At 31.5% G+C, this 144,179-nt stretch overlaps 7 protein-coding genes and 2 long non-coding RNA genes across 10 annotated transcripts; 6 read left to right on the top strand and 3 right to left on the bottom strand.

Moving 5' to 3' along the window:
- Positions 1-4,850: 4,850 nt before the first annotated feature.
- LOC132759669 (lipid droplet-regulating VLDL assembly factor AUP1 homolog) lies at positions 4,851-18,864 on the bottom strand. The gene is made up of 9 exons (XM_060751477.1): positions 18,709-18,864; positions 14,385-14,519; positions 11,222-11,375; positions 10,182-10,293; positions 7,519-7,628; positions 6,870-6,985; positions 6,296-6,465; positions 5,849-6,001; positions 4,851-5,053 (listed from the first exon to the last, which is right to left on the bottom strand). The coding sequence occupies exons 1-9, from the start codon at positions 18,741-18,743 to the stop codon at positions 4,866-4,868; spliced, it is 1,173 nt and encodes a 390-aa protein (XP_060607460.1). The 5' UTR covers positions 18,744-18,864; the 3' UTR covers positions 4,851-4,865.
- A 21,467-nt stretch (positions 18,865-40,331) lies between these two features.
- LOC132759674 (hexokinase-1-like) lies at positions 40,332-97,808 on the top strand. Its single transcript, XM_060751484.1, has 21 exons — positions 40,332-40,987; positions 49,739-49,901; positions 50,353-50,492; positions 51,869-52,084; positions 52,392-52,491; positions 56,516-56,708; positions 56,962-57,117; positions 61,161-61,300; positions 64,484-64,620; positions 65,222-65,350; positions 80,914-81,078; positions 82,116-82,278; positions 84,851-84,993; positions 85,643-85,864; positions 88,314-88,413; positions 89,237-89,316; positions 89,650-89,759; positions 90,252-90,407; positions 91,713-91,852; positions 94,037-94,173; positions 94,941-97,808. Exons 1-21 carry the CDS (start codon positions 40,829-40,831, stop codon positions 95,025-95,027), a joined length of 3,036 nt encoding a protein of 1,011 aa, XP_060607467.1. The 5' UTR covers positions 40,332-40,828; the 3' UTR covers positions 95,028-97,808.
- Positions 58,554-60,509, top strand: LOC132759667 (uncharacterized). Its single transcript, XR_009629755.1, has 3 exons — positions 58,554-58,781; positions 59,105-59,172; positions 59,790-60,509. It is a non-coding gene; the product is annotated as an uncharacterized LOC132759667 (long non-coding RNA).
- On the top strand, positions 68,432-71,241 carry LOC132759668 (uncharacterized). Its single transcript, XR_009629756.1, has 2 exons — positions 68,432-70,758; positions 70,805-71,241. It is a non-coding gene; the product is annotated as an uncharacterized LOC132759668 (long non-coding RNA).
- Positions 97,809-100,014: 2,206 nt separating the features above from the next.
- On the bottom strand, positions 100,015-102,398 carry LOC132759673 (uncharacterized). The gene is made up of 4 exons (XM_060751483.1): positions 102,369-102,398; positions 101,299-101,303; positions 100,423-100,599; positions 100,015-100,390 (listed from the first exon to the last, which is right to left on the bottom strand). The coding sequence occupies exons 1-4, from the start codon at positions 102,396-102,398 to the stop codon at positions 100,015-100,017; spliced, it is 588 nt and encodes a 195-aa protein (XP_060607466.1).
- Positions 102,399-105,140: 2,742 nt separating this feature from the next.
- Positions 105,141-107,552, top strand: LOC132759672 (uncharacterized). Of its 2 annotated transcripts, XM_060751481.1 has the most exons (3): positions 105,141-105,256; positions 105,602-105,822; positions 106,374-107,552. In XM_060751481.1, the coding sequence occupies exons 1-3, from the start codon at positions 105,254-105,256 to the stop codon at positions 106,744-106,746; spliced, it is 597 nt and encodes a 198-aa protein (XP_060607464.1). In that variant the 5' UTR covers positions 105,141-105,253; the 3' UTR covers positions 106,747-107,552. The 2 variants fall into 2 exon arrangements, with proteins under 2 accessions (XP_060607464.1, XP_060607465.1); XM_060751482.1 differs by lacking the exon at positions 105,141-105,256 and having other exon boundaries at positions 105,511-105,822.
- An 8,558-nt stretch (positions 107,553-116,110) lies between these two features.
- On the top strand, positions 116,111-124,079 carry LOC132759671 (uncharacterized). The gene is made up of 7 exons (XM_060751480.1): positions 116,111-116,186; positions 117,290-117,671; positions 121,002-121,091; positions 121,480-121,560; positions 122,039-122,128; positions 122,389-122,457; positions 123,818-124,079. Exons 2-7 carry the CDS (start codon positions 117,651-117,653, stop codon positions 123,944-123,946), a joined length of 480 nt encoding a protein of 159 aa, XP_060607463.1. The 5' UTR covers positions 116,111-116,186; positions 117,290-117,650; the 3' UTR covers positions 123,947-124,079.
- A 7,179-nt stretch (positions 124,080-131,258) lies between these two features.
- Positions 131,259-132,932, bottom strand: LOC132759670 (uncharacterized). Its single transcript, XM_060751478.1, has 3 exons — positions 132,709-132,932; positions 131,768-132,649; positions 131,259-131,509 (listed from the first exon to the last, which is right to left on the bottom strand). Exons 1-3 carry the CDS (start codon positions 132,930-132,932, stop codon positions 131,260-131,262), a joined length of 1,356 nt encoding a protein of 451 aa, XP_060607461.1. The 3' UTR covers position 131,259.
- Positions 132,933-133,021: 89 nt separating this feature from the next.
- Positions 133,022-138,795, top strand: LOC132759665 (probable E3 ubiquitin-protein ligase DTX3). Its single transcript, XM_060751476.1, has 6 exons — positions 133,022-133,139; positions 133,297-133,356; positions 135,521-135,668; positions 136,136-136,251; positions 137,394-137,608; positions 138,251-138,795. The coding sequence occupies exons 3-6, from the start codon at positions 135,542-135,544 to the stop codon at positions 138,339-138,341; spliced, it is 549 nt and encodes a 182-aa protein (XP_060607459.1). The 5' UTR covers positions 133,022-133,139; positions 133,297-133,356; positions 135,521-135,541; the 3' UTR covers positions 138,342-138,795.
- Positions 138,796-144,179: the final 5,384 nt, after the last annotated feature.

Raw genomic sequence — 144,179 nt, 5'->3', positions numbered from 1 at the left:
GTGTATTACGGTATATTAAAGGTATTTTTTCACATTGATCAAAATATGTGGTAGGAATTTTAATAAGTTTGTTCAGTGTATTATAACATCATTTAGGACTTGTATTACATCATTTAAAACAATGTATGACATTTATACAATGTATATCCCTATTTGTATCACATGACATAACTAAACAATGTAATATGATGGCAAAATATTTTCTTTACATTAACTAAATATATCAATATTCACCCATAACATTAATGACTTTATTTGTCTGTTTGTTTGCAAATCAGTTGGAAAAAAATAAAAAATTTACTATGAACACAAGAGGGCCATGATGGCCCTGAGGTCCGCTCACCTGTATATAGCCCCCCCCCCCCCCCCCCACACACACACCATAAGAAGATGTTTTCATGCTAAACATCTAAGCTCTAGGCTCATTGGGCTTTTTAAAAGAAGATTTTTTTAAAGTTTTTAACTATACACATATAGTTAAAAAAAACAATGACACCCTGGGGCAGGGGGCCAGTTTTGACCCCAGGGCTTTTATTTTGAACAAACTTTGTAGACACTAACTAGAAGATGTTTCATGCTTAATATCTAAACTCTAGCTGTTTGGGTTTTTTCAAAGAAGATTTTAAAGTTTTTGCTATACACATATAAGGAAATCAATGACCCCGGGGCGGGGCCAATTTTGACCCAGGGCTTTTATTTGAAACAAACTTTGTAGACACTCACTAGAAGATGTTTCATGCTTAAATATCTAAACTCTAGCTTATTTGGGTTTTTTTCAAAGAAGATTTTTTTAAGTTTTTGCTATACACATATAAGGAAAATCAATGACCCCCGGAGCGGGGCCAATTTTGACCCCAGGGCTTTTATTTGAACAAACTTGGTAGACACCTATTAGAACATGTTTGATGCTAAATATCTTAGCTCTAGCTCTTTGAGTTCTTTAAAAGAAGAATTTTTTAAGTTTTTACTATATGCATATAGGGAAAATCAATGACCCCCTGGGGCGGGGACAATTTTGACCCCAAGGCTTTTATTTGAAAAACTTGGTAGACACCTATAAGAAGATGTTTCATGCTAAATATCTAAGCTCTAGCTCATTGGGCTTTTTAAAGAAGATTTTTTTAAGTTTTTACTATACACATATAGTTAAAAAACAATGACACCCCTGGGGCGGGGCCAGTTTTGGACCCCAGGGCTTTTATTTGAACAAACTTTGTAGACACTTACTAGAAAGATGTTTCATGCTTAATATCTAAACTCTAGCTATTTTTGGTTTTTTCAAAAGAAGATTTTTAAGTTTTTGCTATACACATATAAGGAAAATCAATGACCCCCGGGGCGGGGCCGGCAATTTTGACCCCAGGGCTTTTATTTTGAACAAACTTGGTAGACACCTATTAGAACATGTTTGATGCTAAATATCTTTAGCTCTAGCTCTTTTGAGTTTCTTTAAAAGAAGATTTTTTAAGTTTTTACTATATGCATATAGGGAAAATCAATGACCCCCCTGGGGCGGGGCCAATTTTGACCCCAGGGCTTTTATTTTTGAACCAAACCCTTGGTAGACACTCACTAGAAGATGTTTCATGCCAAATATCTAAGCTCTAGCTCTTAGGGTTTTTTAAAAGAAGATATTTTAAAAGTTTTTTCTTTCGGTTGCCATGGCAACCCAGAGTTTCTGCATTGGAATTAAATTCTTTTTGGAAACCCAATTTTTAAAGGTGAAACCACCAAACGGAAACATTCCTGTGAAGTTTTGGATGGAAATTGGCCTTAGTGGGTTTATGAGGAGATGTCATTTATAGTAAAAGTTTACGGACGCCGGGACGAAAAAAAGCCCGATTCCACAAAAAAGCTCACCCTGTCACTTTGTGACAGGTGAGCTAAAAATTAAAAAACTGTTGACCTGTGTTGGCCCAAAGGGAAAACATTTTTGCAATTATCAAATACCCATTTCTCTTACACAATTTTGTTCAAAAAATTCAGTCCAATACACAAGCTAACCCTATGTCCCAATGTCTTCAAAAGTTTTTCCTACTGAAGCCACTTCAACCCTTGATGTACCAAAGTTCTACCACTGTATATGTAGGCATTTTAAAACTGCAAACTTCCAGACCGAGAAATGTTAATCTTCAGTTTAAAAATGTATAAAATGTTCACCATGCCTTTAATGTTTTCACATGCCAAATATAAAATGAGCCGCGTCACGACAAAACCTAACATAGTGTCTTAGCGACCAGCATGGATCCATGCTCAGTCGCAAACCCCTTTATTGTTGGTTTGTCATTGATGCCGCTCAAATGGATATTTTTGTCATAATATTCCTGTGCTTTTTCATAACAAAATTGTGGGCTATTTTTTTCTACATATTTGATCAAATTTATAAAATTTTTTTTTTTTTTGCATTTTGTTGGCTTAAATTACTTACTTATTTATTTGACAATATTCTAACAATTTGGGCCCTTTAGTTACCCTGTTGAGAATTAACCATTGCCACTAGAAACAGCAAACTGGCCTCCAGTTGTGTAGCCCTGTTCATGTCTACATGGTGGCTGACCCCCTTCAAATCTTTTTTCTTTTTTACCCCTAAAAAAATTGATTTTAAAAATAGAAAATTTCCCCCTAAGAAATTCAGATTGATACGTTTAAACCTAAAATTTTCATAAATTTTAGTAGAAAAATCTGCGGGCTGTAATTTAAACAGAAAAAAAAAAAGTTCCAATTAAAAATTTTTTTTGTTTAATTATAAATTTAGTATACAATTCTTTAAAAAAATTTTCTATAAAATAACGAATTATATTAGGCCATTTTTTTATAAAATACCCTCTTATTTAAAAATTTTGAGAAAACTTATAAATTAAAATTTAAATGTGAAATGCCCAAAGTTATAAGATAAAGCACTACCGTGTAATTATTGATATTAGCTCAGGGAATGAATCGGTACAAAATCTCATCAAGAAGAATAGGGGTTGGGTTTAAATCAAGCCAATACTGCTGAAATGAAATGGGGATTTTCCAGCTTTTTCTGGCAAAGGAAGACTTCACTTTTTCAGGAATGATCGGGCACCCTAGTGGAACAGGCCTTCGGTAAATTTAGACTGATAGTTTACTTGAGCATAACAATTACATGTATCTCTGGCAAAAAAACAATTCATTCAACTGATCTTGCCTTAAAAGTAATCTATGTCTCCTAAGAGATCCAAGTAAATTAAAGTCAGTGACCTTAGCCACTCAGCCACACAGGTCCTTCATGGAGGAATATCCCAATATTCATATGTAACAAAGGCAAACAAAAAATACAAACTTCAGCACACCTTCCACTTCAGAATAATAACCTACATTTTTACAATTCATATCTTGATTATGCTGAAATTATCCAGTTTAAACATATTCAAAAGTTCTATAAAAACAAAAATGATCAAATGCTATAAAATTTGTCTCTAAAATACACTCAAATATTTTTGGATAATTATTCAAAATTGTCATAACTCTTGTAAAATCATAATAAAAAAAATCACGACTGAAATGAGTTCTTAAATCAGTTTTTAAAATTTGAGGGGGAAGATCTAATAAAGGAACAAGGAGACAAAATTTTCACAAAGAAGAATACAACACTAAATAAATTTTCATCTGCAGTTGTGTACACTGTAATAGTTCTTCCTAAGCATTTCTTTTACACGCTAATAATTTTCTGTTCTTATGAATATGTATATGACTTAGTGAAAAACATAAATATTTAATACCACTATATACATATAACTATTGCTAGAGCATGCCATGTTTCTGTTTATATCGAAGTCGGGCCGTTTCAAGCATCAACTTCTTCCTGTCTTCCAGAGATAAATGTCGGTCAGATGGATTCCGAGAAAATGAACTAGCTTTAATAATGTTGTATTCTGAAAACATACATAAACAGTTATAAATTTACTTACACAATTTTGTCGTTCTGCTTTTTTTGAAACATACATAAACAGTTTTAATTTACTTACACAATTTGTCGTCTGCTTTTTTTGCCACATATGTATGTCAAGCTACAACAATGTCAACTGAGGCAAAAGAAATGTAAAAACAAACATAAATGTCCATATCTTTTAGTTTAGTTTATACAAATTTATATTTGTTAGATTGTGTTGGGAGCTATAAGCTTATTGGAACACTCTCAAATCAGTTCCTGGAACCATCCAGCACTAAGCAATGAGTGTTAAGTTTCTTGCTCACCAAAACAACAACTTGACCCTGACAGGGTTTGAACCCATGTGGCCAGCAATCCTTAGAGTACTAGTCTGAAGTGTTAACCACTCGGCCGTGCCATACCTTTAACTCACTTATTAAAATACCCTTGCAGACATGGTCTAGATTTTGTTTTATTATTAACTTAATTAAAGATAAAGATGATTCTCTCAGAAACTATTTCTGAATTAATCAATCTTTCAGCAATTTATGTAGCAAAGAAAATTATTTGGACTAAACATGTTACATGTACTAGTTATTTTAGCTTAATGTCATAACTAATTGACGGTTTGACACCAGTACAGAGTTTGACAAGGTCACAAGTTCATAAAGTCTGACCAAACTCCATACTGTCAGTTGCTCATTTCTCTTATTCAATATAGAAACGCCCTACATTAACAATTCACAGTTCCGAAGTCAAAGTGGGTCATGTCCATTATACAAATTTGTGTATTTGTAAAATAAGATTGTCATCCTTGCAATCTAGAACGGTCAAGAACTGTAAATTGTCACTCAATACTCAGTGTAATTTTTAACCTGATACGTCCCCCCGACGTCGGGGGGAGTACAATAGCTCTCTCTATTCTTTGACTAGTCAAGCTAAAGATTAGACTACCAAGTATATACATCCTGGGTCAGACTGCATGGATGTACAGGTGGCAAATGTTGGCAGCAAGATATAATAATAACAAATCACCCACCTTATCAGGTAATAAAGATGTTGACTGTGTCTGGCTAGTTGCTGTCTCCTCTGTTTCAGCACTGTATACAACACGCCCCTCTAATATGTTAGATATTGTAACATCTACATCTTTTGTAAGCTCTATAAATCATCATCAAAACATGAATTTATCTTGTATTATAAGTGACTACATGCACACTTCACCTGTCTCGACTACCATAAATACAACTTCTGGACAATTATGTAAGGTTTCTTTAACTAAATGTTTTTGAGTAATGTGTTCATTTGCATTTGAATGCTCGAGTGTGTGAGTTGGAATCTGACAGGTGCTTCTAATGAATTTGCATATGTCATGGTTTAAACGTTGTAATTTTCCTTATCTCTCATGGACAAAATCAATGTTTACATACATTTTTATTTCATTGCTCTTTTCACAAGAAAAAATGTTTTCTGACCCGACTTCCTTCTCTTGCAATTTCTATATAAGACATGACAAATAAATACTAACTTATATTTCTCATAAACTGCTTAAAATAAGACAACAATTGATACAAAATCAGTGTAATTTCAATTATTATCAGTGTAAAACTATTATAACTAAAATGATATATCCGGGATTGATTTAACCATTTTGCATTACCTTCCTTTTAGTGTCATGTTTGATCACATAGATTTATAACACATTGTGACATTTCATCTTTACTGGTGGAATACAATGTAAGATGCCTAGTCATGCATTATTTCAGGCACAAGTGGGCACTCAAGGTAAACAAGTAATTTTTTTTCAAATGTTAAATCCTTAGCTGAATTTCTACCCACAGCCTAGAGTTTCAAAGGTTTCACAGTCAGGGACTTTTACCACAAGCCATTGTGAATCCCATTTAACACTATGCACACTTTATTATTCAAATACATAATAATAGTAACAGTCATTACCCAAGTCTTTTTTCACAGCTGTAACAGGAACTTGTGGCAATACATCCTTCACTTGTTGAACCATTTTGCGTAACTCAGCATCAACACTATCAAAACAACTTCCTGAATTGTTTCCACCTGTGATGTTTTGGCTTGTTTGAGCAGGTTGTTTAGCTTTAATGATAAGAAACCAATTTTACCAAAATACCACTATGTATATACATTTCTATCAGTCAATACAGATGGAAAGAAAGAAACTATCTGTTGAGTTTTAAGTCATATGGGAACTTTCAGCTTTACTGGTCGAGGAATACCAAAGATAACTCTCCCAGCATTATTATGGCTCTAAATGGTTACTCCACTTGAATGAATGATCATAACTAATTCACATGAAAGCTGGGTTATAATCTACAGTTTTCAGCCATTATAGAGGCTCAAATTTAGCGACAAAGAAGCTTCACCCCTTACCTCTTTGCTGAGCTTGTGGTACCGATTTTAATTTTTTGCGATATTCATATATATCAGCGGCAGTATATTCTGTCAACTCAAGGTTTAAAGCACCCGCTATAACTGACCGGACTCTCTCAATGAAATCTTCCACAGTCTCTTCCTCTGCCTTCTTCATTACAGGATGTGTTCTGATAATGATGAAATATCTTTTACATAACATGGGTAAATTGTCATATAAAAACATGGTCAATTAAATGAAGACATACATACAACCTGTTCATTTTTGCATTATTCGACAAAATGTTTCACTCGAGTCAAGAATAAAGTGACGAAAAATAAATTGGCCTAACAATCAGACTTAATATTTATTTTCAATATAATTTTGAATACATTTCTTCATTATCATATTTCCCGTTTTAAGTGCCCAAGTTGATCTATGTAAGATTTTCAAATTTTATGTGTTAAGTTTGTTTGGACCTCAGTGGATCTTCTTTAATCTAAGACTTTAGTCCCTGAAAGAATTTAAACCTACATTTGGGAGGGACACATATATGTCACAAATTAAGGATCATCAATCTTCATGATAACTTACTTTAGTTTAAATACAGTTACAGGTGTGAAGAAACACCAGAGTACGTCAGTCCATGTAGGACCATCTATAGTTGTCAATGCACATGGAAACGACAGTCTTGACATATGAACAGATACCTGTAATTATATCATTCATTTTAAATAAACAAAAACATTAAGATTATTAACACAATACAATAATGATAAAGCAACTGATTCTACAAATGCTACCAGTGCAAATCTGCCCTGTCTGATCATGGTCTCCACTGTTTGCAAATATTAAAATTTTCTGAAAAAACCCAAAAAAACAAGAGCTATTCGCAAGACAGCACACTAGAATATCCTCAGTGCTGAAAGTGATGAATGGTTTTGTCCAGAGATAGCTGAAATTATTAAGTTTCAACTTAAAGCAAGAATTAACTTGAATAGGACTTATTTTTAGAATTTGGCCCTTTATAAGATGCTAGAGACAGAGACATTTTGTTGTACAAGTGGTATCTTGGTATATTTTACACATTTTGGGTATGCTGAATCAGATAAGTAAAGGTTGAAAAAGTTAAAGGTCAAGGAAGTGTATGTCCATATGAATGATATAAATGCTTATATATAACAAATTATAATCTAACAGACTAGGTTATATAATAATATGAAATGAAAAGTATATGAAATACCGGCTGAACAGGTAATTCCAATTCAAAAGCTTGTGTGTTAAACTTGAGAAGTCCGAGATTATTGTTAGTAGGAACACCTTCTGGCTGCATTAAAATAGGAAATTCTTGCTCTGTAATATAAACAATAGTTGCTTTTATCAGTATATCATAGTATATAAAAAACATCAGTCAAAAAATAATGGCTGTATAAGCAAATATGTAGAAATCTATCTTCGGAATCCTTGACCTTAACCCACTCACCCCTACCTCAATCAAGAAGAAGACAATCATGTAAGTTATCTTCCTACCAAATATGAAATTAATTTGCAAATAAATAAAGGCTGTATGGGCAATAGTGTAAAAATCTATTTTAGCACTGGTGACATTGACCCAACTGACCCCTAATTCCATCCAAAGAAAGAATACCATTTAAGTTATCTTCTTACTAAATATGAAATACTTCTATCAATAAATAAAGGCTATATGTGCAAAAGTGTAAAAAATCGATTTTTAGCACTGGTGACCTTGACCCACTGACCCCTACCGCAATCAGAAGAAAGAATATTATGCAAGTTAAATTCTACCAAATATGAAAAATATCTGTCAATAAATAAACGCTGTATGAGCAAAAGTGTAAAAATCTATTTTTAGCACTGGTGACCTTGACCCAACTGACCCCTAACTCCATCAGAAGAAATTTTTTTTTTACATTCCTACCAAATATAGAAGACATCTGTCAATAGAATAAGGTTAATTAATATACATGTAAAAGTATAAAAATATATTTTTGACATTGGTGACCTTGACCCAAATGACCCCTAACTAAACTCAAAGGAAGAGGACCTCCCTTAGCTGTATGTATTAATTAAACATGAATGACATCAACTTAAAAATAAAGGCTATATGAGCAAAAATGTTTAAATTTGTTTTTTAACACCAGTGACCTTGACCATGACCCTAGGGAACCCTTTCTCCATACAAAATTTGAGGACCATTTAAGGTATTCACCTACCAAATATGAAAAACATCATTAAATAAATGAAGTAATTAGGTGAAATTTAAGATAAATCCAACTTGGCGGAATAGGTTAACCATTTCAAGGTGATAAAAAGGGACATAACTGGGAACAAGAGCTGTCACAGGAGACAGCGAAGCTCGACTAATAAAATACTGGACACAGTAAGGAGGACAAAACTATGAAAGAAAAATCAATTATGTATAATTATGTATTAAGTTATAGTAAAAAAATAACTTTTGTTAACATTAATTCCAAGATCAAGGGGAATAATTCTAGAAATAGTCATGCTAGAGTTATGGACCTTGCCACACAACATTTGTGTAATGATAAGAAATGTATATTTGAAGTTTGAAGTAGATACCTTAAAAAATAAAGAAGTTATTATATTTCTTAAAGAAAATCTAAGTTCAAAGAGAGATAAATCTGTAAATATTGCTTCAAGAGTTATGAACATTGTCACATAAAATGTAATTGATGATAAGGAATAAGTATTTGAAGTTTGAGGTAGATACCTTTTAAAATAAAAAAGTTAAAATAAAAATAACATTTTTCTAGTAAATAAAATCTAAATTTATGGGGAGATAATTCTTGCAATATTGGTGGCTAGAGTTATGAACCTTGTCACATAAGATGTGGATGATGATAACGTAAATATATTTGAAGTATGAAGTTGATCCCTTTAGAAATAAATAAGTTACAGTAAAAAATAATATTTTGTATGGAAAATTCTAAGTTCAAAGGGAGATAAATCTGAAAATATTTGTGCTAGAGTTATGAACCTTGTCATATAAGATGGGGATGATGATAACGTAAATATATTTGAAGTATGAGGTTGATCCCTTAAGAAATAAAGAAGAAACAGTAAGAAATAGTATTTTTTGAGGAAAATTCTAAGTTCAAGGGGAGATAAATCTAAAAATATTGGTGCTGGAGTTATGAACCTTGTCACATAAGATGGGAATGATGATAAGGTACATATATTTGAAGTATGAGGTTGATCCCTTAAGAAATAAAGAAGTATCAGTAAAAAAGAGTATTTTTTTAAGGAAAATTCTAAGTTCAAGGGGAGATAAATCTGAAAATATTGGTGCTAGAGTTATGAACCTTGTCACACAAGATGTGGTTGATGATAAGGAACATATATTTGAAGTTTGAAGTTGATACCTTAAGAAATGACAAAGTTATAGTGAAAAATATTTTACTGCACCAAAACTTTAATCTAAAATCTGGACGCGGACGCCGGGGCGAGTAGGACAGCTCTCCATATACTTCGTATAGTCGAGCTAAAAATGGATGGCACAGTTATATAACTTGGCAATATCATGTATTTTGTATTGATAAGTAAGTGTGGTAATTATGAAGCTATTAGTATAGATAGAACTTTAAGATATATATTCAACTTGTCGTTTAAGGTTAACCAATTTTTCATTTTCCAAGTCCTGAAAAGGGCAATAACTCGGTAAAAATGGAAGCCATTGTTATGTAACTTGCTCAGATCATGAACATTGTGTTGATACATGCCTTTGACCCTTGAAATGACAGTTGGATGGACGGACGGTTTAATTACTGTATGCACGGGGGCATAAAAATTACATAAATTTAATATATGATTACCTTAAAATATATTTTAAATCAAAATTATAATAAAAATTTCAAAGTAGCTCACCTTGTACAAACTTCTTCACATTCTCTAGAAATTGTTGTTTTCCTTGTGGAGATGTAAGGTCTTTGTAACCTAGCAACCACTGGAACACTTTTGGTACATTACTGTGATAAGGCTTGAAGTATTTGTAAAACATTGGAAAAAATATATTTTTCTAGTACTCAGCATAAAATGACTTTTATATTCTCTCTGGACATAAGAATCTCTATTTTCAATTAATTCTCCAAAATAATTTTTTATCCTCATTCTTTCATTATAAGCATATAATGCCATTTTAGTGACTTTAGTTTGTTAGACTATTCTTAGTAATTTAAATACAATAAACCTTTATTTGAACCTTATTTGAACCTGTATAAAGACCACTGGTGACATGACTGAGTGGTTAACATGTCAGACTAGTAATCTAAGAACTTTTGACGACATGGGTTCAAACCCTGTAAGAGGCAAGACGTTGTTTCCCTATGCTAGAATATTTTACACTCATTGCTTAGAACTGGTTGGTTACAGGAATGGCTTTAAGAGTGTTTAAATAAGTTTATAGCTTCTGACACAAACTAAAATAAATTTGTATAAACTAAGTCACTTTCTATTGTTTACCCGAGTCTCCTTTCACAAGATAAATGGACAGATTCTGGTCTATCGGACTATCAGGTCATAAAATCATGATAAACACCTTAGCTTCTGTGTGACACATGTTCGGCAATTCATAGACCTCTAAGATTATTTCAAATTCAGAAATAATCCAGTTTCTTCAGTATAACTCATCATTTTCCTACTTAATATACATGTATATCTTTTCTCACAAATTCTTAGACAATGCCCCAATCAAAACAGACTCTGATGTGCCAAAGAAAGTTATTGTTTTAAAATGTGTAGCTATATTCATCAATAGATATGGACACTATTTATCATATTTGATCTGGGCAACAAAATGAAAATTTCAAATTTTGAACGTAACACTGCTAAAATTTCCAGTTCCAAGGACATAGCCATAGGTCATATTTTCCAAAGTCCTGTAAATTTTCTCCTGTAAACAAACCTACCACAAAATGACTGATGACCACATCAATGACTATGTGATCGAGGACTGATGTATAATTTGCTACAAGAACTTTTGGACTCTCCTGCTGCGGGCTCGGATCTTCTTCTACCCAAATATGAATACCCAACACGCCTAACATGCCACGCACAAACTGCCTGAAATACATTCAAATCAATGAAAACTGTACTTGATTCCACAATGTACCTTGTCTGACTGATAAACGTTGCTGAGATTCAATATTGAAATTGATGTTGATTTCTGTCATGTGAGGGCCCTATTCAGAAACATTTCCAAAAGATTTGTGGTTCTAAGAATATAACAAGAGCTGTCGGTAGGACAGCAACGCTCGACTATTCTGAGTGCTTGATAGTAAAAAAAATGCTTGATACAGTTACCTCCTCCTGTTTACAGGTTGGGGTCATGATGGTGAACACGTGTGCAAAGATTCAAAGCCATATGTCTATGGACTTTGAAAATATTTGAGGTATTACAGAAACTTTAACATAAAATCTAAGTCAAAAAAGGGGCATGATTCTGTCAAAATGCTTGATAGAGTTACCTCCTCATGTCTACAGGTTGGGGTCATGATGGTGAACAAGTGTGCAAAGTTTCAAAGCCATATATCAATGGACTTTGAAAATATTTGAACTATTACAAAAACTTTAACGTAAATTCTAAGTCAAAAAGGGGCATAATTCTGTCAAAATGCTTGATAGAGTTACCTCCTCCTGTCTACAGGTTGGGGTCATGATGGTGAACAAGTGTGCAAAGTTTCAAAGCCATATGTCAATGGACTTTGAAAATATTTGAACTATTACAAAAACTTTAATGTAAATTCTAAGTCGAAAAAGGGGTATTATTCTGTCAAAATGCTTGATAGAGTTACCTCCTCCTGTCTACAGGTTGGGGTCATGATGGTGAACAAGTGTGCAAAGTTTCAAAGCCATATGTCAATGGACTTTGAAAATATTTGAACTATTACAAAAACTTTAACATAAGTGGTTACGCCGACGCCGACGCTCGGGTGACTGCAATAGCTCTACTTATGCTTATCGAATAGTCAAGCTAAAAATATGACCTACTGTTTTTTTTTTTATTCTACAACAGATCTGTATTCTGTGTTATAAATGGTTTTATAAATTCTGACATAACATAGTCAATATTTTTAGCTCGACTATTCGATAAGAATAAGTAGAGCTATTGCAGTCACCAGAGCGTCGGCGTCTCTGCGTCGGCGTAACCACTTATGTTAAAGTTTTTGTAATAGTTCAAATATTTTCAAAGTCCATTGACATATGGCTTTGAAACTTTGCACACTTGTTCACCATCATGACCCCAACCTGTAGACAGGAGGAGGTAACTCTATCAAGCATTTTGACAGAATAATGCCCCTTTTTCGACTTAGAATTTATGTTAAAGTTTTTGTAATAGTTCAAATATTTTCAAAGTCAATTGACATATGGCTTTGAAACTTTGCACACTTGTTCACCATCATGACCCCAACCTGTAGACAGGAGGAGGTAACTCTATCAAGCATTTTGACAGAATTATGCCCCTTTTTCGACTTAGAATTTATGTTAAAGTTTTTGTAATAGTTCAAATTTTTTCAAAGTCCATTGACATATCGCTTTGAAACTTTGCACACTTGTTCATCATCATTACCCCAACCTATAAACAGGAGGAGGTAACTGTATCAAGCATTTTTTTTTACAATCAAGCACTAAGAATAGTCGAGCGTTGCTGTCCTACCGACAGCTCTTGTTAAGTCTGTGGTACTTCCAACATTTCTGACACAAAGCTTTAACTAACCTAATGAATTATTTGTTTAGCTAGTTTAAGTGGCGAAGTTATCCTACAACTTGTAAGTACTGAATCCATACTTAAGTAACAATGTATTACCACAAGCATGACTCATTAATATAAACATTCCTAGTAATTGTAAACAATAAAGCTAGTTATAAACATATAAACATAATGTATAAACATTTTTACAGTATACAAAATTCAAATATTACCCAAGCCGCTTGGTGAAGATAATATTGCAAAAGAATGCACAACCATATAATTTGTCAAAATGTAATCAAATGAATTAATAAATAGTACAATAAAATTCCATAATTTTAGGTGAAATGAAAATTACTTCATAAACTGAAGTGTATATAGGTTGTATAAATGTAATGATCATCCAATGAAAAGTGGCTTTACAAAGATATATAACATAATTAACAACTTATTTTGATTACTGCGCAATGTTATTAAACATAACAAACTTCATCTTTAAGTTTACTTTAACACGGATAATTTTATTCAAGGCTCTCATTTGGTAAAATTTAGGGCCAAATATGGGCCCCATTCCCCCAGTAAAATAGTGTGTTTTTTTCCTCTCTGAAACCGAAAAAATTCCCCCTCAAAAATAATATTCAACGGCCATAGATCAGTTATCACTTTTTTTAAGTTGTATTTTTATACAAAGTATCAAAGATGTATTCAGTTTTATTAGAAATAACCAAAATATTTCATGACAGCAGCTTATTGTTGATAAATTTGTTAACTCAAACTTGTTTTCGCTTGTTTGTAATGAATTAATTTTCCTTGTTAAAATTTCCCCTTGAATGAAAAATATTTGAAAATCATGCACAATTTCCCCTCCCTGCATGGACCCTGGCCGCAATCTCAAATGCTAATGAGAGTCCTGACATTAAATGAAGGTCAATGCATCTATAGCTTAGTATGTGTAGTAACAATCATATGCAAATTTCAAAGAATGATACATCTCACCTCATGAAAGCATTCTTATTCTAAAACTGAATGTTTGTCACGAATATAAATAAATTCTTCGGCTTTGAATTTTAGAATAGTTCAACTGTTCATTAGTAGTATTAACTTTTCACTTGCTGAAATTCTTAAATGAACGCTGTCTTCCATTTTTGGGACAGTCAGTTATTTTATTTCTGGGAAATCAATTTCAGATTATGAAGTTGATCAACCATAGCTAAGAGCCTCGTCATGGATGTGGGAGCTGACCTGGCTCTGTACTGGAGGCCAAGGCTAATTACTTTTGGATTCCAGCAGGTTCAAATGAACAAAGACTCTCAGAGGTACATGCATATTAGGGTAGTAGTAAACCATGAATGAGAATAAAAGCAAAAATTAGTTTAACTCACCGTCTAGCTGCACCCCTCGGAAATAAACACACAATAATGTATGTATGTATGGCAATTAAAATTCTGCATACAATGAGGAACACCCCGATTGGGAAATACAGAATCATCAGAGCAAACTTGAATCCATCTGGAAACCTTAAAACATAAGGCATGAAAAACATAAATGGCAATGACTAAAATCTGTTCAATGAGTGTGTCACCATTACTTCTAGAACATATACATGTATTGGAATAACTTATTAATATATATAATAAATATTGTTTTAAAGCTTACACCAATTTTTCAAACTTGATAGAATTTTTTTTATATTATATGGCAACCAATGAAAGATCTATAGATCCTGTATACATGTATAAACTATTTAAAATTTGTTATTTTTGTGTGCTTTGAGATTAAAGCATCACACCTCCAGATTAAAGTGACATTATGCCCATCAAAGGGAATATAGTAAACAAACAGTAGAAAGACAAAACAAGTATTATAAATGCCACTATAATGTACATATATGATATACGTAAGTTTTATGAAACTTTATAAAGTTTCCAAAATGTTATATTAACATTATCATGTATCATCTTAAATATTTCAATCTTTTACAAGTTAAATGTTGATGCTGCACATCAAAGACGCCGCCAAATGATGTGAACAGTCACAGGTAATGTACAAAATCAGAATTGAAAATCGTTCTCTATAACAGTTGAATATCCGAAACACTAATCAAATTTCTCCCCATGTTCTTGGTATGTGTCTGAAATTCGGAAATGTTTGTCTGTTGCGACACTAGAATGAAACGTCTGGTCGAAGCAAAATAAATTGGATAACAATAGAAATTGAAGTGATTGGTAAACTTAAAATAAATTCAAGACAATATGTGCCGAGAATATGTCCATTCAAATATTGGTGCGAATTGCAAAATGTTCAAATGATTTTGAGGACGAACTGTCTGTTATTTTACAAATAGCGAAAATATGTCTGTAATATCAAATAATAGTCATGAATAAATTGATTATTATAAATTTATAAAAGACTAAACTACTTGAATTAACAAAAGATTGCATATTTGCCTAGAATCTAGGTATGGGACAAAATCTAGGCAAAAGAGAAGAATCGTCGGGCACAGAATCCTTCAAAATAACCTATTGCAAATATTTGTGAATAGTTTTAAAATAAACATACTTTTTTTTCACTTAGTTAATCTGTTTTATAAATTTAATATTTATTATTTTCATGAATTACATGTTGCACACGTTTTGCCTGCTTTGCAAACAATATTTCCGCCAAAATAATCTCTGTTGCGTATTTAAGTGATACCTCTTGTTCCCTTCCCGAATTTGGTTCCCATCATCAGCCTATAGATGGGTCTGTGTTGAGCTAAGGGTTGAGGGAGAACCGCCTCTCTAATAGTGGGCAAGGTTTAGGCTTTGTTACTTGTTATTTAATAATTCGTCAAGTTCTATTGATCATAGTTGTCCTGGTTCCCTCCCCCTCCCAAAAAAAAATAAATTGTTCTACATGTTTGAAAACATAAAATGAGTAGCTGCCGATGGGTTGAATGCCAGACGTTTCACTCCCAAGACATTTCACTATTGAGACCTTTCACTCCCAAGACTGTTCACACCTAGACATTTCACTCCCACGTTGTCAATAGTATGGACATTTTTCTCCCATTTTTTTTAAGATGTTTATTGGGAAAGTCAACAAATTAATTTTCATTATCAAAGGGAAATCCAATTTAATGTCTCATTTAAATTTTTGCCTTTTTGTTCACTTAGAAAACTTTACATTATCAAGGCTCTTTTAATTAATATCAAGCACTAAGAATAGTCAAGCGTTGCTGTCCTACCGGCAGCTCTTGATAAATTTATGGTCTATATAAGTATATCAATAAGTATCAGAATAATTTTGGTATAAAAAGGGAGTGAAATGTCTTGAAGACAGTTTACTCCCATTTGGTAGTCAAACGTCTAGGTGTGAACAGTCTCAATAGTGAAACGTTTGTTTACCTTCATACCCAATGGGTTTAAATTATAATGTACTATAATGTCTGTCAAAGAGTTGGCTTTGAGATTTTGTCTTATTCATATTTTTTATGTTGAAAGCCGGGTTCCCGCTGTCGCTCGCCAATGGCGCCAAATGTGACAATATATTAATTCTGGCGCACAAAATCTTTAATTGGCGAATTTAACTGGCGCCAACGTAAGATAAAAGCATCCAACAACTAGTACACTTAATTGTCATAAGCAGCCGTGTCAATTACATAAGCGGCCCAAATGTGAAAGGTCACGCGCTATTAGTTTGTTTATCAAACTGTATAATCAGGTACCGTATAATCAATTATGTCATCAATTGTGTGACACTTCGGGAACATGTGAAGTTGAAAGTGTCAATGTGTTAAATGGAACAATTTACATCTTTCATTCTCTGACATGTGTGGTCAACAGGTGTTAGTAGCGAACAGAGAAGTGAAAGATCGTCCGTGATGTTGACAAACATTGAACTTTCGGAAAGTTGACTCGTCACCTGATTAAAAATAATTACAGTTTGAATATTAAATCGGATGACAATTAAAAGAATAATTTCACCAATGATTGATCTAAAGTCACTGTACTGCAATGTTAATATTTTCATATCTGAATGTAAAGTGCTGAAGTGTCTATTCACATGCAAACCCTATTAAAATAAACATAAAAATACTTAGTATCTATTTCATTTTTTGTTCTCCTTGATTTTTAGATGAAGTCAATTTATAGTAATGTTGTTTTTTTTAATTATTTTGTATTTGTAGATCACCAGATTGTCGGGTAGAGGCTGGGAAAGATCTTGGCCCAGTCCACCCTGTGAGAAGAACTGCTATACTGGCAAAACGGTGGAAAACAGGACCTCCCATGACTAACTTAACATGATGTTTTTGATTACATTTATGCCGTCATGTGTATTTATTTAAATGGAATTTGAAAACCACATAATAGTATTGTCTATATTAGATAATAAACATGTGCAGCTGTAATAAAATGAATTATTATAAATATGTGTTTGTAATCATAATGATATATAACTGCTAGCATATCTTAGCAAAGATAGGCATGTCTCCCTTGCAGAATTATTGGCTCCAACTTTGGAGCCATTGGCTCCAACTTTTTCTGATTGGCGAATTTGGTGGCGCAAACTAATTTTGACCCAGAGGGAACCCTGGAAAGTATTTAGTAGCGAGCTCGACAAGCAAAGCGAGCTTTACGGTAATGCGAGTACCTGCTAGATAGTGATGGTTTTGAAAACTTTCGTCCAAAGTACTGAATTGACACATCACAACTTTTCGAATTACAAGATAACGATAAAAGCCGATGTTCTCTGATTGAAAACGGAAGCGTAGACTGGTGTCCTGCGCACTTATATGAGAACCATAATAGAAAGGGGGAACTAGAATAAACGGAAGCAGTGTATAAAATACCGAATGACAATTTTAAAAACGGAAAATGTAAAATAAAAATGAACGATTATTTTAAAGTATTTTATGGTAAAAGAAAATCGATAAAAGAAAATCGAGCTGGCTTTTTCATATTATCATTTGTTCCAGAAATATTTTGAAAGAGTATTCAAATGATATATTTCTATTTTTTTCTATCAATACTTGATATACTTATTGAAAAATGTGTCCATTGTAGACCTAAATCCACTTAGACCTAAAACTGTAACTGTGTAAATCATTCTACCAGATTCCAATGGAAGTTGTAGGTTAATGTAGTTGTATTTCTATGTTTATACGGGGAAGTCAAAGGCCGGGACCGCGAAGCGGGCCCGGGCTTTGGCTTGCCCGGCTGTAGACTACACGTGTATATTTAAAAGAAAAACAAATAAAAAACAATTAAAAAATATATAGAATTCTATACCTATCAATGAAATTTTCAGTGTCAGTTTTAGTTGGGCGCCGCCATTTACAATGTAATTCAATGATAAAAGGTGAGGTATTCCAATAACAGGCAATCGCAACTTTTCGGATTAATAATAATCATCGAGTGTTCCGAGTGAAAACGGAAGTGGTGCATGAAATACCGAATGACACATTTAAAACGGAAAAATATATGATTTTTTAACTGACTTCCCCGTTCATAGGCTTTGCCTAATTTCATATTATTTAGTATTTATCATCATACTCATATTTGAAAAGGGTTTCAAAATCAATTGCCCGAATTGTCTAAAGTTGAAGAAAAAACTTCACATTTATGATTTTTTAACTTTTTACAGTTTTATGTCTGCCTGTCTGTTGTAGAGCATAAAACGATAGTTCAACAGATTTTTCACAGGTATGTTACAATGTTACGTTACCTTGTTACTGTCACTAGTTCGTTTATTTCAACCATCTTGCAAAATACAAAGAGAACTGTAAGAAACAATCAAAAATATGCCCAAATTACTTGAAAACTACTGTACATGGGCGCAGACATTTTTCTGATGCATTGTTGTAGTCTTCGTTAGGTGAGTTCGATTGGTGATAGAACACTGCGATATAATTTTGTAGTTTTAAACCTTAGGTTTTTTGGGGAGAAACAAACATATATGCTGCAGTATTTTATGCTTCTGTTTAACGAGTCAGTTATATGGCTCTCTTTCAATCTTTGAATTTGAAAATCGTTAAATTCTAAAAAGTCTAGCAAAAGCAGAGAAATATATTTTCACATAGATCTAGGTGTGAACTGTTTTGCATTACAAAGGTAAAGATAATTTGAATATTTAAAGATACTGATCAATAAAAACATCTTTCAGATATACGCGTTATCTGGTCGGAGACCATCAACCGGACACTTTTGGAACATTTGTCCGTACATATTTCATAATTTTAAACCTAGAGACCAAAAAATTTGACACAGTTCAGCTAGGTTTGTTTGTTTGTTTTTCGGTTTATTTTAGCTCGGCGCCGGAAATTCCATATGTCCGAGATCTCAGCGTCCATGCCGGTCCACTCTAGTAGTCTCATCGGGGACGTCTTTTTCATGCCGATCTTCCTAAGTCCTGTTCTTCGTTCGGTGGAGGAAAGACAATACCGGAAAAGCATCAAGTTCCGTGACGGCTGCAAACAGGCGGTTGACATAAAACGGCTCTTGTTAGCGCCACCCTCCAGAGTTAGTCACGACAGGTCAACCAATCACCTCTGGTACTTGAGATGACTTGACCTTGACCTGCCGTGTGCCTTCTCCGCGACGTGCACGCCTCTGGAGGGATTTGGAGAAGTCAGCTAGGTTCTACTTCTAACCACGGATTTATATTACAAGGATCGGACACTTTCGTTTAGCTTAAAGTCCCGTCGCGCGCATGCGCGGAATCGGATAACGGTGGACAGAATGAGATGGCGGAACGCGCGGAGTGTGAAATATGACACATTTATACAAGAGTATGTGGTGTTATTGCAGCTCTGTGAAAAATTATACACATATGAATGTATTGATACAATATTGTTTTGTGCAGCTAAAGTATTAATATATGAAAATATGCCGACAGAACGCTGCAACGCTTAGTTAAAAAGTACCTAATTTAAAAAATATTCGCCTATTGTTTAGGCATACTCTCTACACTTTGACGCCCTTTTACGTCAAGCATAGATTATTACCGCGATTCAGATTAAGATAATTATTTTTTACATGGTTTAATAGTGGCATTGCAAAAATAATGTTTCCTGATTGCTAAAATACTTTTAAAGAAATTCATGTTTGAAATGTGTCTTTATTTCTGTGAATTATTTCCAAATGATTTGTACATGTTTTATTTGATCTACCTGTATATTAGTATAAATATAGTAAATATTCTACTAATTAGTGTATTAAATATATTTTCAGATCATTCTAGACATTCGTTCATATATAAATGAATTCATTAGATTGGCAAGGAAGAAACTTTTATTGGCATACAGAACAGCTGTTTTATATATTTTTATTTTTTTGAAACATATTTTTTTCATAGTTATCCTTCACAATTCACGTCAAATGATTTATTTGTCATATGTTTATTTTCATTATTTTCCAAAGAAAGGACTATACAAATTAAGTTGTTTATTTTCAATTTCATTTATAAATGTTAATAAAGAAATTAGATTTACATTGTATTTATATGTATCCTATTCAGAATCATTTTTTTACCACACATGCCATGGACTGTAGTTAAAGACCGCGCACATACAACATATACATTCAATTTGTATTTGTTTTTAAAGATTGGGTGTTGAAATTATCACATGTGACCTGATAACGAAAGTTTGAAAACAAAGTTTTTCAATTATCACTTGTTACCTGGTAATTAACCCCCTTCAAAAGTAATTAAACTTCAAACAGTTACTTTTATTTCGCATAATACTGACTCAAACTGTAAAGATTTTTATTGTTTTTTTTTTAGCGTTACATTAAAAATATCAGAAATATCTTTCTACAGGCATTCAAATAAAAAGAATAATTAAAATATACGAGTGAAATAATTAAAATATACGAGTGACATTAAAAGGCCGGAATCGAGACAGCCACACGAGAGTACTTTACTGTTACGATGATTGTCTACTTCACTGCACCGACATTTGAAAACAGATTTACAAAAAATAATAATGATATAAATGATGAAGAAAATTTAAATATCCTATGAAAATGGCAATACATGTATTGACAATATCAGCAATATCTTGTTTTTAAAAAAATGAATAAATTTACTTTACGTGTTGAGCGAATTGTAAAGCCCGCAATACATTACCCGTAAAACAATTGTGCGTCAATTAATTTGACTACATACACAAATAAATCTTAAATATTGCATCTTTGATCAACTGTGAATAACTTCCATCGGCTTCTTTTTTATTTTGAAATTGAATTTATTATGTTACCGTAATAATAAATTTCAAATATCTGCTTTTTATATAAAAAAAAATGTAAATTTACCGCGGACTTCGTCAAGTTAATTTCTTAATCGTCGTTGCAGACAGATAGTCTATATCTTCAAAAAATAAATTAGATATTTGAATTAAACAAGCATTTTTCTTGAAAATAAACTTTAAATTTCAAAAATCGGATAATAAATGGAAAAGCTATATGGTATTTTGTAAAGTAGGTATCCGTTGCGAACGGGCATTTTCGCTTAGCGCCGATAAATTATCGATCGATGTACCTTTATCGGGTGCACGACAAGATATTTAAGCATTTATATAGGGTTAACTGGGAGTGTCCGATCCCTGTAATATAAATCCGTGTTCTAACTAATAAACTAGTTTGTTTATTTCTGATTGTATTGACACTTATATCTAAGGCTCGACAAGGAGGGTATCAAAATTACCTAAATTGTCTACACTACAGTACCATGTGTCTGGACAGATATGTACATGATGTGATTTAATTCAGATAAAAGCCTGGGTGTTTTGATTTTTGATTTGTAACATGATATACAATATGTCAGCAACAAATGCTGAAGTTTTAGATATTCTATTATTCACTCTGCAAATGATTATAGCTGGTATATGAGGTCAGGCATTGCTTTCTTGACCCCCGAATTTCAATGTTAACATTCTTGAAATAGACATTAAAATATTACCATTTACAGAGGTTGAAATAAATTCATTTACTTAATTTTAAAAGAAACATGCACTTATTGTTGATAAAAATTAAAGTGACTGACAACCACTGAACAAAGAAAATACTAAATTAAGCATTTTCTTGGCCGTCCGGTTTTGGTGGTTGTCCAGTTTTGGTGGTCCCCAACCAGTACATCTCTGGCAAAAGTAAAAAAAAGAAGTTTAGTGAAAAAGCATAGATATGGATACAATAATACGTTTATAGTAAGTCCAGAGTTGTAATTTGCATAAATTGCCATGTGTGTAAGAAAAGATCTGAAAATTCTATGTTTTGGACACCTCAATGGGCAGTTATTTGTATCTTAGTGTTCAGTAGAGGTGTACGCTGGTGGAAGAAACATTAGCTAAAAGCTAGGTCTACATACCTAATAAGCCACATCGTCATCATACAATAATAGTATGAAGTGTACATGTTTTTATCCAGATATATAGCTTTTTTTATGATTTCAAAAATATATTTTTTAATCAAAATTTACGGCTTCAGGCTATATATACTGTATATTTTAAATTGTAAAACAGAACAGCATTAAAATTAGGCCTACTCATTTTTGTAGAAAAATCATAATTGTCTGATACAATGTGTGCATACGTCTATAATTCCAAATGTTCTTTGCGCTATTTAAATGTTTGCAAACATAATTTTGCATTACAAAGGTAAAGATCATTTGAATATTTAAAGATACTGATCAATAAAAAAATTTAGTTGTTTTTAAAGTGAAAACGTAATATTGCAGCATCATAAAACCATTATTGCAATTTAAATGATGACATAATACAGCTGGTAACATTTTTGTACCTAAGTTTATTGTTTTTCTTTTGGTTTCAAAGGTTTTAATTACATAAATAGTGGTGTCGTACCTTGAACCACTCAAGCAGTGATCTCCAATCTCCACACAGTGATCTCCCCTTAATGCTTCGGCTTTAGTGTACTTATAAAGCGAAGTAACCGCTGCGAGGAGTTTGTGATCTCCCCTGTAGTGCTCAGAGTTTGCAATCGAACTCGTCCAAGTACGGACTGGCTATCGATTCCAAATCCAGTCTATAGCAGACAGCTGAAAATTGACCTTGATTGGAATAATGAAAATAAGCTGAAATATATTTAATTTAACATGTTTCACGTTGCTCCTGAGATTAGAATATCACCGCCAAGGAAAAAGAGAAACCCCTTCCCAAAACCGGTCGATATAGAGTCAGTAAGTTTACTATTTTTCTACTTTCTTTATCATTATTTTTTCAGAGGTGGTCATACAGGTGCAATGCCAAGGCCATTTTGAAAGTTAAAAGTGAAAGTTAAATATATTTGATAGATCTACATACTTTTTTCATAATCATTATGCAAAACCTGGTTCTTTATTACACATATTTACCACTAAATAAGCACTATGATGAACACAATGATGATATCTGATGTAAAGATGAATCATCCACTCTTACATTACATTGATGCATTGATTCTTTACATCATCTTATTCATTGGGTTATTTAAAAAATGTAAGATATCTTTCTAAATTATCCATTAGTGATGGGAACCTATAATAATGGGCAAATGTAAACAAATAAAGTAGATTTAAGAATCTTTACATTTGAATTAATTTATATAACTAATTTCACCAATTAACAAAGATGAAAATTTAACTATTTATATAGGGTTTAGCAATTTATTAACTTGTTAAACATTATTTCAATGGTTTCTTTCATTTGCTATTTTTAATCATGAGTCACAAAACATTATTTTTTTGTATGACTCATCCATAAATTATCTCTAATGAATTTTTATTATCACAAGATTCATTGAATGGCCAAATTTGTATCTCAGCTTTGATAATTAATATCAAGTTAAAGGATGTTAAATTTATCAATTGATAGACTTAATTGTAAATAATTGCCGCAGCAAAATGTAAAACAAATTCTTGTTGTAATGATGGAAAGTAAAAATCTCATTATTTCCTTTTTCAATGAAGATATATACCAGTACATGTACAATATGTAGAAAGATGAAGTAATTGAAAACTATTATAAACACTCTATTTTTATATGAAATATTTTTTACCAATTCACTGTTCATCAAAAAAAAACGAGAAAAAAAAACAAAGTTGCTTTATTAAAGTGATAATATTGACAATATGCTACATATCATTAAAAATTCACTTATCTCATCTTAATAATATGCTTACTGAAAACAAATTAGAATTAAATTAACAAGCATAATTTATTGTGTTTTTTTTTAACATCCTTACCTCACCATGGCATGCTTAAGTTATACTTGTCCAGCTTGAACCATCTTTTCCTCTATTATTATATTTAAGGGATTTTGATACGAAACTCAGTCTATCACCTGACTGCATGTATATTTACCTTGCCTAAATGCTCTTTAATTATTGATGCTGGCATGCCTGCTGATAACTTTAAAAATGTTAATTAATAATGTACACTGACATTGTCATTAATCCTAATGTTTGAATGTTTAGCATGCATCAGACTTATAACCATGATCAAGATCTAGTGACAGGTATTTTTTTGTCAACTCAAATTTTATTACAAGCGTTTCAGGCTCTTATCTGTGGATTTTTTTTAGTTCAGTACAGTCACACATCCGACATCCTGAAGTTACATGATAATCATTACTCCAAAACCAAGACCATGATTATGTCAGGTTTCTGAAATTCTTACAAACTATTCTTTTTATTACAGAAATGAAGTATAAGGTAATAAATATTGTATTTCTCTTTTAACAAGTTGCAAAGTTTTATTTTTGTATAACTTTTTCTGTTCTCTTATATTCGATGAAATGAAAGGTGTATCAAGAGGGAACAATATGTTAATGGCTGTTGTTAAATTATATCAAAGTTTACTTATAAATCATAAAATGGGTGTTACATGTAAACATGGTTAAAACAATTACTTTCATCACCTTAATTTAGTTTTGTTTGGATTTTCTGTAGTTTAAAACTAGTTTTTTATTAAACTACAATCCTGGGATTGATATTCTTTATTTTATATACAATTATATTAATATATGTAAAGTATATATATTCATTAATAATATATTTTCATTTGAATGAATTGGGTAATTAAATGTAGGATATATCACATTTCTTTTTCAAATTAATTAACTAGTCTACTAACCTGCTACAACCGGAAGTGATTAGCCATTGTCACCATTATAGAGCCAGCTTAGACTCTACATGTATATACTCATATACTCTAACTGTTGGTACAGTAACTAGCTCAAGCTTTGTATTTTGTTAGTGAGATCTTTTAAAATTCAAATGGACCGTGCCAGATAACAAAGCAGGGCAAATTCATTAAACAAATTCAGTAGGTTAAGAGTGAATTATTTTGAATGGCAGTTGGCCTTAATTGAGTGCTTCTGGGTTTTGTACCAGTTCTGGCATGATGTCCATGTATTGCATAAATGACAGACTGTTAGGTGTAATGAAGGCATTTTAAATAGCACCAACTGTATGAAGCCAGTCCGTCCAGCATGTCTTTACTGTCAGGCCCGACTCTACACTGTTGATTGCATGACTCTTCAGCATTGGAGGAAATAATTTTAAAGATATTTTATTATTTATATATCATACCTTTTCAAATATCATCCTGACATGTTGTTTGTACTTTACATAAACTGCTACCATGATTACTTTGGGTTTTAAGTCAGTTTAGTTATCATGCAGGCCACTTGGGCTAGAAATAATGTTTTTTTTAAATTTTCTTTATGGTAAGTTATGTGTGTTTGTTAGCTTTCTCAAAGTGGGAAACATACAATGGTAATGTCAATATTTTTGATGTAGAAAAAGATAATATCTTCCTTCTGATTAAACCAGCAGGTATTTTGAGGAAGAAATCTTGATTGTACTTCAACAGGACCCCAGGAGCACTCTGTATGTTAATTGCCAGTTATATATAATTATATACCAGACATACTGTAACAAACATGCAAGGAATCTATTAAACAAACTGATTTCTGTGATTTCTATCAGATATTAAAACAATTATTTCCTTAAATTGATAAATTTATATATATATATATGCATTATATATACCATAGATATTGGCTGAAAGAAAGTAGTTGAAAGAAAGTATAGTTACAATGTTACAAATAAAAGAAAATTCTGTGTTTAATTCTTTTTCTTCTAATTTACACCTAATTCTTTTTCTTCTAATTTACACCTATACTCGGGCTCACTTTTTTGAAGTGCGTTTATTTCACTTGTTGTATACTAACAATAATACCATTTAATGATTGACAAAGAGATGTTAATATGGGTCTGGGATGTAGATTAGCTAAGAGTAACTGCATGAAGACAGATATAGGGAAAAATCAATGATCTTGGTAATTGGTTTTCAGTAAAGATTTAACAATTGTCTGAATTTTCAATTGTTCTACACAGTTTTTCAATTGATTCATACTAATGAAAACACAATACTTTGTTAGAATTGCTTTCAACAAGATCAACAATTTATTTACATAGCCAGCTTGGTAAGTTAATGAAAAGAAGCTTAATTTTTGTTATGGGCCTGGTCAGCTTTGAATTTAGTTTATGCAGAATATATTTTAGTGTGATTGTGTAGAAAGCTATAAGGTTATTAACACACCTGAAACAGACCTCTACTAAACAATGAGTAAAGTTTCTGGCACCTGGTTTGGTGTGGAAGTCCTTATAATTTTGAACAGTCCATTATTCATTTGAAAAAGTTTAAGGTAGAAATGAGTTTGAGCTGCCAAATTAAGACTGTATATGCTATAATTTTTCCTGAAAGCTCTCGTTTCTTGTTCTGTGGCATAGACTGCCCTAATGCAAACCCCCAATATAAAATTTTGGCATAGACTGCCAAAATCACATATAAAATATTAATTTATTCACCAATAGGCAAAGACCTTATCACCAATAGGGGGGAAAAGAAAAAATAACATCAAAAAGTGGCAAAATGTTGTCATTTATCACCAATAGTGGCAAAGATGTCATTATCACCAATACAATTCTTGAATAGATACATGTACAGTTATCACAAATATAAACATGGTATACATGTAGATGTTATTATCATTAATATTAATGTGGCATAATATATGCCATTTATAATCACTATTTTGTGTAAGTGTGGTAAAAATTCTAGTATCACCAATATAAATGTAGAAAAGATGCCATTAACACCAATATAAATGCTGAAAGATAAAAAAGTGGAAAAGTTATGTAGCTGGTACATTGCTGTTAAATAGATTGAAATACTATTATGTAAGTATGATATGCCAAGATGTTTGTATATATTTCTAGTATTTTGAGTTATATCTGGATCATGATTTTATATTATACTTATTTAAATCAATTTCCCGCTGAACCGCAGTCATAATGGATTGAAGAAGGAACAGTACAATGAATGTTGTTTTTGTAATCATACAGTAAAATATACAGTATTAGATAAATGATATGCACAATTCAATTGTAACCCACTACACCTGGAGAATTAAGTGTTGACTTAACCCAGTCTTGCCAGAACAATCAGAAGATACTGTACCCTTTAAATAAAAGGTACATGTATAAACTATGCTCTTCACCCTCCCTGACACTTTGATGGAGATGGGGGGCTGACTGTTAATATATAGATTGGTGTTCCACAAAAGTTTCTTGTAACTCTGTAGTAGCAATGAACAGTGGTGTATAACAGTTAATATATGCTCTACATTTGAAATGCAATACAACTGATTTTTACATCAATAATGATATCCATACAGACTTGATTGTTTTATGAAGCTGAAATGTGCATATCAAGGTTTCAGTTCTCAAGATTTAGACTTAGCCTGTTTATATTAAATTCAATGTGTCTCTATTTAATGTTTGTGAATAGTGAATACTTGATATACGTCATTAAAGCCACACATTTAGTATGGAATAAAATCGATCAGGGTCAAAGGATACTAAATTTACATAATCTCCATTGATGAATCAAATCCTTTTGATTGTCCTTTTCAATGTCGGGCATAATAGCAATCAGCTTTTTCTATGTTGTATTTAAATATTCTGGCAAGGTTTTGGAGCATGCAGTAAGGAAAGAAATTTTTTTTTTTTTTTTTTTTTTTAAAGTTAGAAAAGAAAATAGTTAGGGCCTCTAAACTGACATTTTTAATTGCCAGCACTATACTTTTTTCTTGCTTTTCTGCTTTTTATAAAAGGGATTGATTGTTTTCTCTTTAAAGCTGGAATACAACTAGTATACTGTAGTTATGTGAACTTTTCTATATTATATATCAAAAACTTCTCACTTTATATTGGATGTAATCTGTATTTTCACTGAAAATAAACAAATATCAATGATCTTGGATTGAGAAACTTGTTACAATACTCAACTTATCTTAACAAAATTAGTAAATTTCCTGGAATATTATCATTAACCATGTATGGTTTCCTCTAGAAAGACAACATGTTTTCTAATGCTAAAATGTTCCAGGAAGAGCATCACTTGAGAGGCTGTCTGTAAAAGACACAAAAGTGCTATTAAGGACACTTAAGCTTCTTATTTCTTCTTTTTGATACATGTACTAATCCATAGCTTGGGAGCATCTCCCTCATCTGAAAGGAACTATTCTAAACACTGTAGTAAGCTGAACACTGATTTAATAATGGTTTCTCATGTACTAATGGACACAAATTGTTTATTTTGTCAACATATCAACTGAAAAAAAATTGATGTTTAAGAAGAATATTTTAGTTATAGGACATTTAAGAAAAATATTTTAATTTACTGATGGTGAGTAAGAAAAGTGATATTTGATATATTGTTGTGGTTGTGTTGGTAAATTGTTTTGTAGGTTCTGTTTGTTGAACAGTTTATTCTATGTTAAGGCGAAGACATCTGTGGCTGACAGCCTTAGACAGGTTAAAGTTCTTGACTTACAATCACTCAGTACCATACCCTGATTGAGTAGGTTATTAGGAAATATTGAGGAGGAAATGTAATGTTGTATTGGTATACAACACTAATTACTGCTATCTAAAGATAATTCTGGTTCTTGGTCAATAACTGGTGAAGACTGCCTTATAATCTTTGCTCTGTATATTGCTTGTGGGGTCTACATGTAGGTTGCATTGACCATTATTACAGCTGTTGAACTGCAAGTGGTATATATATTGGCTTTTAACTGGCTCTAAAATTTATAGATTATTTCTTGTTCTAGACAACTGTTACTAATGCAAATTTAATATCATTTTAAAAGTAATTTTTAAGTTGTAGAGTAGAAAGATACAAAAAAACTGCCTCAAGAAAAAGTGATATTGACAACTTCATGTCTTCTATAATATATGATATACTTCAGAAACTACGATAAAGACTGCTTTTGAATTATTCTTAAGACAGTTAAGTTTGTAGATATATCAGTATCTATATATCATTAATCAGTGACATATCTGATTATTTATTAAAAATTAAGTTTTTGCCTTATATCTAAAATGGTATTCCCAATCAACCACAAGCATTTTATTGACATGTATCAACATTAATGTTAGACTTTGCACGTCTTTACAAGTCACTTTAAGTAAAGGTTTAACCTCGTACCTTTTGAAGGGCACGTTTGATTAACAAACAACTCTAGTTTGTTAAAAAACAGCCATTTTTTTACTAATACTGAGAATTATTTATACATTAATTGTATTGTTGTACATGTTTAACTGCATGAAACATTGTATTTGTTGTTAGTTAGTGCCATGTTGGTACAAATTGATTCAACTTCTGTTTGATGCGGTAGTGCTAATTGATTTTCTGTGACTTACATCAGTCGTGTTGTTTATGAATATGTGCCGAATAATATCATGACATTAGAAACATAATTTTTATTGTCAGATATATTTTATTGTGCTTACTTCTTATATATACTGTATGTATATCTATCTGTTTGTCTTTGAGGTATATCAGTCCAACAATGTTCTCTGGTCTTCAGTAGCTGTATTTCACCAAGATACGGGAGTATGTTTTATATGTATACAACTGTAATGTTGTTTTTGGCAAAAAAAATTTGCCTGTTTTCAGTCAATCATGATTTTGATAATGAATTTTCTCATAAACAGTCCACAGGGTCATTGCTACGTCACTGTAAACGGATGTTTATAAATAGATAGAATAATTTTATATCATTGTTTAACTTTTCGGTAAATCTAACCTACTCTAAATTTAAATTGGAGAGCATCTTTTACACCATGTGTTCTAGTAACGGCATTAGCCTTGCTGGAAAAACTTTTAGACATGAAAAGCAAGCTTCAATTGCTCAGTTTTTAACTTTCCCCACTATCTATCAAGGGACTGTATTATGTACATACTGCAGTTACCTCCCTTCATGTGATATATTGACATGTGTTATTTTCTTTATGATTATGCTTCAAGGAACACAAGTTGCCTAACATAAGGTTTAAGGCAGCTTAAATTAAGCACAATCAGGAATTTTGTGTGACTGAAAAAAAGTCTTTTTATTTGTATTAACTAAAATGCAGTGTCTATTCTAGGAGGGGGTGGGGGGGATTCACTCATATTTTTGAGATTTCACCCCTATTTTTTTAGAGACAGGGGGAAAATTTTACATAGAGATTAAAGAAGGAAAAAAATCAACAAATGTAATAAATTCTCACTTTTCAATAAAATTCCCCTGTTTTTTCAAATCCTTAGAATAGACACTGTAAATGAAGATTATTTTTGGACACAGTAACAAAAGATCTACTGGGCTTGTTGTAGTGTTTAGAATTTGCTTAACAAGTTAGATGGTAAAGGTGATTTACAAAATGATGTAAAAGGAATTATCATTTATTCCTGAAGCATTCAATGATTGTTTTTTTTATCAAAAGATGTCATTTTAATCAGCTGGTACTACATGTACATGTAATATCTATATCTTTCTATGTTATTTTAAATATCAGCATGCATTCAGGGGAACTGTTTTTTATACAAAGTGATAAGGAAATGATTTCTACTTGGTATACCAAATTTAAAGTAATTCGAATTATTTTGAAGGAAATAATAGGCAGGCAAGTCATATTAACTAAATTCAGTCAGGGGAAAGAATTGCGCTATGCTTGTCAGACAAAAATATTTGAAAATTAACTCCCTTTATGTGCAACCTTCTACATGAATGGGTTTTTAACTTGTACATTAATTTTTAAGAAAATGAAAATAATACAACAGTGAGCAGACATTAATTTCTTTTTATTGCTTTAATGATACAATATAATGCCCATCCAATTGTGAATGGTGAGTGTTCAGGTAGATTTAAAATAACTTTACATTTTGTTATATGTGTTTTCAGTTTTATTAAAAAACGTCAGTAATAGCCTTTTGACCCACAATATTATCTGTAAATATTCTTCGGAAAATATCAATAATGTTCAATTTATTATAAAAAGAGTGGGGCAGTCTTTTAATTAAGGCATTTTCTATATTTTATTCTAAATATTTGTTATTATCAATTTTTGTTCAAACGCCATTAAAATAGTCAATCTTTTGAAATTATTATATTTAAAATATACAACTTAATTTATCTCAGCTTGACAGTGAAAAAATTAGCATAATAACACTTTAAATATACCATAGTAACTTGAAATATGAAAAATATCTTAACTTAGGTATTGTAATTTTATTGTGACAAGTACTGGCAATCATATACACATTGTGTTGTACGTTATTGTTGTTTTGTTTTTTTTAAGAAAACTATTTCAATTCATATAATTTGGAAAATAGCCAAGTAGAACACCACAAGTCAAGTTTGATCTATATCAAGTTTGAAAATTTGACATTTATATTAAAGTTCCAATTGTTTTGAAGATTTATAGATTGGAATTTCAGGCTTTAGCGATTTATGTATATTGTTCCACACAGGAGTGATTAATTTGCTTGCCAAAATTGTTTTCCTAATGCCAAAAGCTCCCGAGTGCCAAAAAGCTAAACTTTAAAGAATCACTGTGAGTCCTTTAATCAGATAATCTGCTGGTCATTATTGTTTTCAATATTTTGTTAAAATTAATAATAGTACCTTGAAAATGAGCAGTATCGTACATTATAATTAGTTATCAAGATTTTTGACAGTTATATGGCCCTTTATAAATGGTTATTTGTATAATTATATAACCTGAACGGCTAGTCAAAAATCTTTATAACGAATTTATAACACAGCAAACTTCCTTTTTTGTAGGAAAACAATATGATTTTTTTCATAAATTGACAGCAGCTGTGTGTAAACTATATGAACATCACAATTATGCAGTTATATAAACATGCAGTACTATAAAGTTACAGTATATAAGGACTTGCTGCCCATGAATCTGTCTAGATGCCTCTGTGATCACTCCCACCCTTTCTGTTCTCTCCCTCCCTCCAAAAACAATAAATCGAACCAGTTTTTTTTATCAGTACATCGATTATCCTTATTTATAACAGACCATTTTGAAAGCACCAGAGTATGGTCAAAATACCCAACCAAGCAGACATATGGTTCAATATTTCTGAGTTTATAGAGAAAATTTTAAGTTTGAATTTTTTTTGAGATTAAAAAAAAAGAAGCTTACCTATAAACTACATATTTTTTTATGGAAGAAGAAGTTTTTAAGAGGTATAAAGTGACACTTCTAATTTACAATGTTATTGAATACTAGTAAATTTTTAGCCCTTTTAAGAAAAAAACAAAAACACAGACTAGAAATACTTGTTGTCATGGAAGTGTCAGTATTACATTACATACAATATCCTATTTTCTTAGAAATCATAAAGATTTTCCTGTTGTGATTGTAATTTCTTAGAATTATGGTTTCTTATAACTTTCTCAGAAGATATAGGTCCTGTTAGTGGCAGGCAGGATGTTAACATGTGTTGCCCTGTTTTCATTGGTTTCAGTCATATCTTACAAAGTATAAAACAACAAACTAAAAAGATCCCATTTGCACTATTTCTTTTTGTATTTGGCACAACTAAACCCACTGACTTATTTACATAACATACTTTGAAAGTATCAAAAGGATTGTTGTTGTTTTGTTTGTATAAAACTTGCTTCACACAAAAAAAATGTGCAAAACTTGTTTTTGTTGTAAAGGAACAGAATGGATCAGGATATTTCAAAAGGTAGCATGCATTTTTAGCATGTTAGAATTAAAATAACTAAACTTCATTGAAACCAGTTATATACTAATAAAGTTTTTTCAGACCTTTCAGGATTTTATTTTGTTTAAATTTTGTAGAGATAACCTAGCATCTGGAACATACGATAGTACATCCCAGCTAGCATGCAGTTTGTCATTATGGAGGAGAATCATGTCACCCTGATCATAAAAGCTTTGTTGCTCTGCATCCTGGTGCTAATCTGTTGTTAATCAGAGCTCAAACAGATAAACACATCTGTACATCCTGTTACAGCATATGAGTCCTGTTATATGCCAATCCAGTTAGACATCTAGTTGTGTACCAGACCTCCTAGAATTTTCATACAATTTAGCTAAGTGTGAGACTTCCAGTCAGAATCTTTTCTGTTATTTAACTGATTTATTATGTCCCTTGATATTCCTGACATTAGCCAGTCCGTCCAAAAAATGGCTTCAGGAGAGATATATAAAGAAAGAATAGTATTGACTCAGTAGACATTTAACTGCACAACACTAATATATATAATCAGTTAAATAAAAACAAATACTTTCGCTTTCAACATTTTGTCTTCTTTAGAAAATTTAATGTTCATAAAATAACAAATGAAGCAATGTCTGTTAAACCATGAACGGAAGGTGATTTGAACACAGAAATAAAAACTTCTTTAATTAAAAGCATTGTTTTAAAGGAAACATTGTTATATGAATACAGTAATATACAATACTATATACATAGAGTACGGATCTACACATGTAATACAAAAATTCTCATAATAAAAAATAAATTTGTTTAAAAATACTTTTTTGAGACAACACTAAAGAATATGTTCAATTGGCACTGTCTGGCAATTTAGAGAGAGAGAGAAAATCTGTTCATTCTTCTGATGCAATTGAATATAGAAAGTATAAGATTTTATAGCTTAATGAATATACTGGTATACATAATTCATTTTATATGACTGTATTGAAGTGAACAAATTTTATGTTTTGTAGAAATAGTTACAAGCAAAATATTACTGCTAGGTTAAAGAATTATATGCGGGAACCACTTTGAATGACATCTTTATTGAAGCACTGTTAACATTTGTAATACCATGTACGTTTTCTTGCCCTTGGTAAAGTCAAGAATATTATTTTCACAGTTACACAAAATGTCAAGCAAAAAACATGTTTCTAAACAAACAACATTTATTTGCATTTCTCTCATTCTGCCATTTAAAAAGACAGTTATATTTGGCACCAGTTTTATAGGTTTATTTTTTTTCTTACCAGTCATTGTTGGTTTATAAAAACCGTCAATCATGGAGAAAACTCCGCCTCCACTGTACACACATGTATCGGTTCATATAATATCAGTGGTAAAGTGTGTATTTATCATTGCTGGCATACAAAATCCAATATCGATACTAAAACTACTCTTGGACTAAAACACTTTATGAAAACAAGACTTGACAGTTATATATAACAGAATACTTTTAGGAATTAAATAAGTCACCTGTTGAATAAGTGGTTTTAATTGAACTCTTCATTGAGTTTTAACTCTTTTGGAAGGCAAAAAAAAATTAATTGAAGAAATTAAAAGGACAGATACATTGTTAAGAAGAAGGAAGATATTACAGTATTTAAACACAAGGAAAGAGTAAAATCTAAGTTGAAAAAATGGCAAGCTGCAGTGTATTAGATGAGGAAATGTTGGAATCGCCCGAGCTTCAGGCTGTAAAGAACAGTCTTAAGGACCAGAACATGAAGGTGGGCATGCATCAGATTCTGAAAGCCTTGATGAGCCAGATGCCTGCCAACATAGAGGACCAACTTGTAAGTAAAATACTCACTCATACATCACTTGCTTGTGAAGCGAAAAGAAAAAATGTCACTTACTTTACCAGCACTGAATGAGAAAGGCTTAGTATCATCTAACAAATTTTTGTATAGACTTATTTATGAAATAATTTAAAAAAAATGTAGACTAGTCCTCTGACTCCAAGAATCTTTAAAAGTAAACAAGATATTGCAGTTAAGAGTCTGAAACCATTTGGTGATTGTATTTCAATGTTCATGTATTAATCATATACGTAGGAACATGTATAAATCATATAAGTAGGAAGTTATAGTTATGGTAATATAAAATGTTCCCATGCCTGTCTGTTAGTTATATCTTCCAATTTGTTGTTATTAGCATGCCAATATATATATATATATATATATATATATACACTATATATATTATAATTATATATATATATATACTATTATATACATATATTATACATTACAAAGCATTGTCAAAAAAGGCCTATGCATTGTGTAAAATATTTAACATTCACTGTAAAACCTTTGAAATTATTATTATATTTGTTATTGAAAGTTCTTAAATAGGGAAATGACAGTTTTGATGCCAACATTGAAGATAATCAGGAACTTCTTTTTATAAAGATTCCAGGGCCCCTAGTTAGAAAGTTTTTTCCTTTTTTGATTATTGAAAAAGGAAAGGAGCATCAACAACAACCAGATAATGAATTTTTGGCAGTTATTATTTTTTTTAAATAAAAAGAATTTTATGCCATTGGGAAAGTCTGGTTGTTGAAACCATTCAAAGCAAGGGGAGAAAAAACAAACAAAAAGCACTGAGCATTCAACTCCTATTTTCATGTATTTGACAAAAAATAATCCGAACTGGAATGCATTGAAAAGCTATGTTGCATAAAACGCTGCAATGCTGTACTGTGTAACCATGACAACTGCTTGAAAGTTAACTATAACAATAGAAAACAATATCTAGGTGATGAACAGATTTAATCCATAAATCAATAGCTGCATCACTGTAGAAATTCTTAATCAACAATTTCAAATTTGAATTAGCTGAAACTCTGCTAGTTTGCGTGTACTTATAGTTACCTATAATATAAGATTTTTTGCTGACCCTTTTCTGAAATCTTAAAAAAATTACAAAGATGTTTCATGGTAAAGGCTGTGCATTAGTTTAAAAAGGTCTTGAATATGCTACTTATAAAATGTTTGGCTGAAAAAAGAAAAAGAAAAATCTTCACCAATCATGCAATTTACTTGTTTATCCTGACCAAATAGAAAATGGTTCTCAATTACTTCATATTTGTTTTGGTCTCTGTTTTGTTGAATTGTTCTAAGTCTTATTCTATACAAATTCAGTTTTTGTTCATTTAACATTTTGAAATATATTCAGTGCGGAGACATTTGTTTACGGTTTCATTGATTACAAGGGGGTGTGACAGCAGGCTGTGTTCTGATTGGTTAATGGAAAAGAGGTGCGTCACTTGTGGTCTATACAGCTATTCATCAGATTACCCTAGGGTTATATTATAGAATGAGGTGTTTTATTGCATCATCTTAACTTATTTCAATTTAATTTATTGTAACAATTTGATTTTTTTCCCAGTACTGTCTTAATATTTTAAATAATTGATAAAGAAAATCTGTCATATAAAAACCCACTCATTTTTTAAACCATAAGAAAAAATAGATAACCGTTGATGTAAATCTAGGATGTTGAAGACTAATTGAAGTTGTAGTTGATGACTTGCGACACGCAAAACAAAGTTATTTTTAGAAACTTGAAGGTTGCCGGCATCAAAAGAGTGAAGGTCGTGTCTAATTCCTGTCCTTGTAGTTTTTAATAATATGGAAGAATTGATGCTATTTTTTCAGTTATAATTTGTATAAAATAAAATTAAATGATATGAGATTAGGTTTCAGTATTGTTTTATTTCAGGTCACTGGGATTGTTTGTTGATTTATTTATCATTTCTTTATGCTATATTAATTTTCAATATTCAGTTATAAATTAGTCACAGCTTCTCTGAGCAATCTATCTATCATTGGAGGAGAAGTTGTTAATTTGTCTCCTCTGATTGCCTGATTCGTCCTTATAGGAGAGAAAATGTATGCTTTTTTAATATCTGTTTATTATGTTTGTCAGTCTGGTGAGAGAAGTTGTCTTAATTTCAATGTTGTCTAAGCCTTTACTTGCTTTAAAGTTATCATACTGTTATGCTTGTTAATTTGAAGATGAGAAGTTGTAAGGGTTAGTCAATATACTTTCTGCTGTTACACTTGGTAATATCAATAGGAGAAGTTGTCAGTAAATACTTTCTGTAATAATGCTTAGTATTCTGAAGAGGAGAACTTTTAGTTAATACTTTCTGATACTATGATTGGTAACCTCAAGAAGAGAAGTTGTTAACTAATACTTTCTGATACTATGATTGGTAACCTCAAGAAGTGAAGTTGTTAGTTAATACTTTCAGATACTATGATTGGTAACCTCAAGAAGTGAAGTTGTTAGTTAATACTTCCTGATGTTATGATTGGTAACCTCAAGAAGTGAAGTTGTTAGTTAATACTTTCAGATACTATGATTGGTAACCTCAAGAGGAGAAGTTGTTAGTTAATACTTTCTGATACTATGATTGGTAACCTCAAGAAGTGAAGTTGTTAGTTAATACTTTCTGATACTATGATTGGTAACCTCAAGATGTGAAGTTGTTAGTTAATACTTTCTGATACTATGATTGGTAATCTCAAGAGGAGAAGTTGTTAGTTAATACTTTCTGATACTATGATTGGTAACCTCATGAGGAGAAGTTGGCAGTTAATACTTTCTGATACTATGATTGGTAACCTCAAGAGGAGAAGTTGTTAGTTAATACTTTCTGTAATAATGATTAGTATTCTGAAGAGGAGAGGTTGTTTGTTAACAGTAATACTTTCTGATACTATGATTGGTAACCTCAAGAAGTGAAGTTGTTAGGTAATACTTTCTGATACTATGATTGGAAACCTCAAGAAGTGAAGTTGTTAGTTAATACTTTCAGATACTATGATTGGCAACCTAAAGAGGAGAAGTTGTTAGTTAATACTTTCTGATACTATGATTGGTAACCTCAAGAAGTGAAGTTGTTAGTTAATACTTTCTGTTATAATGCTTAGTATTCTGAAGAGGAGAAGTTGTTTGTAAATACTTTCTGTTATTATGCTTGGTAATCTGAAGAGATGATGTTTGTAAATAAATTGTCTTGTAATGTTTGATTATCTAAAGATGAGAAGTTGTTGGCCAATTATATTTTAGAATATTTGTCAGGTTGTTAGCAGATACATTATCTCTATAGTTTATGTTTATTATTTTCCATTGATTTTCACTGATGCATACAAAGAAAAAAAGTAATTTATATACAAATCTACATGTCGAGCTTTATTGAACTTGTATGTTTTGACGTCAATGTCTATTCATTCTATTCATTCATCGACTAGAGACTGAATTTCAAATTGTGGTATACAACCATAAAGATCCTCAGATAACATGGTTTTTTTGTGAAAGATGGGTGTTATGAAAGTTTTTTGATGCATTAATTCGCGAGAAATTAAATTGTATAGCAGTCTTATAAGAAAATGAAAGATACAGATGTACGAGTGAAAACAGTCTTAAAATTGTCAAAAGCAAATTTGAAACTAAAATTTTAAATTTACCTTTTAGCCCTGTATATTTTGTTATGGTCACTTCAGTCTTAAATGTTGATTGAAGAACAGAAAGTTAGCTACTTTTTACCATTTAAATTTCATTTTTCACAATGGAATTCCTTATATAGATAGATGTACAAGTGTTATACTAGGATATATACATACACACACACCAATAAATATATATGGTCATTCAATGCACAAATCAGTGAAAATTCAGTAATTTAACCTTCAAGGTCAAGGTCCTTAAAGAGCCAAAATCAATTTGAGTTTGATAAACATGAAGGTCTTGTTCTTAAGATTGTTCTGTTATAATATAAAGTCAATCCATTCAATAATAGCAAAGTTACAGCCAGTTACAGCTAAAAAAATGAAAATTTCAATAATTTGACCTTCAAAGTCAAGGTCATTCATGAGTGAAGGTCAAAGTCTGTCTGGTTATTTTTAAGGGCTATCCTTGAAGATTATTATGTTCAAGTTTGAAGTAAATCCATTCAAAAATAACAAAGTTACAGCCAATAATAGCCAAAAAAATGAAAATTTCAATAATTTGACCTTCAAAGTCAAGGTCAATTATGAGTGAAGGTCAAGGTTAGTGTGGTCTAAAGGTCTTGTCCCAAGGGTTGTTTTGGCCAAGTATGAAGACAATACACCAAGAACTAAAAAAGTTATGATCCAGGTACGAGTTTGCGGACGGCAACGCCACCAGGACTATAACAATACCTCTACTTTTTTTTTTTCAAAAAAAAAAAGGTCGAGCTAAAAAGGAATGAAAATAAAGTTACTCTCTCCACAGTATATTTTCTGCTGTGTCCATGAAATAAAGATGCAAAGTAACTTCTTTTTTTACACACTCACTTTACTCTTTAGGGTTATCAAGTACAAAAAGTCCCAACCAAAGTTTGAGCTTCACAAAAAAAAATTCTCTACATATAGCCATTATTCTTGTCTGACATTAGTTTGCCATCTCCCACCTCCACCATTCTGTAACAAGACATTTCATGGCACTCCTACAATTCTGCTATTTCATCATCACTGCTCAAGTGAGTCTCAAAACTATTGGAATTTTCTGTATATTTTACTGGTACTCAGACTGGAACTGTTTTTATCAATAAATGATGTGCCCTTAACCTTGACAAACTTAGAACCAGTCTGTTGATTAATTTCTAAATAGCAGAAGCCATATTGGTCACATTATATGGTTTTTTGCCGGATTTTTGTTGTGCTTTTTCAGTGGAAGAAATTGTTATAGTTTCTTATTATTAGTTAATCTATTTTTTGCAGGATAAAAATAGAACATTCTCTGTTAACTTTTGTTTAAGAGGCCGGCTAGCTATTTTGAAATTTAAACACATGATACAGCTGTCATAAAAGCACATGTGAATTTACCTGCAAACCTTACGAGTAATTATCATTCTTGTATAGAGATTGTGTGTGTTTTTGTACACAGGTGTGTACCTTTACTGTACAACAAACATTTTGGATATGGTTGAGTGTTTTGTTTCTATATGAGCCAAGGTGAACTGCTCATAAATTATGTTAAACAATTCGGTTTGACAGTTCTAGAATATATTCTCCTAGTTACACAATAACCGAGTGAACGTGGGAGTTAACTTTTCTATAGAAATTATCATACCAGCATGTTGTTAATGGAACTATAGATAAAACAATCAGCAGAGGACTTGTTTACTCAATATTGGTGTGTAACTACATGAATTTTGTGTATTTCATTCAATAACTAGAAGTATTTATGCTTTATTAGTTTGTTGACCTCAAATTTAAGATACTAATCTCGATACTTAACTGTAGTATTTCGTTGTTAGTCAGAGATTGTGATACTTTACATGAAAATTATTGTTTTTCAACTAACTGAATCAACAACACAGTTGACCGATCCTACATAGTTGTGCAACTTGACTTTGGGATTATTTATGTTTGTGTAAAGGGAAATTTTGCGGTAACATTACATTAACGTCAGTGACTGTTAAGTTAGGTTTAACCTACATTTACAGGGGTGAAACAGTTTTATTAGGTATATACACTGTTATTTGGATAACGGCTTTTAGATTTACAAAAATAAAGGTTAAAATAAGTAACGGGATTTTTGACTGAAGATAAACCTTAAGTGCAAAACTTTTGGATTATATAGTAAACACGTGTTTGGTGAATAGATTACGAAAAGAACATAACTACAATATATTGTGAAGAGTATCTGTATATATACATATATATATCGCTATACAATATGTCAGCTGGGACAAAAGTGGCTCATCCACCATTTAACCGATCAAAAAGTGAAAAAATAGCCGGGGATGTTATTGATGCGGCAAGACGGAATAGACCAAAATTAAAACGTTCCCTTAGTGCAAATGTTAGACTTAGTATAGAAGAAAAACGCAAACAGGTTGGTATTTGAGTGAGTGTTTAGTATGATGAAATACAAATTAACCTTCAATTTATCTTATTTCAAAGTCTTTTTGTCATTTAGCAGTCAGAAGATGTACAGGACAAAAAATGTAATGTTAATAGGTAGGTAAAGGTTCACATAAGTCCTTCAAGGCTCCTCCAAGTTTAATTGGTTGTTGTGGATTGCAACCATTGTGGTTTCCAGCAGTTTCTTATAAGTGAACTTAAATGTTAAGCATTTACAAGAAAAACGTTAAAGTACATGAGTGATGAATGTACTGTTAAGTTTCTCTGACAGACCATTTAACAAAGTACCATATTAACAACAATGTACATTAGAATATGATGTGTTGGTATAATTAAGCTAAACTGTTTAAGAATTATGATATTGCGACATGTCAAAAAGAAACAAGCAATTTTCATATCCTTAAATGCATTATCAGGGAGAGACTATAATTTTGATGAGTCAGAACAATAATTTCCTCATGTATTTATTATATGAGAAGGTAAAAATACCAACTACTCAATTATCTCAATACAGAACAATTTATATGCCTACACTTTTATAGGTTCTTGACATTATAATGATACTCATTTTGTGCATTAAAGCACTGCAATATCATTTTGGATAAATTTTGAAAATTTGACATTTTCTAGTTGAATCTGGTATTGTACATTAAAACTGGAACACTGGAACAGAATTACAGACCTTATATAAATATATCAAAGAAACAGTTGTTTGAAAGTCAGGGCATTTGACCTGATAAGGTTTCCTTGACATTTTAACTCAGCTGACCTTACATATGTTAATTTATTTAATTAAGCTGTACAGACCTATTAATTACTTGTGCGGTAATTGAATTAAATACTGATGCAAAATAGCTCATCACAAAACAAGTCTACATAATACAGTGCCTGTGAAATGATACATTGTCTGACATTAGGAAAGACATTGAAGATTATGATGGAATCTGTGCTGTGGCAAGGGAATTAGAAGCTGTGGCAAGAAAATGATGACTGTGGCAAAGGAATGGTAGCTATTGCAAGTGGCAAGAAAATGATGACTGTAATTGCAAGGAAAATTGGTAGCTATTGCAAGGGAATGATGACTATGGTGACAAAATAATCGCAGTAAAACTGAAAGTCATCAGCATAAATAAAACTCATTAGAGGGGCCTTATACATTCAACAATAACTTTCAATAGCATAAATATTATGTTTACAAATTAATAAAATTTATATAAAAAAAACAGTATACATGTAACCTTCATATAACCTTCAACAAAATTTACCTTAGTTTTGTGGTTGTAATATATCAAAGTGATCAAATGAATTCATTCAATTGAAGTATGTTCAGTTAATTCAGTTGAATCATCTCAGCAGAATGTCTTATTGGTGTAAATGGTTAGTAAGTGAATATGCAGTTGCTACAATATTGCTTTAAGCACCAATTAGCAATTAATAGCATAGCAGGATGTGTGTTTACTGTGTGTTATATATTTATATATGTGCAAGAAGAGGGCTTTGTTGTCAGAATGTAATGAGCATCTTTAGAAGTCCTGGTTTATTATATTGTACAGACTATTATTATCAAGAGCATTTTATATGATATAATGAAAAGCAGATGTTGCAATGTATAGTGTCTCTACCTTATATCATGCAATGAGCTTTTCCCTGCTTTGAATTCAGACCTGTGCAATGTTGATTAAATGGATTTCAGGGAGAAAATATTAAAAACAATCTCTAGTAAACTAGGTAACCATGATGATCTTGTCAGTTTGCAGGGATTCTCAAGTTGGTCTGGCTCTGTGCTCAGCTTGCATAGGCATGTCTTATTGCTGCAAGCCTGCTGGCAGCAACCCATAAGACCAGCAAAGACCAAGATTGCACTGTTGTCTTTTCAATCAATGACCATTTTTATGCTCCCCGAAAAATTTCGGGGGAGCATATAGTCGGCGCCTTGTCCGTCTGTCCGTCCGTCTGTCCGTCCGTTGTCTTGTCCGGAGCATAACTTGAAAACCCTTGGAGATAATTTGTTGAAACTTCATACAATGGTAGAGGGCATTGAGGGGGAGTGCAGTGTCAAAGAACCATAACTCTATTTTGCCCAGTTTTTGAATTATCTCCCCTTATAGAAAAATCTTGTCCGGGGCATAACTCTAAAACTATAAGAGATATCAACATGAAACTTTGTAGGTGAATAGATCTCAATGGGTAGATGTGCAGTTCATAAGAACAATAACTCTTTTTGCCCTAATTTTGGAGTTATTGCCCTCTGTTAATTTTAACACAATGAACTTTGTCCAGAACATTACTCTAAAACTATATGAGATATCAAGATGAAACATTGTAGGTAGATAGATATCATTGAGTAGAGGTGCAGTGCAAAAGAACCATAACTCTGTTAAGTGTCATTTTTGAATTATCTCCCCTTTTAGAAAAATCTTGTCCAGGAAATAGCTGTAAAACTATAAGAGATATCAACATGAAACTTTGTAGGTAGATATGTCTCAGTGGGTAGATGTGCAGTGCACAAGAATCATAACTCTGCCTTGCCTTATTCTGGAGTTATTGCCCTTTGTTTATTTTTACTTTTTGAAGTTGTCCGGGACATAACTCGGAAATCATAAGAGATATCATCAAGAAACTTTGTAGGTTGATCAGATTGATTAGAAGTGCAGTGCAAAGAACAGTAATTCTGCCTTGCCTAATTTTGGAATTATTGCACTTTGAACTTTTTCCAGGGACATAACTCTGAAACTACAAGAGGTGTACTTTCCTGTGTCCAAAACCTATTCGGGGAGCATCACCCGGCTCAAACCAGGCTCTTGTTTTTTAAGTCTCCAACTTTTGTTTGCAGATGATTTGAAGGACAGCAAGTTCAAACCCTGGTTAGAGTATAGGAAATCCCTCATGTTGATGATCTAATAAGTACTGTTTTAAAAGTGAAAAGAAAAATAAATATCAACATAAAATGTGTTCACATTGTTTTGTACATTAAAGTTATTGTTCTCTTACCTTAGTTTGACATTTTAAAGTATACGAATGTCATTCAGAAAAAAATGCAAACAATTAACTTTTTTTTTTGGTATGCATGCCAGTATGTGAAAGTTTGTGTTTACAGAAAGTAATGCACAGATGAATTCCCTCTGAATTACAGGAATGCAATATAAAAGTAGGTGAAAAAATTTGGCATCTGAACACAGGAGATGGTACCTGTCTATTAATCCTCGGAATTATTACAGAAATATTACGTCATTTCGAGACATCAGTGTGCATCTTACGTCATGCGTCTATTTCTGCTAATTATCTGTAGTCTAAGATTAGTTTAGTTGCAAAGACAAAGGATATTCCAGAATGTTTATTGTCAAAGATTTTCTTTCTTAAAGTGATTATATCTGTGCGGGTATCACATGTGCAGATCCATATTCTACGTTTTCATTGAACTGATTATATAACATTTATTTTTGAAACCTTTGAATTAACAATAGATTAGAGGCTTTAACTTTAATGTAATACATTTAGTGACATTACACTAAATAAATAGAAAAATAATCATAAAAAATGGTGCCAGAAGAATGGTGCTCTTCTACAGAGCATATTTTGTAGAGAATAGCTGGGAAATACATCATTTCAAAGGTCAAGTAAGGTGAAACAGTTCTGTAACTTTGTGTGCTATAATGTGTGTTAATTGCAAAATCAGATTTGTATTATTATTTTTTTTCATTTTATGATTGGTTGAATGGCTTTAAAATTTGTTTTCTTTTTTTTTCATTTTTGAAAAGGCTTATGAAAAAGTTTACACAAAATTAATAATATATGTTTAATGAATGTTTTTTCTGAGAATGCTAGATTGAAGTTTAGCCAAGTTTTTATTGCTGCCTGCGGCTCTGACAATTTTGATTCTTAAAATCCCTTATACTTCTGTTAAGAGTGTTAGCCAAGTCTATTACTCAAATCCAGGGGTGTTAATTAACAGTAATTTGTTATATCCTGGTGGTAAACTAGATTGTGTCATTAGAAACTTTTAGAAACATTAGGTTGAAACATGTTTTTTTATGCTATTATATTGGAATTCAGCATTAAGGGACAAGGCCGTTGATTTTATATTTGAAGGTTCTCTGAAGGTCGTATAGAAGGATAAATATACTGCGTATTTGTATTTAAGATGCCAAGATAAGACAGCTAGGTTTAATCAATACTGGTGCTATTGGAAATATTGTAATAGAACTAGTGCAAAAATATTGATCCTGGCAAGAGACCATTATTATTGCAAAGTGTTGAATTATTGATACATATCATAATAAATTGACTAGTTTGTAACAATCATTACATCCCTTGAGACTAATTGCATAATGTTAAGTCTTTTAATCAATATGAATGGAACTTGTGAATATCACAAAATAATTTAAAGTATATTCTTTTACAACTTCCTTCAGGTCTTAAGTTCATGCCATTCATTTACTGTATTTAGATTTCTTTTGGCTCTAAGTTAATTAATATACAAATTTATTTTAGTTCAATTGTGTTGGAAGCTATAAGCTTATTATCCCCCGTCAATAGATCGGGGGATATTGTTTTGGCATTGTCATTCCGTCTGTCCGTCCATCCGTCCGTCCTAATTTCATTTCTGGACTAGTTCTCTGCAACTACTGGCTGGAAATCAACGAAACTTTATGGGAATCATCAATATCAAGAGGAGATGCGCATATCGTCAGCTTGTTCCGTTCAGACCCTTTAACTTAGAGAAATGGCCCTTGATTAGTTATGCAGTATGCATATAGAGTAAAAATGGTTTCCATGCTACTTCTCTGCAACTACTGGCTGGATTTCAACGAAACTTTATGGGAACCTTCAATACCAAGAGCAGATGCGCATATCGTTGCCTTGTTCCGGTCAGACACTTTAACTCAGAGTTATGGCCCTTGATTAGTTATGCAGTATGCATATAGAGCAAAAATCATTTTCGCGCTACTTCTCTGCAACAACTGGCTGGAATTCAACAAAACTTTATGGGAACCTTCAATATCAAGAGGAGATGAGCATATCATCACCTTGTTCGGGTCAGACACTTTAACTCAGAGTTATGGCTCTTGATTAGTTATGCAGTATGCATATAGAGCAAAAATCGTTTCCGCACTACTTCTCTGCAACTACTGGCTGGAATTCAACAAAACTTTATGGGAACCTTCAATACCAAGAGAAGATGCGCATATCATTGCCTTGTTTGGGTCAGACATTCTAACTCAGAGTTATGGCCCTTGATAAGTTATGCAGTATACAACCAGAGCAATAATTGTTTCGGTGCTACTTCCTTGTAACTACTGGCTGGATGTGCATATAGTTGCCTTGTTCCGTTCAGACACTATAACTTGTATTTTTATGGCCCTTGATTAGTTATGCAGTATGCATACATCTCATTGGCATTTCCAGATATTACTATTTAACACAGAGTTATGGCTCTGTTATTGCCCTGAATATTTATCAAGTTCAAAGAATGTTACTGTTTATGCCATGATAAATATATAAATAAAGCCTTATGTCTTCAGTTGTTGTGTAGTAATAACCAGTACTTGGCGGGGGATATAAATTCAAAGAATTTGCTTGTTGAAACCGTTCCTGGAACCAAACAGAACTAAGCAATGAATGTAAAGTTTTTTTGCTCAAGGAAACTAAGAAAACTGTTGCCCCTGACAGGGTTTGAACCCATGCAGTTACCATCCAGGAAGCTGTCCCTTTTGTAACTAAAGTAGTCTTTATCTAGGAAGGACTGACAATTTACTTGTGTTTGTATTGTACTTACCGGTAAAGTAAATTTTATCTACAATCTAATTTCTTAATAAAAAATTTCAGCATCCTGGATATCATTACAAAATTGAATGTAAATTGTAAACTTAATCCAAATATGGACATAAAGCTAAGTGTATTAACTTCTTAATGTGGTTAGGCTCAATATCTCATTGGGAAGGAAATAGGATGTGAAAGTATTTCGTCATCATTTTGTTTACATGTATACATAAACATGACTCAAAGTCATTCAGTTTATTTACATTTCTTTATCTGAATCGTGCCATTAAACCCGTCGTGATATAGAACTTGTTCTCTATTTCGTGTGGTTATCTTATTTTGATATAAATTAAAATCGTGGTTATATTAGTACATTTTATAATAGGCAGAAAAATTTCAATTTGAATATTTATGAAGCTTTTCTTGGTCAAGAGTGAAATTGTATGAAGATTAGGAGGTTATTGCCCCTGTATTTTTTGTTAGTCTCATTTATATGTGAATGAGATATAACTTTTATGCCCTTATTTTCTTTCTTATAAGAAAAAAAAATCTTAGTAATCTATATGTTTTGCTTAACGCAAAAAAAATGATTACACCTTTTTTTCAGGATATGTAAATAAACCATTTCAAGCAGTCAAGCAAAACAAACTTTAAGGCCTGAGCATTTCAGCTGATGTAAATGTTGATAATAAAGTAATTTGATTATTGGAGTAAATTAAAAATGTAATTTAAATTGAAAATGTTTGGATTTTGAGTAGAGGAGGTTATACTTGTCAGTTTTGATATAATATAAATGTAAGAATAATTGAAGTGAAAACAAATTATAATGTTTCTACCTAACAGGTGGTAAAAAACACTCAAGATTTTACATTTTACATAATTTTATGTACATGTAGTACAAATTTTGTAGTTCTTTGGATTCCATGACCGGTTGTTATATTCAAACACGAAGGTCCAGTATAGGCTGTGCCTCTGATCTTCCTCAACTATTCTAAAGACACCTGACAAACTATGACCGGTCTTAAAATCCAACAGTAAGAAGAACATTTTTTTTGTATTTAAGGTTTTAAGTTACAGTTGAAATATAGGGACCTGTCATAAACATAATCAGAATGTAAAGGTTTGTGATTCACTACAGTTCCCTTTGAAATTTATTTTCTGTTTCGTTTCCTTGTGTATTGTTACAGGAATTTCAAGGTTAAAAGAAGCAGGAAGAGTTGGTTGTTTATAATGATATATGTCACTTATATACAAATTAGCATGTATTGATTTTAGAGAATAAGAAAGAATGATTAAATATTACATGAGAGTGCATTATTAATTGATAAAGCATGTTTTTTATTCTATGAAAATAGTTGTTTTGGAAAGAAATGTAGAAAATGAAATAGGGGAAAAGTTGACAGATGCTCCAACTTTTGTTATATAGTAGTTGAAAGTTTGTTTATCTCACGTAAACATTTTTCATTTAGGAATGCTCGGATTTGGTGATATGAACCATTGTTAAAAGAATTGCAAAAAAACAACATGTTTGCAATAATAAATCAACTAAAGTTTAAGATGAAAGTATAATTATAATGACTAATTGCTTTGGGTGATAATTTTCAATCAAACATGAAACCATAATGTTAAAAGTAATAACGCTTTAAAGCAATTTGAATCCCGACATCTAATTAAAGATAAAATTTTGTTGTATGAAATATTAACATTTAAATAAGTATCTTTATTTTACGCATCAAACGTCAAAGAAATATTTACATATTAAATTGCATCATCGGACGTTAAATTTTGTCATATGATTTTAAAATTTTATTATTTCAGTAAGCTTTGAGATGCTGTTGAATAAATATGTAAATCGACTAATACTTGAAAAGTCAAGTGGTTCAGAGCATTGAATTTCCTTTTCTACGAAAATGAAATAAATTTCTATTACATGATTTGTAGTTTATTTTTAGATTTTTTTTTCTTTTTAGGAATTCCGTGTTTAATATTGATCTTAAGTGAGCGCAAGTATGAAACACAAGTTTGATCTTTCGTAAATATTGGATTTAATAGTAAATATGTAGTGACATATTGAACATTAACATGGACTTTAGTATAGAAAAAGAAAAAAAAGGAGTGGTATATATATATATATATATTATATATAAAACTGCAATGACAATTTGAATGTTTTATATATTTGAAAAATAATGACTGATCGAGCATTTATTGTTAACAATGTGTGAGCTCAGAACAGAGGAAAAAATGGCTCAAGGGTTCATAAATATCTCACATTATCAAATATATATGAACTTTAATTATAAATTATGTGAAGTCTAGTGAATTAATTAAAGACAAGAAAATGATAATTGAACATAATTGGGATTGTGGTACAATGGGACGTAAAAAGGTATATTTATGCTTGAATCAAGTACACTGTGTTCCAAAGTTATTTTAAGATATATTTTGCATATAACATGTTATATGTCATTACACTAAAGTATGTATAAGTTATCTAGTAAACTTGATATATATGTTTGGTACTGTCAAAAAATAATAGTTTGTATTGTTAATATAGAGAAAAGAAATATTTTATAATGTTTTTTGTTTGCATGTTAGATTAAGTAGTTGAAATAGTTGTTATGTGCTGTGAATATTATGAAACAAGTTCTTGCAACTTGTATAAGAATATGCTTCCTGGAAGTCATTTAAAACAGTGGGAGGAAACATTGTATGACCCAAGTTAAGAGCTCCCACCCACAGTTTCTGGGTTGAGATGTAAACACCTTTATCACCACAGATGCTATAGTTATTGATAGTGAATGGTATGAAAGTATTAATGTGAAACAGAAACAATGACTTATGAACAAAATAATACATACATTTACCTTATCTTAATGGAATTTGGTATGGCATGTTACTGTTATCATATTATCTTTATAAATATTTTCTTACAGAAAAAAATGGTTTTATATAATTTCAGATAGAGAATATTGTTCGGCCATTTATACTAACTGACGATGACTACCAAAAGATCATGGGTGTCATGGAGGATAACTTTAACAAGGGGCTGGGAAAACAAACAAATAAAAGTGCCAGGGTGAAGATGTTTCAGACTTATGTCAAAGCAGTACCAGACGGCACTGGTAAGATTCCTTTTTAGAATATTGATGTGCTTGATGAAGAAATACTGACTGATTTTTTCTAGAGCTGGATATTCATGGTGCTAATTTGAAGAAACAATTATTTATTTCTTCTATATTTCCTTACCTTAAATTACACTTGCTTAATGTAAAACCTAAATTTTATTTGAAATGTCATTATGTTATAAGTCGTTTGTAAAGACAATGGATGAGGTCATTTTAAAAATAGTGTACTTAAAGATTATTTTGCTGTTTTCGATGTTTCCAGGCGCTATAAATGTGACTTACAATTATATAAACATTGTTTTTTCTATGCATATTAATGGAAAATGACCAAGTTTGCCAGTGAAATTTTGACTTTTATTGTTTCTAGAAATTTTGTATGTAAAATTGCCATATGTGTTTAATGTATAAAACAAGGATAATAAGCAATATTATTCTGTTAACTTTACAGAAAAGGGAGACTTTCTTGCCCTGGATTTGGGAGGAACCAATTTCCGTGTACTTCTGATCTCGCTGGATGAGAAAGAAGTTAAGATGGAGAGTAAAATCTACCTTATACCTCAACATATAATGGTTGGATCTGGAACTCAAGTATGTTATTACATAAAATTGATATGATTCAAGGGTGTTAAATTGAAAAAAAAGGCTTTTTGACTTACCTTACCCAATTATCAAAAGTGATAAGCCTCTACCATCAGTGTAGAGATAGTCTATCCAGGATCTTTGTTGCTACTACCTTAAGATTTTCGATATCCCCAAAATTGATAAGAAAACTAGACAAGTCAATTTAAGAAATTTAGCAGGTGAAGAGTTACAAACATGGGCTTAAAAAATGGTCAACTTTCTCGCTATATTGGTTCAAACTTCAATGACGGGTACAGATAACATTAACTGTATTGTTCAGCATCTTTCACAATAATTTTGTGTCTGCTTTCCGTTTTCATAATGGTATATACAATTTTTTTGTAAGTTCAATAGTTTTATTTTACACATGTCCTGGTATTTGATAACCTTTCATTATAGTCAAAATTGCTGAAAACAAGAAATATGAGCGCACATTTCAACCCACGCCACCTCACCTGCTTCCCTTAAATAGAAACTGTGATATATGATGTACCAATATATGTCCGGGATCTGTGACCAGCATTTTAAAGGAGTTATATGTTATATATTAGTACTTACTGTCAGGTTATATATGGTCAAGTTAAATTATTATCTTATGTAGGCCATAATATATCAGTGAAATATGTAGGACGTTACCAGATAGATTTATCATGGTGTATAAATGTAGCGGGAAATTACTATATATAGAACAATACAGTGACAGTTATGATCAATCAACATAATAAAGTTGCCGCAGTTGATTGTCCTTGAGAAACGGTCATCTGCTACTTAACACACTGACCTATATTAACTGACCAGCATCATACTTGATTTTAAATATAGAGATTTACATTAAAGATGCTTTGTATGGCATAAAAACTTTACATATTTTATTTGACAATAAAGAAAGAGAAGTTGTCCTGTTAGAGACGTTTTCCTGTGATGACATGTATTTATTTTACATCTGAAGGCTTGAGTTACTTCACTTTAAGGCTAAACATGCAAACTGTTTGTCAAGCTGTCACATTTTTCCTTACAGACTGGATATTTTCATCCACAAAAATGACTTAAAGAATAGTAATCTTAAGATAATGATAAATAGGCGGTCTAATTCATAGAAGTATAGCAACATACTTTCATAAGGTGTTCAACTTTAAAAGTAGTTTAAATTGCTGAGAAATTTATCCATATATGTCCCTATGTGATATTTATAATGAAAAATCATATATAAGTTCAGCAAATATATTGAATCTATGTATTGTTAACTTCCATGCAAATATTAGAAGTGCAAGAAGGATTACTATATTGTGACATTCCTACTGTATAACACCACACAAAACCATCTTTATTTCTTTATTTTTCAGCTATTTGATCATATAGCTGAGTGTATATTTAAGTTTATGAAAGATCATCAGCTGATGGACAAGCAATTGCCACTGGGGTTCACATTCTCGTTTCCATGCCGACAGGAAGGGCTTGACAAGGCCATCCTCACTAACTGGACGAAAGGTTTCAAATGTGAAGGTGTGGAGGGTAATGATATAGTCAGACTACTTCATGAAGCCATAGAGAGGAGGGGGGTAAGGCTTTTTCTTAAAGACACGTGAATTAAACACTGATTTAAGTAAGAAAACAAGTAACATTTCAAGTACTCAAGTACCTACAAGGAATAAGTTGTTCTTTAATTTCTTCATTTATACTGAAGTTTCTGTTTCATAGATGCTATTTCAAATCTCATTCTTACAAAGTTACTTTTTATTTAAAGTAGAAAATTATATTATTTCAAACTTACTTTGTAACGATTTAGTATACAAAATTAATTTAGTTACTTTTTACTATACAAATTGATTGAGATTTTGTATGTTGGTATTGAATGTTTGTTTACAGGATATGAAGGTGAATTGTTTAGCTGTGATCAACGACACTGTAGGAGCCCTCATGTCATGTGCCCACAGTGACAATCTATGTGCAATAGGTCTTATTTTAGGTAAGCTTTATTATATAACACATAATACTGCACATTTATAACTTCGCTTTTCATTGGATAATCGTGACGTTTATATTGTTTAATATAAACGTCTGTTAATTTTTGAAGAAATCTCGTTTTTTTTATAAAAATGATGCTTGCAGTATCATAAATTTGTTATAAATATTTATGACAGGTTATATGGCCATATATAAACAGATGCTTGTAATATAACCCCCTCTATATTTCCAAACAACCATTTATATATGGCCATTTAACCTGTCAAAAATCTTTATAACTTATAACATACCCAATTGTAGGCAATTGTAACTGAGATTGTAAAAATAGTCTTACAGCCATATCATCATGGGGACTCTTAAAAAATATTTTTAAAGTCTTTTTCCAACGGGTTATCTCTTGCTTTTATATGACCCAATTTGAGGCATCAATGGTTTTATGGTTTACTGTTTATGTTGTTTTTTCGGAAAATGAAATAATAATTATCATTTGATCTACATTACGTAACATTTTAATGAAAATGCTTTCATGGATTCATTTTGTTTGACATCACGCAAAAAAACCCACATAATTACACTCATTCAATTTGCCTGAAGGGGTACAAACATAATTGAATGAGGTATGTATTGATGTATTGCATAAAACCTGACGCAAGTTTTTTTACATGTCGCATAAAGAGTTTTAAATAAAATACTTGACTAGCTGGCAAGTTGTCAATAACAAATGTCACTTTATTTTGTACAATTGCCAAATTCAATAGTCTACGTAGACATTGCCAATAGTCAGACGAAGTAGGACTAATGTTTGATCGTATATTAATTTATTAACGGTCTTTGTATTTCAATTATTTGAGTATTTTTCAACGGTCTAAGGTTATTGTGTCGAAGATATAAATATTTATACCTTTAAATAATATTGTGTCATTTGTTTCATAAGATAAGAAAATTTGTTTAGATTGGATGCCAGAAATGGTAGATTATAGAAACTTATTGCGTGTGAAGTAATGCCCAGAATTTAAAGGTTAATTATGTGTGTAACAAGACTGAGGAATGACTGGGATTAGTTGAAGTATAATAGGCCAGCAGACTTTGTTTACAAAATGAACAGGGTACTTGTAGTGGGAAAGGATATTTGAAGGTTATTATTGGTATATGATTGACTGCACTCATTTTACAACAATAACAATCTTAGGCATGGAACATTTTGTCCAAAAAAGTGGGGAAAATGGAATCACTTGATAATATCTATAAAGTCAGTGTAGAAAAGCACTTGGTTTATGATTTTAAGATTGTTAAATTTTAATGGGTTTATGATTTTAAGTTTCTGTTAAAGTTTAATGCTTAATTTCCTATAAGTGTCCCTTAAACTTCTTAAAATTAAAGAAAATTCACAATGATTGTGTGTTCAAGAATGTATTACTCATTTGAAAGATTACCATTTGACTACAAGCCATTTAATTTGCATGTTATTTTTTTTTTAAAAACATATTGTCTATTTTTAGAAATTAAAAAAAAATAAATAAACAAATATGACACAGTAACAACTTCTGCCAATAGATTAAATCAGATACTAATTATTGATAAAAAAACATGCACAAATAATTGAACTTGAGAATCTACCTAAAGGTCTTAAAGGGGGTAAATTTGAAACACGTGTTTGATATTATGCCAAACGTCTTTCATAATTTAAAAAAAAAATTTATTGATAATTGGAATGGCCTGATTAAACCAGTCCTGTGACAGATTATAGGCATTTTTCCATGACACATATTAAAAGTATAATGAAACCAGGCTTAAACTATTGCGTTCAAGATCTTTTGTGATAAATCCGTTAAAAAAGGTCAAAATATTTACAAGATTTTTTTTTCTGAAAAAATCAAGATTTTATTTTTTTAAAGAAAAAGTCTTTAGTTTATGTATGTAAATAAAACCCAAAACAAAAGACAAACAATGCATGGTGTCAAGAAATATAAAATGGCTGAAACAATAACAGTCCAATGATGAATGTCGAAAGTAAGCTTGAAGTAAGGCCTTGTAATATACAGACTATAAATGAGTTCTTATCAATGTTCCTTTTTTTAAATCTTTACAGGTAAAAAAAGTTGCCCATACCACAACCACCTATTCCTTTTGTATGATTTATTATATCTGTGTGACTTAACACATCAGAATTATTAACTAAATAAATTATTGTGTCTTCTGAGTTACCAAGATTTCTTAAATGGATATAAAAAATAATATGAAGAAAAAACCCATTTTGAATCAAAATGGAAAATGCATCAATTGTGTGTGTGTTTTATTCATCTAGATAAAGAAAACTTCATTTGTTACATTTTAAGACCCCATACAAAGATAAAACTAAGTGCAGATAAACAAATTTGGAAAGCACAACAAATACATATATTGTTCAAGACTCAAAAGCAAACATTATATAATTTAAATTGTTTAAAAGGTGTGTTGATTTTATTCAAGATAGACAGATTTTGCATATATTGCCAACTAAATGCAAGGCAGGTAGTGATTTATTACAAGATAGGGAGAATGGTGGCAGGTACCGTTTTGAAAGAAATTTTGTGATTTAATTTATAAATGTATCATAGAAAAAAATAATAAAAGCCATATAATGGAAAGAAGTGAAGGCAACATAATTTTATGAGAAATATCAAGAGCAACATAAAGTACTAAATATTCAGTTTGAAAAAGAAAAACTAAAGAAAACTTCTAATTTATAGATATGTTTAGAATGGGAAATTTTGCCAACACTTTTTGAAGACGGGAATAGGGTCAATTTCAGTCTTGTTAATGGCCAAAAATAATGTAAAAAGTATGAGAAATATATGCCATGTATCCTGTCCATAAAATGTAATTAATGCATTTATACTATATTAGCATATTAAATGAGAATTTCATTAGAATTTAATTGGTATGAAACAGGTACTTTCCCAACATTTGAAATCTTCTCTTTATTTCTCTTCCTCCTAGTCTACTTTTCCTACATGTATAATTATAGACTTGATAATAATGTACAACATACTTCAATGAAAATTGTTATACGTTAAATATGTTACAAAAACTATCTGTACTGTAAACAAGCTTGATCAGGAAGTTTTGAAGACATTTTAATTTTATATCTTTAAGATTTGCATTAAGAAACATTTATTTAATAGAAATTCCAGCAAGTAATTTTCTATAGATTGGAATTCATGATATCTGATTATTTGATTTGTATTTTTATTTACATTCAAAACTATGTATTTCACAATAAGGATATAAAAAACTCTTTCTGACAAAAATTTGATGAAATATCGTGCTGACAAAATTGTATGATTATACCAAAATAAAGCCAAGCTGTCACACATTGACACACTGCTTTATGATTATGTTGCATAACATCTTTATGTCTGATGTAAGATTTGCATACATTTGAAAAATTAAATATTAGCATGTCTACGAACAGATTGTATGCCCTAATTCACAAATAATTAATTACTTATATTCATGTAGATTATAGAGACATATCTCTTTATAAGTCCCGTGTGGTAATATATTCAAGATGTTCTATGTCATGCATTTATAATGTAGTTATGTCAAGAAATTTTATGTCATGTAAAATATACCAGTGACACCAATATCCTTTATGTTTTATGACATCTTATTCTTCATGACAACTTATTCTTGATTATGATTTGAATATAATATTATGTCTTCGATAGAGATTATAACTAGCCCTGTATTTTTTTGTACGAAAATTAGTTTTAATTGGTTTTGAAAAAAATCACGAAGATGGTTGACCCGACCATGCTTTATTTGTAATTCAAGTTGTCAGACACACCTTCTAAAATCTGGTATTAAATCAATTCAGAAATGTAAATGAAAAAATAAAATGTTAATTACTTGGAGTTGACAGGGAAGGGTTTGACCACCTTGTGGATGAGTTGTTCATACCCTCTTTTAATGGAGGAATACAGAATATTTCAGAGAATTTGATAAATACATTATTTATAATGTAGTAACTGGTATAATTTCAGGAACTGGTACAAATGCGTGCTATATTGAGCGTTTAGAGAATGTGGAATTATGGGACGGTGACTGGGACGAGCCCCAGCAAGTTATCATCAACACAGAATGGGGAGCATTAGGTGATGATGGATCCATGGACTTTATGAAAACCGAATATGACAGAAAAGTCGACAAACATTCGATCAACCCTGGCAGACAAACGTAAATATAAACTTAATGATTTTAATTTACATTTCCGTACATGTCAAAAAAGTCATAAAATACATCTTGTTAAAATGTTGTTAAATTTTATTCAAATTGACAGCGAGGAGATATAATGCATGTTTTTTTAAACAATAAAAATTAATGATGGGAAACAAATTTTGTACAACTGTTTGCTTGTACGTGTGAGCATATGCTTTCAACAGACAGGCACATGTAATATATCATGTAATTTCTATTTCAATATTTACAGATATGAGAAGATGATATCTGGCATGTATATGGGAGAGATTGTACGACTGGTACTTGTTAAGTTATGCAAACACGGGCTTTTGTTCGGAGGTCGAGGCTCAGAGGAGCTTCAAACAATGGGAAGATTTTACACAAAATATGTTTCTGAAATTGAAAGGTGCGTCAAGGTTACTATAATTATGATATGTAGTGTAGTGTTGCAGTAAATATAGATTTAGATTTATGTAGTAAAAGTCTCAAAGTAATCATGTGCATATGAGTGTGAAAAAAACCTAAATATAGAGCTTGTAACATGGCTCACCACAAACTGATGAAATTACCCTTACCAAAATGACTTTAAGTGACTTATATGTTTCTTATATGCAACTTATTCTTGACCTATAAGAGAACTATAAGTTACATATAAGTCACTTATAAATCACCTAAAAACCTGTCTAAGTCAGTTATAGGTATATGCTACATATAAGTCACTTTTGGCCATTTTTTTCCCCAACATATAAGTCACATACAAGTCACCTATAAGTGCCTTATACTGGTGAAGTTTGAAGTAACCAGTTTCTATGTTAGATATAAGTGAAAACTTAGAACTTTTGCGAGACTTTTTATTACTGAGCAAAGCTGCAAAGCTGAAAAAATTACTAAGTACAAAAACATGAGAAAAATTGATAAAATTTATTGAAGTTGATTTGTAATTCTTTGCTTTAACACAATGGGTATCAAAATACTCAGAATTTAAAATACTATAATCTTAGACCTTAATCACAAACAATTAAGATTTTTTTTTAAATGTTGCTTATTAATTTTTGTACACAGCTGGGGGTTTTTAAATAAGATAATAGGAAAAATGATTATCAATTAAGTATATTACCTGTAAAAAATTTTGGTTAATATTCTCTGCGGAATTGGGACAGAAATGGCATTCAATCAGTGATTTCTAGGCTACCATGGACAGAAATGAAATTCCATGTCATTTCTTCTCACAAGGAAAATATTTCACATAAAAGTCACCCAAGGCATAATTCTACTCTTGTTTTTTTTCTAACTTGAAACAGACATTGAAATCTATATGTTTTTACCAACTGTACTTCTTACAGACCTAATTTCGGGGAAGTAAGATATTCTAACAAGAAAAAGAGGTGTATTTTTTTTTAATATACAAGTGTTATTTTTTAAGACATTTAGGCCTAGTGTATTTTAGATATTTAAACAATAAAAAAAACAGGTGCTTGAAATAAACAGTTTATATTGCCCTTTTAATCTATATAAAAAATCAAGGAACCAATATGCCTGAAGATTGCTTATATTTCTACATCCACTGATACACCACATTGATCAGAGGTCTGATAAAACTGGCCACCTGCCTTTGCCACCATATGTGCATGACTAATTTTTTGACTGGTCATTCCTACAAATCAGACTGTTCCATGTTGATTATTTTGGGGAAAGATAACATTTCCTATCCTGAATTTGTAAAAAAGGACATGCATTTTCTTTTTCAAAAAATGTATAATGGTTTTTAAACTTTACATATCTATTAGTTATTTGATTTTTTTTTCACATTCAATGATTGTAAGATAGAACTGATGAGTGCTTTGATTTTTGGATTTACCCTGTTTTACATAACATTGGACCTGCCCAGCAGGTACACAGTTGTAAGTCTGAAACATTTAGGTTAGCAAGCTGGTGGAAATCACAGAGAATCTACTTGATGTTTTAGGAATTTTAGAGATATTGTTTTGTTTAAGATGTTTATGTATAGTTATGGTAAATAAGAATGACAAGAAGAATCACCTTGGACAAGAAGATATACAACAAAATCAGGTAAATACCTTTGAGTTACATTTATGCAGAATTGATACAGGTTATATATTAAACAATCAAAGTAAGATGGCAGCAAACTAAAATTTGTAACTTGAGAGATCAAGGCTGTTTTTATTTCTAAGCTTAATTCATACATTAGATTTACTAATACTTGTAATTGATTTAAATCTAGATTTAATAGTTAAATGAATTGAATTTTTAGAACTAAATGGTACAATCAGTAGTTTTATGCAGCTGAATAAGACATGGTCATCATAATCATTTATCATTTTATCGTTGTTTTCAATGGAGAAATCTGATATTACAATTTACATACATTGCAGGCTAGTGGGACCAGTTCTTACTTTGAGATGCCAGGTGAATAATGATATGCAGTATTGAGCCTGAAAAGGTATATTTTTTTAATCTCTATACTTACTGCTATAAATCTTTCACAGAAAAGAGCATAATAAATGTTGTTGCAAATAGTGCAGTCAGGGCCAAAACACCATTTTTGGGGAAGGGGCCTCAGCCTTTTTCTTGGGGAAAATATGCGTGATTTTGGCATACGTCTCAAATTTAACACAAACTTTTAACAAGTTCTTTAAAACTGAAAAGCACTGGGAAATACAAATAAGGCAGTCAAAATCCTTTATTCAACACCATCATTTAATTTTGTTCTAAATTCTATGGGAAATTTCAAAAGACTGGGGAATTTTGAGGACCAAACTGGGGAAAAAAAGAGGCTAGTTTGGTTGGGGAAGTAGCCTATATTCGGCCTCTACAAAGAAGGGTTTTTTGGCCCTGGCAGTTAATCAATTCTTATAGAGACTTTTAGCAATTCTTAAACAACACTGTTGACTTGTGCACTAAAATGAGATACTGTGTAACTTAGTATATTTGTATATGCATAAGCATAAATAGCTAATATAGTTTGATGATATAAAAAATATGAAATATAACTGCATATACAATGGTCAGAATTTATTCCACATCTTCTTTAATTAATTATGAATTTTATCTTTAAAGGTGAACACAGCCACATGAAGTTCTCCGAGGAAATAGAAGCAGAGCACTGAAACAGACATCAATAAAAGAAAAAGCAGTTTGAATAATCAGAAACATTTGATCAAATTTATGATTTGAACAGTTCCTCACCGACAGACTTCCAGCAAAATAATTGTATAAATAAAATGTTTGATTCCAAGAAAACCAGTAAAAAACAAAAACTTGCAGCTAGAAATGAATATTGTTTTTGTTATAGTGAATGTAAGATGATTGAACTGAAGGATATGTATGTTGAATTTTGTATTTTGCTCATTTATATGACTATGAATATAAATTAATAAACATTTTTAAAATTAAATTACTAAACTTTTATTTTATTTCAAGCTTTTTTGACATCAAGCAACATATATGCGACTTACATGTGACTTATATGTTACTTATAAGTGACTTATATTAGGTCACTTATATGTAACATATAAGTCACTTATATGTAACATATAAGTCACTTATATGTTACTTATAAGTTGAGCATATCTTTTACTTACATGTCACATATTTGTGACTTATATATAACTTATACTTCACTTATATGTCAAAATGCCAGACATATACTGCACTTACATCTAATTTGCATTTAAAATACATATACTTGACTTATAGGTGAATTGACTAAGTGAAGTATAATCTACATATAAAATAGCCTATAAGTGACTTATAAGTGAATTCCGTAAGGGTATACAGTTGGTTATAAATAAATGGCTAAGACGTAGAAAACAAGAAATTTAAGAAAGTCTGGGTCAATCGATTCCTATCTAAAAGCAGAATTGTTGGGAGCGGTGACTGCCTGACTTATGCAATAAATAGAATAAATTTCATACTGATTCTTTTTATATGAATTCAGACTGATGAAATATTCTTTTTGCTGTAGTATAGAGATTTAAATGTGAATTATTGAGTGATGAGGAGAAATATGAGTAATTTTTTATCTGCTCCTGTCTGATCTATATTGGAAATAATGTAAGATATACATTACTTCATTAACATCAGTTGAGCTGTCTGATGAAATCTTACAGCAGCTGTCTGTCTAATGTATATGTTACAGGTTTCAACTAGGAATATTGATCTCCAGCTATATATATATAATTCTTACCTATTAAATATTCCCTTTGTAAACTGTAAACAATATTGTACTAACTTAATGGTCTTAAGTTTTGATGTTTCAAGTATAGATGGAAACAAGATCATCCTAAAGCTTTTGTTTTAAATATAGCATGTAAACAGTATGATTACATGAAAAATAAAATCTCAAGTACAGAAATGTATACTAAAGAAGTAAAGTGGTAAATTCAAATTGAAGATTTGTTACTATTTGTGTTATATTTATTTCTGTAGTGACGTAGATGATCATTTCAAGAACACAAAACAGGTGTTTGATGAATTAGCTATCCCACACCATACGGAGGAAGATTGTCGTATTGTACAGCATGTATGCTGTCTGATTTCCACCAGAGCTGCGTACCTGGCTTCAGCAGGTATTACACTCATTGTATTTACTACATCTTAGTAACAATTGATCTCTGACTTGATGTCTTAATTGTTATTTGAGCCGCGTCATGACAAAACCAACATAATGGTTTTGCGACCAGCATGGATCCAGACTAGCCTGCGCATCCGCGCAGTCTGATCAGAATCCATGCTGTTCGCTATCAGTTTCTCTACTTGTAATAGAGTTGGTGAGCGAACAGCATGGATCCTGATCAGACTGCGCGGATGTGCAGGCTGGTCTGGATCCATGCTGGTCGCAAACGCACTATGTTGGTTTTGTCGTGAAGCGGCTCATTTGTTGCCCTCATCAGATTGAAAAAATTATTTGGGAGTACTAGTCTGTCACTTGAAGAGAAAATGGCAATTACTGGTTAGTTATCCAGGAAAGTTGGTTATGGCACTAGATGGTTGAGATTTGACCAAAAACATGTTAAAATCAGAGTATACCAGAATACCAGAAAAAAACTTCTGTTATTATTATTATTATTCTGTTATGTGAAAAAGCTATCAACTAGATTATTGAAGTCTGGTGGTTCTACTCAGGTGCCCATCTGTGACTGACATTATCCTCAGATGGGTAGGCACTTGATGTCTTCTTAGACCAGTATAGCTGTTAAATGACATGACCTTATTAATTTTGATGTGATTTTTAACCTAACAATAACATTATTTCCTTTCTTGAGACATGTTTATAAAAGTTTTTACAAAAATATCATCATTAACAGTTCAAGGGAGGTAAATCTAATTTCACGTAACTTATGACTTTAGATAAAATTATGTTGAGGGTAACTGTGAAGTCTTTGTGAATATTGATCTATGTTATATGTTTCATCACAACTAGTTCTTGTCATTGGTCAGATAGTTTTGGTTTTTTTATTTTGAATAAAACTTTTCCTTCTTGACTTGTGAATATTTCTTAAAAATACATGTATATAATTATCTTATTTTGTATATGTAAATGCAAATTTTATATAGATATTTCAAATATATACATATATATTCTTATATGTATACAAAAAAGGCATTAACTTGATATATAGATATTTCCTCTCCATTTTCTTGTTGTGCCCTTGTCAACTGTTAAGAGCAAAAATTGATTAATTCTATTTCTAAGATCTAGATAAATATAAAAAACTTCAGGAGGACTTGGATCAATATTAGGGCTTGTTTTTTTGTGTCGCCTCTACGGAGTAGTGGCGACATATAGGGATCACTTCTCCGTCGTCTGTCTGTCCGTCTGTCTGTCTGTCTGTCTGTCCGTCCGTCCGTCCGTCACAAAACTTGTCCGGACTACTCCTCATAAACTACTGGTGCAATTTCATCCAAACTTTACAGGAATGATCAGTACCAAGTCTAGTTGTGCATATTGTCAGGATTTTCCCTTTCAATGATTTTTGTCAGAGTTATGGCCCTTTAATAATTTTTAATTTTAAAGTTTGTCCGGACTACTTCTCTTATACCACTAATGCAATTTCAATGAAACTTTACAGGATTGATCTGTAGCTCAAGTCCTTGCGCATATTGCACGGGTTTTCCCGTTGAATGATTTTTGGCTGAGTTATGGCCCTTTGATAAAAAGGTTTCTTTTTCTGTGTGTTGCCAGATACACAAAAGCTTGTCCGGACTACTCCTCATAAACTACTGGTGCAATTTCATCCAAACTTTACAGGAATGATCAGTACCAAGTCTAGTTGTGCATATTGTCAGCATTTTCCGGTTCAATGATTTTTAGCTCGACTTTTCTATGAAAAGGGGAGCTATCCTACTCGCCCCGGCGTCGGCGTCGGCGTTGGCGTCACACCTTGGTTAAGTTTTTCGTACCACCCCACTTTATTTCAGAAGTATTACAAGTATGGCTTTGAAACTTACCATACTTGTTCACCATCATAACCTCCATCTACAGACAAGAGTACATAACTCTGTCAAGGTTTTTGACAGAATTATGGCCCTTTTTTGACTTAGAAAGTGTATTGAGCTTGGTTAAGTTTTTTGTACCACCTCACTTTATTTCAAAACCATTGGAGGTATTGCTTTGAAACTGACCATACTTGTTTACCATCACGACCTTCATCAACAGACAAGAGGACATAACTCTGTCAAGGTTTTTGACAGAATTATGCCCCTTTTTGACTTAGAAAATACATTGAATATGGGTAAAATCCACTTATTGCCTTAACCCTTTGAGATATTGCTTTGAAAACTTTTAATGCTATTTCACATCATTACCCCCATCTGTACGCAAGAGAAGGTAACTCTGTCAAGGATTTGTTTTAAAAATTAAGGCCTTTTATCGACTTAGAATCTTGGTTAAGTTTTTAGTACCAGTCCACTTTTTGACTGAACTGTTTGAGATATTAATTTGAAAGTTGGAATACTTGTTTACAATCATGATTCCCAAACATGTCCAGGAGAAGGTAATTCTGTCAAAGATTTTATTTGAATTATGGCCCTTAACTGTCAATGTTTTGTATTATAGGCAAGCACTAAAAAACTTTGCTGCAGTGTTCAAGGGTATCACACAATTCAGTAAAATAATTCTTCACTAAATATCTTAATGCTCATGGCCATTGTTCACTTTAAAAATACAGAGATTCTTGTATTGCCTTTTACTGCAAAAACTTTTTTTATTGGCAAGCAATAAAAAAGTCGAGCGCGCTGTCTTACGGACAGCTCTTGTTGTTTGAGTTATGGCCCTTTAATAATTTTTATTTTTAAAGTTTGTCCAGACTACTACTCTTATACCACTTATGCAATTTCAATGAAACTTTACAGGATTGATCTGTAGCTCAAGTCCTTGCGCATATTGCACGGGTTTTCCGGTTGAATGATTTTTGGCCTAGTTATGGCCCTTTGATAAAAAGGTGTTTTTTTCTGTGTGTTGCCAGATACGCAAAAGCTTGTCCGGACTACTCCTCATAAACTACTGGTGCAATTTTATCCAAATTTTACAGGAATGATCAGTACAAAGTGGTTAGTCTAGTTGTGCACTGTCCGTCTGTCACAAAATTTGTCCCAACATGAAATTGGCCATCATGAGGCGACACATGTGATTACTGATCGCTCTTGTATTGTCTAATGCACAAATGTAGGAAATCCAATAATTACTTTATTGTCTAATGCACGAACATAAGGAAATCCAATATTTACATAGGTATATTTACATTTTACAGGTATTGCTTGCCTATTGAACAAGATGAACAGACCAGATGTTGCCGTTGCCGTGGACGGCTCGTTGTATAGATTCCACCCACACTTCCATGATCTGATGATGGAAAAGATTCAACAGCTTGTTCATCCCGGTATAAAGGTATGTACCGGAAAATACTTCACCTGTACCGGAAAATACTTCACTGTAATTACATGTATAATACATGGGCTTTACAAAAAATATGGTTTACTTTAACCTATATATAATTCCACCACACTTATTGTAACCCATTCATTTAGTGTGAATATTTCTGGAAAATGTTAAACCTTCTTAGATCAAAAATTTGCGATCAAAATAAGGAAGTCAATAAAGTCAATGTTAATTAATATAATAAATAAAGTTTCCTAGAGATTGCATGTGGTTGGAATTAAAGAAGAAATTGAAAGGAAGAATAGAAAAAAAAAAGAAAAGAAAACATGTTGATTTTTCTAAAAGTTTTGTCTGATTTGATGAGAATTTGTTTTGGTGATGATCATATTTTGCAGTGTCATGTTTTTTATTGGATAATGTTGAATCAAAACACAACCATCATGGTTGTTAGTTATAATAACATACAAAATTAATAACTAAGCTTCATAATGTAAATTAACTAAGGTTTCATTTAGAAAAGACAATATTTTGAAATAAAACATTTCATTAAGAAGGCAAACAGTTTTATAGTATAGCCTGTTATCATAGATCATATTTGTTGCATTTTCAGTTTCGATTAATGTTGTCTCATGATGGAAGTGGGAAAGGAGCAGCCCTAGTTGCCGCGGTTGCTGACCGAGTTAAAAAACAGAAGGAGCAAAGAGCCCTCGTGAAGAACATGAACGATCTATCTGCTTCTTAAGCTTAGTAAAACAACAAACGGACTGTCTATACATGGAGAAGTGATATAAATAGAACAACCAAGACAATAACCAGCATATATATCACTTGTTTAACTAGCATACACCAGGACTTTTTGCTGTATCCATCATTTGGATTGGGGGCTTCTTTATGTAATATTGATACAAGACATTTTTAACTCGCTATTTATTGAGGGATGAATGTACGAATAGGGGTTGTTTTATTGTTGAAATCCCCTAAGTTTTCTTTTTTTTCTTTTTCGGTGATTGAATCTCACTAGTTGTTAAAATGTGTCAAAAATCATTACTATCATCCTGAAATTTAGTAGTGCATACACTGCCCTGCAAAAATATTGTAACACCAAAAGTAGATCGACTTTAAATTGTACACTATGTGTTGTTGAAAGTAAAAGATTTAATAAATTGTTTAAAAAGTTTACTTACAGTAAGAAGTCCTTAAAAGACTGAAAAATGATTGGTAGACCCAAGTATAGTCTGATAGAAAAGTGAAATGTGGAGAGGCTTATAAGTAAATAGTTGTGAGCAGTATCTGTATTAAGACAAGTGCCAAGAAACTGATTTCATTCCAATTAAAACTGCATTTATGTAAAGGAAGATGAAATAAAAAAAATTCTTTTGCATGTTGGTGCAATAATGTGTGTACTGAATGATTTTTATTGGGTAGATATCTTACATTGTTATTTATGAAGGGCAGTGTATTTTTAGTTGTTTACTAAGGGAGATAAAAATGGTTAAATGTTTAATTTTCGTTACGGCATTTATCTAGTTTTACCTCACTATGTGTAAGAATTACCGGTATATTAGACAATACATCTTTAGATCAGACAGGAGTAGAATAAAAGAGCTTTGATCGTTAAAAACAGTTTTTGTTTTATTTGTTAGATAGATTATCTTTCAACTTTGATTTCTGCATAATAACACTCTGAGCTTTACATATCTTTAAGACTTGAAGAAAACCTGACATGATTTGTTTCTGTTACTACAAGTCTTAATTTTGTTTGTTAGATAATTTCGGGACGTAACTGTACCCGTGTATTTATTGATTGAAATGGTGCTCAGTTTTATGAAAGAGGATCTGAATTGTAGCATTGTTACAGATTGTTACATGTATGTAGTTACAAATGTTTTATTTATAGATGTATGGCGTCTGATGATGAGTGACCTAGAAAAATTTCATAACATTGAAATATCGAAAAGATAATGATAAAACAACGATCTAATATTCTATGCCGAAATCAAGTGATTATATATATATAATATACATTCCTGTTCGATTTTGTTTAATCGGAGATTTTTCATTATATTCCGAAAAAAATAATTAAAGCAGGTATAACGTTGTTAACAACTTTTACAGATTTGTTTCAAGCTACAGCACACAGATTCATCCAGCCTGTTAGATGTCTGCTAAGTGTTAGTTATTTATTGTAGAAATGTTAAATAACGTCTTTCAGTGTCGCTTAATCATGATCATCACTTCTTATATAGATGTCGCCAGTTTTTTTGGTTTATATCAAATCTGGTGTCTTTGAAAACAATTGACACAATAATATGATCTTATTTTTTCTTCTTTTTTTTCCAAGATATAAATTTTTTTTATAAGTCAAGGGAGGTAATTCTAAGACACATATGTTACCTTAAAGTGGAAATAATTTTACAAGATATTATGATTGACTGTTTTAAATTATGTCATCTGGCTGTGAAATATTTCCAAGAAAAAGTTCTTAATTGTCTGGAAAATTGATATTTTATTCAGATTTTTATCATGATGCGATTTCTTAACTTCATGCTTGTTAAAATGATTGCAATATTTGAAATGTTTTTTTTTTCTTTTGTGAAATTATTAATAGACTTATTTGTTTTTAGCCACTGTCTGTACTTATGTGACTAGATTTTTAATAAAATGTTGATTTTTAATCGTTTTTAGATTGTGATTTATTGATGTCTAAATTATGGGTTCTTACTAAAAAAATCTTCCATTTTTGTCAATAGGAAAGTTAAAAGTTGATATATATGATTATAAAATGGTTTTATATGTTGATTATATAATTCTTAATTGGCCTTTCCCCTATTATGTATAGATATACCCATTCACTGTTTATATGGAATATTGGATATATGGGAAATATAAAACAATTGAAATATATAATCACTAAACTGGCCTATAAAAGATCTTCAAAAGTTTCCAAGTTTTTTTTTCTCTGATACTCAAGTTCACTCTTATTTTAATAATAGAATTATTACCTTTAAAGTTTGGTCATACATTTTATCAATATAACATGTCTCATGTTATAGGTTATATAACCTGGCATTTATTAGGGAGGATATATGGTATGTGAGTGTGTTTTTAAAGGGTATAAAGCTATACTAGTCTTTATGTAATCTGTTGATACCAAAGTACCTAAACTGAAAAGAAAATACTTGTATTAAATACGCAGTAGGTGTTTAATAAAAACAACAACATAGGCTTACTATTATGAAGGTCTTGATATCCCACCTAAATTGATAATTGACAGTCTAGAAACTGAAGCTGGACAAGTCTACATTGTATTTAAGAAATTCAGCAAGTAGAGGGTTACAGTATAGCTTTACACCATTTAATGTTGACTGCATATAGTTATAACAAGTCTAGGCAGCTCATCATATATTTTTAAAATAACCGGCAGATACCTGTATCAGTTTAACTTTTACTCACCCTTTTAATTTATATCAACAGATATGATAAAATTAGTGTTTCAGTCAGTAAATGAAAACAGTTCTGAAATTATTAAAAAATTAATATTAATTATCCAAAAAAAAAAAAAAAAATACATTACTTAAAATGATCTAAAAATACTTCTGTGACAGACAGGAAAAGAAATGTTAGATGTTGCAAAATGTAATACCCAAAAATACTTTATACATAATGTATATCGCCTCCTTGGCCAAGTGGTTAAAGTTCCTGACTTGGAGTCACTTGCCCTCTCACTGTTGTGGCTTCAAATCCTGACACTAGACAGAGACTTAGCTTTTTTTTCATTTGAAGAGATTATGAGAGCTTTGAAGAACCCCCCCAAGAAAAAAAAAATAAATGAATACCTAAATGAAATAGATGACGAACATTTATAATGTAAAGTAGATTTAAGAAGAGTTTCTCCTAAAATAGCTTTTTTCATGAGTAAGTTGATACTGATACAGTGTCCAGTGGTAGTAACTAGTATTGTTATCATCATGTATGATAAATTGTTGTTGGTTAAACAACAAACCTTACAGTAAAACAGTGTAATGTTATCTGATACCAGTTTAGGTGTCCATCATAATACGTGTGGATTTAACAGCAGAGCATTTAAAAAAAAGTTGTATTTTTTTGTTAAATTGATGGATGCCAAGTTTTTTCCCTATTTGGAATAGTTACATTGTTGGTATCCTCATGTATACTTAAATGCTACCTAATAATTTGTGGCTTTAAAAAATATATGCATTTTTCAATTTAAGTATAATAAATAAAAATCTAATAAAATATCTCCTTGTTTATACAATATACTAAGTTTTTAATGCTTCAGGCTACAATGCTTGTGTCCAGCAATTTAAAGAGCAGCTTTTGTGTATAAAAGACAAGCAAGTGTGTGTAGATAGCGGACAGACAAAATAAAATGTTACAGTCAAATACCATCACTTGGCTTATACCATCTTATAAAAAAAGAATAATCACCTAATCATATGTTAAGATTTGAAATATAATCGGAAATGTGAAATATTGTTTCCCAATGGTTTTAGACATGCTATCAAATTGATAAAGACATGGTCTGACTTTTGTTGAGATTTTTTTTCTTCAGTTTTGCCTATTGGAATTCTGTCATTTTTACACTAACACATTCAGTGTTGTTGTGACCTGACCTACACACCTTTGCTTGTGTTTTAAGAATGCCATGCTGATGATGTTAACGACAAGTCTTTCAGAAAACTGTTGTAGCTGTTGACACTTCTCAAGGTTTTGTTGTTAGGACATAATTTATGTTGATAGATTTTTTTGACTGTCTCTGTTTATCACCTGAAGACTTCATGCGATTTTCTTTACCTGAATTGTAATTGCCAGTAATGTTTTAAAGTACCAGGAGAATAAAGATATAAAAAAAAAATGTATTTGGCAAAAAATGTGTATTTACAGAAACTTACACTTCACAACACTGAACATATTTTAAAATAACAATGGAATTTCAAAAATGTCAGTTTAATTTGGTGTTATAACTGCAGCTATATTTTCATGTTTAAAAAAGGAGCACTTTTCAAAAATGGTACAATTTTATAATTCATAGAAATAAACAAAAACAATGAAAATAGACAAAAATATAAATAAAAAATTTGCACTTTAAATACTTTGGCTGCTTTTCCTGACATTTCACAAATTTTACTTCCCCTTGAATAGTTTTAGTTCTGTTATGAAGTCATAATCTGTTTTATTTACCTGATAATGTAGTCTATGGTGTTAAATGGAGATAGTCATGTTGTTTTTGTTGATGATGTATCATTAGTTGGAAACGTTTACAAACGCATCATGTATTATCTATTTAAGTAGTTATTTTTTTTCTTTTCGTAAAATGCACTGTGCTACTTCAATAAATGTTTGAAAATATAAAAAAAATTGTTCTGTATCAGTACGAGTGTCAGTGGCCGAAAGGTTAAGGATGCTTATTATACCCCCGAAACAAAGTTTGGGGGGGGGGGGGGGGTTATATAGGAGTCACCCGTTGGTTGGTTGGTCGTTCCATCGGTCTGTTGCATTTTCTTTATCCAGAGCATAACTTGAAGACTATTGGTTGGAATTCAATACAACTTCACAAAATGGTCAAGCACATTGAGAGAGAGTGCAGTGCACAAGAACCATAACTCCATCTTAGCTCATTACAGAGTTATTGCCCTATGTTACTATTCCTTGTCCGGAGCATAACTTAAAAGCTACTGGTTGGAATTCAAAACAACTTCATACAATGGTCAAGCACAATAAGGGAAAGTGCAGTGCACAAGAAACATAACTCTATCTTAATTTATTACAGAGTCATTGCCCTTTGTTACTTTTCCATTGCTTTTTTTTGTCTGGAGCATAACTTGAAGACTAATGGTTGGAAAACAAAACAACTTCATACAATCATCAAGCACATTGAGAGGAAGTGCAGTGTACAAGAACCATAACTCCATCTTAACTAATTACAGAGTTATTGCCCTTTGTTACTTTTCCTTGTCTGGAGCATAACTTGAAATTACTAGTTGGAATTCAATACAACTTCATGCAATGGTCAAGCACGATAAGAGGAAGTGCAGTGCACAAGAACGATAACTGCATTTTGACAAATTACAGAGTTATTGCACTTTGATACTTTTCCTTGTCTGGAGCATAACTTGAAAAGTACTGGTTGGAATTCAAAACAACTTCATACAATTGTCAAGCACGATAAGAGGAAGTGCAGTGCACAATAACCATAACTCTTTCTAAAGTAATTACAGAGTAATTGCCCTTTGTTACTTTTCCATTGCTTTTTTTCTTGTCCAGAGCATAACTTCAAAACTACTGGTTGGAATTCAATACAATTTAATTCAACGGTCATGCACATTGAGAGAAAGCTCAGTGCACAAGGACCATAACTCCATCTTGACTAATTACATAGTGCCCTTTGATACTTTTCCTTGTCCCGAGCATAACTTTAGTTGTACTGGATGGAATTCAAAACAACTTCATACAATGGTCAAGCACAATCAGAGGAAGTGCAGTGCACAAGAACCATAACTCTATCCAGAGTAATTATAGAGTGATTGCCCTTTGTTTCTTTTCCTTGTTGCAGAGCATAACATGAAATCTAGTGGTTGGAATTCAATACAATTTTATACAATGGTCAAGTGTATTTAGAAGAAGCGCAGTGCACATAAACCATAATTCTTACTTGCCTCATTTAAGAGTTTTTGCCCTTTGTTACTTTTTATTGTCCAGTGCATAATATGGAAACTAGTCGTAGGAATTCAATACAACTTCATACAATGGACAAGCGCAATGAGAGGAAGTGCAGTGTACAATAACCATAACTCCATCTTCAGTATTCGTAGAGTTATTGCCCTTTGTTCCTTTCCCTTGTCCGATGCATAACTTAAAAACTAATGTTTAGAATTCAATGCAACTTCATACAATGGTCAAGCGTAATGAGAGGAAGTACAGTTCTTAAGAAACGAAACTCTTTTTGGACTTATTACAGAGTAGTTCAATAAAACTTCATCAATGGTCAACCACAGTGAAAGGAAATGCAACATACAAGAACCACAACTATCTTTAATTGCCCACAACCATAACTCTATTTAATTCTTTTACAAGGTATTCTGTTACTAGTAACTTCCTCATTTCCGAAGAAGTCTTGCGGGGGTATTAATCACATTTAGTGATAGTTCTAGTTCCAAATATCTTGCCCCTTACCTCTGAAAATTTAAATCCTGCTAGCTTTAGAAAAGTTAGTGGTTCTACTCTGGTGTAAACTAATATATCTGTAATGAACGAAGGGCACCTTAACTTCGTTCTATAACTGTGACAATGTGTGTGTGACTGAAAGGGGCGATCTCTGTCCTTGAAATCTGTAGGCTCTTGAAGTTTTTCTTATTGAGTACCTGTTTAAGTTTGTTCCGAGTCTAGATTCCTTACTTATCTTAGAATACTTCTTTTTGTTCAATATTGATAAAAAAATGCATGTTGTTGATTAAGTTTGAGCGTTGCCTACATTCATAGTAAGGAATAATATGATAATATATAATAATATAGTTTGCCCTAAGCCTACATAAGAAAAGTTTGTTAAAACATTAAAAAAAACATTTGAAGGCTTTTAACCCAGACCGGTCATTGAATCGGCCAATAAGAAGAAGAATAGTTGATAGTTTATCTTTAGAAGGTCTTTATACATTATACATTTGTTTCGGCCTACATCCTTAGTAAGATTACTTGTTTTCAATTCGGCCCAGGGCTTCATGAACCAATTTTAAAAATTTCAAGTTTATTTTAATGCTAAAAAATAATACAAACAGCGAAATATTAGATGCGCTTTTGATTCACTAAAAAGACAAGTAATATTTAAAGAGTGGTAATTTGAGGAGGAGTTCTTGATTTAAAGTTTATTTCTACAAACTTTTTAAAGAATAAACTTTAATATTACTTGTGTCGGTGGATCATTGATAAACGATACTGTACGGGTTTTGTATATCCTAGTAAGTAGGAAGTTTCCGAAAAAAGTAATAATAACTATAATTTACAGACGATTTTGGGACATTTTATTACAGAAAATGTTTTAATAAAAGCCGCAAAGATCCGGCTTATCATGTTTTAAATATTTTTAATTATTGTGACATCTACTCTAAACGATGTTTAAAATGTATGCTCAACTAAATAAATATAAAACAACATTGTTAGGCCCACCACAAACAAGTACATTATTGTTGCAGCTTTTATGTTTGACGAAACGGACATTTATCTCAGTGTTGTAATCTTTTTTTCTGGTCCTTCTGGATCATCAATTGTTAAGTTTTGTCGTGTTTAATGTAAACGTATGTCAGGATGGGGAAAATAAATACAATTCTTATACAGTTTTCTAAGTTTATAACAAGTATTTCGGCAACAACAGTGTCTAGTGAGTTACTAATATTGGATTTAAATACATACAAACTTACAAGTTTGGATAACAATGTCGTTTGTAAGATGTTTACTGAATTTGAACTTTGGCGGTTTTACAACTTATTTACATTACTTGGAGGTCAAGACCGAAGTGACAACATTGGTTGGATTCCGACTTTTATAAGGTTCGATGTTTGAAATCCACCAATGAAACAACAGAAATCCGGAAATCCTCCAATGGACAGACGGCCGGATTTCTGAATCTGAAATCTTGGATTTCAATGGCGGCCATATTGAAATCTCATATAAAATCTACATACGAAAATCATTAATATACAGAAACATGTAGTGAATACTTAAGGATTTCTGACCTTAATCAATCATAAACTTTACATAAATTAGGTTCTTGAATTGAATTTGACTGAAATTGACATTAACAATAAGAAATCTTCAATATAAAATATGAAGTGACAGATTTCAAAGATGTCTGTCATTGGACGTCTGCTACACAGAAAATGTAAAGAGAAAATCAGTTTTCTGCTATACAATAAGGTAAGTTTAACATTTCTATCAGCTTAAATTGCAAAGTCAATAAGTGTTAATACAGGGTTCCTTCAGATCAATCAGGTAAGTGAATCTTTATCTTGTAGAAGTCAACAATATATGACTAAGCTATAGGATTTCACAATGTCACTTGGATTTCATTATAAGTTCTGTTGTAAGTACATTTCAGAATTATGCTAGAATGTCAGATCCTTACACACCCCCTCCCTAAGTCTTTAAGACTGATATTCCCTGAACTTTTTATACTGTCCGAAATAGGTACTAGACCACAAAATATTTATGATTTATTTCACAGTTAGTTAAAAGTTCTGCTGTTCTGTAATTATTATTACTTTATGTATATATATTATATGAAAAGTTTATTTAATCAGATAATGTAAATGTCCTCAGTCTTATTGTAGTTTTTATGTCATGCTTAATTATTTTATTCAATTCCTAGGTGTTGATTCTTCAGATGCGGAAATGTCAAGATTTTATTCAGATGCGAATTTTAACACCAGCAATTTGTTTCAATACATCTTCCAATTCTTTAGAGTGTGATGCTGCATGTATGTATGTGTCTTTCCAAGTTTTGACTATTTCTTTAAGCTTCAAAGATGTTTCCAATAGTAACCTAGATGGATGATACTCACGTGGTAGTGGTTTGTTTGGAAGCATTAAATATGTATACTTGTAACATACAGCATAGTTACATTCATACATAATTGCTTTAGATTGAATACTTTATATCTCCTAGTCCATTTTAAAGCATTGGACAAATTTCTGATAATCTCCTTATTCTGGATACTGTTTTTCTAACCCAATGTCTACCAGTCATTAAGTTTCCCATAGAATACAGCAGCTTCACATTATAGAATCACACACGTTAAGACCAGACTCTCATGGCCATTAACACACGTGACATCATCCTAATGAAGTCACAAAGGTCATCTTATCGTAATCCCTGGGTGATCAGGCCAGTATTACCGTGTCCCGCTTTCCATTCCTCCAAAATTAATTTTATCATCCGTGAAAGGTGTTGTTATCTATGGTCATTCTTAATACACTTTTAGCATAGTAGGTATTCTTTCTTTTGTTCTGCCCATCTGAGATATGCATGTATTAGGTTCACTGGCTACCATGCTTACTTTTCCAATTCTAGAAATATATATAGGTCACCTATTGAAGTGCAAGTTCCAACGTCACTTTTTTTTGTTTGATTACTGTAGTTTGTTCCATTCACTTGAGTGCATGACGAGTCATTTAAAGCAACACCAATTACTATTTGAAGAGAATTGTCTTTGTAATTAGATTAAAAATAATAAAACTGGCAACATAAAGTCTTTGTTTGGTACCTCTAAAATAACCCGAATTGATGTTTGTACTTTTTCGGATACAATAACTTAAAAAGCAGAACAATTATCTGAATGTGTACCTGTCCATTGTTGGATATTACCATCTAAAATATTAAGTCTCTGATTTTCTATATCAGTTGTTTTCACATTTTTTCATTAAAAGTCTTGGTCAATGATGCCTTGGGAATGTGAGTTTTGCTACTTGTAACCCAAAACACTTTCATATGTTTGTATAATGCTGACAGCATGATCTATAGTACTACAGTTTTTTTCGATGCACTTATACTGAAGCTCAGGACACAGGTTATTGTACAATTGATCTAAAGCCATTCGCTCCTGTGCATTGTAACTCAGATCAGAATATGCTTTGCGTGCAAGTTCGGAGAGAGCATCTGCAAAAGACGCAATAGATTCTGTTGAACCTCGTTTTCTTGCTTTCAGAGAAGATACCCACACTGGTTGATCATACTTGTTAGTAAATCTATTTCGCAAGGCCTCAACCAGGCTGCGATAGCTTGATTTAATGTCAGTAGGAAGTCTTGAAATAAAAACTTGGGCTCTTCCCGTCAGACAGGACCTTAAGGCTAAATTCATGCTATGTAAGTCCCAGCATCCTAATTCAGCATTTATTTCAAAATGATCTATGAATTCTTCAAAATTTTCATCTCCACTAAATAATTTAAGTTTAATGTTTGGCTCTCTTGGCAACATTTTCCTGGAAAGTCCATTACGCGTGTCATGGTGTTTCGTCCACCTTGATGGTCTACCCCTTGGAGGGGGACTTCGGTCCTGACCTGCAAGCGGCTCCTCATCATTTGTGTCATACTCATCCAATGGAGAATCAGCTCTTTCAGTTTTAATATGAAGATGTGGAGCTTCATCACTTTGCCTTTCATCATTCAAAGCTCTGTTGTTATTATTATGACAAAATTCTATTTCAGAATCTGAAGAGTCTGCCATAATGTGTGTTAATCCAAAGTAAATACTGTTTAAATCTCTATTTGCTGTTAGTAATAGATATAAGAGTACAGTTTATTCAAGGAATATAATAATGTTGCTGTCAGTTCATTTGTATGTTTCTCAGTAAAAAAATTTTCTTCACAAGTTGAAATGTTTTTTTTTCTTATGGATGGATGGATGAGATGCACTTGTCTGGTCCGTTTTATAGGATGGTAAATAATTTAGACCATCCCATTACTTCTGACACCATTGTAAACGTATGTCAGGATGGGGAAAATAAATACAATTCTTATACAGTTTTCTAAGTTTATAACAAGTATTTCGGCAACAACAGTGTCTAGTGAGTTACTAATATTGGATTTAAATACATACAAACTTACAAGTTTGGATAACAATGTCGTTTGTAAGATGTTTACTGAATTTGAACTTTGGCGGTTTTACAACTTATTTACATTACTTGGAGGTCAAGACCGAAGTGACAACATTGGTTGGATTCCGACTTTTATAAGGTTCGATGTTTGAAATCCACCAATGAAACAACAGAAATCCGGAAATCCTCCAATGGACAGACGGCCGGATTTCTGAATCTGAAATCTTGGATTTCAATGGCGGCCATATTGAAATCTCATATAAAATCTACATACGAAAATCATTAATATACAGAAACATGTAGTGAATACTTAAGGATTTCTGACCTTAATCAAACATAAACTTTACATAATTTAGGTTCTTGAATTGAATTTGACTGAAATTGACATTAACAATAAGAAATCTTCAATATAAAATATGAAGTGACAGATTTCAAAGATGTCTGTCATTGGACGTCTGCTACACAGAAAATGTAAAGAGAAAATCAGTTTTCTGCTATACAATAAGGTAAGTTTAACATTTCTATCAGCTTAAATTGCAAAGTCAATAAGTGTTAATACAGGGTTCCTTCAGATCAATCAGGTAAGTGAATCTTTAACTTGTAGAAGTCAACAATATATGACTAAGCTATAGGATTTCACAATGTCACTTGGATTTCATTATAAGTTCTGTTGTAAGTACATTTCAGAATTATGCTAGAATGTCAGATCCTTACATTAAGATGGATTCCTGCTTAGGTCGGTGCTAGGGAGTATCTGGGACTACGTCTTGCGTGTTCACAGAGAGCATAAAAGACGTTGCACATTCCTGTAACCCTCGTGAATAAACTCGATTAAAAGAAGTCTGCAGTTTTTCTTAACATTGCTCTTGCATTATCTTTCCCTTTTTAGTTTTTCCTGTTTCCGAATTTCCATTGTCAGAAGTATTAACAAAAATGTTAGTAGTTATGCAGATTTAAGACTAATCTTAAAAGAAAGTCTTAATGACAGACATGACTCTTAATAAAATAAACAAAACAAAATAACATTAAGTGTATATTTAGAGATTCCATCTGCGTTGATGTTGTTCATTGATATGAAAACAGTCGTTATAATCAGAAAAATCTAAGGTATATTGTAGAATAATACCTCCATAATCCAAACTGATTAAACAACTTAACAGTATTTTTATTGTAAAAAGATTTTAAAAAATATGTTAAATACTTATATAGAGTAAATCACAATCTTTCTTTTGATGTAATCAATACATTAAAATATTTTTATCATCGGATGCTATATTGCCTGCCCAGTAGAGGATTTGAAACTAAATATTGTAAATTCAAGTTTTCATACTTTTTTTTAACATAGTTTATTTAGAAAACGAGTCATCCAAAATCGGTTATGTACATTTTTAAATAATTACCGGTAACAACAATACTTAATTCTTGCATAAATTACTTGTTCAGACAATTATTTTCAGTTTCTATGGTAACGAGATCTGCACGAAATAGATTGTTCTGCCGTAAAATTCGCTTATTATTGGTGTATTCCAGTTGTTATATGACTTACTGCACAACACTATGTAAACATTTAAATCAACAGGATGGCGTCTGCTGCGAAAATTTAAAATATAAAGTCTTGCTTTGCCGTTACAAAACCGTATGCATTGTAGTCTTTGCTTAATGGGGGTCCATCCGCTCTTCCAGGCACTGAGTGTACGGTCCCCGACATCATCCGCTCTTCTAGGCACTAAGTGTACGGTCCCCGACATCATCCGCTCTTCCAGGCACTGAGTGTACGGTCCCCGACATCATCCGCTCTTCCAGGAACTGAGTGTACGGTCCCCGACATCATCCGCTCTTCCAGGCACTGAGTGTACGGTACCCGACATCATGGCACTGAGTGTACGGTACCCGACATCATCCGCTCTTCCAGGCACTGAGTGTACGCTCCCTGACATGTAACCATGCAGCAGTCATGTTCTTAGAAATATTAAATTAGCTCAAACGTACTATATCTTATATATGAAAAAGAGATAATAACTCTTACCAGTAATCAGAAAAACTAACTGGACCAACTGTTTAAACAATATACTGATATATGAAATACATACAAATGCACAAGCTCAAAGAAGGCCTATATATATACCAATTTGTATGTGGTCCCTGTAGTTAGATCATTATTGGCTACAAGAAACGTATCAAGATAACAATCCCTGAAGCCTCTATTAGCAAAATGATAAAATCATTTTAAAGTTGTTTCCATAAACTTATTATTAATTCTGTAAAGAGATCTCTATTATCTAACACAAGTACATATTGAAAGGATATAGACTAAAACATCCTGTTATATATGATTGGTGTTTATTCACTTTGCAGTGATTTCATGCATGCATTCAAACAATAATTTTGTAAACTTCAAGTATGCATTCGAACAACATAAACCACAGACAGCAGATATAACTTTCATACACTTTTAACAGCATAGTGAAATTTACCAACTTGGCTTTGGGTTTTAATAAAGCAACTTTCCATCTTAGCCATATGAAGAAACATTTTCAATAGATGTTTTGCATGTGCACCCTTTTGGCATAAAGCTAAAGAAAAGGAATATTAGATAATAACCAATAAAGCAATATTGTAGTATTCTAAAACATCTCTATAAAAGCCTTTGTTTGGATTGGATTTCTGTGTTGGAAGTGGATAGATTGATTGATATTAAGAAACGAAACATGTATCCGCCATGAAAACGACCTCTCCAAACATCTTGTCGTGCTTGCGTTACAGAGATGATTCATTTCATATTGAAATACAATGTCTTAAAATGTTTTAGTCATGTGTGCCAATTACATTTGATAAAAACAACCTTCTTAGATCATTTCAACTTTTACCATCCTTAATTGATAGAGCCAATGCAAGTACTTGAAATAAATATAAGTTCTTTTAATGTTATTATACTAACAAAATAGCGTCTTAAACACCATGTTTTAATACATAATTGCTTGATGGATAATATTGGATTGTTCATTGCTTTACAGGATCATTGTTTACTGAAATGAAAGAAAAATAAATCTTGAAACAAGGATAGCTTTTAAAGAGAGGTAATAGCATTATAGCAAATAATGGATGAATTAGGACACAATTATATGCAATGGAGACGATCAGAGCATGATTTCGTCTGCAACAATCTGTAATTGGCATTATTCATTATCTAAGATTTAAAAAGAAGTATCTAACAGCTGAGTTAAAATCTGAAATGATAAAACAATATTGTGATATTGTTTCACTCATGATTCATGCTATGATGTATGAATCATGAGCATACATAAAAGAGAAAACTGTAATTCTTGAGAAATTGATACATTTTACTATACATTTCTGCCTTGTGAAAAGAACTATGTATGAAAAATATCTACTTTATCAGAACATTTTGATATAATTAACTTTCATGTTTTAGCTTGTGGAGAATACATGGACTATATTTAGTATATTGCCTATTAAATAATACAATCTTCTATACTTGCATAAGCATTCAAAGTCACTTTTATGATGTATATGATGCATTTTAATGCAGAGTTAAACATAATTCAAAAAGTATGTTTGTGTTAATGCATACAAGTTTTCTTAATGATATGCAAATGTTTTATTTTTATCTAAAATAAACCGCAGTTTAATCTAGATTATCAGATATCACAAAATATATTTAATACATAGAGAAGAAGTAGTGTTATGATAAAATAAAATGATGTTCATTTAGCCGTAATCAAATATCTCATAGTCACATTATGTCACAGAAATAATTTTCATTCTTTAGAAAGGGCAATGGGGTTTAAAAAACGTTTAAAAATACATGTAGTTTTAGAGCAATTTAGACGCTTATCACACGAAGAAAGAAGCTATGAATGTGAAATTATTTGTCATTAAAAAGTAGTATAATGTATACAAAGAAGTACTTTGACTTCCATACAAAATCTCTATATTAAAAACAAAAGAAGCAAAAGATTGTGTAGATAGTTGGCCAAATAGTAAATTTTTGGGAAACCTAACTGCACAACAAAATTTTTTGAAGAAAAAGAAAATAAAAGCATTTCAGGGGCTGTCCTTTTAATTATAAGACAGGAAACGTTCAAAACATTGAAAATATACTGTCCTTAAGTATACAAATAACGTTTTAATCTATTTTAATGTTTATGAAAGTGATATTAATCTATCAAACATCATTATATAAAACAATAAATATGTTTAATTACTCGGGTACTTCTGCCTTTAACATGACAAAACACATCAAAGCCTTACACAATATAATTTCACGTCTTCCAACAAAGAATCACCGATCGATGCTTCAATAATTTAGATTGTTCGACATACTTCTCTTAGTATAATTCATAGTAAACAGCACAGAAGCTTTGGTTCTAATTAACAAACATTAGTTTTTATTCTGTAATAAAACTGACTAGCGAATTCTTATTTGATTAAAGGCACAGATATAACAATGAGCTCCCCAAATAATGTCGTTTAAATATTCCTATAGATCTACTGATATCGACGGCAATATATCTTTTTTTCACTCTTGGCTGAGATAAGGTTTTACGCTCGCCGCAAATACTAGCTTTAAAGCTATATTCAATAGTGTGTGTAAAGCCATACTGCGCGTGTGTTATATAGGAAGGATATTTATTTTCCTTGTGTATCATAAAAATAAATCGTGTACACATGTGATATTTGAAAATGTCGTCTTCGGAAACAGATTTAGCAGCGATGCTAAAATCCACCCCTAGGGGATCTATGTCCCGGGGGTCGATGATGAATAAACAAATCAAAGGTCTTACTATTGACGAGGTTAAGGAATCACTTTTTGGACTTTTACCAGATTATACAGATTTTGTGGTAGGTGACCTTTAAACTTTTTAATAGTTTGGATTATTCGACATTAAAAGTATTGTCTAAGTTTGATACTGTTATAATTTTGAACACATGTTATATGTTTACAAATTAACGTATGCAATTGACCTTGTCACACAATGTAAACAATGTTGTATCGGTCGAACGAGTACATACATGTACATTGTTTAATTGTATATACAATATAGTATTTAACTTGTTGCTGTTTAACATCTTATTCAATATATAGTTTAAAGACCAATGTATATTTTTCTAAAACGAATGGAATGTTTCAGTAAAAAGCATTAAAGAAAATTAGGTTTAAGACGACATTAAGTGTGTTACTCAACATTATTTAGTCCAACTGTACCCAATCCTACTGATAAAATGTTACATTCAGCTATTTTATGTATTATAGCGTAAAATACCATAGGCTGCTGTATTGCGATGCAATGCTTTTATGAAACAAGACAGTGTAGATCAAAATGTATCTCTTAATAAATTAATTACAATGTTAGTGAGTGCTGACTATTTCAATCGATATTAATTTGTTTAACCAGTCATGAATTGATCTGATAATACAAGATTCTCCGTGTAAAATTGTTTCTGAAAAAGAAATCATACAGTCATTTTCTTTAATGCTTACTTGTCTTTAATTATTATGAAAAGAACACAAATTAAGCTTTGATGAGGAAGTACTTAATAGAGTTTTGTAAATTATATAAATGATTTGAGTTTCATATGGTATGGTAAATAAAATGTAGTAAATCATTACGTTAATGTGTTTTAAATGAGTGTCGGGCAGAAATATGATAACAGACTGTCAAATTTGCATATTAGTTTCACTACATCGCTCTCTATTCTCAAATTATGGCTCTTTACAAGACCAAAATATATATCCCAAAAGTGGGTCAATGATACGTATTGCTTAAATACAGATGTGTTTTTTTATGTAGTAAATATATTACAATGTATTCGCTAGGTATTTCTACATTCATGTCAGTTCATTTATCACATTACCTATGTGCACGTTTTTCTTTCAGAATGATAACATCATTAAGCCGTTTTGCCTGTCAGACGAAACTTATAATAAAGTACAAAAGTTATTAAACGAGAACCTTGACCTTGGATTAGATAAGGCCACCCATGACCAATCCAACGTCAAAATGTGGCCATGCTTCGTCCGGGATGTCCCCAATGGCACGGGTTAGTTGAATGTAAAAATGCATTTTAAATGTTTGAATATTTGTTAGTTTATTGTCTGATAACTCCAGTACGGTGGAGTAACCAGTTCCGGAACAGGACCAATTCCCGTTTCATCAATGCGGTTTTGATTGAAATGTTTCTGACCTTTGAATTTTTTGTTGATAATATAATGCAAAATTTGTCTAAGCATCTGTTGGCAGCTCATTTTCTTATGAATTGCCGTTTTTCTAGAAAAACGACCTTGAATGAGTCGAAACAGGTCCTGTGCCGAAACTTGACTACTGATAGCAGCAGACGAATCATCGTGAAAAATAACCGGGCCACGCTATCAGAAAGGTACGTACAGAGTTACGATTTTTTAAGTCATTACCGGTAATAGGAAATCCCTACTAATTATTTGTGCTCTGTCATATGAAAAAAATGTAGAAAACTTTATTAAAATCGATTGCTTGACACAAGATCTGCTACTGTGTTAGGTATTGCATATGAGAACATTATATTATGTTCATATGAGAACACTATATTATGTGCCTCCATCAGTAAAATGGAAAGTTGCCACATGACCTTCACAAAAACAAAAGGGAATAATGTTCAACACCTGTGCATTAGCTTATACATATCTGACACAGTGTTAAATGTCAATAAGTATACATGTGCCTTCATTGTATGATTATCAAGAAAACTGAAAACATAACAACAACGCCAACACATTAGAGTCTCCAAACCTAATGTGACAGTTTTGAAAATGTGTTCATCCCTCGGTTTTCGCATAAATCGAAGAACCGATGCTAAACAAAGGAGTTTTCGAGTTCGTTAAATGAATTTAATTCAGGTTTAAAAAAATGTGAAATTTGTTAATATTATGTCACAAAGACCTAGAAGAGTTTGTTTGAGTAAATCAAGTTTTTACCAAAACTTAAAAGTGATCACATTTTCCGTGATTTCGAGTCGAAATATATGTATTTCTATTTTTGCAAATTAAACCTTGGTATTATGGGCAATCATATATTAATTGTATCAAATCGGATGGGAAATCCTTGCCAAATGCTAAGAAGAAGAGTTCGTATTTTTTTTTATCTTGCTTAGATATATAACCTACCGTATACATAGAACATGTTGTAGTGAGGTTCATTTATGATATAATACTGGCTATATTTCCACAGAGTATCGTGCATTTTTATGGCCATCAGTTAAATCGTTTATTGCGATCTGAGATCAAATTTTCAGTAATAAGTTGCATTGTGTTCTATTGGCACATAAAGTAATTTCGTTAACGAAATTAAGTGCAATACAAAGAAGCCATGTTTTAATTAATTTGGGTACAGACGACTAAAGGCAAACGGACTTAACATTAACTTCACTGAGAAACAATCATGAAGTCTGTCGTTGAAGACTTTTCATATTGACCACTTCATTTCCAAGACTAATTAACAATTGACTGACGTGACATTCCCGCATATTTGTTCTGTAATTTCTTGAAAATTGACTTGGTTAACTGAAACATACTCTACAAGTCGTGACAGTTTTACAGACAGTCTTGCTGGGTCGCTATAGAGCTCTATGTATTACGTATAAATAAGGAACGACATTTTCTGTCATGTAAATTGGCAAAATTTACCTCAATTCTTATCACTTTGCTTATAGAAAAAAGATTTTTAATAAGTAATCATATAGGAGGTAGACTATAAAGTACATTTTCCTTTTTGAAATGAGCCACTGAACGTACTTTATAGTACTTTGCTTAATTGTTTAAGGTATGGCTTCTTTTCTAAAACGATAAAACACTAATTATATTTCAAGTCAATTGCGATAATATTTTACATTGATTGCTAGCATCGGAAACGTTTTCGACAAAGGGCCTGCAAAGAAGTCGCGAAAGTGACATTTTATTAAATATTTTGTCTGTAAAATATATCTTTGACACTCCCGTGGATCAAACACGGATATGTTTATGAGGATGGTGTTGACAATTGTACGATAGAAAGACATTGTCGCGTACAGTCGTGTATGAATGGTATAAAAGATTCACGTGTTCAAAGAGGGTCACACGTCTACTGCAGATAATCAGTAGTCTGAAAGACCGAGCGTCTCTTGTGACGAGATTAAGGAAATACTTGATGGCGACCGTCGTTTGTCTGTGCGAGAAATAGCGGAAAAGTGTGATATCAGTAAAACAACAATTCACATAATAATAACAGAAACTATTTCAATGACCAAAGTTTGCACTAGATGCGTACCGAAACTGTTAACGGATGTGCAGATGAACACTAGTATTGCAGCAGATAGACGAAACTTTCAGAAGGAGTGAACGTCAACGTCGTTATCTTCAAATGCGTTGTCATGCGGGTCGATGATGAATATTTATATTGTTTTGTAATTTTGTACATAATGCATAGAATTGGATAAACTTGCACATGATAGTAGAAATATGGAAGGAACTTGAGCGGCTTCTTTTCTTCTTGAAATCTATCAACATTTTTTTTTTCAAATTAACAATCGTCTGGGAACTGCACGGGCACACTTCGTATAGTATAGATCTACATTTCCAGTTTTTTTATTTTGAAAATTTCAGAAGTAGGAAAATTCCTAGCACTAGATTTTGGAAGTCATCACCTGAAAATTGAAGTCGTCGAATTCGACAATGGGAAATGTGACGTAGATAAACAGAACGGGTTTGTCCCAGACAAAATCATGAAGCATGGCAATGCAGAATCGGTAATATTTCAAACCTTTTTCTTAATTTTTTTCCGAGTTCTTATTTTTTTTACTTCTATATGTTTACATTTGCCATAACGTACATAAAACATTAAAACAAACAACATTGAGATTTCATACAATACTAGTTTGAATTAGAAAAACAAGGTTTTATTTTTCAAAGAATTCAAACAAAAACTACTACAAGACATTTGTTCTGTATTGCAATTCATTACTTTTATTTATAATGTTATTTATTTAAGATTTAGTTATGTTAACTTGATGAAATAAGTTTATTTCACATAATTCTTTAACAATAAAACTTGCAATGCCATTACTGTCAAAACCCTATTACAATAATTATACTGATATCTTGTTGAAATAGAATTTAGTTTTACACTAATATAAGGAAATTTATGTTTAAATACATTTATAAAGTTGAGTTGTCCTAATCAAGACCAGGTGCTCTATACTTTTATATCATTTGTAAAATGAAATTTGACCTTACTCAAAATCGACGAAACAACATTTATTTTTTAAATGTAGTGTTTTTGGTTGTATTTCATCAAGACGAACCTCGTTATTTAATAATCTTTTGACGTTGATGAAATAAAATTTGGACTAAAACATATCCAAGTTATCAATCTGTTAAAATTACGGTATGTTACAGTTGTTTGATTATCTGGCTACGTTCATGCATCGATTCATGAAGAAAAGGGACCTCCTCAACAGCCCAGAACCTATTCCGATGGGGTTTACATTTGCGTTTCCATGTCAGCGGTTGTCATTGACAAAAGCTGTGTTGTTGAGATGGACAAAGAACATGCACTGTGACGGTGTCGTCGGCGAAGAAGTTGTAGGCCTGTTGGAAGCTGCAATTAAAAGGAAAGGGGTAATTCGAATTTTGTATTCTTACTATGATCTAAGTAATATTTGAACATTTAGATCATTGCTTAAAATATAGATATTTTTTATACAACTATAACAAGTCAAATATTTGTGCAACGCAACGCTGATATACTTCTCATTAAACAAGGAGACCTCCCAAAAGTAAAGAAAAAACAAAAAGCACACAGCAAAAGTTGTACACCCAGTTTGGTCGAATATTTTGCTAATCAAACATAAAGCGTACACGAGAGTGGTTAAAGCTTTCATCTCATGCATCACTTTTAGGTTAAAAACTAAGTCACACTTCTATTATAATAGATGCTACGTCTAAAATGATATTGAAGGATACACCGTGTTATTGTATGAATCTATATCAAATAATATTGAATTTAATTCTCAACGTTAAAAACAAATGTATATCATATAGAAGCCAAACATTCATGGCAGTCAATGGATTATTTATGATGAGTGATTTATCATTGCATTGATTTGTTTTCAATTTGTTTCCTTTTTACCGCAAAACTATAAAACATAAACGATATTTGATGGTCTACCTGCTTCCTTTTTTGTTATAATTTTGTGACAAATTGTATATGTTTTGTTGAAAAACGCCTTGCACTTAATAAATAATTCACGCTGTAGAACTATTGCAGTAGATTTTGGAACTTTTTTCTATGTAAATCAGAAGGATTATGTCTGGATTTCTCTTAGATTTGTTTCCCGATATTTTTGTCCTTAATAACGTCATTAATGTACATTGGCTGTATCACTTGTCTTTATAGGGATTTTGATTGTTATTTTCTAGTACAAATAATGCAGTTTTATATTCTTAAAGCTCAGAATATCGTGTCCATTTTATATGTGGATAATAGAAATTCAAAGTAAAAAACTTAACGAAATCCGTTCAGAAATATTTCGACCTACCGTTTTGAATGTCTGAACAATATGTTGTTTAAACGATTTATAAGTATGTTGAATGAATAAAGTTTAAACTTAACTAGGCTGTTTCACAATGGTTTTTTTTCTCAGTTTTCACGTTATACTTTTTGCTTTAGGTTTTTAAATTGAAAGATGAAGAAGAATAAATAGATTTTCAATGTTTCAATATTTTTTGCAGAATGGTCATATAAGAACACGAGAAAGTAATTTTAAACATGGAAATATTAATAAAATCAGTAAATGTAAAAAATGAAATGGATAAGAAAAGTGTTAATGTTGAATCATTTATAACGCATGACACAAAAATAAACATTGAAATCAAACATGGGAATTTCAAGTTTATACAATATTATATTTATAGTAAGGCCGTTTGCTTAGCTGCTAGAAGACTGTATAAATATTATGTGTAGAATCTTTAACAATCTTTATAAATAAATAGATGAGTGCTGACCTTGAAAACAAGGAAGTGAACGGTACTGTATATATCACAAGATACTTGTCGGTTTATATAGACTGGTATTCAAACATTTCATATACAGTACACGGCAAGAGATCCTGAGGAGCAGTTAAAATAACACAACTACAGAAACATTTCAGATTAAGATTCAAAAGAAACCTTCATTAAGATTTTAAGTGTTGATGTCATGTTGGTTTTATATCATGTACAGTCGTTGTTGTTTTTGTTGTTCTGTCTCCTTCATTAGAAAATATAATTATGCTTGCTTGTTACCAAACACTAAAATGTCAGAATTATACGTACCACTGGAGAATATAGTAATTACGAGTTCCTGACTTTTACTGCATTGACAAACTTTGCTTAGAATTTAAAAATATAATGACGTCTGAAGGAAAACATATTTTGGTAATAGATATGGATCCTTTATTGTATCTGAGATGGCGTGTTTTCAATATTGAGACATTTAATCGATGCCAGTACATTTTTAAAGAATTGTAACAAAAATTACTCTCAAGAAAAACAACGCAAAACTACCGTTTTATTAATAGATTTTTTTATCAATTAAGTGACATTAATCACTGACACAATTAAGTATTCAGTTTATAAAGCAAACAGTAGATTCAGTGAATTCAAAATACACTATTTGAACAAAAATCCTTATCTATATTAAATCATCGATTAAGTTCAGTCAATAATTAGGTCTAAGACAATGTACTTACGATATTACAATTCACACCTGCAGATAATTGAAAACAACATTCTGTTGAACTCAAAATCTTATAAATGCAAGTTACATGCTTTTTTCCTTTTCACTAAAGACCCTTAGCATGTGCTAGTTATGGATAGCGGTAGAAATTTTGACTGTTATTAATGGAATAAAGAGAGGTAGGGGCTAGGAACATGAAATATATTGCGCTGCTTCCCCTCATGAACAGATTTGTTTTTCATATGATTTGTAGAAACTGTTTTCATTTCCTTCGACGGATTTCTCTTTCGAGATTTGTTCGAATATGTTTTACAATATTGTTTTTGCCGAAAGCTTTATCCTTCCTTGCAGGAAATGAATGTTGTAATAGACGCGGTAGTAAATGATACTGTTGGTACTTTGATGGCAGGGGCGATGGAAGATCCGAAGTGTGCAATAGGAGTAATTCTCTGTAAGTTTCCTAAAACACTGGTAATAGTAAGTTTGAGCAGTAGGGGTAAATCGAGACAAATGATCTAAAATTTAAGCTGACCATATGTCTACCGTTTGGTTCTTTAATTCTGGTATCAAAAGCATAATCTGATAAAGTGTGAAATGTCAAGTTAACCCATATATGTGCCATTTTAAGTACCTATATGTCTTTGAAGTCAGGTGATATAAAGTTTTGTTTACACATTAGCAATGTGCTTGAAAGTTCACTAAGACTCTGTACCGTTGCAAGAAAATGGAAATCGTCTTAATAGAAAGTGTACTAATTCGGAAAGACATTTTCAATTTAAGATATTGAAATTAATGATAACAAATTATGAAATATCCCAGATATTGAGATTAATGATAATATATATCCCTTCAAAAACTAATATGACAATCTTGAAGAATAAACGTTTATGTTAAAATATATCTAATGACAGATTTATATTACATATAAATCTGTGATCTAATCATTAAAGGTAAATGTACACATTGATCATACAGTTTATTTCACTTTAAGTCACACACCATGCTGACTTGAAGTTAGTCTCACGGTGTTAAACCCAGCTTGTCTTATAGCGATTTCTAGATACTTTTTTTTTCATCAAATATAGAGATTTGTCAGTTTGATGAATCCGGCTGATTAGCAGTGAGGGATGGATTTTAAATTCAGATAATACATTAATCACTAAAACACTTCAAAAGAAATAAGCATTATATAATAGATGTTGAATCTGCCACTGAATTTGTATATTCACATCTTTGATGGTTTTCGGTAACAAAAAGTAATTTCTTTTTTTTAGCAAAAGGTGTAAACGGATGCTATATGGAAAAATTAGAAAATGTTGGCACTTGGGTATGGGACAAAGATGATCCTAAGCAGGTAAATAAAAAGAATCACTTCCATTATTATTTTTTTTCAATAATATAATGGGCTGAAGATTTATTTGTGTAGTTCAAACTGTAAGTTTGATATTGCTTTTTCAATATGACGGGCATGTGTGTTTGTAGCCTCCGGTCCACTAGGTAGAGTATTAAATGAAATAATGTTCTTTTGCCTTTTTAAATGGTTCATCATAAGTGTTATTACATTAAAAGTAATTTTGATGTTGTTTTTTTCTTGGTTTATAATTCAAAAGATGTGATAACTCAGCAATTTCACGACTTAATTTATATTAGAATAGTGGTGAAATAAGTTATAAATGAATATTTTCAGGTTATCATAGATACAGAATTAGGAGAATTGGGTTCCGATAATTGTTTAGATTTTATAATCACTGAATATGACAGACATGTGGACGAAAATCACCACAAGGGGAAAGGCATGTAAGTGCAGTGATTTATATATGATATAATAATGCCATATATTGTATAGTTGACAAATGTGATATATTTCATTAAAACATCTTTTCTCAAGGAAAACATAAGAAGCAAATTCAGTTCCACCTGGTTTATTAGTTAAGAGGTCATTTGCTGCATAATGTTTTTGATATTTTTTGCCCTTTAGGTTGTTTTGTTTTTGTAAGTTATTAGAATGAATATTGTACGGATAACAATGTAAATGTGATGTATGTTTCATGCCAGACCCTTTGAGTAATTAGCATAAAGCGATCATCAAAGACAATGTTATTAAGGATTTTCAAACAGAACAAATCATTGTCTGATTTGGAGAAAAATAATTATCTGGAATATGTTTGTAAATAGTCCTGTAAAAAGGGCATTTTAAATATGTGGAAACTGTTAAGTACATAATTTATTATATGCATTAGACATTGACTTATCAATGTATGTTTACTACTCTAATCTTATTTATTTTAGTTTCGAAAAAATGATTTCTGGCCAGCATTTAGGTGAACTAGTACGTTTAGTGCTACAGAAGTTAAAAGATTGTGACATACTTTTCCAAGACCACTGGACAGATGAACTGGGGACAAGAGAAAGATTTTACACCAAATATGTGTCAGAGGTACTCAGGTATGTATAATTGAAGTTCTAAAATCATTAGATTTGTTTGTATTTTATTCACTTTTAAAACTGTCAATTTTTTTGTAATGGATTTAGGCTGCTTTAAATCAAGACCTGATGCTTCAGGATTTTAATATCAAAATACAAAATTTGAGCTTACAAGCTGCTTACAACAATAACGAAAAGACCTCTTAGAAGAATGTTTTTTTTGTATGTATTAGTAAGTTGGGTCGTCCTTTGTATACAAATGTATATTTAAAGTTTATATGCCAAAAATGCATGTATGTTATTCCATGAAACTAAACTAGCAATCAAGTATGCATGAAAATTAAAGCTGGATATTTTTTGTATTGTTTTACCAAACAAAATATCTTACTTGCAAAGGCCCATTATGTCCCAGAAATGCTTCTATTTTCATGTTCTCAAAAAGTTTTATATTGTTGGCAACCCGTTATGGTTTCTATAAAAGATACCTTTTGTCCAATTACCTGAACCATTTTTTGCTTCTGTTGCTTTTTGGCAAAGAGTACAGTTAAAGTGTTTAGTATTTTGTATGGGAGTCAAAATACTACATTGTATTTTGTTTACATTACGCTATTATTATGACAAATAATTTCCAATGTAACGCGAATTCCATCAAGTGAGAATCATCTAACATGCTCTAAAACTAGTTTTAAAACTCATGTTCGCCTTTCTAAAGAAGGAAAAATTTATTCGTTTCTGAGGTATAATGTGCGTTTACAATCAACTCTTACCCTGCTGTACCCAAAGGAGAATAACCTTTGTCGCTAGTCTAGAACTAGCCTCCTGAACCGGCAAGTTTGTCCATGCTGACAAACCTTTCTTGTTCATCTTGAGATATCAAAAGTTGATAGTGTACAGTTCAAGAATTCGAAGCTAGACAAGTTCACTGCAGAAATTCAGCAGGGTTAGGGTAGGGACAAAACTCTCAATACAAGATTATTTACATTTTAAGAACAAGATATAGGTGTATTGTAATAGATTGTCATGATATTTGTAGTAAATTAAAATTCCCTGCCGGAGCTTTACTTGTAAAAATGTTTTGTGTTTTTGTCAATTTTTAGAGTTAACGGATTTTCTATGAAAATGGGTGCTTATTTTATCCTTTGTGTATACAATCTGATATAAATAAGATAAAATTTATATCATGATGACGGGTATATATGTTTATCCGTTTCGTTGGTAAATAGATGAAACTCTGCTTTGAACTTGTATACCCGTGTGTAAGAGGCAGATAAATTGTTAATACCATTAATTGATTCGGAATAGTGCCATGTAGCAATTATATTTCAGTGAAGAAGATATACGTTTTATACGAACACGGTCCGTATTCGAGGAGTTTGGTTTGTCATACTCGACAGAGTTGGAATGTCGAGTTTTACACCACATCTGTCAGATTGTTTCAGCACGTGCAGCAACTTTTGTTGCTCTAGGCACGTAATCAACTTAGATGTAACCCCAGACATATTATTTCATTTGTTGGCTGTGTTTCGGTTGACTTTGATCAGACATTTTAACTATGGATAATTTAAAATCTTTTCTTTGACCAATTGATATTTTCATCGAATAAATGCGCTTTTCAAATTGACTTCACCAATCAAGAAAATACATTTTATCATGTTCATTTAAATTTCTAAATAGTAAAATGCAATTGGAATCGTATGAAAATTGTTTTAGTGAAATTTAAATGTCCTGATCATTGTCTTCTAGTAAATAAAGCTCTTTTACCTTTGCGTTATTTATTTTGCTTTCGCTTATTATAATCGTAAATTTCAGTGAAGAAGATATTCGATTTCTGCACGTGCGACATGCTCTAGATGACGTGCATCTCAATCATCCGTCCGAAATAGAATGCAGGATAGTGCACCATGTTTGTCAACTAGTGTCCACGAGAGCTGCAATGTTAGCCTCTCTTGGCATGTAACTTTCTTCTAAAAACATTCATGTAGTGGCAATCAGTCGTACTCCATTTCTTCTTTTTTTTTATTAAATTTCCTTTAAGCATACCATGAACACTGAAAAGACTTCATGATGTGAATATCAATTTCGCATCATTCACTTCTCATTTTACATACAAAAACGTCCCAATTTTATTCAAATCCACTAAATGTAACAATTATAAAACGGTTAGATTTTACAATATTCCATTTACATGATTGAATACGTCTGCACCTGTTTTGAATAGTCATAGTCGAATGCATTACATGCGTAAAACTCCAAAAGACCAAATGTAGAATTAGTTAAACTAAGCTCCGTCCTCTACCCAATCTCCTGACGTTTTAATATTCTAATGACAATTCAACATCTTTTCATGGTCCGTGTTCCTTTGGGCATGAGTTTGCAGCATTACACTTAATACTATTATACATGTTCAGTATGCCATCGATGTAATTTACTACAATAAAACTAGTGCATGAGCTATGCAGCAATGTCTATGTTAATATCTAACATATCCCCTCTCTAACCTTTTTATTGTACAAAAAGCTAAATAACATTCAATATCCTTTTATATTCATTTGCTGTTCATTCTTGGCTGTATGCTGTCCCCAGTCAGTATAGAATATTTAGAATAGTAAAGCTTTTTATGTGGCAGAGTTTTCAAACACTATTACTTTACACTTCTTCGCCTTCAATTTTCCACCACATTAGAATACAAGACGAAAACGAACGTTTAAATCCTCATATTTTAGATTTTCACACTTTGGGTTGTATCACTAGTTTACTCTCTTCTGTAATGTCCCAAAAACTAGCAAACCAAAGCATATATTTATATCAAATTGTTCTCGCCAAAACAGTATGAAAATCATGATTCGGAGTTAACATAAAGAGTAATGTTTTCCCGCCTAAACTATAATGAGCGGATATTGTTATATAAGAAACATTTGGAGCCGTATAGTATCATGGAGCAATGTCAACAAGAACACAAGTAGGAGCATTAATGTGACAAATCTACGAATATTTTCGTGGAATTCACGAAATTTATATTTTGATAAAAATTCTTTTAAAGAACCGAAATTAAAAGAATGATGAATGAATTTGTAAAATTCCCGATAAATAATTCAAGAATACAATAATACTAATTGTTATCGTCATTTGTTGCTTACGCATGTTATCCTTTGTTGTTTATATAATTTACCATTTTATTCACCTTTGTTTTGTACGTATTTGTTTTAATACTGTCTTTTTTCCAAAACCCTTTTCACTTTTTGATACATAATTTATCATTAATTATTATTAGTAAGGCATAAAAAATAATGCAGTTAGTTTTAAGGAAAAGTGTTGTTGCAGTGCTTCTGTATTTAACTTACACATCTTGAATTATTATTCATCGGATTATATTACATTATAAAATATAAATGAACAACTTTGTGTTAGAATTTTACTTAAAATCTGAAATGGTAGACAGTAACAGTTGCACAATAGTATTCAATCCAAAGAATATTTAAAATTATAGAATAATTATATAAGAATGTTTTGCATATGATACATTAAGACCACAGTTACATATATAACTTTGAAATAATAATAATAATAATAATAATAATATCATTGCTGGATATAAATGTCTTTCACAAAACGTTGATGTAATATTAATAAGCGTTTGTTTGCTTTTACAGCTGTGGCAACTTTGATTGACCGTGTGGGTCGGTCTGAGGTTGGTATTGCAATAGATGGCGCTCTGTACAGATTTCATCCGCTATTTCACGATCTTCTTATGGAGAAAATACCACAATTTCTGAAACAAGAAACTAAGGTAGGTTCTTAAGTCTTAATCTGATGAATATACAACACAATAACAATACTGTTCCATTATGTCTTAAACAAGCACACATTAAAGGTATCAACACGGAACAGGTCCAAAATGAAGTCAAATAAATATAGTATCAAAACCAAACAACAGGGTCCAATAAAGGTTATGTGCGTAAGAGTTTAGAACAATTACGCTTGAATATAAAAAAACTGTAGTAGCATAAAGTTGCACAAACGTTACATGAACGTCATTTTACAGAAATGAATTACCTCCCTTAAACCATATAACCTATGTTAGTTAATAACTTTGCTTGACATAAACTTAGTCTACAAAGTGTTTTTTTTAAATTATGGTTACACCAAGTTTTTATTAACATACTTTTACACTTTAACCGAAATATTGTAAATAACTCTTGGTAATGAGCTCGATTTTTTAAAGAAAATTATACTTAAGTATAACTTATAATAAGTAAACGAAGCTTTAATCAAGACAAATTTATTTTGCTTTTTTGCTTTTGTTTCAAAGAAACTGAGTTAAAACCGATCAACAAATATTGATTTGTGAAGTTTGCGGCGCAAAAGTATCTTTTGATTAGTCTTTTTTATTTGATGCAGTAAAACAGAGATACCGGTGCATTCTGTTAAATTCTGGCAGAATGAAGTGTAATTGCAATTATATATTCATTAATTTAAGCTTCATTTTACATAACAACTTTTCATATTGTATACTGAAACGTTGTCTTATACAACATATTTCTGTTTTTTGTTCAGTTTTGGTTAGTGCAGTCGGTAGATAGAAGTGGAAAGGGAGCAGCAGTGGCGGCTGCAGTTACAGAACGTTTGAAACGGAAGGAATAAATGAAATGTTACGCGTGTTACACCGGCACGTACGAGAAATGTGACTACATGATTTACGAATAAAGTGTTTAGCAAATTTGCTTTTACGCTTTTACGCTTTAGTGTGAAAATGATTGTTTCAACTTTAGAAAGAGGATGTGAGTGTGAGTTACATGTAACGATATAAGATTAATTCAATTAAATAACGCTATTCCTCTATATTTTATGAACGAGGGCCATTCATAAAGTACCCGGACTGGGGCCATAACTTGTCAAAAAATCTTAAAATAAAAAAAATAATGAATACACACGTGCAGTAGGAGATTGTGTTAGGTACATTCACAAAATTGTATTCAATTAAATAAAAATGTGTATAAATATAACTACACTTTAACACAATAAACCACTCACCGTCAAAACGACGTCACTTACGTCACAAATGTTACATCTTCTCCACACTCGATGTTTTTCTTAATTTTTGAAGATATCGACCCAGTCCGGGAACTTTATAAATGTACCTCATGTTTAAAAACAGGACAATGCATGTAGTATTTTTATCTGCATCTTCAAATTTGAACTTTTATGATACATGATAGTAATTATGCACAAACCGAATATGGTATATGTCACAAGAACTGAATTAACAAACAAAGAAGTTATTGAACTATTTTATCATATAAATGTAAATAAACTAATGTATTTAAGTACATGAATACTCTTTTTGCTGATTATTATATTTTGTTTAGAAAACGGAAGTATGAATGAATGAACTGTTGACTGCTATGATGTCAATAGTTTTATAAAATTGATCCCAATTGACAGACATGATGGTGCCATACTTTATCGAGGTATACTTAATTTTCCATCGGATGTATTTGAATATTATGATTTTAATATTATTTCTAACGATTTCCAATTTCAAAATAATTAACGTCACTTTTAATAATCTGTATTGAATTATTCTATAGTTTTACAAGGAGCTTCAGGGAAACAGCTTACCTCATAAAGGTTAAATGATGTCAGAAGTGACCTTGACATATGTATTTCTTTACTCAATTTTCTTGCGGTTAAGTCATGCGGGCATTATTTTTGTCAGGCTAACATTATTTGCCAGGCTAACATAATTTTTGTTACGGCAACATTATTATTGTCACACGAACATTATTTTTGTTATGGCAACATTATTTTTGTTATTGCAACATAATTTTTGTTACGACAACATTATTATTGTCACACAAACATTATTTTTGTTACGCCAACATTATTATTGTCACACGAACATGATTTTTGTCAGATAAACATTATTTTTTGTCTCGCCAACATTGTTATTGTCACGACGACTTTAGATTTTGACGTTCATATTATGATATTCCTGCTCTACTAACAGAGGAAAGCCGATGGTGCATTACTTTTAGCCTTTGTTGCGACTTGTTGGTCGGCTAGAGTGTTTTCTTGTTGGACGGCTAGAGTGTTTTCTTGTTGGTCGGCTAGAGTGTTTTCAACATATAAGAAAGAGTTGTATCCAGTAGTGTTTTGTCTTGAAAGATTTCGCTCACCTACCTCTGTAAAACAAGCCTTATTTATTTTTACCCCTTAAACCAGTATATTGTGCAATACAAAAGATGTTCCAATATAAAACTAAAATTATTGCTTTGATATATTCCAAAGATCAAAGAGTGATATTGATAAATTGTCCATTGTAAAATATACATGTATATATTTCTTAATACGAAGACTGCATTGATTTTCAAAACACATGTAAATAAGATATTATATTCCTATATAAATATCATTGCAAAACTTTTAATGAGTTAATTTTGACACTTTCCATTTTTGAGTTATGTGAATGGATGACCGAATCATTAACCGTTTTAGATATGCATTTTTTTCAAGAATCTGTAACATTTATAAAGTTTTATAAAATCAGATAAAATGTAGATAGGTTATGTACAAAATCACCTTGCCGTGTGTTAAACAAAGGAAAGATCAGGATCAAAAATAAATCTGGTCTTAATTCTTAATTAATCAATTGTAATTATTTTTTATTAATTTATGAAAATTGCATTATTCATATATCTGGCTAATTAATATACACTTTGATAAAATGATGAAAATCTCTATAAATTGCCAACTCATTTTCAGACAAAATATAGTATAAAAATGCAATTAATATTGTTACAAGAGGACGAAAATACGGATTAATATGAAATCAATATTAATATTAGAATCAACAGTTAAGAACATATTTCTAAGGTTAGGTAAGCAACATTTTCTAAAATTGAATCATATCCAGTCATTTTTTTTAAATTTAAATATAATAACTGTTAAACATTTGAGCCGTGCCATAACAAAACCAACATAATGGGTTTGCGACCATCATGGCTCTAGACCAGCCTGCGCATCCGCGCAGTCTGATCAGGTTCCATGCTGTTCGCTATCAGTTTCTCTACTTGTAATAGGGTTTGTAAGCGAACAGCATGGATCCTGATCAGACTGCGCGGATGCGCAGGTTGGTCTGGGTCCATGATGGTCGCAAACACACTATGTTGGTTTTGTCGTGACGCGGCTCATTTGAAGTAATGTTGAAATTTGCATTTTGATCCTGGTCTAGATTTCGATTGTTTGTTAACACGGGCAATGGGTGTTTTTTGTATCTTAGTCGACATTATGTGCCATTTGATATCTAGTGATTTAGCTTAGTTTGTAATGAGAAGGCTTCTTAACGTATTCATGTATAATAAATATGTATTGTTTCCACACAAATATGTTCAAAAATGAAAATAAAATGCAAACACAAACGTACCCTTTTTTCTTCTGTTTATGTTATAAACAATTCATAAAATGCTTCCCTAAATGTCACATTATTTATGAAATGTTTCGCTAAATGTTTCCGATTGAAAACAGAAACAAGAATATCCTGCATGGGTAGAAGTTTTCAGAACTATTTCAGGATTTAAATAGGCCTAAAATCTATAAAACTGACGCAAACATGCTACATATAGGGCTTTCGGGATTTGAACATTTTAAATTTCTAACCAATTTCTAAATTTTTAGGCAATTTTGTATCTGTTAGCGAACGTGCGAGACGTTGTTCATATTTGCAACTAATCTGCAAATAGACTGGGAGAATAGTATATAAAGTCATTTATGATATAAAAATAATAATGACGTTGTGTGTATTATTAAAGATATACTATGTTTGAAAACATGAACGATTGCTACACAGTCCCTTTGTATGCATAAAATAACCATGTTTCGACTTCATTTAAAGTAGATATGTTATGTTTTTGAACCAATTTTATTACTTGACCCAAAATAGGGAATGCAGCTTCCCATACATAGTTAGTATATTCTTTTATTCCAATTAAACATATTCACCAAGAATTTCATAAGATAAGTGATTTAAATCCATATGTCTATGTCCTACGTCTATTATCTTGACATATACAACAATGAGAGCTATATTCGTTGCAATTGTAGTAAGATGTCGACGAATAAAATTCCTGAAAGCAATATTCGTTTACCCGGCGGTATTCGGCATCATTATTTAGTTTTGACATAATTATTTTATTAAACGTAATTAGTATGCATGTATTTTGGCGAATTTTATCTTCAATACTTTTATTTTATACCTATAAATGAAATATTCAGACATATTGATGAAATAAAATGCGTATTTTCATTTTCCGTATTTTCACTGTAAAACATTTATTTTTCACTGCAGTGAAACATATTTTCCCTATTTTCACTGATGTTTAGCCGGACTTCATTTCTTCTAAATTTAGCCAATATACAAAATAAAAGGGAAAGTTTTTCAAATTGTAATGTAAAAAGAAAAAAAAAGAAAAAAAAAAGAGAAACATGTATATAATAAACAGAAAATTCAAGTTTTTTCTATATAATTATACAGGATTTTTAGAGTGGTATAAAATAAATATTCCATACAAGTGAAATATAATAATTTTCATACAACAATATCATCTATATACAATAAAAGACAATAACTTTATTTTGCCATATAAACGTTTGTATGTATACATGTTTAAATCAATAACTTTACTTAACTGGGTGTTGTATATAAGTGTCATCATACGGAATTTCCAACATTTCTTCGACTGATCTATTTTTCTTTATTACGTCATCATTATCAGGTTTACATTTGGGAAATATTCAACATTTTTTTGAAGGGCGTATCTGTTAACGGTTCATTATTTTAACTGTGTCATGAGTTTATAAATATTCATTAACTATGTGAGCAATTTATTATAGTTCGGTGTAAAGTACACTATTGTTATTATATATCAGGTTACACGATTTAATCATGCCGTTTTGTAAAGGGGAAGTAAGAAATATAAACATATAGTTCAAACTTATCTATTGATAAGATTTGGAACGTACAGCATCTTTCACTCATGGCCCTGACACACTGGTATTCAATCCTTATAGAACTGGGATCAATGATTCCGAAGGACCAGAAAAATACAACAACACACAAGATTTCTTTAATCATTCTACCTGTTCAGCCACCTTTACCATAATACAAATTCGTGACTCTGTTACCATAACCAAGAACGCGTATGTTTAACGCATTTATGAAAAGAGAAAAACGGCGGCGGAGAAATCTTGCTCCAATCATTAACTGAATAACAGCACTCAAACCGAGACATCAGGAGTTCACGCTTTTGATTTTGGTTCTCTCGAGGAGTCCACCTTTTTCCACAGAATTTCGTAGATTATCTGAATGAATGGTGGATTGGTTGATTGACTGATTGACTGGTTTGCTTGCTATCTGTCTTGCTACCGGCTGACTACAGGCTGACTACAGGCTGACTACAGGCTGACTGACTGGTGGGCTTGCTATCTGGCTGGCTACCGGCTGACTACAGGCTGACTACAGACTGACTGGCTGGTGGGCTTGCTATCTGGCTGGCTACAGCCTGACTGACTGATGGACTTGCTATATGGCTGGCTACAGGCTGACTGACTGGTGGGCTTGCTATCTGGCTGGCTACAGGCTGACTGACTTGGTGGGCTTGCTATATGGCCTGGCTACAGGCTGACTGACTGGTGGGCTTGCTGTCTGACTGTCTACAGGCTGACTAGCTATATGGCTGGCTACAGGCTGACTGACTGGTGGGCTTGCTGTCTGACTGTCTACAGGCTGACTACAGGCTGACTGACTTGATGGACTTGCTATCTTGCTGTCTACAGGCTGACTGACTGGTGGGCGTGCTATCTGGCTGGCTACAGGCTGACTGACTGGTGGGCTTGCTATCTGGCTGGCTACAGGATGACTGACTGGTGGCGTGCTATCTGGCTGACTACAGCTGACTGACTTGGTGGGCTTGCTATCTGACTGTCTACAGGCTGACTGACTTGGTGGGCTTGCTATATGGCTGACCACAGGCTGACTGACTTGGTTGGCTTGCTGTCTGACTGTCTACAGGCTGACTGACTGGTGGGCTTGCTATCTGACTGTCTACATGCTGACTGACTTGGTTGGCTTGCTATCTGACTGTCTACAGGCTGACTGACTGGTGGGCTTGCTATCTGACTGTCTACAGGCTGACTGACTGGTGGGCTTGCTATGTGGCTGATGAAACAAATTAAGATAGATGGTGTAATGAAATGTTGAATGAAATAATATACACCAATGTATATATTTCAGGGCGTATATATATATTTAACAAGTACTAGGAAGTTCTACATTACTTCCGTTTTGGAGCATATGAGGCCTACCACTGCATTACATGCGATTTTATTCTCTTGATTCAAATAAAACAAGTGAAATGAAATGTAATGAGAATAAAGAGCTAGACAAAAAGAAAACACAATAGATAGATCTACATATCTGACAGATGGAAATTCCTGAATAACAGTACATCGCAAAAAAACCCAGCATCGACAAAAATCATATCTCTGATTTTAAAAGTGATACTTCTTAAAGGGTTTTTACTGAGTATTTACTTCTCACTGAGTTTTTTTAACATGAAAGGGACCGAAATAATTTTCTCAAAATTTTTGTTTGATTGATGGAGGTATGGACCAATACCTCGTGTACAGAATTTGAGATCATTAGCTCACATCGTTTCCCACGGATATTCAATTTTTTTGTGAAATTTTACCCCGAAATGAAAAGCATTGCAACGCTTTTCACTCAAGTCGGGCATACTATCGCATAAGTATACTAGTTGTTTTATAAAAGATTAAATATTTTATGACAAGTTTTCAGAGTTTCTTTAATTTTTATCTGTCCTCACATAGATATTATATTCAGGATAGTTGTACATACATTTGCTTCAATGAAAAATAAGATATAATGTTTTCAGAAATCCAGGACATTATCGATATCCGAGAGCTTCGAAAAGTTTTCTATCACGTTCGCGGTAGCAAAACGGACACAGGAAGGTACACATCCAATCATGAATGCTCAAATTTCATGTGAAATGAGATACAGTACAGCCGTTAAAACTTGGTAAAAGAAAATAAAATGCATGCCTGTAATAAATATTAATGCTTTTTATATGTAAATAAAACTAAAAATGACTTTTCCGTTATTTGTTGGTTATTTTAAAGTCTTGTTTTTTCCATGTTAGTTATTATTGTATTACTGTAACAATCTAGAAAGTATGGTTTAACATACAATTGATGAAATTTTACCATGACAAATATGACAGTATATTTATGAAAATATTAAGATTGTATGGAAACAAGATAACATTTGCTGGGCAAGAGAATCAAAGGTTTTAAAATGGTGTCTTGTACTTAAAATGTTGTTATACTTGTTCCCAGCCTAAGGAATCGTTGATACCAACAATATAACAGTTTTATGTTAAATAAAGCTGTAGCCGGTGTAATGGGGTATGCAAGATGTTTCCACTACATCTCAAGAAGTGACTTTTTTCCAGGTTATGCTGACTTACACGTATAACAACAAATATCAATTACTAGATCGTGGTTGAACTAATATTTTATTATATTTTGTTAGTTATACCATGTCTGGTTCTAGTGGAGCATTGATTGTCAATGTTGTTCTTGTTGGAGATTGAATTTTCAAAGCGGTGCCGGGGAGGGAGACGAGCGATTTATTTTTTTCTCGCTTTTCATCGTCTCTGATAAATATACTTCATAAGTCCTTGTCTGCAATTTTTCCATTACAAGAAAATATATCACCGCTTTTAGGGATCCGTTTTTTTAAAGAAAATATAATTGCAAAATACTTGAAAGTGCAAGGAGGTAGAAATGTTGGCTTACATTCGTTGCAATAGAAAAGGGTGATTGTGTGATTTGTAAATTGATACAAGGATACTTATTCTGTTAAATAAACTACGCTGAACTTGCGGTTTTCATGTGTGAAAATACCTTTTGTGCTTCTTCTGAATTATCATACATTTTACAACACTTTCAGACAACACTTTCATCCACAAAATAAAGCTTTTTTCTGAATTCTGTAAGATATTTCTATCAAATGGTTTTGACCTACTTTATAAATGAAATTGAACTTTACGAATGCTCAGAATTAAGAAGTTTTGAGATGAATGTGAACTTCAAATACCGAAGAAAATGTTATATTAAAACAAGAACAAAGACAGAAAGGAAAGAAATTGAAATTTTAATTACTTATTTTGTTATACATTAGAATTATATACATGTAGTATATATCATACATGAAGTGATGACGTATTTCCTCATGGAGTCCAACTAAAATAGTCTTAGTAAATATTACATACATGTACTTTGTAAATGACTGGTCATTAATGAGACAAATAAGTAAAACTCAATCAGGAAGTTTTGATAATAATGATAATAATAATAATAATAAAAATAATAATAATAATAATAATAAAAATAATAATAATAATAATAATAATAATAATGATAATAATAATAATAATAATAATAATAATAATAATAATAATAATAATAATAATAATAATAATTATAATAATGATATGATAATAATAATAATAATAATAATAATAATAATAATAATAATAATAATAATACAGGTTCATATCTAAAAATATTTTAATTGACATACGATAAAAGAAATAATACCACATGGAAAAGAACAGAACAGAATATTTATTTCTTCTTTTTCGGACTTGAGCATAGCTCCTCGTCCACAGAAATAATGATTATAATACTAAATAAGTGGCTAATTTTGCGACGTGGAAATATTTGCTATTTTCGTACTTTCGCAAATATTTCCGCATGCAAAAAAGCCGTTTCTGGACACTCGCAAATTTTTTGTGACGTAAAAATATTCACTTATATAGTAATCAAAACGCAAAGTAAGCATATCTTACATGTATAAATAATGTAGAGAAAAACAAAATATAGAGACACATATGGAAGCGTCCTAGTGCCAAACCTGAAATGTTTTTATGTCATAATTAGTAGATAGTAAGTGCTAATTAGTAGAAAGTAAGTGCTAATTAGTAGAAAGTAAGTGCTAATTAGTAGATAGTAAGTGCTAATTAGTAGATGCTAAGTCATAATTAGTAGACAGTAAATACTAATTAGGAGATAGTAAGTGCTAATTAGTATATACTAAGTCATAATTAGTATATAGTAAGTACTAATTAGTAGATACTAAGTCATAATTAGTAGATAGTAAGTGCTAATTATTAGATAGTAAGTGCTAATTAGTAGATACTAAGTCATAATTAGTAGATAGTAAGTACTAATTAATAGATACTATGTCATAATTAGTATATAGTAAGTACTAATTAGTAGATAATAAGTCATAATTAGTAGATAGTAAGTACTAATTAGAACATAATAAATCATAATTAGTAGATAGTAAGTACTAATTAATAGATACTATGTCATAATTAGTATATAGTAAGTACTAATTAGTAGATAATAAGTCATAATTAGTAGATAGTAAGTACTAATTAGAACATAATAAGTCATAATTAGTAGATAGTAAGTACTAATTAGTACATACTAAGTTATAATATTGTAATCGCTGCTTGCATTCTGTTAACATGGCTGATGCAAGCAGCGATTACAATATTATAACTTAGTATGTACTAATTAGTACTTACTATCTACTAATTATGACTTATTATGTTCTAATTAGTACTTACTATCTACTAATTATGACTTATTATCTACTAATTAGTACTTACTATATACTAATTATGACATAGTATCTATTAATAAGTACTTACTATCTACTAATTATGACTTATTATGTTCTAATTAGTACTTACTATCTACTAATTATGACTTATTATCTACTAATTAGTACTTACTATATACTAATTATGACATAGTATCTATTAATTAGTATCTCCTAATTAGTATTTACTACTAATTATGACTTAGTATCTACTAATTAGCACTTACTTTCTAATAATTAGCACTTACCATCTACTAATTATGACTTAGTATCTACTAATTAGTACTTACTATATACTAATTATGACTTAGTATATACTAATTAGCACTTACTATCTCCTAATTAGTATTTACTGTCTACTAATTATGACTTAGCATCTACTAATTAGCACTTACTATCTACTAATTAGCACTAACTTTCTACTAATTAGCACTTACTATCTACTAATTATGACATAAAAACATTTCAGGTTTGGCACTAGGACGCTTCCATAGACACAGCATATATATTACAAAGTAAAAAATTATAATAAAATAATAAATGAAATACTGGGAAAAAATATAAAAGAAAATGCGTATTATCATTTTGTGTATTTTCACTGTTAAAATGTATTTTGCGCTGCAGTGAAACATATTTTTAGTAATTTCTTCTAAATACAGCTAATACATATAACTAAAGGAGAAGTCTTTCGGATCGTAAGGTCAAGATACAGAAAAGTAAATTCATAAATTGAAAATTCAAGTGTTTTTTCTATAAATACAGGATTTTTTTGGCTATACATAATTATGACTTTTAATGCTATATTTCAAGTGTCAAATAAAATTGCTAATTGTTGTTTTGGAATGAGAGGAAACTGCTATTTCATTTCATTTTTCCGGTGTTTATAGTAAAATAACATCCAATCTTGTAAATTATGTGATGAAATACGGAAGAAAACGGGGGATAACCTTTTTCCTAAAAAATAAAGTTTGATAGAGGTATAAAACGCAATGTTCCTCTGTATCTAAACATTAACTTGTCTTTATATACACTTTACATGATATTATACTTATATATTATTTTTACATTTTTTTGTAAAAACAGTCCGATTGTTTGTCAGTATTATTTATTCTAAGTCATGGTAAGTAATCTAAAACAAATACAAATCTTTTAATGTTATTTTAGACATTAAATCAACTTATGCTCAATTTCAAAAACCCTTTTCCATATTATTTTAATGTAATAAGTAAATACATTTAAATATGTAATGAAACATTTTTTGACATTAAGCAAACGTTACAGTGTTAATTTATTTCAAATTCTGTGTTGATTTCAAGCACATTAGAAATTCAAGAAGCGTATTACGGTATTTCTTTCACAAAGAGACCGTTAACAATGTATAACGATCTATGTCACTGGGTGGAAATGATGCTCAAGTTTAAAGTTACCGACTGCTGTACGAATATTTTATAACTAATTTTTTCAGATTTACCAAGTGCAGTATTTTATATTATTTTGGATGTGTTGGCATATTCTGTTTGTTTGGAGTAACGCCGGGGTTGTCAAAAGAAAATGCGACGAGCTTTCAAGGCAAAGTGTTGATGAATTAATGAAAAATATAACAACTGAGAATTCTAAATTACACTGGTCATTTTGGTTGTTGCCATCGCTACAAAAAGCTGCTGAAGAAAATATTGAACATGCCGAGTAAGTTTCATGTTGTCTATTTCAAAAAAAATATTAGTTTTCAGTGACTTCAGTACAATATTTTTACCTAGAATATATATAAATCTTACATTATGCTAGTATAAAAGATAATAAATGGTATTTTCTTAATGTATTAACAGTGAAATTATATTATTTCCATAATCTTATTGTCGATTTTCGAAAGATCTGTAATAAAGAGTTTCTATGTTATTAAACAATATATGAATAATTGTCTGTAAACAGAATGAAATGTTCCGGAACAAAATATTATGCTTTAAGAAGAGTTTTATCCGTTAAGCAATGATTTTGTGCATGTGCTATTTGCTTTTAAGACAATTTATTACCATTTTATTTCATTCAATAATTTTGGATTTTTTTTTGTAATTCAAACAATAATTTTTGCATATACACTTTTAACAGTGAGTTAGATTGAAATGTACTAGTATAGTTTAACATTTTAGTTTGGGAAACAATTTCACTATAGTCAACTTTGACATCTATTATTGTACATTTTTGATGAGCAACACTTTATTAATATGATAATATTTCAGATTGTCGGTTACAAAAAGATTAAGGAATTCGTTTCTTTACGGTGAATATGGACGGAGATGTCCGAAACGAAACATACCAAATATGAAAGTATGTCCTGTATATTACGTGATGCAAAATGACAAGAACAGAATCCCCGAGAACATCGTTCATGCACAATGTAACTGCAAACACTGCTTCAAGAGCAGGTCATCATTACTTACAGGAAAATGTGAAAAAGTATACGGTCAAACTATAGTTTGGAGAAGAAATGAAACAACTTGCGAGTATTATACCAGTTTGGAAAGAGTAGCAGTTACTTGCACATGTCAAATTTCAGATCTGACAATTATTCCGGCACTTTCTGGAGAAATTAAATTAAAACGTTTTCAGTGAAGTACAGGTTCCTTTAATATTTGGCAACGTTTATAGTAAAACTTAAGGTATCTGTGTTACAATGTATTTTAAACACTCATTTTACAGTGCGAAATTAGTTGATTTACAGTTCACTGTCTCTGAAGCAAAGAACAAATATTTATATCTATTTGCTGATATCTTGTCAATGTTTATAGTATCAACACAATTACCTTATTTTAAAGTCTTCCCCTAAATTTATTCTTCCTAACTGTAGCTCAGCTGTTTTTTTTTATATATGGAAGAGCTTTAAGCTCTCTTTTTTATTCATATTACGTATGGCTTAAGTATAAAGTTTTTTTTCAAAGCTTCATTTTAAATTTCGAATTTTACTTAAAAACATCATTTTAAAATTTGTCAGTACTATGTACAAAACGAGCTATTATAAGTCTCTATCTCTTTAGGTTATATTTAAAAATGATACTTTCTTATTTAACAGTTCATCACTTAAATTGTGAATATTTTTAAGAACATCCTTGAGTTATCTTGTTCCTATATTGTTGTTCTAATTATCATTTCGGAAATGTACTCGTATTCCTGTATTGCATCCACTAGTCTGTCTTTATTATTAGCTTGAAATCATTTTTTTACTGTTTAGTTGTCTGAATTATTTTTTGTAAATTTTAGAGTTTAAAAAATCTGCAATATGTTTTATTGACACTTAGTTGCATTTTACAATGATAAATGAATTACCAAAGAAAGATATTTACAATAATTTATAGTCACATTTTTGTTTGACTTTTATTATTTTATTGTGATTTATACAGACATTTACATGTTGATTTTTCTATGTTATTAAAAATGTTTTATTGAGCATATATTTGTCGTAACTTTAAACCATAAGTTAAAAGAAACTTAATAAAAGCCCGTAACCAAATATCAAAACATCAAATACTGTGAGCAAGGACGAGAACAGTTTTTCTCAAGTTTCAAAATAAATTACCATAAATGATGATACAAAATGACACTGCTACATTTTTTTCGTAATATACCCAAGCGAACAAAATAAAATTTTAACTTTTTTAATGTATCCAATTGCGATAAGGCACATTAAATTTTAATTAAAAATTGCCAATGAAAAGACTGTCATGTGCCAGGTAATCATGAGAGTAAAACCTAGTTAACCAATGAAATGATCAGGAATTTATTGACTTCCGAATTCATTTCCCGTCAAGTTAAGTTTCTGCTAATATTATTCGTTGTATAAGAGTTTGAAATCTATGACAGGGAAGTGTCGATCTAGACAAACGTCATGGATAAAAGTTAAAGTAGTAAGGTAAATTTCAGAGATCACCGAATTGCATGTTTTGTGCCGCCCCATCTCCGCTCAACATGCTTTGCTTACATAATTTTCTCAATACACTTACAGCATTTTTACGATATATTTACGTACAACATTTAGAAAAAGTTTCAATTGAGCAACGAGACAAAATATAAATGTGTAAAAGAACGGTCATTTACTTTTTAGAAAATGATATTATTAACCTATGCGAAAATGAAAAATTGGCACGTTCAAAGGTGCGAAAGCATGCAACATGGTCAAAAAAAGTTTGAAGTCTCGGATTTTGTTCAAATGCAAGCTGCCTTCAGTCCATTGTCTGCCGTAGTGCTAGGTGCAGAGGGCCCTGTGGGTAGGTATTTCGGGTCTCGCCTCGCCGGTACGCACCACCGATCCAAACAGTAGGCATTATCTTCAGGTAGCTGTCATATTGTATTTTGAATTTTGAAGCACCCTAAAATAGGTTCGTATGATGAACTGGGCCATATTTTATATTCTATTATATTTACAGCGTGTTGCCTGATAGCATTACAAATAAATATTTATTCATAAAGATAATATTTCATATCAATAAAAATATTGTAACACTTGAAGTTTAACTTGAGACAGAAAGACAATATTTATTTAAACTACAGGTTATGAACTAATATTTTCTCTCTCGTGCAGCGGAAGATGTCAAATGGCGAACTATATATAGAAGATATACAGTTAATAGAAGCAATGAAATTAGTTTGCTAAAATACAAAATTGTAATATTTCCACTCGCCTCTGAAGAAATATTTAGATATGTAAGATTCTGTACCTCGCCCCCACCCACATCCGAAAGGTTTAATTAAATTTTAGCTTTCATAAATTAAAGTAATACGGCATCAGATCCATGCCTATTTTCTGTGAATATAATAAGGAAATCCAAAAGCGAATTACTAGAGACCAAGTCGGCCTTTGTTACTGTGCAAATAAAAAGGTAGAAACATGATATATTCATGTATATTTGCATCAAACACGCAAATTAAGTAACTTCTACGGTTATACAGTTTTCGTTTCTGACGAAACTATAGCATACACCAGTGAAGCTTTAAAGAAATATGTTAAATGAGTGTTGGAAATAGCATGATTTGAAAAAAAACATGAACCAGTTTACTTTTTATAACAATATAAATACAACAAATTTTAAATGTTTTTTCGGGTTAATATAACCTTACAGATGGTTTAGTTTCTGTCTACCTGTTCAAGCTTTGAATTGTATCTGTTAACATAATTGGAAGCTGTGGTATAGTGGTTAAGAACCCTGCCACTCAACCAAGGATTCCTACTGGTGTTATTAACATGTTTCATAATATGACAACTGTGTTTGTTAATTTGAAAGAAGCGGATTCGTCACTATTAAACTTAAGTAATTTTTTGGTTTTACGCTTAGAAAAACTGACGGTGATATACGCAGAATATATTCAATAAACAATACATATTTTTAATAATTACAATGGGGTGTTTATAAATCTTAAATTATCTTAATAGTTTTATCTTCAGTATTCACTGATTATTTGGTGGTTCTTCCTTTCTTATAAGACTTTGATAATTTGTGAAGATTGATTATTATTGATTATGAACTAACAAAGGACAAAGAGACACTTTAATTGGTGGGGGAAATTAACAAGAATGATTAATAAAATCAATGACAAGAAATATTTAAGGACTGTATTTCGTAAACATAATTATTTTCTCAGACGCTCCTTATAATATTTGTTTATACTCGTACATTAACTGTGTTTTCAAATTTCACGTAATGAATATGTGCAATTTTAGATAGACAGTAAACTTTACTTACAGCGAACACGGTTATATAGCGAAAATCCGGTTATTAAAACAAACATTCTGGCTCGAATTCGTTCTTTACTCGGTAGTAATAAAATCTTCATCAATAACATATTTACGTAATACGGGATTATAACTAATAAAGGACTCCTGTTTTAGTCCCATTTTAGAAAATAATCACAGAAAGTTACATGGTTACAAAGAACTCTAAACTATGGACTACCTGCAAATGGATCCCGTATTTTTTCGTCTTTTTTGTGAACACATTCAGGCGACAGAAAAATAAATAAATTATAATTAAAGGCACGTTATCCCTCAGAATTTTTTTTCAATCTTTAGACAGGGCAAACCTGAGATTTTAGTGTTTAAATAAAGGATTTAAATAAATATTATATAGGATGCTTAGCACCTGCTGTATCTTTAATTATGTTTTATAAAAGTAACAAAATGTAAACGAAGTAAACTAGTATTTTGACCTTCACACAAATTATTAAATCACTGTAACTGAACATTAACCAAACAGCAACAAAAGCAAAATATTTTTCAGGTACTTAGCCTATGAGTAATTTTTTTTGAAAACTATTTAAGGACACCGACCCCCCCCCCCCCCCAGCTTTTCAGAAATGAAATATAAGCATTTCTGAGGCACAATGGGCCTTTAACAGATTCATGCAATACAATATCCAAATACTTATAAAGACCGGATAGTGCTGGTTTACTGTAAATTAATTCTTAACTCGATAGTACATAATAGATATAATCGTTTTACATATTCAAAATGAAGAAATGAGAATAATTAATTTACTGAAAAAACAACTAAGTTCTCTTCTTATTTAGATAGATACTATTACTATTTATCAAACCGTAATCTGGCAATTTTAGATGTTATGATAATTAAAATTACTGCAAAGTTGATTTAAGGTGTACCAAAGGTGTCCGGTATTCCGTTTTGAAATGCAAATAAATTTAAGAAATAATGAATCACGATCAAAACGTGTAAAAAAACCTGAGTAAAAATAAAAGTTCATAGATTTCATAGATATGTAATTAACATGCATTTAAGTGACATTATGTTCGTTTTTCACTGTCAGATAATTGATCAATATTTGATAATAAAAATATTTATGATACAATATAAAAACTTAAAAATTATACAATTAAAGCACAGAAGGCGCTGAATTTGTTTGGGTCTCAGAATGTCAGAAAGGTGAAGGTTGTGAGATTATAAACCAATTTGTTTGTAAAGTGTCACCAAATTCTGTTTCCAGTGTTATAACTATAGTAAATTGGCTATTAGTAAATTGCAACACTGATATTCAATTCAATGTTTATTTGGCTTAACCAATTAAAAACAAAACAAAACAACATGAGTTGCCTGAACTAGGATTTGATCTCCGGACCTATCGCATCTAAAGCCAGCGTGTAAACCTCTCGACCACGGGGAGTTATAAGATAACAGGCTGAAGAAAACCATATTATTCTTAATTAGAGTTTGTAACTCTTATTAATTTCGATATATTTTGTTCACGGTAAACCTGTTGTTTAACACTGAAGGTGAATAATCATGGAGCTGAATATAAGCATGTATATCTATAAGAAAAACACAAATATTAGAAATCTTCGACCAATCGGAACTATTTTTTTCGTTACGAAAATTAATGTGCATGTTCATTTGACAATCTTACCGCAGTGATCTGTCCCTTAATTTTATCGGCGTTAATGTACATGTGAAGGGAAGTAACCGCTTCGAGGAGTTTGGACTACTTTCGGCATTTGCAAATAAGAACATCATGCAGGGTCTGAAATTTCGCTACCATTATTTGTTTGGTCTGACGACCCAAACAAATAAGAACTTAACTTTACAGATACATACAGAAAGATATTTATAGAAATTTACGTTGGTCACATAGATTATTTGTCATAGTAAAATATAAAATTGAACACAATTATGGCAAAATGCATGTTTTTAATTACCACCTGTTCACTGACAATTTAAAGTTGAATGAATAAATTGTCACTTTAATACCATTTAATACCCATTGCGTGTTTCTTTTAACGAAATCGGTTAAAGCTATACAATGTTAAGTAATTAATATCATTATTACTATCAAGTATTAATTTCACTTATATTGTTAACCTTGGATTGTATCAGACAGAAAAAAACGAAAACAAAACTAGCGTGCTTAACATCTTTGTAGATTAAACATTGTTATTGCGAATCAAAACTTAACTAAATCTTAAATTAAAACAGAAGCAGATCGATCGCACAATGCTGAATTTCTGTGACCCATATTATGATGGATCAGTCAGAACCACATTTTGATAGATCAGACAGAACCACATTTTGGTGAATCAGTCGGGAACACATTTTGATAGATCAGACATAACCACATTTCAATTGATTAGTCGGAACCACATTTTGATGGATCAGCCGGAACTATATTTTGATGGATCAGTCGGAACCACATTTTGATGGATCAGTCGGAACCACATTTCGATGGATCAGTCAGAAACACATTTTGATGGATCAGTCAGAACCACATTTTGATGAATCAGACGGTACCACATTTTGATAGATCAGTCAGAACCACTTCTAGCTATAGATGGTCCATACATGATCCTGATTTGAACTGTCTCTATCATTGATTGGATCTTATTGAAAATTCAATCTGTCAAAATTTTATGTGTTATCCATTGTGTTACAGTTGTAGTTCAGAATGGTATATTGCTGACAATAAGGCATGTGAAAATAACTAGTCCAACTCCAATTTTACGCCAAAAATTTTTGAAAAAAAAGCAAAATAAAATTTACTCAAATACAAAAGAAAACAAAACAACAAAAAAGTTATTTTTTTTTTCGCAAACAATACAATTTTAAAAAAAACCACTTTTGACGTTTTAAAATAGTTTTACACGCCACGCAACAGAAAACTTTTCATTTGCTTCTTATATTCCAATATCATTTGTTTTTTCCATACTAAAGTATCCATTTTCACTTCTTCAAAAACCCGTCAAGAGGACACGTATCGGGGTGCATTTCTTAAAACTTTTACACCGGATGAAAATTTTTTTCGGGTTTTGATATTGCAGTTTTTTGTACGAAAACCCAAGGGCATATTTTGACCCGGGGGTTGAAAATTTTGGGACAACATGTTCAGTGTGCCGTAATTTGGTTCAGAGCCCCTGGTACATTTGATGCTCTAATTAAAAACAATAAAGAAATTAGAAAAAAATACCTTTATACAAGACTCTCAAACTCTCAAAGAAATATTTTTTTTTTCAATTTGAACCAAATGCAAAATGATTTAAATTGTTTACCAACCGAACCGTATCAATCTTAAAAACATTCGATATCATTAAAAGTCTACGTCCTTTTTTGTAAATCGCAATTTATTTCCAATAGGCAAGTATCAATTCTTAAAAAAAAGCAACAACAACCAGAATTCATAACTGTAACGGACTACAAACGTGCTTACCTAGATAATGTATATATTTGTCTAGTCATCTTTTGAAATGGTGGTAAAGTCAAAAATGACCAATGCAATCCTTGAAACAAATCTCTCAGCATATCGTGTTTTTCTTTTTGTGACAATTCCTTGCATTGTTCTGTAATCCTTTCCAGTGATTTCGAAAACGCAGAATTACTTACAGAAAAGACAATCAGAGCGGATATAAGCATGTTACGTCCACCACCAGAAAACTAAAATAAACCGTGATAATTCTTTAATATCTGAATAATAATTATAACAAAACTAACGACGACGACGACAATAATTACAACAGCAACGGCAACAACAGCAAAAACAACAACAACAACGCCAGCAGCAATAGCAGCGGCAACAATAATAACAATAGCAATAACAATAATGATAATGATAGAAATATTACTTATCAATGATAAATTTTAAAAATATAATCTGTATAAAAATGTGAAAACGTTTTCAAATGAAAAAAATAAAATTGACAAGATAAAGTCTGCATTTTTTGAAATTACAAGTCATTTTTCATACATTTCCTTCTCTAAAATTTTTGCAAAAAGTTAAAATTAAGACTGTAACCACCATCTTTAAACGTTGATAATAAAAACTTTACGTGAATATTTGAGATGAATTACTATGGCGTTTTATATCGTGATGTAAAAATGTTTGGGCATCCTTTCCTTTTATACTGGTATCATAAAGGCAAGGTGTTAACCCTTTTTTTTTACTTTTATCATAATTATTATCATTATTCCACTGGCTTACTTCCGTTCAGATGAGTCTTAAAATCTATATTTACACATTTGCCTACTTCATACAGGGACAAACTATGTGATGCTTTGAAGGAATAATACTAAAAACTGAAACTGATATGCCCCGACAACCAATCTAAACAATTGTTAAAATTTTTGTTAGCTTTTTACGATGTATCAATGTCTATTAAGTTTTGATAGTTCAAGATATAAAGTTTCTTACTAATGTATTTGATATGTAGATAAGCCATGCGAGTAGGAAGGTTAAGGACCGCCCTTCGACAGTTTTACAAAAGTATAAGCCAAAACAGTCATCACGCTCTAACAACATGGAACAATTCTACGAGTGTAGGGGTTGGAAGGTGGGGGAGGGTGATCATGTGCTTGTTCGAATATTCAAGGGCATTGATTATTAAATATGCCCTTGTGATATGACACAGCCTGTCTTTTGTTATGTTAACTTTATTATTGTTAGTACTGTAGGTTTATTATGTCAGTTTTCATTTGACAGTTTAAAGAATCTTTATAATTTTACGGCAGCTGAAAATTTATGAAGTAATTTCATTTTCATGAAATAAAAGGATTTTACTAAATCACCATTTGATAGTTAAGATTTTTGAAAGGTCATATGGTCGTGTATATATGACTGGGTTATTTTACAATCGTGTACCATATAACATGACAAAATCTTTTAATCATTAAGAAGAAGGGCACTATAGAATCGTGCGCATAAAATTTTGGGTCATTTTATCAACATTTGCAATGTTTTGCTCAAAATGGAGTAAAGTAAGTTATCGATAATTGGTTCATCCCTGAATAGTTCCCCTCCCACATCCGTGATCATTTTCATTTTTAATCTTGTCAAATTCTTCAACTGTTCCGATCCGAAACACAAACTTGTATTTTTTTCTACGGATAAACCAAACTTCCGTTAAAGAGGACCTTTTCACATAATTCTTTATTTTAAAACATACGAAAATATGTACATAAAAAGGCAATAAACGCCTTAATATGTGTTATACAATACATTTTATCTTTTGAGATCGTCACTTTGGTTCGATAAACTTGACATTTATAGAATGTATCAAATACCTTTACCATACCGTGACTTAATACTGTGGTAGGGTTATGTTTTTTTATGTTATTAATTGCTTTGCCCCGCACCCCTGTGTAGCCTTAATATGTACATACCCCAGTTGTTTTAAAATTGATCAATAAAACGTACACACACACCACTCCATACAATATTAAAAACAACATTTATTAAGCAGTTACAGTAGCTATTACACTTTTAAATAAAAAAATAATATCAAACATTCAACAAAAGGCAAATAGAAATTTGTAAGAGTTCGTGTTGTTGACGAATTGATCTTTGAAAGGTTATATTTGTGCCTCAATTTTAAAAAGGACATCTCATAACAACTGTGTTCACGTTTATGCTTGCCGAACTTTCCTTTAAGACCCTGGGTCTGTGGACCCACTGTCTATTTCATTTAGCCGGACAGCACAAATGTCCCATTTAATACACTGGGTCCCAAGGTACAAGTGACCTAACCTAGCTTAATAAAAATGCTTTTCAAAATAAGAGACAGTAATAAAGTGATTGCCTCATAAATACATACAATTGTAACCATACAAAGTTTACCTAAAGTAGACCTGAATAACATTGGCACATATTTCTTGTTACAACAAACACAATACTTGCAAATACGCTTCATTAAAATGAAATAATATTTTAGTTTTTTCTAAAAATAGGTACATATACTTGAACAAATTTGGTGTTCGCTGACCTAACTAGAAATCAATAGTACATGTACATGACCACGCCCACTTATTTTTATTAATAATTATTTTTTCTTAAAATGTTTTTAAAACATCTAATATTCAATAAAACAACAAATGAAAGTTGTTCTTTTTAATTTCATCCATATATACTATAAAAAGTAGTTCTATATTTATAGTATACAGCGTAACTTCTGAATTCCGGAACTTCTAAAATCCGGAAACTTCTGAATGTACATGTATATGAAAGTCTGCGACTAGAATGGGAATTCCGATTTTGAAGAGATCAATGTTCTGGTTTCAATAATGATCAAAAAGGTAAGTTATTTTTGATAATGTGAATTCTATTTCAACCACTTGATTTCTTTAATCTGGATGATATTTCTTTTATCAATATCTTAAACTTGGTAGGTAAATATTGCATTGATTTAATTTCTTTTAACTTTCGATTTCGTTTTTAGACACCAGTCAACCGTTTTTAATTTTGTGATTTTAATTTTTTAAAGAATGTGATAAGCTTGAACACGATCGATTTTTCAGTTTTTGCTGAAAAGGAAGATCGTAAAATTTGATGATTATTATTTATTAAAGTGATTAGATGAGCACCTAGCTTGAATCTATCCAATAATTATAATATAATATAATTATAGTGGCTTGAGTGGTGTATACAGTTATTATTATTCTATAAGACAAAGCTTTGACCTTCATGTTTGTTATTCCTGGTGTTACTGCAAAAATATCAAAGGGACAGGTTTAAAGCACTTGATATTTAAAAAATTAAGTAAGACCAGGAACTGCTGTGTTAGAGTTGTTTCCCTTGCCACAATACAACTGTCAGATGTAACATTGGTTCAACAGCGAAGAGAAGGATAGTTATCATTTTAGTTAAACAAAATGAAACGAGTGTTGACTTAATCATGTAGATGCTAATTAAATGTCCATAAAGCATTAGAAATGCTTTTAATACTTTTATTTTTCAAAAGTTTTTTTTTTTAGTTTTGGTGTTCATTTAAAATCCCCCCCCTCCCCCAAAAGTAACTCATTGGCCAATTACTTGAACCATCATTTTCGTCTGTTGCTTTTTGGCAATAGGTACAATTATAATAATTTAGTATTTGCATGAAAGTAAAAATACTTCTTTAAAATTGTTTATATTTTACTACTTTTACGTCAGTTATTCTTTCTTTAGTAACACGCATCAAACCTACTCTTAATTAAACGTTATAAAACTCATTTTGACCCTTTCTTAAGAAAAAAAAATGTTCGATTCTGAGGCATAATGTGCCTTTAAATACTTTCAGAATATAATCAGATTGAAATGAAATAAGAAACATCTTGTTATATATAAGTTACTTTTTTAAAAATAAATTTCAGTCGTTACCCGTCATTTGTAACCTCATGTTTTTATCTTTTCTTTTTAGATATACTGAATAATGGCATCGTTTGGTAATGATAGTCAACCTGACAAAAACCAATTTGGTTGTTACCAAATAAAAAAAGTTGGAAAATTCTGGCTTTTGAAGGTGAATGAGAGGTCAATGAGAATAAAATTCCTTGATCATGCGAAAGACGTCTTTATAGAAGAAACCTTTTTAATCGCAGACGATGAAATATTTGAAATAAAGGACAACGAATACGGAGAACTTTCAATTAAAAAAGTGGAAGAATTTTTGCATAATCCAATAGAATGTGATTCTTCATCTGAAGATGTAAAGACTGATCAAAATGAAATTTTAAATGAAGTTGGTAACGCTGAGATAGATAAGGCTATAGAGATTGAAAATGAAAATCTTGACAAAGACGGTAATTCTATTTATTTTGGGTATCTAATTTGTCAATTTCATAGTTTCTTTTGATCTAGGTATAATAATTGAAATCTTAATATAATAATCTACGTTACACTATGCTCCAGGCGACAACAGCAATTCCGATCCGGACCACCGGGGAGAACGGGGATAAAAGCCAACGCGTGGTGACGAGACAGGAAAAACTTTACGCCTGATCTGGTATAATTATGTTTTTGTCGGACCGCTAAAATTTAGCAAGTTTAATCCGTATTCTCGTGGACTATTTTACAAAAACACACGTAATATAAGCTGACTTCCAAAAACTTAAAAAAAAATTGTGATAAAAACAATATGATTTCCAACTTTTATCATTATGGTCTAGAAGAGTGCGGGTATAATATGAGGAATGTCTCACAGTACTTTGAACGTCATAGCATTATATCGTGATATCCAAGTCAGCACAAGACATTAATTAGCGACTCAAGTATTCTTAATGTTTGCGTACAGTGTGCTATTGCTTATATCATACCGCACTGTACCAGAACATAATGGTAAACAATGAGGAACGAAATCATATTGCTAAAATAAGAAAACTTCTACTGAAGTATATTGCAAACTGTTAGTATAGTGCATTTGATCAAACATTCCTCGTTGTTACACGAACACCAGCTAAATTTCAGCGGCCGACAAAAACGTATAGTGCCAGTTGTACATTTTTTTATCGTACCGCTGACATTTATATAGACAAAGAAGAAAAGCGTTTATGTAAGGTATATTCATATATTTTTAATGTGATTTCAGTTAACAAACACAAGACAAACGTTAACAGCGCACAGGTAATGATTTTAGTTATAGATTCTCTTCTCTACATTCTCAACTAAACTTTCACATTACTTAGTTTGCAATGTATAATATCTGGGTTTTGTTGTATAATAATGCTTTGCGAAGGTACAGCATGTGTTTCATTTAGAAGTGAAACTTGGTAAAATTTCGATTAGACCTAAACCTTTGAATCATATTGTTGGAATTTACCTAACTATAAGAGAGCTGACGTTAAATCGGGCATAATACCAGACCGAATTTAGTGAAATTTAGTGAATTTAGCAGTGAAATCGGGACGAGGTAAGACATCGCAGGACTCTGTTATTTTAACCATGCCAGCATGTGATTTTATGAAAAAAAAAAAAAACCCAAAAAAAAAAAACCAACATATATGTCAATTTTAGAGTGATATGGCTGCAAGTCTTAATGAAGTTGAAACTTTCGATAAATCTGTGTTGCAAAGGTTATTTCCTAACATCTCTGTTGAAGAAAAGGTACGTTGCAATTTTTAATGAAAAACGTAAGTAAACAAGTACAATTCTAGATAATTCGTTTAGACAACATAGTGTAAAAGTAGCCATTGATAGTTATAACTAAATATATACAAGTTTTATATCCACTGCATCTAATTGGTCCATTGTATTTTTATTTAGATTTACTTTATTTCTTAATCCATCCCACATAGCGGGAAAGGGGATTATTTATTAATCCATCCCACATAGCGGGAAGGGGATTATTTGTTAATCCCCTTCAACATAGCGGGAGGGAATTTTAAGAATGGCCTCCGTCTGTCAGTCCGTCCGTCCATCTGTCCGTTAGAGACGATGTGCAGAACGCAATAATTGGGTTGCTATCGCCAAAGTCAAGGTCCAAATAAAGGTCAAATGTTAAAAAGTGTTCATTTCGTGTCCGCTCGATAACTTTTAAACCGTTGAAAAGTTTTTGAAATAAATTGACACAAGTGATCACAATTATATGACAATGTGCAGAGCAAAATAATTGGGTTGCTACCCCCAAGGTCAAGGTCAAACTTTAAGTAAGGTCAAGTATTAAAAAGCCTACATTTCGTGTCCTCTCCATAACATTTAAACCACTGCAAAATTTTTGAAATAACTTTTTTCAAGTGATCACCATAATGAGAGGATATGCAGAGTGCAATAATGGGGTTGCTTCCCCAAGGTCAAGGTCTTATTTTTTATTAAAGTGTTAAAAAGTCCCCATTTTGTGTCCTTCCATAACTTTTAAACCGCTGAAATGCTTTTGAATTAACATGACACAAGTAATCACCATCATAAGACAATGTGCAGAGCACAATAATTGGGTTGCTACCTCCAAGGTCAAGGTCACCCTTAAAAGTCAAGTGTTAAAAAGTGTACCTTTCATGTCCGCCCCATTACTTTTAAACCGCTGCAAAAATTTTGAAATAACTTTGCACAAGTGATTACCATCATGGGACGATGCAAAGAGCGCAAAAATTGGGTTGCTACCTCCAAGGTCAAGACCACACTTAAATGTCAATTTTTAAATGTCTACATTTCATATCCGCTCAATTTAAACCGCTGAATTTTTTTTGAAATAACAAGGCATAAATTATCACCATTATGACATGATGTGCAGAATCCAGCATCCAGGTTGCTGCCCAAAAGGTCAAGGTTAAGTATTCTCCTTAACGTTTTGACTTTAATAACTTGGCACAAATAAATACTATCATGAGACTATATCCTTATAATATACATGGCACAACATCAAGGTCATGGTCTGTTAAAGGTCAAGAAATACACTTTCATGTTTTCTGCGAAAGGGAATTTAGCTATCCTTCAGACTGCCTTGTTATAATTGTTTTGGGTGTATTTTCTAGAACCACAAAGACTGGATGAGAGAATATGAAAAGCAGATCGACAGTCATCTTCAAACTTTGAATTCCAGTGTAAGTTTATTGTCAGCGTAAGTATACTAGCTATATAATCTACATATTTACATGTAAGGTTCTTTCCAAATATGAAAATGTCTATTCTGCTACGCTTAAGACAATATATGGTAAAGTGATAATTTATTAAACAGTCCACTAAGTAATGTATGTGATAATTAATTTTTTATATCGTCTGTCGTGCGTCGTCAACTTTTGTTTCAAGAAAATCCGCTCCTAACCCGTTTGACAAATGTTGTTTAAGCTAAGCAAGTTTGTAAAATCACGCATTATACCAGACCTTTTTATGCGCCCGTTGACTTTAAATAGACACCTAGATGATGTAGGGAAATCGAGACGAGGTAAGACAGCGCAGGACTCTGTCAGAATTTTCAGTTGTATATCTGTCGCAAACATACTTTTTAACCTATGTGGCAACAGTTTTAGTAACAAAAACAAAAAAAACAAACAAAAAACTTCTGAAATTTAAGATAATTCAATAGGTGCGTAAATGCATGTAATGGAGATAGCTTTCTGATTAAAGATTCATTCTGAAGAAATCTTTATGCACGTGATTTCACAAAGTTATTATCTGTAAAACATATATGTCCATTTTAGAGTGATATGGCTGCAAGTCTTAATGAAGTGGAAACTTTCGATAAATCTGTGTTGCAAAGGTTGTTTCCTGACATCTCTGTCAAACAAAAGGTATGTTGCAATTTCTAATTAATAGGCAACAAAAGTAAAATTATAGATAACTCATTTGAGCATAAGATAAATCTTTTGAGCATTTAATCTCTTTCCTCAACTCACAATGAGTGATAGGTATTTACAATTTTAATAACTTAGCGTAGATAGCAAAGTGCAAAAGTAGCCGTTGATTGTTCTAACTATATATAAATGTATACACGTTTTATGTACAGACTCAATCAAACTGAGTCTGCAATTTTCATGTAATATTGTTGTTTTTTATGATTCCGAGAGATCACTTTTTCAGATATTTATACCTATGTTCTAATCTGATTGGTCTAGATTATATTGCATTTTGATTTAGATTTGCTTTATTTGTAAAAATTCTCTTGTGTATATTTTCTAGAACCACAAAGACTGGATGACAGATTTTGAAAAAGAGATTGACAGTTATCTTAAAACTTTAAAACAGCAATCAGCATCCAGTGTAAGTTTATAATCAATATAATCTTTATATTAACATGGTCTTGATATAGGTACTTGAAGCCAATGTTGATAATGTGGAAGATTAGGCAAATGTTGTTAAAACTAAGCAGGATTGTAAAATCACACATAATACCAATCCGAATTTGGTTCACCCTTAATGCGCCCGTTGGTTAAATGTAAGATATAGTGATAGTGCAGAGAAAGCAAGACCATGTAAGACAGTACAGGACTCTGTCAGGAGTTTCAGTCTATACCTGTCGCAGACCGTGAGACAGAAGCTTTAGTAACGTTAAAAAATTAATAAGAATTCTTATTTTTTATAGATAATTCCAATGGTACATAAATGCATGTAATGGAGATAGCTTTTTTGATGTCAGATTATCTCCCTTAAGCTCATTCTGAAGATATTTTGTATTTTAACCATGCAAGCATGTGATTTCACTAAGGTATTATCTGTAAAACACTTATGTCCATTTTAGAGTGATATTGCTGCAAGTTTGAATGAAGTGGAAACTTTCGATAAATCTGTGTTGCAAAGGTTGTTTCCTGACATCTCTGTCAAACAAAAGGTATGTTGTAATTTTAAACACAAAGGTAACAAGAGTAAAATTTTAGATAATTCATTATCAATAAATGATAAATGGTGAATGATGAGTAATTACATGTTTAAATAACTTAGCGTACACAACAAACTGCAAAAGTAGCTATTGATGGTAATAAAAAATATATACAAGTTTTTATACGTGTCCAAATCTAAATGGTCCAGATTATATTGTTTTTTGATTTAGATTTGCTTTATTTGTTTAAATCTGTCTTTGGTATTTTCTAGAGCCACAAAGACTGGATGACAGATTTTGAAAAACAGATTGACAGTCATCTTAAAACTTTAAAATCCAGTGTAAGTTTATTATCAATATATCTATATAAACATGTTCTTGATATAGGTGCTTGAAAAAAGCATTCAACTACACTTTAAATAATTTATGTAAAATTGATTATTAATTATACTAATTAAAAACCTAAGTAGTCTAGTTCATTAAAATTGATCAAAGAATTGAAGAGTTCTGGCCATGGCAACCTAAAAAACATTTTTTTTATCTCGAAAACTGCAAGGACTGTTTGGTATGTGATATTTTCTTACGAGCCACTACCAAGCTTGTTTAAATTATAGCTCCAGAGTCAATTTGGCATCGCCTCGGTGGCCATGGGTTTTCCTAATATGTATATTGTTAAAACTTTAATACACATTGTCTCCTCTGAATCCGCAAAGGTTTGAGCTTAAATATAATAAAACAGATACTATTTGATCTTTTCGTTCAAAAATAAATAAAGTAGACCAAAAGTTTGTTCAAATTATAGCCCTAGGGTCAAAATTATACCCCATACGACACGGGGTCTTTACTCAGAGACTTTCTTTTTGTATTTAAAACTGCAGCTGTGGAATTTGGACAAGATGCACATTTGCATGATGAACTTTAACATAGATGCCTTAAATTTTGACCCAGTGGCATACGTTTTATAAGTAGAGCTATCGCTATGAAATTTAAACAATATGCACTGTTACAGATAAACAGAATTGAATTTTGACACTGGTTTTGACCCTGAAACCTAAAACCTTTTTGTATTGATAAAACAGCTTTGAAATTCAAATTACATCAGTTTCATGTGCTGATTTAAACTTTGATATAAGTTGATCAAGATTTTAATTTTTTGTCCTTCATTTTGTATTTGTAGCTTCTGCTATGAAATTAGACATTATGCACAGTTCTAAGTGCAGATTTTAAAGTTATATATCTGCTTCAAAAATATTTGAATTTAAAAGAAAAATACTTCAATAATGCTTGTATAGAAATGATAAAATAATAAAGAAATTCTATGTTAAAACTCTTCCGATTTTGAAACCAATATAATTGTATGGTTATTAAATTTTTTAAAAATATTTTATCAGATATAGCTTCATACCCTTCAACTTTTATATCAGTCGACTTATTTTTCCCCCAGTAACTCCCTGAGCATTATATATCTTGCACAGTCAGTGTTTCTCTGGTCAACTATCTAGGGCCTTTTGGCCTCGCTTGTATTAAATATATTTTTTATAATCTAGACTTTATCATAGACAAAATTGAAAAATATATATATTGATGTAAATTTGATAGAACATTACTTTATTGATTAAGTACAAAATTTCATGTTAGCCGCGTTTAAATATTCTATGTGTTTAACTTTATAAATAATTAATATTTTGTACTGTCATTCAGAGTATCAAAAGTGAAGGAAGGATACTGGAACTAGAGGCTACAGTAAAAATTAATAAGGAAGAACGAAGCTCTCTGGTAAACGACCTTGATATATTAATAGTTCATTTATTTCATTTCCGTGTAAAATGAATAATAGGGGGCCGAAAAATGCTATTATACATTCCATTTGAGATTAGAACTTTCCTATTGACGGCCTTCACATTTAACTTAAAGTTGATACATTGTTCACCGTTATACGATATATATCATCGAGAGTTGATAAAAGTAACTTAATATTTATATATGACATTACCCTAACAGAGTGCCGAAAGTAAAAGAATTGGGATTGGAATCCGTCTTACAGATACAAGTAGCATAATAAGAAAATCGAAAAAATAGGATATACTAATAGCTCATTCATGAGATAAGAATATATCGTCGACCTTCACTTCGCTTTTAACTTGACAGTTGATCTATTGTTCATACGATATAAACATTGAGAGTTGATAAATGTTACTTAATTTCATTATCCTATACACTGTTGTACAGCGTCCACCGGATATAGCCCCTAAAAACACCGAAAACGAAAGTAGAAAGCTGCACAACGAGTACACCCAAGGTAATGTTTTAACTTATTTCTTCATCATAACTTCGTCGATTTTTCCAAACTAAACAATATCGTGAAGCTAAATATGTCTAGTTTTAGAGCAGTGTTTGCTTTTGCCTGCAAATTAAATACTTTTTGTTAAATTGGTGATAAAATGTAGCGTATTTGTCGACATTTGCGAACGATGTTGATATTTACCACTAAATCAAGCACAAAACGGATTTGCTGTATCAAATTCCGCCGTTAATACAAACTATAGTCATCCCTCTACTTATATTTGAGTTTTCACCCTTCAACTCGAGCTGCTTTTAACAAAATTTGCAAAAAAACTGCCTTGCCTTGTGTACAGAGTCTAGCACGGATGTGTACGGGGTGTAGATGGAAAACTGATAGCGATTGTACGGGGTGTAGTAGGTAAACGAATGTCATTTTCTGCAAAATATATTCATTACCAGAGCATATACACGTGCGCTGATGAAGAAAACGATTTATGTCGGGATCAGGGATTGTAAGGTGAATGATTTTAATTTTATTAAGGATAAAAATGTTTAATTAAATTGTCAACATGTTACGCAACATGTATATTAATTGCAGTAAACAGTTTCCGTCCTGCTATACCACTTTTTATGCGTGACTATAAGTTAATAGGGTAAATGTAAAACTCAAAAGACCACAATTTCATTCCATATTTAGTAGAACATTATGAACAGAAAATTCTATAATTTGTCTTAAACAATTTCAAACCATGTTCGTGTTATGCATTGTGAACTAAACTTGATCTAAACATGTTATATTTGTTTATTATGTCACCGGTCTTAAGACTTCATTGAAAAACAAACATTTGTTAATGAGCTTTGGTAAAATATCCGCTTTGATTAGTTAGGTTAATCATTAGATTTATCTTTGTGGAAATACTACATTACTGGCTATAAAGTCCTTCATATTTTTTTGCAGTCAAACTCGGGTGACCTCACTTGTGATTTCGATATTCAGTTTAATAAATACAATGCTGCCGCTTATATGCTGCTGTTTTTTTTCTGAAAAAGATTATGATGACTCTTCAATGATGATGATGACGATGATGATAATGATGGTATTTTATGTTTTCATTTCAACATTGCCATACCAATGTACAGAGTGTGCAGAGAGATATGAAACATTTAAAGAGTCTATTCGGCATCTTCTAAGCCGACTAATAGCTTATATAAGGCGGCTAAAACTGTTTTATAGAAGACAGTGCTAATGCCGTTTTGTAGAAAATGACAGTCCTGCATAATCTTTTAATCAATTTTCGACCTCCTACCTTATGTGTAGGTTAGTTATACATGTATATATAAATACATCCCCATTCGGACCATCTCCATTCAGCGAGTTGGTTTAGAAGACTCCTCAACATGTCTTATAAATACCGACAGACACTATTCAGCTGATGGTTGTGATGGTATGACAATAAAAATTAAACGCAGCTATACTGTTAGGCTCAAAAACACTAAAAACATAAATTATTTACCAAATACCTCTGTATCGTCCTCTAACCTATCCATGTTTAGTCTGATATGAGATTATTTCCAATTAAAAATAATAAGAAAGACTATACTTTATAAATATGTGACTGCTAGACACCGTTCACATCTACTAGACCCTGTACATTAAACTACTACACTCCGTTCACTTAAATTTGTTTTCTTTGCTAGACTCTGTACACAAGGCAAGGCAGATTTTTGCGAATTTTGTTAAAAGCAGCTCGAGTTGAAGGGTGTAAACTCAAATATAAGTAGAGGGATGACTATAATTTGTGTAAAACGGCGAATTTTGATACAGCAAATGCGTTTTGGGTTTGATTTAGTGGTAAATATCAACATCGTTCGCACATGTCAACAAATACGCTACACTTTTTCGCAAAGTTAACAAAAAGTAGTCAATGTGCAGACAAAAGCAAATATTGCTCTAAAACCAGAATCATTAAGCTTCACAAAATTGTTTAGTTTGGACAAATCGATGAAGTTATGATGAAGAAATAAGTTAAAACATTACCTTGGGTGTACTCGTTGTGCAGCTTTCTACTTTCGTTTTTGGTGTTTTTAGGGGCTATATCCGGTGGACGCTGTACAATAGTGCTATAGCTAACATTGCTGGAGACCTCCACTAGACCTCCACTACATTTCCTTTAAAGAGTCGAAATGAAGTTTCTTATAACATTTTTAGAGTTCACATAGCATCCTGCATTGCATTAACATTAAGAGTTGATCAAGCATTTTCCGTTACATGAACATTCAGCGTTGAGCTAGCATGTTCCGTTACATTTACCATGAGAGTTGATCAAGCATCTTCCGTTACATAAACCATGATAATTATATAGCATCTTTCGTTCAATGAACGATAGCAGTTGATCTAGCATCTTCTTTACATTTACAATGAGAGTAATTTAGCTTCATCCGTTACATTAACATTGAGAGTTATGAAGCATCTTCCTTTACATTAACCATGATAGTTGATCTAGCATATTTAGTTACAATGAACAATAGCAGTTGATCTAGCATCTCCCGTTACATTTACCATGAGAGTTATCTAGCATATTCCGTTGCATTAACCATGAGAACTATGTGGCATCTTCCGTAACATTCAAATTAAGAGTTATCTAGCATCTTCCGTTACATTAACCCTGGTAGTTGATCTATTACCTTTCGTTATATTCACATTAAGAGTTCGTATCGATTTATTCAGGGAATAGACATAATTATACACATACAATTTTATCACAGAAATCAACTTGCATATATATAAAAACACACAAATAAATGCACAAAAATAATTATAAGATTAATTAATAAGTATGTTCTATGTAACCCTAGGATTGCCCATTAAGCTAAAAGCTTATTTCCAATGGGGTCCATTTTCTGTAAAATTATTACACTAACTTACATAATAATAAATGAGTTATAAAGAAGTTAAAATTAATGACAATTTTCAATAATCAAGACACATTTTTCAATATAATAAGACAAGTACATTGTACACAAACAAAATGAAATAAATTTCGTTTAAACTAAAACATATTAAGTACACATAAACATGTTTCAAAACCTTATCATAAGTTACACATCAATTTAATAATAAATAAACATATTATTCACTTGTTTATCATTTTCATTACTTAAAAAAAGTTTTACTTTCGTTTTAAATGTTTGGATATTGTCAATTGATCTAATGTTGTCTGGTAAAGAATTCCAATCTTTAATGGCATTGTAGAAAAATGTATTTTTTAACATAAGAATCATTTTGAGGTAAAACAAAATTAAAATTACTGGATCTTAAATTGGATATTCTACAAACCTTAAACAATTCCTTTAAATAAGAAGGACTTTTGTTGTAAAAAACTTTATGAATGTGGTTGAGTCTTAACTGTCTAACTCTATCATTGACATTTAATAATTTAAGATCGGACAGAACCTTATTTGTCACTGAAGTCCTAGGAGTGTAGTCTTTTATAAAGCGCACAACCTTATTTTGAGCTACTTGAAGTTTGTGCTTCAGTGACTTACTCAGTCCTTGGTACCAAGAAGATGAAGAATAATCAAAGTGACACAGCAAAAGGGCAGGACATAACTGTTTCTTTATTTCTTCCGATAAACAATTTTTGTAACGGTATAGAAAATGTAATCTTCCATTCACCTTTGAAAGAATGCCCTTGACAATTTTATCTCCTGATAGGTAACAATCGATATTCAAACCAAGATATTTAACTTTAGACGAAGACTTTATTGTTTGATCATTACATGAAATGGAAAAATTTTGTAATTTATTAATTTTCGATTTAGAACCATATAGCATACATTCAGTCTTGCCCAGGTGTAGAGATAATTTATTATCTACTAACCAATCTGAGCATCGTTCCAATACCTTTCCAAGTTTTTGGGCTATAATTTTTGGATCCTTATGCGAAAATAATATTGTGCTATCATCTGCATATAAAATTAACTTGCAATCAGAATCGATACTTGTTACCATGTCATTAACGTAGCAGAGAAATAGAAGAGGACCCAAAATACTGCCCTGAGGGACCCCACACGTAATAGGAATTGAATCAGAAAAAACTTTACCAATACTTACTTTCTGATACCTTCCTGACAAGTATGATTTAAACCAAGAAATAGATTTGACACCTAATATATCTAATTTATCACACAAAATATCATGATTGACGGTATCAAATGCTTTTTGTAAGTCCATCATAACCATACCAGTGAGTAACCCTTTGGAGCTATTTGTACGGATATAGTCAAGTAGGTAAATAAGACATGTGTCAGTTGAATGAGATTTCCGAAACCCGGACTGGTGTTCGTAAATTAGATTATTAGTTCTTAGAAATGACTCAAATTGTACATACACGGCCCGTTCTAGAATCTTGGATACAATACATAAAATACTAACTGGTCTGTAATTCCCGACATCTAGCTTACTATTCTTTTTGTGTAGAGGTTTTACTTTAGCAATTTTCATATCATCTGGGACAACCCCCTCTGTTATTGAAGAATTCACAATGTAAGTTATAGGGATTTTTAATACATCAGCACCATCTTTAAGAAATTTTGCAGGGATACCATCTAACCCAGTGCCTTTGCTTATATTAAGCCTACATAATTCTTTATATACAAACTCCTCACTTACATGATGAAGGTGAAACTCTTTTTGTGATATGTTCCTATAAAAATTCTTAATTGTATCGGATGCCACACTATAAAAATTCTTTGCTGCCGGGAGTTTCTGTACTAAATTAGATGCAATATTTGTAAAGAAGTTATTAAAATGACTTGCAACTCTACAAGGATCGTGATAAGTTTCACCATCAATCGACAAAACAATATTCGGACTTTCTTTTTTATTGTTACTGTAACCAAGGGATTTGATATTCTGCCATAGTTTCTTATTGTCGTTCTTATTATCTAATATTTGCCCTTTGAAGTATTCAGATTTTGCCAATTTTATAGATCGTTGTACTTCATTGCGAAGTTTATTGAACAAAATCTTGTCAGAATTATAACGACTTTTTCTATACCTTGCATATGCTTTCTCTCGCCTATGTATCAGATCTAGAATATTTGAATCTATCCAAGGTTCAGTTTGATTTTTAAGTCTAATTTCCTTAAATGGAGCAATCTTATCTAATAAATCAGTGAAAATTTTCTGAAAATTATTCCATGCGTTATTAACATTTAAAGAATAAAAGCAAGAACTCCAGTCTGTTTGAGTCAACTCCGCGATCCAATTTTCTTTAGAGTAATTTGAAATTTTTAAGCGATCGTATATTAACATATCTATGACAATTAACTGGATTCTTAACAATCTTTCTTGTACAAAAAGTCATAAAATGATCGCTTAACCCAAGAGGAATAACCCCAGACTGAGACACTCGTTCTTTATAATTGCAGAGAATGTGATCTATAAGACTAGAACCCGTAGAACTAATTCGTGTCGCTGATTTTATAATTTGCTGAAGATTGTATAAACTCAAAATGCTGCAGTATTCTCTGAATATAACAGATTTGTTATCAAAAAAGCATATATTCATATCTCCAAGTATATATATTTCATTTTCGAAAGAAAGTTTAGATAAAATTGATTCAAGAAACTTATTGAAATCGGTTTGTTTAGGGGGTCTATATAATGTTCCAACAATAATAGGTTTATTCCGGGGCAAAAGTATCTCAACAAATATACATTCATTTGTGTTGTTTGACAAATCATATCTTACATTAAAAGAAATATCATTTCTAATGTACATACATACCCAACCTCCATTTCTATTGCGATCATTTCTTAGTACAGTATAATTTTGAATGTCAATTTTACCATCATACACACTAGAGTCTAACCAAGTTTCTGATATCGAAAAAATTGCTGCATTGCAGTTATTAGCTATCGTTTTCAGTTCGGACATTTTCGGAATTATGGATCTTACGTTTAAATGTATAAAATGTAGACCTTTGTTACTGAAGCACTTGAATACATTATCCTCGGGCGCCGTCTGTGATGTTTCGTTCATAACTGTCTGTGCTGTGATGTCATCCTGAACAAATTCGTCTTCGAAGAACGAGTCCGAAAAGCAGAAACCCTCACAATGAAAACACGACCAATTAATTGAGGAACGTTGTAATGTTGAATATAATGTCGGGTCCACCCTAGCACACTTAATGTGCCATCTAGACGCACATTTGTCGCACGTAACTGATCGATGTGTCCGTGCAATTGCCCGTTTGCATGATGTGCACGGGTTGTGGATAGGTCCTGGATTTAGCGCAATATCACCTGCCAGCGCTAAAAGAATCTTCACCGTAGCTGCTAAATTGACCGAAGTAAAAGTTCGCCTTGTATGAGTATAATGATATAGAATTTGATGATAATAAGAGATGCTTTCGCTTGTAAACTGATAATTAGCAAATAAAACTTTTTCTGCATTTTCTTCTACAGTGATTTTTCTGCTCAGAGTAAATTGTTCATTTGTGGTCAAATTACCATATAAATAAGAATCCGCCGCTTCTACATCAAAATCTGTAAACCTTTGACCCGTTGTGATTTTCTGGTTAACCGAATCATATTGAACGCACGTACAAAGAAGAGCTATTATTAAAATCTTCATCGAATTCATATTCGTTCCTTGTTCAATTTTCTGACTTCTGAATTTTCTGTAAAGATCCGCTCGATAACATCGATATTTACATCTTCAGACTTGTATTCTTCTGCGCTTTCCAAAAATATATAATTTATGACGAAAAATATTTTTTCACTTGAATTAATAAATAATTTGTTGATTTTTTTTCCGGAGCGTCAATTTAAACTTGTTATGCCGGACGTGACGTCACAATATTGATCTAGTTGATCTAGCATCTTCCGTTTTATTAACATTAAGAGTTGATCTATCATTTTCCTTTACATTAACCATTAGAGTTGATCTTACATCTTCCGTTTCATTTACCATGAAAGTTGATCTAGCATCTTCCGTTGCATTAACCATGATAGTTAAACTAGCATCTTCCATTGCATAAACCATGATAGCTATCTTGCATTTTCCGTTACATTTACCACGAGAGTTATCAAGCAATTTCCGTTACATTAACCATGAGAATAATAGCATCTTACGTTGCATTGACCTTGTGAGTTGATCTAGCATCTTCCGTTACATGAACGATAGCAGTTGATCTAGCATCTTCCGTTACATTTACAATGAGAGATGATCTAGCATCTTCTGTTGCATTAACTTTGAACGTTGATCTAGCATCTTCCGTTACATAAACATTCAGCGTTGAGCTATCATTTTCCGTTACATTTACAATGATAGTTGATCTAGCATCTTCCGTCATAGTAACATTGAGAGTTGATCTAGCATTTTCCGTTTAATTAACCTGATAGTTGATCTTGCATCTTCCGTTACATTAACATTGAGAGATGATCTAGCATCTTCCGTTGCATTAACTTTGAACCTTGATCTAGCATCTTCCGTTTCATTTACATTGAGAGTTAATCTAGCATCTTCCGTTACATTATTATTCAGCGTTGAGCTATCATTTTCCGTTACATTAACCATGAGAGTTGATCTAGCATCTTCCGTGATATTAACCATGAGAGTTGATCTAGCATCTTCCCTTACATTAACATTGAGAGTTGAGCCATCATCTTCCGTTACATTCACATTAAGAGATGATCTAGCATCTTTCGTTACATCAACATTGAGAGTTGAGCTATCATCTTCCGTTACATTCACAATTAGAGATGATCTAGCATCTTCCGTTACATTCACAATTAGAGATGATCTAGCATCTTCCGTTACATTCACATTAAGAGATGATCTTGCATCTTCCCTTACATTAACATTGTGAGTTGAGCTATCATCTTCCGTTACATTCACATTAAGAGATGATCTAACATCTTCCGTTACATTCACATTAAGAGATGATCTAGCATCTTCCGTTACATTCACATTAAGAGATGATCTAGCATCTTTCGTTACATCAACATTGAGAGTTGAGCTATCATCTTCCGTTACATTCACAATTAGAGATGATCTAGCATCTTCCGTTACATTCACAATTAGAGATGACCTAGCATCTTCCGTTACATTCACATTTAGAGGTGATCTAGCATCTTCCGTTACATTCACATTAAGAGATGATCTAGCATCTTTCGTTACATCAACATTGAGAGTTGAGCTATCATCTTCCGTTACATTCACAATTAGAGATGATAAGCATCTGCCGTGACATTAACATTGAGAGTTGATCTAGCATCTTTCGTTACATAAACATTCAACGTTGATCTAGCATCTTCCGTTACATGAACATTCAGCGTTGAGCTATCATCTTCCGTTACATTAACCATGAGAGTTGATCTAGCATCTTCCGTTACATTAACATCGAGAGTTGATCTAGCATATTCCGTTACATTAACCATGTGAGTTGATCTAGCATCTTCCGTTACATTAACCAAGAAAGATCTACCATTAGCCGTTGCATTGTCACTCAATATATTTCCCATGATAAATTGAAAACACCTTCCATTTCATCGTCCTGTAGTGTCCTCTTAAAGTTTTATGACACTAAACAAAAAGTTACATATTTTATATTATTCCTCAAATCAATCCTATTGTAGGACGATAAATTGCAACATCTTATAAACTACCTGAAAGCAGAAGAAAAGAAATGGCAAGAAAGTTTGAAGGCAAAAGAATTAGAATTACAGCAAGTAAGTTAACATTATATTCACAGATGCATGTTCTTTTAACTTCAAACGTACTTAAAATGAATTTAAGATTTTTATAAAGTACTAGTACACTTTTTGAAACTTTGTTAGGATGTGATGTTATGAGTACATCATTTACGTATATATTTTTTATTTCTAGGCTAAGAAGGAAGTATTAAAAAGTGAAGAGGAAGTACTCAAAGCTGCCGGAAACAAGAAGGTAAAATCAATGTCTGTGAAATTAAGAATTTTTTAAAGTATAGTTTTGAAACTTTGTTAGGAGTTGTAATTTCATGCTTCCCGGTGTTTTATTATAATATATCAGATGATTATATTCTGATAAACCACTAGTGAAATTTATAAAATATAATTTTCCAAAGTAGCCGGACTATATCTGAATGCGGATGAAAAGAAAATTAAATTAAATGGAATAACAGGCAGAAATAAATGCCGTCATGTATACGTAAATTTTGATTCTTTAGGTAAAGAAAGTCGATATCACCATACATCATGTTAAAAATGTAACAAAATTAGAGAAATTTTACATAACTATAATTATTTCAAAATTGATGATGTGACGTCATGATGTGATGACGTCACAAAGGAGAATGCGCGACGTTACGCGGCAAAATTAGTAAAAAAATACTTAAAAACAGTTAAAAAGCATGAAATAAAAAGAAAATTTATTTGTTTTACATATAAGACTGAAATATATTTCATTCGTGAACACCAGCTATTATATTTTTACTCGTGGCTACGCCACTCGTGAAAATATTGCATCTGGTGTTCACTCATTGAGATATAGAGGATATTTATTTGTAAGATTAAAATATAATTTCACTGAGTGAACACCAGATGCAATATTTTCACGAGTGGCGTAGCCACGAGTGAAAATATAATAGCTGGTGTTCACAAATGAAATATATTTCAATCTTATATGTAAAACAAATAAATTTTCTTTTTATTTCATGCTTTTTAAGTGATTTAAAGTATTTTTATTGATTTTGCCGCGTAACGTCGCGCATTCTCCTTTGTGACGTCATCACATCATGACGTCACATGATCGATTTTGAAATATAGTTCTGTTAAAGTTCTCTAACTTTGTTACATTTTTAACATGATTTATGGTGACATCGACTTTCTTTTCCTAAAGAAGCAAAATTTACGTATGACGGCATTTTTTTCTGCCTGTTATTCCATTTAGTTTGATTTTCTTTTCATCCGCATTCAGATATAGTCCGGCTACAGTGAAAATTATATTTTATAAATTTCACTAGTGGTTTATCAGAATATAATCATCTGATATATTGCAATAAAACACTGGAAAGCATGAAATAATATATTTCAAATTTACATGCAAAACAAACAAATATCCTCTATATGAAAGAGCACATTATACTAGTAATCAAAAGTGCCGGAAACTAGGAGGTGATGTTTCACAGTTACATTATGTTATTGCTTATTTCATGCTTGCTACGTTTTTGGTATTTTTAACTTTTTACAGCATCAGGTTCGTTTTACTTAATCCTTACTATGCTTAATATTTTAAATGGACATGCCATTGTTTTAATCTTGGAAAAATTATTCACCAATTTTAATTTTAAAGTTTTATTGACTGAAAAGCAAACTGTGCAGAGCGTGATCATACTGCTTTATTAATAAATGAAAATTTGATTGTCCAAACTGAAGTCTTTGTTTTACTAGCCTTAAATATAGATATGTCATACAGAAAGACATCTCAGCCTGTTATTTGCAATCGGGAGATCATTTATACCATAGTATCTTGTTAAGGTGAAAATGTGTGCTATCAAAAAACATTATTAGTGACATCTGCTGACATGAATTAACACATTAGAATCATGTTATGAATGAAAATAGCAATTATATAATGTGGGAACTGTTAGATATACGAGGAATGATCCTCAAATAACCGGAACAAAGCCCCAAATTCAATACCCCTTAACAAGTTTTTAAAACAAAACACTGTGCTAATGCGCAATTTAGCCTCTAAGACTTTGCAAGAAAACAGGACGAATTAGAATTAAACAACACATATAATCATACAGCAAGCATAGTTAACCACATCATGTGACATGAATACATCATATAGTCGGCAAGACTTAGTTGTGACAACGCCATAAGAAACACACTCAAAGGTTGCCATCGCACATAACACAGTATTGTCGATGCCTTTGAACGTATTGGACGAATATGTAAGGAGTGCTTTTGATTTGATAATTCTTGATGTTGCTTTCTGTATTTGTGCTTGAACCTGTGACTCTTCATCTTTCGTACAATTTTGATTATTTATTTGTCCATTAATTTGAATTGTATGTTTATTTTCTATTATTCTATCTATTTGGTTAATGTTTTGGATCTTATAGGTTGAAGGCTGTGTGATATGTATGGATACAATTACTGACCCTGTAAGACTAAACTGTGGTCACATTTTTTGTAAGGATTGTATTGACGCACAGTCCAAATTTAAACCTGCATGTCCAACATGTGGTCACGTTTATGGTGTCATAATAGGTATGATATTGTTGAAGTTCTTTCTTTCTTTCTGTCTTTCTTTCATTCTTTTTTCATTTTTTTTCTTCTTTTTTTCTTTCCCTTTTCCTTTTTTTCTTTCTCTTTCTTTTTTACAAAAAAATATTTCTTTTCATTTTTAAATACTGAATACATTATATTTTTCAAAAGCTATCTATACTAAAATTAATACTTATTTAAATGAATCGGTTACTTCATTTTCCGTGTCGTTTGTCTTCTGTCTTCTTTATATTTTAGTAGAAATGCAAGCTAATTTTGTTTGCATTCAGTAATTAATGAACAAAATTAGAATTAAGTGTTTTTGCGTAATCCCAGATAATGATTTGCAAGACAAGTAAACGAATCAATAGATGTTAAAGCACTTGGAATCATAAAAAAACAAACATTTTAATTTGTATTGAAGAAATTTAATTTATCTGAAAATTGACAATATGCCATTCAATATGCAGGTGATCAACCGGATGGAGACATGAGACATTCTGTAGAAAAGTATACTGATTGTACTGGGTATTATGGATATGGAAGAATCGTAATAACTTACCACTTTCCATCAGGCAGGCAAGGGGTAATTAAAACTAAGTTGTCGTAAAAAACCTTAACATATGAAAAAGTAACAGATTGTTCATCAAGCATTTTTGATAAACGAAAAAGGGTATATAGAAATTGGATAAGTATGTCTCTTTTTCCGCACTTGCGAAAGAAAAAAATATATGGTTACAGAAACAATAGGTACTTTTACCGTAAGTTTTTTATTGCTGTTTTCCTTAATGTGGCAAAATAGAACAGTAGAGCGAACAATGGTGTAGCCATATAATTAGTGACTCGTTAGAACGGTTGTCAGTCCATACTTCTGTCTACCTTTCTGTTTATCACAAGAGTCAAGGTCACACTTGGAGATAAAAGGTCAACATTTTTTGATGAAGGGTATATTTCATGTTCGGTCCATAACTTTTTCATCCATTAACTGTTTTATTTGCACAAATATTCACCATATTTAACCTATCTATCTTGGACGACCACCAGATACTTACCACCAAGGTCAAGGTTACACTAAGAGGCCAAAGTTTATCTTGTTCTGTATTTTCCTTGTCCAGAGAAAAAATACGAAAATTTTAGAGAGATTACCCTGACACTTAAAGCATAAATTATTAACAGTGAATTGGCGTGCACTGCAAAAGAACCATAACTCCGTCTGAAATAAATTTTTTGTTTAAATCATCACCCTTTATGTACTTAATTATAGTGATAAAACATGATTTTTGCACTGAAAGCGCAGATCCATATCTCAAAATTATTGAAAATATACTTTTATGTTTTTCATGCAAAACGTCTCTGAGGCGGGGAACGTTGGTAAATCTTGTCGTTTAAGAATCAGCAGGCCTATATAGAAATACACTTTGCCTTTTATGCATCTATTCTTTTGTAAGAAAAATGATTATCTGTTAAAGGAGAAAATCTCGCTCGCAGAGCGTTTTTTACTGAAGTAATTGAAAATACCTAAGATTGGTAAAGATATCATATTGTCATGTTATAACTCTCTGTTTCAACGGTGTTAAAAATGATTTTCAATCATAGTTGTTTTAACAATAGATAAATATCTGTACCTAAACGTTTTTTTTCAAAGCGTATTTATTTTGAATATTTTATTGATAATTAGAATGGTTGCTTTATTAGAAATTATATCAATATAATATAATACTATTTCAGCTCAAACATTCCAGCCCTGGAGCCTTCTATAAAGGTATCACAAGGGTTTGCTACCTCCCGAACAATGACGAAGGCCGTAAAATACTAGCTATGCTGGAGATAGCATTCAAAAGGAAATTGGTATTTACAATAGGAAATTCGAGGACAACAGGACAGGAGGGTGTGATAACATGGAATGAGATACACCACAAAACAAACCCAAAGCCTCACACCCAGTAAGACATCTAATGATAATTTTGATTACGTAATAGCTATAATTATGTTAAGTGAAATATTTACTTTTCAATGGCGTCATATATGACATATTAAAGTATTTTCCACCAAATTTTTTTTTTTTCAATATTGATCAAAATTCAATTAGTTTGTAGTTTATTGCGGTTATTTGTGTGCCTTTAATATTTATTAAGGTTAACCAAAATAATTCTTTTTAGTACATATATAACTCCCCAAAACCCGACACTTTACATCACCAATGGCATGAAAACAGCTGAGGGACGCTATAATTTTTGTTTGGTTGTTGCATGTGTACTTAAATCAAAATGCAGAACTCTTTAAATTTTTATGCATTTGCTTTTATTCGCTAAACTTTACTGCTTGTCCTTATGCAGTTGTAAAAAATTGAAATTTACATTAAGCAAAGTATTTTAATCATGGTTAACATGCCCTATATATACGAGTACATTGTTTATTTAGAACTAACATGCATAGTTTCTTCTTTACTGTGCACATGATAGATGTATGTAAATATATTCAATAACCTTGGTAATCAAAATATTGTTTTAATTATATATAATTTCTGGAGTTTTGATATATAATAAGCAAACTTGGTTTTCACATATATCTGGTTATTTTTCCAGATATGGATACCCAGATCCCGGTTACTTCGAAAGAGTTAAAAATGAACTTGCTGTAAAAGGTGTTACTGAAAGGGACATACCGAGACAATAAGCATAATACATAGATCGTCAAACAAATTTTAATGTATAGATAGTCTAGTATTTATGTATGTATGACCGTTCTATGATTGTAGTATTTTTTTTTCATTTTCAAATTGTTTGAAATTGAATAAGAACCTGACATAATTGAACCCAAATTAAATATTGTTAAGATGTTGTTTTTACAATGTGTCAATGTATTTATTTTGAAGTATCTCATGAGTGTCATATAATAAAGCTGTTACCATAGACTTCTCAAAATAACTTATCACTCACTCATATTTTAATAATAAAGCCTTAAAGATGTATTTTGGTCATCTTACGGTAAGATACATTTATTGCAGAAATGTATTGAAGTCAAGAAAATTCATAATGAACATTATGAATTATTTAAATATGAGAATGCATTAACTATGTTTTGGAAGTTGGATTGCCTATTACTGGTCAAGTTGTTTAGTCCTTTACAACTTGCTGTTTTTTATATTGATATATATATTCATACTGTGTTTACCTATAGTGTGTGGACATATCTTCTCTGTGTGCTCATATTATGTTTATTTTATTTTACAAGGAGATTGTGTTGCAATTATCATTATTTTAAAATATCAAATTTGAGCATAGTATATATTTAATAAACAGGTAAAAGCAAACAAGGACGAACATATACACAGACATCTTTAAATTTTTAACAATCATTTTAGGTAGATTCTATGCTTATATAATTCTGGTTCTGGTTGTATATTTGTGTTGAAAATGCCTTGTTTTTCATGAATAAATTTTCTTGTGGTTTTAATGACACATGTTATTATTTCTTTGAAAAATGGTATCTAAAAAAAAGCAAAATCATCCCCTTTCAAGTACATCTACTTTGAAGAGTATTTAAATAAGCTAGAATATTGTTAGCTGCATTGAAATTAAGGATCGAGGGTTCAAACCCTTATAGATAGAAACATTATATGTTATTTTGGTTTTGGAGTGATATATGTGGATATATTACCTGGCAAGATTTTATATCACCCGAGCCGATTATTCTTGTTCACCTATTTTCAAGATTCACTTTTTATAAATAAAAGTATTTATTTTTGATCAATACAGGTATTTGTTGGTTAAATAATACTTGTTTAATTATAAATTATTACGTACATCGAATTTTCTAAGTCTAATAAAATCAAAACTCTACCGATAGTATGGTAAACGTCTTAAAGTATTTAGAATTTGCCAAGATTAACCAAATATTTCTGGAAGAAACAAAAACAAAAAACAACTTGATGCAAACTTAGAGAAAAGCCTTGTCGATATTTTGAATAAGGTACTCTGAGTAGGAAAATAGTGAAACAAGTTTTAACAATGGGCGGGAAGAGGGAAAATATACATTTTGAGTAGAAACATTTATTAAATAGCTTTTATGGTTCATAACTAAAATGTTATTGTATGATTCTAAGGAAAGCATTTTTCATACGGATTGTATTACAGATTATTGACAGTTTTTTGTGGGTTTTGCGTCGCACCAACACAGTAAAGGTCACACATCATGACGACTTTACTGGTAGAGGAAGACGTCCTTTGTGCATTATCTTTCAGGCACAAAACGGGCATCTTAATAGAACTACCGACGTCCCATAAGCAAGCTGGATAGAGTTCTCACGTGAAAGAATTTGAAAGCGCTGGCGCAGCTCTAACGTACAGTGGTGAGAGAGGCTTGTGGGTTGAAATAAAAAAAAACTAAAACCATTCTGCCGTGGATAACCTTAATACAGTTTAATCATTTTTTAAAAAGAGCCCTCTTACTATCAAATCTTTACTTCAGTTAACAAAGTTTCGTACAGTAAATTTTGCATATAATGTGTCTTTTACAAAAACCATGTAGAAATTTTTCAGGTTATCCTTATGACTGAAAATTTTAGGTCAATATACAAGTTACTCCGCTTATATGTATACCGATTATCATTATTATTATTATTATATATATTATTATTATTATTATTATTATTATATTTAATAAATATATAATCAAATATGCATTTCTACATTATTGCAATAATTCGATTGTGTCGAATTGTCGTTTGTTTGGACTTTTGAAAAGTGTTTCAACATGTTTTGTTTGTTTGTTTGGTCAAACGACGCCCCAACACAATTTAGGTCACATGGCGCCGAAACAGGAATGATGGTTTTGGCTTACCTCGGGTGTTAAAAACTTAAAGCAACACCAGGGATTAAAACCACCTCAATTGCTGTAGCTAAGAGAGGCATTGACTCCAGTTATTCGATACCATTTAGTCGCCTCTTACGATGATGTAGGGATAAACGGTGGATGCAATTCTGATGCCCCAAACCCCTAAGCCACAAGGGATAATGTTTTTCGTAACGTCTTGCCAACCACAAAGTGTATTGTCATTTTTAGCTCGACTATACGAAGTATATGGAGAGCTGTCTTACTCGCCCCGGCGTCCGCGTTAAAGTTTAGGTGCAGTAAAATATTTGTCAGTATAAATTTTTCATTTCTTAAGGTATCAACTTCAAACTTCAAATATATGCTCGTTATCATCAACCACATTTTATGCGACAAGGTTCATAGCTCTAGCACCAATATTTTCAGATTTATCTCCCCTTGAAATTTTTCTTAAAAATATTATTTTTTACTGTTACTTCTTTACTTCTTAAGGGATCAACTTAATACTTAAAACATATGTTTCTTACCATTAACCACATCTTATGTGTTAATGTTCATAACTCTAGCACCAATATTGCAAGAATTTTATCCCCATTAACATAGATTTTTTTAGTTGAAAAATGTTATTTTTCTCTATAACTTCTTTAGTTTTAAAGGTATCTACCTCAAACTTCAAATACATATCCCTTATCATCAAACACATCTTATGTGACAAGATTCATAACTCTTGAAGCAAAATTTTCAGATTTATTTCCCTTTATAATTTCTTTACTTTTTAAGGTATCTTTTTCAAACTTCTTATGTATATTTCTTATCATTACACACATGGTGTGTGACAAGATCCATAACTCTAGTGTGACTATTTCCAGAATATTCCCCCTTGAACTTGGAATTTATGTTAATAATTGTAACTTCTTGTCATAAAAAGAAGTATATTTATAATACAATTGATTTATATTTAATATGTTTTGTCCTCCTTACTGCGTCAAGTATTTAAATGGTTGAGCTTCGTTGTCTCCTGTGACAGCTCTTGTTTTTTTTTTATCCCTACTCTGATTTCTATCGCTGTATTTGTTTCTTAACTAATTTAACTGGTTTGCATAACCTAAATATATAGGTATCATTCCACTTAGATAAGAATGATCACCTCTTTATTTAAATATATTAAAGCAGCACGAATATAAATAATTAAAAAAAAAGTAAAATAAGAAAATATTTCTCCTCTCTAGATATGCAATGATTTCAGTCAGTGTATAACAAAGATATTAAGTTTCCATGGAAATTTCTTTTTAAATTTTCAAACATGTTAAAATTAATAAAAGTGGTATACTTCCAGGTATAGGTAGTAAAAATCAGTTATTTTGGTCATATTTCATAGAGATTTATTAGGTTTGCTTGATTTTTTCATATAGTTTACTTGATTTTGATGTTTTAGATTTATGATTGGCATGCTACTTTAAAGATGATAAATTCCTTTCTGTTCATGTGATATTTGTATTTGTCTCTGAAACTAGGTCAGTATAAGACACTTACGATAAGAAATTAAGAAATATTGTATTATGTTGTAGAATTACTTGATTCTATAATTAAAAATGTGGAGGATTTTAATAGTCCTATACTTCGTACAGGCACTTGTGAGTTCTCATTTTTCATTTTCTTTCGTCTGATACATTAAATGTATTTCATAACTTAAATTACTGTAATTGAATTTCTAAGCTTTGATATGGAACATGCCACCATTTAAAAAAATAAAAAATAAATAAACTAAAGTGAGCTACTTAGAGAATAGGGCCTGATTAGACTACACGGATATGCAGATTGACAAGCCTCAATACTCAATACTATTTGTGCCATGCCGTATTTTCGATCCGCGGGGCGCCGGACGAAAACGTTAAATACGACAAGGTGAACACAATATCACTACTTTACGGTGAATATCCATATCGGTACTCTTTTTGTGAAATCAATTAAAACCGTACCCTTTGTGCACATACACAGGTCATTCTCTGCTGAAGACAAGCAGGCGACATGCACCAATACAGTAAATGTTCATTCTACTGATGAAAAGCGGTATGTCGAGTAAATAAAGAAGTATACCACAGAACATGTCTTACCCCAGTAACTGAAGAATGGACAAATTCCTTAGAAATATATAGTTAAAACATTTAAGTGTTCCGTGGTATTATTCTGTTTCTGGTATTGTTCTGAAATAATGTAAATATCAAACATTTTATGAAACAGTTGAATTTTTAACTTATTCAATTATATATAATAGGACCAAGTTACCAATCAATCTTAGATGAACTGTAATGAATATTTTACTATTGAAACTAAAATTGTCATAAACTAACGGACAAAGCATAAAAGTTAAAACCCCATATCAATATATTATATTCTTTGATATTAAGTCTGGACATCATAAGGGTCAGCCCGAAAAGGCGAGAATAGAGCACACAGATCATTTGGACCGGAGTTTTGGCTTAACGTCAGCAAACACAATAACGTTCCAGAAAAACATATTTATATCAGCGTACACATGCCCAGACACATGTCATCATTTCCGAATCTGCGGAATAGAGCCCGGAATTCTTATGTGTTTATCGAAAATTCACAGATTTGAGTTATAAAGTTCATTTGGACTTTAGTTCCGGCTCAATGTCGGGAAAAAAGTTTTTGCTCAATGTCGGAAAAATACCAGAATATTCCGATGTACACATTTATACCACTTTGTAATTTACTGTGTCTCAGCTGCTAAAATATGTTATTGACATTTTTATGTTCGGTAATGAACGTTGACATTGAGTGTTTTTTAGTCTGATCAAGAGAGCTTCTTCTTTTACATTTTAAAGACATGTATATTTATTTGGTAGAATAAACAAACATTCAATGACCCTTAACAGCACTTTGTGATCTACTTTAAGTTGTTTAAGCTATGACCTTTGGAAATTAGAACAGTTTTAACTCGACTTTACAAAAATAAATGTACATGTATCTGTGAAATTTTAGAAATATTTTGAAGCAAAGACTTCATGTTTTTCGGAGTAATAAAAACAACAACGACAAACAAACAAACAGACAGACAAAAAACATTAAAAAAAACAACAACAAAAGGAAAGAAAAAAACAACAACAAACAGCAACATGGATCTGGTGTAACGCATCATAAAGTTTGAAACATGGCATCACAGTGGTTATAATATTTGGGAATGCTATAACCATTATTATAGCATAAAATCGGCTATTTTTCCCTATTTTGCCCATGTTATAACGGGACCAAAACCATGTGTTAACATAGTCACACGCTCTTGTTATAGCCCGGTTTCACCTATGCGCAATACATACAGTGCCCAGTAAACAAACAAACAAAAAATGACGATTTGGCCTGTTTGCCAAAGAGTCATGCGCTCTTGTTATATTGAAATTATTGATTCGAGGGCCTCAATCGCATTAAATACGTCGAGCAGCATTCAAGTAACTATATGCCGGAAATACGGCGTATATACATCGCTGCTAATCTTGGTTGTCGCCCTTTCTAAGAAACGGACAATGTAAACAAATTACTGGCATTCAGGTTTAACCCTCCGATTAACTTACAAAACAAGATAACACAAAATGAATATGAGAACATGTTGTTTTATTGATGCTTATGTTGATAAATGCTCTTTATATTTCTTTGAGAGAA

The sequence above is a fragment of the Ruditapes philippinarum genome, unplaced genomic scaffold (genome assembly GCF_026571515.1).
Source record: "Ruditapes philippinarum isolate M1 unplaced genomic scaffold, ASM2657151v2 ctg4199_1_1_1_1, whole genome shotgun sequence".
Taxonomy (NCBI): domain Eukaryota; kingdom Metazoa; phylum Mollusca; class Bivalvia; order Venerida; family Veneridae; genus Ruditapes; species Ruditapes philippinarum.
This window is presented reverse-complemented; position numbering and strand designations above follow the sequence as displayed.

Coding starts and splice junctions, on each gene's coding strand:
- LOC132759669 (XM_060751477.1), bottom strand. CDS start 18,743: ATGGTTGAAATAAACGAACTAGTGACAGTAACAAG. Junction 10,294..11,221: donor TGGTCATCAGTCATTTTGTG/GTAGGTTTGTTT, acceptor AAATACTTCAAG/CCTTATCACAGTAATGTACC. Junction 6,466..6,869: donor GTAACTGTATTTAAACTAAA/GTAAGTTATCAT, acceptor CATCATTATCAG/AACACATCCTGTAATGAAGA.
- LOC132759674 (XM_060751484.1), top strand. CDS start 40,829: ATGTCAGCTGGGACAAAAGTGGCTCATCCACCATTTAACCGATCAAAA. Junction 52,492..56,515: donor TGCAATAGGTCTTATTTTAG/GTAAGCTTTATT, acceptor GTATAATTTCAG/GAACTGGTACAAATGCGTGC. Junction 82,279..84,850: donor GGATGTCCCCAATGGCACGG/GTTAGTTGAATG, acceptor TGAAAATTTCAG/AAGTAGGAAAATTCCTAGCA.
- LOC132759673 (XM_060751483.1), bottom strand. CDS start 102,398: ATGTATGATAATTCAGAAGAAGCACAAAAG. Junction 100,391..100,422: donor TCAGACAGCAAGCCAACCAA/GTCAGTCAGCCT, acceptor CCATATAGCAAG/CCCACCAAGTCAGTCAGCCT.
- LOC132759672 (XM_060751481.1), top strand. Junction 105,823..106,373: donor GAAAATATTGAACATGCCGA/GTAAGTTTCATG, acceptor ATAATATTTCAG/ATTGTCGGTTACAAAAAGAT.
- LOC132759671 (XM_060751480.1), top strand. CDS start 117,651: ATGAAAATCTTGACAAAGACG. Junction 122,129..122,388: donor ACATCTCTGTCAAACAAAAG/GTATGTTGTAAT, acceptor GGTATTTTCTAG/AGCCACAAAGACTGGATGAC. Junction 122,458..123,817: donor TTAAAACTTTAAAATCCAGT/GTAAGTTTATTA, acceptor ACTGTCATTCAG/AGTATCAAAAGTGAAGGAAG.
- LOC132759670 (XM_060751478.1), bottom strand. CDS start 132,932: ATGGGAAATATATTGAGTGACAATGCAACGGCTAATGGTAGATCTTTC. Junction 132,650..132,708: donor ACGGAAGATGCTAGATCAAC/GTTGAATGTTTA, acceptor ATGTCACGGCAG/ATGCTTATCATCTCTAATTG. Junction 131,510..131,767: donor ATGCTAGATCAACTCTCAAT/GTTACTATGACG, acceptor ATGGTTAATGTA/ACGGAAATTGCTTGATAACT.
- LOC132759665 (XM_060751476.1), top strand. CDS start 135,542: ATGGATACAATTACTGACCCTGTAAGACTAAACTGTGGTCACATTTTT. Junction 136,252..137,393: donor TTCCATCAGGCAGGCAAGGG/GTAATTAAAACT, acceptor ATACTATTTCAG/CTCAAACATTCCAGCCCTGG. Junction 137,609..138,250: donor AACCCAAAGCCTCACACCCA/GTAAGACATCTA, acceptor TTATTTTTCCAG/ATATGGATACCCAGATCCCG.